At 43.8% G+C, this 120,201-nt stretch overlaps 2 protein-coding genes across 2 annotated transcripts; one reads left to right on the top strand and one right to left on the bottom strand.

Annotated features, from left to right (window-relative positions):
- The first annotated feature begins 12,600 nt into the window (after positions 1-12,600).
- On the top strand, positions 12,601-79,013 carry Lamb1 (laminin subunit beta 1). Its single transcript, XM_055624746.1, has 33 exons — positions 12,601-12,850; positions 13,951-14,126; positions 16,699-16,834; positions 19,837-19,910; positions 25,905-26,093; positions 26,186-26,249; positions 29,966-30,168; positions 33,150-33,270; positions 34,912-35,100; positions 35,375-35,554; positions 35,669-35,781; positions 37,080-37,159; positions 45,269-45,404; positions 46,416-46,574; positions 47,475-47,602; positions 47,769-47,892; positions 48,371-48,575; positions 49,256-49,399; positions 49,584-49,815; positions 53,629-53,792; positions 54,703-54,927; positions 55,899-56,113; positions 56,697-56,793; positions 65,688-66,057; positions 68,852-69,036; positions 69,985-70,226; positions 72,729-72,932; positions 73,450-73,594; positions 75,409-75,616; positions 75,795-75,936; positions 76,923-77,099; positions 78,414-78,573; positions 78,726-79,013. Exons 1-33 carry the CDS (start codon positions 12,691-12,693, stop codon positions 78,860-78,862), a joined length of 5,484 nt encoding a protein of 1,827 aa, XP_055480721.1. The 5' UTR covers positions 12,601-12,690; the 3' UTR covers positions 78,863-79,013.
- A 1,954-nt stretch (positions 79,014-80,967) lies between these two features.
- Dld (dihydrolipoamide dehydrogenase) lies at positions 80,968-101,744 on the bottom strand. Its single transcript, XM_055624747.1, has 14 exons — positions 101,626-101,744; positions 99,997-100,075; positions 95,648-95,727; positions 94,537-94,605; positions 93,998-94,067; positions 92,652-92,752; positions 92,075-92,218; positions 91,246-91,347; positions 85,265-85,455; positions 84,513-84,683; positions 83,628-83,817; positions 82,880-83,017; positions 81,774-81,863; positions 80,968-81,680 (listed from the first exon to the last, which is right to left on the bottom strand). The coding sequence occupies exons 1-14, from the start codon at positions 101,662-101,664 to the stop codon at positions 81,615-81,617; spliced, it is 1,530 nt and encodes a 509-aa protein (XP_055480722.1). The 5' UTR covers positions 101,665-101,744; the 3' UTR covers positions 80,968-81,614.
- Positions 101,745-120,201: the final 18,457 nt, after the last annotated feature.

Raw genomic sequence — 120,201 nt, 5'->3', positions numbered from 1 at the left:
GATAGATAGATAGATAGATAGATAGATAGATAGATAGATAGATAGATAGATTTTAAAATGTTCTTTATGAGCTGGGTGCTATGGCGCGTGCCTGTGATCCCAGCACTCTGGGAGGCAGAGGCAGGCAGATCTCTGTGAGTTCTAGGCCAGTCTGGTCTGCTAAGCAAATCCAGAACAGCCAAGGCTACACAGACAAATCCTGTCTCAAAACAAAATGAAAAAAAAAAGTTCTTTCTCTTGGGACTGGGGATATGAGTCAATGTAGTTGTCTAGAATGTGCAGATCCTGGGCTCAATTTCAAGTACTATACACCTGCAAAATGATGATGATGATGATGATGATGTTGTTGTTGTTGTTGTTGTTGATGATGATGATGATGATGATGATGATGATGATGATGATGATGAATGATATAATAACAAAAGGCAATATTATTTTTCTTGGAATTACTTTCTCTAGTATCCCAACCAAGCTCACTCAGCTCCTCATTCTTGCTCTCTTTTTCTTTTGCTTCCCAGACCTAGCCTCTTCCCATAGCTGGGTCCTCCTCCAGCTCTGTATGTTCAGTTAAGCACACTGCTGCTGTTTTCCAGTTCACTTGACCATAAATTAGTGTGGGTTTCTCCCTGAGGAAGGTCGTGGCCTCAGACAAGCACCAGCTGTACTTCCTGGGCTGTTTATTGAGCCAAAAGGATGGATAGCTTTTCCTTTCCATTCCAGCAGCCTCCATCCTGAAAACAGATTGCCAGACACAGCTAAGAAAGAGAAAATTAAAGTACATGTATAGAAATGTTTATAAATATAAAGGCTTATACTTACATGTACTTGTAAGGTTCTATGTAAAATGTACAGATATACAAATACAACTCTCAGGCCTGTCTGTAGACTTTAGCCAGTAAATGCATGAGTTTTGTCGAGTCCCTCTGTGTGCCTCACCCATGGGTACATTCTCCTTTTTACTTTTGTCTACTCTACCAAAAACAAAACTTGAATAAGACATATTTTTTTCTATCCTACTCACTGGACGGCTAACCAAATTTCTTTGCAGCTGTAATTCTGTCCCTTTGTGAGAGCGAAGAACGTAAGGACCCCAGCAACCAAAGGCCTGAAAGGAGTCAGGGTGACTGACGTAGCTTTGAACTGCAGGTTCACACTCATCAGGAGACCTAAAAAAGTGATCTTACCCCCCAACTTCTACAACATAAGGCAATACCCGCTTGTCCATCAGCACCTAGAATTTCTTTTCTGGAGAAAACCTGAGCCCACTTGTCTTCTGCTGCTTTACTCACTTTACGCACACGCCTGTAATCCCAGCACTCTGGTAGGCAGAGGCAGGCAGATCCCTGTGAGTTTGAGGACAGCCTAGTCTACACAGAGAAAAACTGTCTTAAAACACACACACACACACACACACACAGAGAGAGAGAGAGAGAGAGAGAGAGAGAGAGAGAGAGAGAGAGGACAGTAGCTCTCTCTCATATACAAATCGCTAGGACTTTGTAAGACCCAAACAGGAATCCCGATTATGATTCTGAAAGAACTGAACTCTTGAGTCTCAGTTTACTGAGCCAACGAAAGGTATCCCTTTCTTTTGAACTCTGGGAAGAATTAGAACTAGAAGTTAAGTAGAGCCTGTAAATCTGACAACCAAGCCAGTGTTTGGGAATTCCAGAGATGAGTGCCATGGGAAGAAACTCAAAGCTTGGGGAAGCTGTGTAAACATTCTGTATCTGGAGATAAACAGCTGGGGATCTTTTTGACATCCAGGTTCAGCTTTGTGTCTATCTTGCTGCATTGTGTATGACTCATTTAAGGAAGGCAAAGCATGAATGGAAAAGAAGGAGTAGTCAGGGTTAAGAGGACAGTTGCTTTCACTGGAAACAGGAAGTTAACACTTCTTATAAGTCAGCATTAAAACATCAATCTCTTTAGGCATCCATCATTGGCCTACGTTTGGGGGCTTTGTGTGTATGTATAATTCATCCTGTTGGGGTTTAAACGGAGGCCTCATGTATGCCAAGCAAGTGTTCAGCCACTGAGCTACCCCTAGCTGCAGGCTTGATATTGAGGTTAGTCATGCTTCCTTGGTTGTATTCTTCCACTGTTCAGATAGCCATGGTACAGGCCACAGAGCAGATGTATAGAAATGTATAGATGTTTCCAAACTTTATTTCCTTAACAAAACAGAAAATCTTTTAAACCCACCTTGGGAAGCATTACTACACAAACAATGTGAAAGATCTGAGTACTTACATTAACCCATTTCTCAGAGCAGGAAAAAAAAAGATCTGTCTTTGCTCTAAACACAACTTTGTATATTTTGACTGGGCTATAAAGGTGAAGCATTTAGTTATCAGGCTAGAGAGACGGCTCCCCTGTTAAAAGCTAGGCTCACAACCAAAAATATAAGAATATAGTTGCCAAAAATTAATCATAGTTACTTTTAAGCATTGCATTCAAACCAAAAAGACTAACACTCTATGCTCAAACTCAAATCTTTATAAAAAGTATTAGTGTTTTTAAGGAAACATCAGCAAGCTTGATTTCTTCTTTGACTTTTTTTTTCTGGCCAAAAGACAGAATTTTCGCTCAGATGTGAGCTTTCTCAATAGCTCCAAAAGTCTGCCAAAATCAGCCTCACTTCTAGATATTAATGGTCATTTCCCAGACAACACTAGAGGGAACTGCTTTAATTTTGAAATAGTACATCATTAGAAGATTTTCACTGCAGAAAAGAAATCATTAAGTCAGGAAAAATAAGCAGCTATTATTTAACATACAGAGAATTGGGGGTGGTTCTTTTTGTTGTTGTTGGCTTTTGTTTTATTTTTTATGTGTCTATCTCTGTGTATGCCACCAGTATGTGAATGCCCGTGAAGGCCAGAAGAGGGCACCAGATTCCCCCCAACCCCACCCAGAGTTACAGTTAATGCTGGGAACAGAACTTGGGTCAGAACATGAGCGCTAACTACTCTTAACCCCTGGCCCACCTCTCCAGCCCCATGGGTCGCTATTTTCAATCTGCCATGAATTAAAGGATGTTCCACAATTGGAAGCTATTTCTCCTCTGAAAGACACAGGTCCCATATTTCTAGGCAACTGTTGACTATCCTATTGGTTTTTTCACAGGAGTCACTAATTACATTTTGTTTTATTTCCAACTTTTCTGCACTGAAACAACCTTGTCGGCATAATCTGGTGCATTTTTCCCAATCAGATCTGAAGCATTTTAAATTAATATGTATCCAGGTTGCCTTCCGGAAAAGCATAGTTTAATCTTGTCGATAACTGTTTATACCATCGTCCTTGGGAACCTCATTACAGATAAAGCAACTAAAGCCTGGAGACAGAGACCTACCATTAACCTGCCACCACTTGAGTTTCTAAGATGACCAGTAGAGTTACTTCTTAGCAGCTTCTCATGGAGGCTGTATTCTATTCTTTACAATACCAAGCAGTCAATGTACACATTTGTGTTGAATTCATACCTTATATATTAGTATTTCACGTTTCTAAACCACAGCAAACTATCTGTCTTTCGTATATCCCACTACGGGATGTGAATATGTGTTTAAAAGTGGTCACGTGTGTCACCATGACGTGTTTGGGTGAAAGGCTCATCAGTCAATGACTCCTCCAAAATCTCACTGGGTGCGGTCCCAGGTACTTATTTCTTCATCCTGAACGCTCTCAGCAAAGACCTGATGAGCATCTGGGGTGGCAGCACTGGTTATTCCAAGATGCCCCCAGGGGCACTTAAAAAGTAATGCTCAGAGAAGCTGTTTTCACACAGTATTTGTCAAGTTAGCAGATGCTCAGGGCACAGCTGTAGTGTGCTGTGCTCTGTGCTAGTGCCCGGGACGTAACAGTGAGTAACAGAGGTTAAGATGTCCAGATAATAGGGTTCATCCATTCAAGACGCCCGGACTGTTTCTCTCCAAAGAGCATGTGACCAGGTCCTTACTATGCCTCGGGCAGGATTGAGAGGCTTCTACATGTGAGCCTAGCTAGCCAGCATTAGGCTGGCTGGGGACACAAGGAAAAACTGGCTTGGCAAGAAAGAAGGCATTTTAGGTGGAAGGAATGAGAAGAGTCAGAAGCAGGGTTCTGGTTTTGCAAGCCTTGAATGATGCCTGTAGACGATTGAGCCTAGAGCTGGGTGGGAGGGAAGGGCTGATAGATGGGGAATGTGGAGACCAAAGAGAGATTAAGGCTGGATTTCAATGGCCTGCACGCCGGTGAAGGAATCTGAACTTTGTATTGCTTCACAGATAAGAAAACTGAGGTATGCAGATGTGAGGGCTCCTCTCCCTGGCTGGTGCACCTTAATTCCATGGGCCTTTGGATCTTTATTTCAGAGTAAGAAGCCCAGCCTAGCACTTCACCCCACTTTCTTCAAACTGTAACAAATACTTCCCTCAAAACTGACTGCCCTGTTATCATTGACTTTACCAATTTAGACAAATACATTTTCCTTGCTTAAAAACAAAAATACACGGTAAAAGCCTCACGGCTTAATGTGTCTCTTTTATCAGCATGTTTTATATGAATGTATGTTTTTAATTCACTGGTGGTACCCCCTCGCCTAACATGCGTGAAATCCTAGGTTTGAAAAAAATTTACATTCTCATCATCTTAAACTTGCGCCATTAGCCCACATGGTGGCACACACCTTTAATCCCAGCATTCAGGGAGGCAGAGGCAGGCAGATCGCTGTGAGTTTGAGGCCAGCCTGGTGTACAGAGTCCAGGACAGCCAAGGCTACACAGAGAAACCCTGTCTCGGGGGGTGGGGGTGGGTGTCGACAAACCTTGAGCCATTGTTTATTTTGCCAATAATATGTATATTAATGTAAGTCTGGTCTTCCTTCTGTATATAGCAATGTATGGTAAATATAATTGGTGATGAATAAATGCCTACTAAGGAATGATAGCTGCACCACTGGTAGACCTAAGATACTAACCAGGTAGGCAGGGCTTCCAAAGCTCAAAGGTCAGCCAAATAGAAGTGACATCACCATTTGTGGGGAGGACATCTTTGTAGATAACTGGATTAAGGGCACCACACTCCATGATTTCTAAACAGGACCGCTTAGAAGTCAGTGAGGCTCAGACCCTCATTAGAATGGAGGCATTTTGTTGGCTATGGCGAGGACACCCAGCATGCCCTAGGTCATCCTGGGTTAGCAGAAGGCCAATATTTGAAACAGCGCTCAATCCTGGAGTGAAACATAGGAGGGACTGTTTTCTGGTGTGATAAAAATGCAGCCATTGGGCTCAGGGTAGGCTGGCCTTCTCAGTCTGATTAACCGCCCTTTCCTTCAGGTGAGCCATGCTTAGTGTATTAACTCATCCAGAGCACCAAGGGCATTTTGGTGGGAAAGGAGACAGGACTGCTGGTGCCTGAGAAAGGACGCGACTTCTACTAACATTCCCTTCACCCCAGAAACACACTCGGAGCAAAGAGCGCATGTTCCCAGGTAACAAGTACTGGACTGGGAGTTAGAATCTGTTTTTCTAGAAGCCACAAGTATTTAGCAGAGCGTTCATCTTGCTAATGAAACCCAGCTCCTGAATGACCCCAGGTAATTATTAACAACCCAGAAAACTCTATGGCAGTCTAATTGACTCGCTTGGTTATAAACCTGTCACTGTGAACCTCTGGTACAAAGACATCCCCCGAACCCAACTAGATTAAACCATAGGCAACATTTTTTTCTAAATTCTGTTTGCATTTCTTTGGGCTCCCCTGTGTACTTGGAGGTGTGGGGAAGAGGGAGGATTCAGGTGCTCATGGGAAGCTTGGCCTCAGGCCTTTCAAAGAAAGACAGAATCTGGATTAAAAAGCAGAGTAAAGGAAAAAATAAGAACTTTTAAATACAGGAATGAGGAAATTCAGCATCTTCTCCTCTGGCTTTTGGGTTTTTGCATCTTAAGGAGCTGAAATAGGCAGGCTGCATAAAGCAGAATAAAAATTTTGGAAACGGCCTTTAAAATAGAAGTGTAGGTGGATTGTTCTAAAAGATAAAGTCACTAAACACCATTTTAAGTTGCTTTTTTTCCTCTATAAAACTTAGCATCTGCCACCAAGTTAATACTCAGCTGTGTGTTCAATCTTCTGAGAATGTTTTTCAGTAAATGTGGTGAGTCACTCACAGATAAAAGCAAAGATAGAATCCAGAGACCATGAAGCCAGGCTACATTTATGTTAATCCTGCTATGAGCATACTTTTTAAATTTTCCTTCAAAGAGCTTCTTAGAGCTAGCCCCGCCTCAGACATCAGACCCTGTGACTCAAAAGAGCCAACATAGCAACCAGGTGCCCAAATCCATAATCAGAGTAAACAATGAACTGAAGAAACTTGTCCCGTTTATAGGGCTCCGATGGTGTTCTTGCTAAATTTAGGATTAGAACTTTTTTTTAAGATTTATTTATTATTTATGCAGAATTCTGCCTGTATGTGTGCCTGCATGCCAGAAGAGAGCACTAGATGTTATTATAGATGGATATGAGCCACCATGTGGGTGCTGGAAATTGAACTCAGGACCTTTGGAGGAAGAGCCAGTGCTCTTAACCTCTGAGCCATCTCTCCAGACCCTAGGATTAGAACTTTAAAGGTGGCGTGGGGAGGTGGTAGAATTCGCTGTCATGGAGAGAAGAGGTGAAAGTGGACACTGGAGAGTTGGCTCAGCTTACTGTGCAGTCCTGAGGACGGGACTTCAGATCCCCAGATCCACATATCAAGCCAACTCTAGCCCATCCCTGTAACCTCAGCTCTGTGGAGAGCCAAGGCAGGGGTAGTGCTAGGAGCTGATAATTTCCTGCCTAGGAAGAAAAATGTCAGCTCTGCATTCAGGGGGGGAAAGGGAGAGAGAAACAGAGAGAGAGAGAGAGAGAGAGAGAGAGAGACCATGCTTCGAATTAACAGGTGGAGAGTGATTCAATGCAGAGTCCACTTGAACACACAGGCTCCAACAGTACCACACGTACAAGCGCATTCACTTACACAGATGAACCAAACCACCAATCAATCAATCTTTTAAAAAATGTAAAAATAAAAGAAAGTTATTCCGGGCTGGATCTTGCCATCCTGTTGGAAAGTGAGATGCAATGGGTATGCAAACTTACCAAAGCCTCAAAACCTTAGATGGGATCTAATGCCCACTTCAGTGGCTGTTAGAAAGCAGTCCAGTACAGACTCGGGCACTCTCCATTGAAATACCTCTTTTGAATGCTCTGTAGATGGGTAACCATTTGTCAGGAAGTGTTAATAAAGTCTGGACAGCTTCAGACAGTAGAAACTGTGCTCTGTTGCAGTAAAAGAAAGCTTCCTAAATCTTAAGCTGACCAAATTTATTCACTCATGTTATACATCCAGAAATACTAACCAGCTTAGGGAAAACATCGGGCTTCAGGTACAGCTTACTCATGACATACTAAGGTGCTTTTACCTTCTGCTTTCTTCTGTGTTGACTCCAAGCTCAAGAGGCCTCTACCAGTGCAGGCTGACAGCCACAGCACTCTCTCAGTTTACAGGGACTAAGAGAGAGCCTCTTCCCAGGAATGCACACACACAAAATCTCAGAGTCACTGTAACCACAAAATGTGAGTTTCACAGCCATCTCTGAACCAATCACTGGAAGAAGGGAGGAGGTAATAGCTGAATACCATTGGAACATTTGGGTCGAAACAAAGAGGACCAGTTCCTCAAGGCAATCCGAGGGAAGCTAGCAGAGGAAGAGAGGCTTGATATAAGCAGGCACAACAGCTTCTATTATAAAGTCTAAGGCACTGCGTGCCATGACCCCTGTCTACAGTTTCCGTATGATGGGAGTGTGACAGTAATGTGCCTGTGTGATCTCTAAGCAGAGAGAAGGGGGGAAAAAGGCTATTCAATTTTATTCATTCATCCAACAAATGATATTCAATACCTATAATACACTAGAAACCCTTCCCTGATGGGAATACAAAGTTGGACAAAATACAGACATTGCCTTCAAAGAGTTCCCAGGGACAGAGCCATTTAGTGCAGAACCTAGAGTCCTGCGTGGTATGGAAGGGGCAGAGTCGGTACGTCGCTGTTGCTGTGATGAAATGCCATGACCAAGGCAACTCAGAGAAGAAAGAGTTTGCTTTGGCATAGAGTTCCAGAGGAACGAGGGTTTGTCATGGTGGAGAGGCAGGCAGCAAGGAGCATGCATGGCAGCAGGATCAGGAAGCTAAGAGAGGGAAACGGAAGTGGGGCGGGGCCCGGAGATCTCAAAGTCCATCCCTGGTGACACATTTTCTCCAGCAAGGCCACACTTCCTAAACGTTCCTAATCAGGACTATCAACTATCAACTGGGGACCAAGGGTTCAAATACCTAAGCTTAAGGAAGACATTCTCATTCAAGACACTTCTAGGGGTACGCACAAAGATGCCCTGCAACACACAGCTGTTTCCATCCAACCTGTAATATAGTCAGGAACCAAGGAAGTTGTAGGAACACCAGAAGAATTGGTTTGCAAGTGAAGTCAGGCAGTGTTGGTTATTTTTTTCTCCTTAACCAGAGAAAGTGTGATTTTTTTCATATTATTTTCTTCTAAAAGCAGACATGTAAGACTTGTGTATGTGTGAGAGAGAGATCAATTCTGAATCTCCAGAAATACACTTCAGTCTAATTTTCTTTTTCTTTCTTTCTATTTATTTTTTTATTTTTTGAGATGGTTTCTTTGTGTAGCCTTGGCCGTCCTGGACTTGCTTTGTAGACCAGGCTGACCTTGAACTCACAGAGCTCCTCCTGCCTCTGCTTCCTAGAGTGCTGGGATCACAGGCCACCTTGCCCAGCTCAGTGTAATTTCCAAAGCAGCAGGAATCCAATACTTTTCTTGAGAACATGCTTGTGTAAATAGTGAGGTTTTCCAATCTAAAGATCAAAGTCTTGAAGCAAAGTCCTTGATGCCTCACTGTTAATCAGAATGTAAAATGAGCCACACATGGCATTTAAATACTGTGAAAGGAGACTGACCTGGAAAATGGTTCTTGGTGGAAGTTTTTCAAGTGGAAATAAAAATAAATGCCCACAGAAGATAACTGTGCCACATTCTTTGAGACATAATAGCCAGTAATTTACAGTTCCACCTGCCATTCCAAATCAGAGAGCTCTCCAGGGTGAGTGTGAGTGAAAGTTTACTAGTAGGGCATCTGCTCCTCCTGAACTTGCAACATCTTCAGAAATCAGGGAAGTTCTATGAAAATAACAAGCTGCAAGAATTTGTGCATGTGTAAAATCTGAAAGTGTTCCTAAAACAAACTCACCTGGGCAGTGATATCCTCCAAGCAGAAACAAATTCATAGTCGGTAGCTATGAAGACATAGGATGTTTTTGAAACACAGAATACTCTTAACTTTGATTCAAAAAGTATTTACTGAGTACCTGTGATGGGCCTGGTGTTATGCTAGCCAGTGTCAGTACTGGGGTGGGGGGTGGGGTGGAGTGGGGGGTGGGGAGGGTGGGGAATGGGGTGGAGGGGGGGGGGGGGGGTGGGGGGGCGGGGTGGAGGGGGGGGGGGGGTGGGGGGGTGTTACACTTGTCTGTGCCTCATTGTCTGCTGGGAGAGATAAGCACATAAGCGCATAGTTACAGCATTGTGTCACATACGCTGCATCAGGCATAAAGGCTGGAAGAGGGAAAGGCTGTGCAGAAAGCTGCGTGGCAGTGCGGCTCAGCCAGTGCAGAGGGCCTGTGAATAAAGAATCATCAAGATCCTCTACACAAGACAGTAATACGGTCACAGCTGAACCTCTGAAGACTCCTGGGAGTCCTGGGGAGGGGCTGACTGCAGAGGAGAAGATCTGGAAATAAGAATGACAAGGGGGAGGGGGCATGGCAGCTAGATGCTAGGAAATCAGAACAAGACCTCATGATTGCGTCAAAGGGGAGGCTGAAGGAGACGTGGGTACCCATGACAAACTGTGCTGGCTTCCCTGGCATGTGATATCTACAGTCACACTCACGAGAGCCCCGTGCTAGCTTCACGTTCTGCTGTCACCGACATTATTAACAGTAAAGGAGTTCCACATTTGTGCCTTGCTAATCATGCCAGGGCTGTCCCCGGGTTCCTGTCTGGAGCTAAGGGGTGAACCTTAGCACCAATGATCCAAACAGCTCATTTGTTCTCTAAGGCTGGGTGAAGTTTAGGTACCTATTTGTGGGGTGCTTGAAAATTCTGACTCAGTTACAGGGTACAGATGTAGGTACAGAGAAGAGGGGAGCAAGGCCAGTTGGTGGAGCCCCTGGATATGAGCGGAAGTGTGTGGAGGGAAACAATGAGCAAGATATAGTCTTTGGTAACACTGGTGTTTAAGGGATCAGAGGTGGTCAAGAGAAATGGAAAAATGCCAAATTCTGAAACATACAGAATTGTGTCCTAGAAGCCAAGACTAAGGGAATGTTGAAGAGGAAATGTCATCATTTGAAGCATGTGGCCCTAAGAGATCAAGGAGGACCACAGGGTGTGTGTGTGTGTGTGTGTGTGTGTGTGTGTGTGTGTGTGCGCGTGCGTGCCGCCCTGCACTGCCCTGCACTGCCCTGCACTTCACTGGGTCCAGCCGGACAAGCTAGAACTATGTTGGAGATGGAATCAGGCAGGATTGTGACGGGGCAAAAGAGAGCCTAAAGGGAAGCAAAGAGCCTTAGGACAAGAGTCTGGGTTGCAGAAAGGAAGCTATGAAGGACAGGGAGTGTGTCAGGGAAAGTCGGGGGGGGGCACCTTTCACTTTTAATTATGATGAAAGAAATCCAGCAGGTTTTTATGTGAGCGCATTGTCCTCAGGAGAGAAGAGGAGGGAAGCACAAGGTGGGACCAGCGAACTCCAGACTTAATGAGACATGGTCTCAATAAATAAGAATAACTGAGGACACCTGACCTCGCCCCCAGACCTGCATGGGTACACACCCATCATACACAAACACAAGCACTCCTAGGTTTTTTTTGTTTGTTTGTTTTTGTTTTTGTTTTTGTAGTGTTACATTGACTCTCCATAAGGAGAGCAGCTAGTATCTTGAGTGCTGGAAGTGACTAATCCCTTACAAAGAGACAGGACATTGAGCAGGAGGAAGTGGCCAGGAGGACTTTCTCGGTAGTGCAGCAAAGGCCAGTTTCAAAAAGGAGCTGAATGGTACTTGGAATTTCGGGTAGATGAAAACTGATGTAAAACTTTGGCCCAGGGCCCTAAAAGCTGAGCAAGGAGAAAAGAGGTGTGCATTTCATTGTTACTTTTCTTAATGTCTATAGACACCCACTGCAATATTAGACCCTTTCAATCCCAGGGTTCTCTTAGTTCCCGGCAGGCTGTGCTACCAGCCCTTGTGGGTCCCGAGCACCGACCGGCCAGATCGTAGGGAAACTGCAGCAGGGGATTTGGTGAATAATTAACACACGTTTCTAAATTCGAAGAACAGCTTACTCTATGGTCTAATGATTATGAACTTTCCGGGGCCCGGTTTCATGTCGGCTAAGTTAAAAACTGACCGGTCCCTTCTCCTTCAGATGGCTGGAAAACAATCAGATCTGACCGGCCTAACTGACCTAAGTTCCCCTCATTCCAGGCACACTTGTCCAGGAAGGGACTGAAGAAAGCGTTAAGGCAACCGAGTTGGACTCTTAGAAAGGTTTGGGGTCTGGTCCCCAACATTTTTTTTCTAGCCTTCAGTAAAGGGCACCTTCTGTTTAAACACTCCCCACCCCCACTAAACTGTGCAGTGCTGAGAGGCTTCCTTGGAGCCCTCATCTGGATTCTGCTTGGAGCGTGGGGAAGGGTGTCTCATCAAAAATCTCCAGCTTCCTGGCCGTGGCAACCTTTCTACCGCGAGGTGAGAAAGGGAATTCAAGAAATTACTTGGGTTCACATAGGCTGTTATTTTGTGTATGTTTGAGAAGATAATTCAGAGCCACGGCTCTCGGGTAGCGGAGACTCTAGGTACGTCATGAATAAATTCATGTGTGCTGCTAATGGTACCCTTCCTATGAAATATGAAGACACCAGACATGTAGCAGGCACGCAAAGCTCTGGTGCTTTGATCCTGATATGTGGTGAAAAGGCGTTTATGGGAGCTCAAGTTTCTAAGAACCAGACAGGTTGACCCTCTTTCCAAGGGCTTAACCCAGCCTCCTCCAGCGCTTGTTGCCAGAGTTCCTAGCCTTGGGCACACTTCGTGACTCACTTCTTACAAACCTGAACGTAAGAGTCCGCGGTAGGTCCTGCCGGCCCCCTTAGCCAGCGGATCTGCACACCTACCACCAGGACCGGCCCCAACCCATCCCTCCCCAACGCGCTGCGCTCAGAAGCGCGCCCAGAAGCGGACCAGCCGGACCACTCCGGGAAGTCAAGCGCCTAAGCCCTCCAGCGACCGCAGACTCTGCCTTAAAACAAAAGAGTCGCCTGGGGAGGTGGGACCCGGACCTCCGCCCCCACCCCCAGCCAACTTGCTGTCTCCCGCCCCCTCCGCCCCCGCTCTCCGTGTGCGCATGAGCAGAGACGCCTCCCTCGGTTCCTCCCTAGGCGAAACTTTCTAATTCCCTTCTTTGGGCCGGTGGGCTGCCAGGAACGGCTGGAGCGCTCGCCCCGCCGGGCGAGGAGAACAAAGTAGCCGAGCGACTTGACCCCTTCCTGGGCCCAGCCCCCGCTTCCGTGGGAGCGGCAGGAAATGGAAGGGCCCCTCTCCTCTCTCTCAACATTTGCCTTTCTTCCCCTCTACCTCTCGAGAAAGGAAGACACGAAGAAAAGGCAGGCGGCTCGCCTGCGGCGTCCTCCTTCTCGGCTGCAGGGACCGGGCATGGGGTTGCTCCAGGTGTTTGGTGTCCTAGGTAACTCGGGCTAAGGGCTTGGGGGAGGGGGCGCTCGGGCATTAGGGAAGAAAACTCTCAAACCGGTTTGCCCTTGCTTTGAAGGGAGCGTTGGGGGATCGGGAGAGGGGGGGGGAGACTGGCTGAAAATGACGCCCCGGGGTCCGATCGCCAGCGCTGTCGCCTCGGAGGTGGCCGGGGACGGCGCACGCGGAGCTCCGCGGACCCGCATCCCCTGGGTTCTGCGCGCAGAGCTCGCGCTCCTGCGGGCTCCCAAGGCGGCCGCTCCGGGGCTTTGCACCCTCTTCCAGTTAGCGCTGTTTCCCCACCGCGGAAGGCAGGCTCCCCGGCGTGGCCGGGCAGGCTGCGGAGGGTCCTCGGAAAAAAAAAAAACCCTTTGCGCACAAAAGTGTCAGGGCCCAGCGCAGGCTTCGTCTTTAACAGATTGGAGCCATGTGGCTTTAATTAACCATCCTTGTTTGTCTCGGGGTGGCACCGTGGACATGCTTGGCCGGCATGGCGGAGCGTTGAAGCCACTACGGAGCTGCAGGCACCACCAGGCATCTCTAGCTTAGGGAATCGGCTTCCATGGCAAACGCGGTGCCAACCGTTTCGCGCTCGCCGGCGTCCCTGGCTGGTGTGCGCATACATATTTTTGTGTCCCCACACCCACAGGCTTCCCACACTAACATCGGGGATGCGCGCGCTACCATGTGCGCGCGGGTTCTCACGAGCGGGTGTGCAGCGCGCGGCGGGGTCAACCTCACTGCACCCGGGTCCAGGCACGTCGAATTGGCCCGGTCGCATCGTCCACCTTTCTAGGAGGGGCTTTGCTTGCCTGGGGCAGATCAGAATAGACAAAGGAGCGGAGTGGATTTTCTCGGTGATGAGCTCAGCTGACTGCTGGTCAAACCCAGTGACGTGTCTGGGTTTCTTTCCTCGTCCTTCTTGTTCGAGCTTTCCAGGCCCCTTCCTCACTTCTCTCCCCACCGTGTTTTTCTAAGTATTCTCTTGTCTTCTGAATCCACTCTCTCTGCCCTCCTACAGTTTTTCTTTTGCTCTGGCTTGTCCCTTGCTTTCTTCCTCCTTCCCCCTAACCTGGTCGCTTTTCTTCCCGGTAGCCCTGTGGGGCACCCAAGTGTGCGCTCAGGAGCCAGAGTTCAGCTATGGCTGCGCCGAAGGCAGCTGCTACCCTGCCACTGGCGACCTTCTCATTGGCCGAGCTCAAAAGCTCTCAGTGACCTCGACCTGCGGACTGCACAGACCAGAGCCCTACTGTATCGTCAGCCACCTGCAGGTGAGGCGGGTCTGCTGGCTGGTGAACGCACTGTGGGCTGCATCCTCCTCCTCCTCCTCCTCCTCCTGGCCGATCCGGGAGACTGCACATCCTGCTGTCAATCTAGATAGGAAGTACAACCAGCGGAGGAGCCCTGGGATTAGGCAGGAGCTCACCCTGTCGTCCCAATCTCAGTTTGCACAGTCGCATCCGCCAAACATTTCCTACTGCCTTCTACCACCAACATCAGTAGGGGAAGCCCGGGCTGCAGATCAGCTTGGCCCCTGTCCCTGTGCCCTGTAGGGTCCTGTGTGTGTTTTGTCTTTTGTTGTCGCTGCCACCGCCCATTTGCTCAGGCTCTTTTGAAATTGTGTGTTGAAGATGGTTCAGTCTTCTTTGTATCACTGGATCACCGCGGTGTTGGCTTTTCCATCTTTGACTTGAGTATAAGGATGTCCCAAGCACCAAAGCCTCTGGAGGTGATTCAGTCAGGATCAGACATACTTCCTTACTGAAGTACGTTCTGGTTGTCATGGCATCCTGATGGTGGAAGAGCAAAATGAAATTTCTGAGTAGTACATGCTTCTAAAAGTGGACTCGGGTTTTAGATTTCAGAAGTCATATAAGTGCCAATGTAAAAACAAAACAAAACAAACCCTGCTATCTCGTAATATCCTGAAGCAGAATTTTTTTGCTCAGTCTTAGCCCCCACCCCCAATGCCACTTCACTCTCCCTTCCCCAGAAAAATAAAAAGAGGCTGGAAATGAAACGGGGCCTCTGACGGTAGCAGATTGTCGGTCTCAGGCAGGGCAGCTTGCTAGGTAATTGCATGCAGAACCCTCTCCAGTCCATCCATGCTTGTATCCAAGTGGATTCCACTCCTTCGCTTCCAGGTTTACACAGAGCTGTCTAGACTGCTTCCTCCTGATTAGAAGGGAGGCTATAATTAAACTTTTTTTTTAAGTTCTGGTGATTGTTCAGTACTAGTTTCCTTGACTACAAGCTAATGAAGACAATTAATGCTACCTTTTCTAATAATAGCAAGCATTTCAATTTCACCTAAAATGTCTTGCTAACATTTACTTCAGAGGTCAGGGTGCTCTGTCCGTGAATCACCAGGTTCTGGAGTCAGCTTTGTCCACTGTGAAAACTCCACTTCAAAGCAAGTAGAGCCAGACTCCCTAGGTTGTATGGTTGGCTGTGACGCTGTAGAAAGCTGCTCTCGGATCTCAAGGTCTTCTCTTTCTCTCAAACACTGTTGGGTATAAAATGAGAGAGAGTGGTGTAGAGCCTGATCCCCCTGCATCGACTCCCTGATTGCTACAGGGACCCTGCCTCCTCCCCCATCTCCAAACCACTTCTGGCAGGAAGTTAAATAAATAAATACAAATGTAAACGTGCAGCCTGTATTGGTGTTATATCACCTCTGACCAAATTCTGTTCCTAATTTGTATATTGGTCTGTAGATATTTCATTCTTAACATATGTTTTAGATGTAAAAATAATCTGTATTCTAGAAAATGCAGGCACAGAGCCAAGTTCCATTTGGGAAAGGAAGCCCTTTAACTATTGTGTTTATGGTTGACTGGGACATACTGTGAAGAGGGGAGCTCTGATCCCCGGTGGTGGTGGCTGCCGTTTAGAGAAATAGAAAACAAGAAATGAAGTCTATGGAAACCAGAGTCTGTCCTTGTTCTAGTGTACGTGCATTTGGGGTCCTCAGAGATGCCCTTAGTGTGGAGTGACCCCAGCAGAGGACTTCCTGCCCCAGATCCTGCAATTTTCAGGTTAAGCTGCTCCCTCTCTCCCAAGGCCTCTCAGGATGCTTTTGCCTCATGGCTTCTGCTTCATGTAGGCTTTTGAAAATCAGGCCAACTGAATTGGTTTTTTTGTTTTGTTTGTTTGGCTTTTTTTTTTTTTTTAATGTTCTTTTGGTTTTTGTTTTTCTTTCATTTTCAGTTTGCATTATGTTGGCAAAAAACTAATACCTCTTCTGCATTTTACTTCTGAGTAAGCTACGTACTGAGATTGAGATTTAAGCCTAGAAACTTAAATTTGATTAAATTAGTAGCTTATGGAAACAATGCCCTATTTTACTTGGCTGACCTGGACTTGCTTCCAGGCTGGCCTCGAACTCACATCTGTCTGCCTTCCTCTGCCTCCTCTAGTGCTGGGATTACAGGCATGTGCCACTGTGCCCAGCCCCTATTTTAGTCTTTACCTTAAATTTGCAAGAAAGGAAAAAGTAATTTTCTGGAGCATTTTAGATAGTTCAATAAGTCTCAAAGTAATGTGACATTCATTGTGTAATTTTGCATTCAGCTTTTTGGAAGATGGTTGTTTAGCTTTTGTCCTGTGGACTTTATGATTTATTTATTTATTCTTTTTTTTATATACATTGGTGTATCGCTTACATGTCTGTGTAAGGGTGTCAGGTCCTCTGAATCTGGAATTACAGACTGTTATGAGCTTCCTTGTGGGTGCTGAGAATTGAATCTGGGTCTCCTAACCACTGAGCTACCTCTCCAGCCCCCTTAATGATTATTTTTTAAATGAAATTACTTCATAGACTCATGAAACTTGTCTTTTTAGGAGGACAAGAAATGCTTCATCTGTAATTCCCAAGACCCGTATCATGAGACCCTCAATCCTGACAGCCATCTCATTGAGAATGTGGTCACAACATTTGCTCCCAACCGCCTTAAGATTTGGTGGCAATCCGAAAACGGTACGTGATTGGTGTGGGGCCCAAGTTCCACGAAGCGTGACTGACCATTTACTGGGACGAAGTTCACATGGGTGTTCGTGACGGTGTTCTTCTTGGTCTTCTGATTAGAGTTACTGTCTGTTGCTTGGTCAGGTCTGACCTGCCTCCCTGAAGTTTGTGTTGTGTTTGATTCTACATCAAAGGAGTTTTCACAGGCCTCGGAGAGGGCTTCTGGGAGTTTGTGTGTGCTGAAGGGAGTCAGGAGACAGCACAGCACAGCACGGGAGGACTACATACATACCTCAGGCCTTCCACAGAACACCTTTGTGGTGTTGTTACCAGCCCTCAAGAAAGGGGCCGGGTAACAAATGCTCACAGCCCTTCCCCCACCTTCCAGCTACAGAAGACTCATGAAACAACCAACGCTCCCATGAAATTAGCACTGTGACACGACTGTGCAGATTGTCAGCATGTCTTCTTGTTAGCGCTGGGAATGCAGCCTAACCTACCACTCAGTCAGTCAGTCAATCATATGTTAATGTTGCTATAAAATCAAGGCTATGTGAAATTTAGGGATTAAAGGTAGAGTTGGGCTAATTAACCATGAAATATTAGATCTTTTTTTTCTTTCTTTCTTGTTTTTTTTTTTTTTACAACCTATTGCTTTATATGAAACACAGATTGGCTTCAAACTGGAAGTCCTTCTGCCCCAGGCTCTAAGTTACTGGGATTACAGGTGTGGGCTTCCATGCATGCTTGGCTTCATTAAATATTTTTTAAAAAACAATTATACAAGGAGTCGTAGAATGAACCTAACTTGGTCATAAACAACCTGGAAGCAGCTTCATTGGGAATTCTTAGGTGCCTGCAGGAAGCTGTCATTTATTCTTGCTATCAGGAATTCCTTTATGGCTCTCAGTAACTGGCTGTGAATTGCAGGTTTTCTAGAAGGACTTGGTTCTAGGGAAGGTTGCTTGTTTATCAGTCAGTCTTGAGAATCCTATTGGTTACAGACTTAGAGAGAGAGAAAGAGACAGAGAGAGAGAAATGAGCCTTTGAAAGCATGTAGCTAACTTTTCAGAATGGCTGCTTTTTACAAGGGAAGACACTGGTCAGTAAGTAGCTCAGTGTGAAGGAAGATTCTAGCAATCTGAGTCACAGGGCTGCAGAAACAGCGGAAGGGTTTTTATTATGAGTCCAGGGGCCCATCCTGACCCATGCTCTGCAGTGACCTCTGCAATGAAATAGGAATACAATGCTTCCTGGGCATTGGGAGAAGGGTGGTCCCCATTCTGGGTAAGAAATGGAAATAGTTTTTAATGTGGTTAAAGGTTTTTCTTAATGTTGTTAGGGGTTCATCTGTTTTGATAACTTTGAGAGGAACAAAAGATCCCAAATGCCAGAAGGATTTTTGCAAACAGTGGGGCCCTGAGCTCTGTCACAGAGAGATGAGATTAGACAGATGGGGCTTGGCATCCGGAAAGTCACCGATTGTTACTGTACCTTGTCATCTCTGTTGTCTGATAGTTCACAATAGAAGACTCCCTCTGTGATTCTAACTATCTCCTTTCTGTGTGTTCTGTAGGAGCTGGGGGCTAAAGGGTGAGGTTGAAGCTAAGTGTTCAGGTTCAGGGACTGGCCTGGAATGCGCAGTGACTTTTTAACTCACTTTCCCCAGAGATCTGACAAAGCAGATACACTGTAAAATAATCTCGTTCTGTTTCAGATTTTTCTTTTCTTTCCATATCAAGGGGGAAAAGCCCAAACCATCCTCCTTTATCAGGCTCAATGTGACTCTGAATGGAATGTGCTGTGGGGATCCACCTCCTTTTGTTACAGGTCTTGCTTTGTGCCCTACATTATTTCATTATCTCTTAATTCTAAACAAATATCACAGGTTTTCAAAAGCCTAGAAGAGGAGAAATATATATATATGTATGTATATATATATATATATATATTTGCTTAGCTAATATTTCACTCAAAGAACTGCCTACAGTAGTTTTGTAAGATGGTTCTTTACAGTGAATTAGATAAAGCTCATTGCTATGATTATGGTGTTTTTCTTTAACATTCCAACTAACTCATATCCGTTCCAGTGACCACTTTTCCCCCTTCGGTCGACTTGGCCATTTTCCAGGAGGCGAGTTTATTTCAAAAGGTCCCACTGACTTCCTGCAAATATACCAGCTGTAACATGATTCATTCTGACACATTCCTGTCCTGCATTTAAGACTTCTCTGCTTGGGAAGATGGACCCTGAAGGCATCTTCTTATAGGGACAGTGGAACAGTCCTCTTAACCCAGCAGGGGCACCTCAGAGGTCTCTAGGGGTTTGGGGGAGGTGCTGCTTATCCCTGGAATTCCAGTGGCTTTTTAGTGCCTTCAAGTGGGTCTCTGACCCTCAGGGCACAGTGCAGAGGCTTGCTTGTTTATTCAGGCTTTCCCCCTGAAAGGGAAGAGGTTTGTGTTTGTTCAGGGACAGGTTTATTTGTCTGACTGCTTCTTTGCCTCATTGGTATTGTTTTCAGGCGTAGATGTGTGGCCGAAGGTTACTTCCATCGACGACGAGTCCCCCTGGGTTCACGTGTGCTAGCATATGTGATACTCACCTGCTTTCTTTGCTGTCTCTTAGGAAATAAAGTAATATTTGTGTTTCTGCCATGACTCTGCAAACTGACCCCCTACAGTACACTGGAAGTGTGTGTATGTGTGTGTGTTGGGGGGGGCATTTGGCTTAGAGTGTTGGGCCAGTGGTTATGGCTTCTTAAGCAAACAACATTGAGAGGCCTTCTGCCATATATCTGTGGCCATGAGCAAATCCAGTAAGTGAAACTCTGGAATGATTTATGGAAAAACTAAAGAATCATTCTAACTTGTGCTTCACCAAAGTGTAAAGGACCCCATTAATAGCTTAAAGGCATGGGGAAAATTTGTATGAGGAGTTTAAAGACCATTTTAGGCTGTTCGGAGATGTTCCCCATTGGCCTCACCATTTCCTTTATTGTTTGAAAACTCTATAGGTGTGGAGAATGTGACCATCCAGCTGGATTTGGAGGCAGAGTTCCATTTCACTCACCTCATCATGACTTTCAAGGTAAGGAATCTCCACCTTTCTCACACGCAGGCTCAAGAGCGCTGTGACTTCCACATTCAGAAACTGTTTATTGTGCTTGGCTAGAATGAGAACTTAAATGTTACTGTTGTCGAATTGGGATAATTGAGGGGCTTCTGAAACAGGGGCGTGAGTAACTGCCCTTCACACATACCATCGTCATGTCAGGAAGCAAGAGTCTCCATCCCCAGGTAATTCATCTACAAACTTTTAATTAGAGATCTCTTTATTTCTTCCATCGAGAAAGGCAGTGTTTGACTCCCTCCCAGACCACAATCAAACATCTGCAGAGAGCATCTCTGATCCTTCATGTTTATATTTTAAGGCTGAATTTGGTAACTGAAAAGGAAGTACGTTTTAAATCTTAGGTTCCAAGACTTTGCAAAAGTTGTGGGAAGAGTTTTGCAGTTCCTAAAGAAACGTGCATGAATGACTTCGTAAATGCAGATTATTTTCTCTCTACTCTTTTCAAGATGTCAAATGACTGGAGGACTAGGGAATGTCTCTGACAAAGTGCCTTTGTTTCTTCAGCAGCTGCCTGGAAATGACAGATCTCACATGGCTTAAAGTACACGTTGGCACACACAAAACTCATAATTTACTTATTGCTCCCCAGATTAAAATCATTTCTGAGTGGTTTTTTTGGTTGGAGTTGGGGTCCTTATTGGCATCCTCTCAGGTTAGGAAAAGGGGCTGGGATCAGTTTACCTCATTGGCAAGGAGCCACCGAAATCTCGCTTCTGTCTGGTGCTCAAGTCTGAGAAGCCAAGTAACAAGGCAGGCGTGGGAGTCAGAATGTGACTAGGAGGGGCCTCAGGCTCCACAGTTCCTGGGCCTGTGCATGTAACCCCTTTGCTGTGCCCCAAATAAGCCACTGTGACTGCTAGGGCAGGAAGGTTATTGGTGGCACCTAATATTGAAAGTGGTTGGAGAGGGCTGTTGCTAGCTTCGCAGGGGCTCCTTGCTTCCTTTCAGTGGCCGCACTCAACCTTAGGAGTAAAATCCAAACTCAGCCCCACCTGAGGAGCTCAATCTTCATGTTATGAGGCCTTTAAAATATTCATAATCCTCTTTGTTGATGTTTGTGGGGCTATCTTACTTGGGAGAAACCATTTGCTTCCCACACTGTGGTTGAATTCAAGGGAATACAATAGGCCAGAGATAAAACTTTTATTCTACACCTAGGCGCTAAAGGTTGGGCTGAGAAGGCAGTGAGATGTGAACTGTGGGCACAAAATGTCAACTTCAGGGAACTTCAGGAATGTCAACTAAGGGAAAAGGTTCATCCTTCAGTTCAAGCAGAACCCATTGGGTAGGGCAGAGTTGGGTGTAAGTTTGTGTCCTGCCCCTTCCTGGCTTGTGTGGCTGGAACTTTGGTTTTCTCACTGTAAAACAAGAAGGAAAATGCCGGAATCAAAAGGTTGTGCGTGGCATACCCCTGTGCTTTGAGAAGAGGGGTAATCTTCCTGACCTGGCATATTTGGGAACTTGCTACTTTTTGTAAATGCTCTATGAATGAGTTGGTATTGGCTCAGGACCCCCAAGACCAAATTTTCAGCACAAAGATTAACTTGCCCCAGAGGGATAAAGAACAGGCAATAAGAGACAAAGACAGGAGATAGAGGACAAAGGAGAAGGGGAAAGGAACAAGGGAGAGGGGGCAGGGGCATTTGTCTAGGAGGGACAAAGGACTGCCTCAGGATAGCTAGGAGATAGGTGTGGCAAGTAAGCAAAAGGAAAAAGGGGAAATCCTGCCTTAGGATAAGGTACTGTTTTAATTGGGCATGTTAATTAGGTAAGGGGGGAGTTGATTGCTGGATTTCAGTACTTTGATAGCTGGACCTTGGTAGTCACCCTCAGGAGGAGGAAGCAGCCAAATAAGGAAATGGACCTTGGGGGCTAGCTTTAAGAATGTAATCTAACAGTTTCTAGCAAAGCAGAGGGAATGGGAGAAGGGCAAGGCCTACCAGAGCCATGTTTGCCGTGCTCAAGCTGGCTAGAGCCCTTTCACTACGCTTTAACGGAAGATGGTGATATCAACATAACACATTCATCCACTCAGATACGAAAATCCACAACAGACCAAAGTATGGATACTACCAAAGTCCAATTTGGTGAACCAATGAGTTTTATTGGAGTTACAGAATTAATGACCAAGTAACAGTTACTTGGTCATTCACGCACAGGAGCAGAAATGACTGAGACAGCTGCATCACCAAGACCTACTTCAACATAGGTGGGACTTTCAGCTTTTATTGAGGCCTAGAGAATCTAGTCAGTTTCAGGGACTTCCTGAAGCTGTTTCGAGTTGTTTACCTTCTGCTTAAGGAGCGTCCTGCAGGATGAACTATTTAAGTCTTAGGGGAAATTCTTATACAACAGGCTGGCTTAAGGAAAAAGCTTCAGGAGTGGAGAGCCGAAACGAGTCCTGCCCTTCATCTGGGCCAGGAGGGGATGAGAAGGATTTCAGAGGCAAAAGATAGAGGAAAACCGCTCTTGGTGGGTTAAACAGTCTGAGAGCGCTATGCGTTGTTTTGGTGTGATCATTGGGCGGGGTTTATTAAGTACTGTATCCATTTGCTTTAAGCTCAGGGTGGTAAGAAAGTAGTGAACAAGCAGGTCCAAGTCAGAGGGGGGCGCTATACTGCTTGTGAAGTTTGCATTCCTCAACAAAGAGTCAAGGAAACAAGGCACAGTGGCACAAGCCCAACACTCCAGCACTTAGATCTCAGTGGGTTCAAAGCCAGCCTGCTCTATATAGCAACTTCCAAGCTAGACCAGCATACATAGCTGGACCCTGTTTGTTTGTTTTGTTGTTGTTTATTTGTTTGTTTTGAAAAGTTTTGGATTACAGATCATTTTGGATTTCCAAATTTCAGAAGCTAACCAGCTCTTTCACTCACTTGCCTCCACACTCCACTGTTGCTTGCCCTTGCTGCTTTGAGAACCGCTGCAGGGAGGAGGAGCCCCTACTTCCTGAGAATGCCCACTTGGATGCCCTAGAGTCAGAGACTGGCCTTGAAGTGGAGAAAGATCGGAGGCAGGACAGGGGAAGGAAAGGGTTGTGTCCAGAACAGCCTAGAAGTCTAAGTCTTCAGGAAGGTGTGGATCTCCTCAGTAGCACTATAAATGAAAAAGGAGCGGAAGCAGGGACAAAGATGAAGAACTCATGTTTGTTCTCAGCCAGGCTGGCTCTGGAGATGGCTGGTTGCTAAGAGGATTGGGTTTTCTTAGGCTAGAAAAACCCATTAATGTGCGTGTGCCAGTATGTTCGTGTTAGGGACAGATGTTTCTAGTCTCTTCTGTTTGTTGTGCATTCAGCAGCCCCTGTGTAGCAATGCTGGGGCCTTAGAAGGTTGATGACTAAGCAGAGCTGTAAGGGGGGCGGGAGAGGGACCTTCCGTCCTTTAGGTGAAGTGTGCTGCTCGGGGTTTCCAGCAGCCTCCTAACGCCACGGGAAATTGGATGACTGGTCAATGGCCCTTGGGATTTAGAAGTTTCCAGAAGTGAGAGAGGAGGAAGCACAGCCAGGACAAGCTTCTGCCTGTTTCCTCTCCGCTGCCTTTTGATACAGAGCCATTCATTAGACTAGGAGGGCCTATCCCAAGCCTTCTCAAACCTCCCCAGCCTCGTGGGATTGGCATGCCTGTCATATCAGGGTCAGATGGTCAAAGGCATTTCTCACTTCCCGATTTAAAATCTTAATCTACAAGCCTCGGCAGTTTGATACATTGTTTTCAACTATGCCTGAATATGTGGAAAAGTAACTTTGTATTCATCAATCAGGGTAGGGTTCCCAACATTAGCACTCTGCAAAGGCTTCCTCCCAGTGATGACTTCATTTATTTCAGAAATTCACATCTATTTAGTTCTGTTTTCTAGGTTGGCTGAACTTTCCTTTGATTTTCCTCCATGGTGATCCGACTTCCTCTTCCTAAAATGCACACAGCGTGTTCATGGGTGTGAAGCATCTGCCCGTGGCCTATTTTTAGACCCCATCTGCTTTCTCTCTTATTTCTCCTTGACATTGTCCCTCACACTCTCCTGATGTCTTTGGCTTGTTTTGAGGGTTTTGTCATTTTCCTATTCCCCTGCCACCCTGCTTTGCACTTTTCTGCGGGGCCTCGGGCTGGTGAGGAGGAAGGCACACGCCCGAGCACACATTGGGGAAGGAGAAAGACTGCTGCCAGCTCCCGTTCTCCTGTGGCCATCGTCTCGGATGCTTTCCTAGAGTGCTGACTGTTCTTTCTCTTGCCCTTAGCTTTGTTGGAGAGATTGAATGCACCTTCCAAATCCATGTTGCAAAGCTGAAGGCCGTGCCCATGTGTGACTGGCCCTGAATGAGCATTAGGGGCTCCTCCATGTCATTTGCAACAGCCACCCATGCTTTGGGGCCTCGTGTTCTATCTACCTTTTCACTACGATCTAATAGATCAAATGTAACCCACTAACAACAGAACTATCGACTTCATGTCTCTCTGTCCATGATGTAACTGTTGGAGTTAGAGACTTTTGTCTTTCTTTGATTTCTTTTTCTTGCTGTCTTCCATGGTTAATGACGGTGCTGTCGGAGTTATTTTTTGTAAGTATAATCTGTTCATTTTGTTCAGTCACTGAAGTCTTTCAATGTTCCCATTTCTATGGCAAAGGGCAAAGCGAGCCCATTAGCATGTCAGACAATGCCTCCCTGTGGTGCCACACCAACTCACCTCAACCCACTGCCTGTAGAACATCTTTTGGGGTAAGGGTGTCCTGTCCCGTCCATGCCCTACCCCCCACCCTCCAGTCTCCCTGCATCCCAGCCAGCACTGAGCACTGAACCTAGGGCCACCCTGAGCTCAATCCTCAGCCCTTGAGATCCAATTTGATGTCATTTCTCTAAACAGTCTCTAGTTTTGTTTTTCCCCCCTTTAAAAATATTTACTTTTGTGGTAAAGTATGCATAACAAAAATTACCCATTTTTTTTTATGTGTACAACTCAGGGAGAGTAGACACGTTCAAGCTGTCACAAACCTATTACTGCTCTGAGTTTCCAGAACCTTGTCATCACGCCAAACAGGAACTCTGACCAGTCCCTGAATGGGAACCCCACACTGTCCCACTCCTCTTCCCCATGACCCCTTCCTGTCTCTACCTAAAATCGTAGGTATTTCATATAAATTAAATCTTGTGGGTTTTTTGACACAGTTTTTCTGTGTAGCCTTGGCTGCCCTGGACTCAGCTTTGTAGACCAGCCTGGCCTCAAACTCACAGATCAGCCTGCCTCTGCCTCCCAGAGTGCTAGGATTAAAGGTGTGTGCCACCGAGCTCCACCTAATATTTGAAATTTTACACGGTCTATTTCGCTTAGCACAGTGCCTTCAAGGTCCTTCTGTGTTATAGGGAGTATGAAGTCTCCTCCTTTTGTAGCAGAAGAGTATTCTATTGTGGTTATCACATTCTGTTCTTTACCAGCTGCTAGGCACGCTGGCTGTTGCCACTCTCTGGCCAGTGTGAATAAGCTGCCTCTTTTCTCACACTTCGTGTGACTGTACCGTGGTGTTTGCTATTGTACTGTGATTTTTGTGCCCACATACATATTCCTTATTAGTCTGTGCAGCATACGGGTGGTGTGAAGCCACACTCTGACACGCCTGTTGAATGGTTAAATGAAGGAGTGAGCGAGCAGGCATTCAAATTTAGTTCTGTCATGGGCATGGTGGCTAGGTGTGCCACAGTGTGTGTGCAGCAAAGGCCGGTTTATAACCGGCTTCCGAGAAGAAACAGCCTGCTGATCTACCAGGCGGTGGACCTGTTTCCCAGCAAGAGCAGCCTCCGCACAACAGCGTATAGGGTTGGAAATCCAGCCACAGTCTGAAATACCAACCCCGTGAGGTCAGCTTGATGCACACAACAAGGGACTTGGGGGAGAGGGAGCGGGAAAAGGACAGGTTAGCAATCAGATCTATCAAATGGGGCTTTTCTCCTGCTTTCAGACATTCCGTCCAGCAGCCATGCTGATAGAGCGGTCTTCGGACTTCGGGCAGACTTGGGGTGTGTACAGATACTTCGCCTATGACTGTGAGAGCTCGTTCCCCGGCATTTCAACTGGCCCCATGAAGAAGGTGGATGACATCATCTGTGACTCTCGGTATTCTGACATTGAACCCTCAACGGAAGGAGAGGTTTGTGTGCCTCTTTGTTTTAATTCTACTCGTTAGTCTGATTTTTTTTTTTTGATCATTGCAAGAATACTAACCCCATTATCTGTTTTTAGGTGATATTTCGTGCGTTAGATCCTGCTTTCAAAATAGAGGATCCGTATAGCCCAAGGATACAGAGTAAGCCTGTTTTCAAATAAATGCTTAGGTGGGAAATAGTACTTCTGGAATCAGTGTCATCCCGCCCAGGGGCCCTGCTGCCCAATGTCTTGATCCTCAATCCTAAATCCACCTACATTTTTTCCTTCTTTGTAGTCTTAGAAGCTCTTTAGATTATCAAAACATCAGTCTTCACTGATAAGGAAGACATTTTGACTATGTCCTCATACTGACCATGCTACCCTCTGTTCTTTATTGCTCAGTATATAGATTAGAGTACAGATTAAGCTGCTGCAATATAACATTCCCCAAAATCTAGTTGCTCAAATAAAATAGATGTTTCTTTTGCTTGCATGAAATCAGCAGGAGGGATTTTCAGTTTTAATTTTGTGTGTTGGGATGGGTGTTTTTGGCCTGTATGTCGTGCACCATGTTTATGCCTGGTGCTCTAGGAGGCCAAAAGAGGGCATCAGGTCCCTTAGATATGGAGTTACAGACAGTTGTGAGCCATCATGTGGCCTGGAAATCAAACCCAGCTCCTCTGGAGGAGTTGCCAGGGCCTTTAACCACTGAGTCATCTCTGCAGCTCTGGAAGGATTCTCAAAAAGAAATACAGCTCAGTTGCCACAATTAGTTTCAGTACAAAATAGAAGACAATACCCAGTTAAATTTGAGTGATAGATAAATGACACATTCTTTTTTAATATCCCTTATAACATTTGTAACTGGTACAAATGTGTTCCATCCGATATTTATGGTTAGTATAATTTTTTGTCCTTTGCTGTTTGGGACCTCCTTAAATGAACAGTGAGGGTTTATCATCAGTTTGAATTTAACTGAGCATGCTTTATTATTTGCTAAATCAGGTAACCCTAGCTGTGAAGCTCTCCCTATTCCTAGGGTCATCCACACCAGCAGAGTTGGAACACTGTCACTGTGTCCTCGTTCTGACCGGTAGAGGTCAAGAATAAAGATAAGACAGGCAGCTTGTGCATATCACCTCTGTGCATTGCTATAATTAGTCCTGTAGCTAGAGCTCCGAAGATATCGGGAAATACCTCTGCCAAGGTGGCCTGTGCTCTGCTAAACCTCTTGGCAAGGGCTCTTATCCACAGGCGATAGGATGCAAGAGTACTGAGAAAAATCAGAGACACCAGTCACAAGTGTGTGAAGGAAGGTGAGGATCGTACAGCCTGTTGGTAGATGAATGCCCTGAGTGCAGAACTGGGTGACACACGGACCGTGATGGGGCAGTGAAATGGCACGTTGATCTTGCGCCCACACGATGTAGTTCCTAGTTCAGGGACTGGAGAGATGGCTCAGCTGTTAAAGGCTGGGCTCACCACCATTCTTAGTCTGGAGCTCTTTCCACCCTTCAGCAGTTGTTAATGTTATTGAAGGATCGCCTGTTGATCTCAGGAAGCAGAGCGTTCAATAATTAAACTCACTGGCTTTCAAGTCACACCCAGGTTTAAATTCTAAACCTGTCATAATGTAGCTATATGACCTGGTAACTTATTTAAAACATTTCCATTCCCTCTTTCCCCATCTTTAACTGGAGATAGAAGTACCAGCCTGTAAATGACCAGCCTGGAGTCCTGACCAGCCCATGTCCAGGTCACTGAAGCTATGGGTGGTGGTGATGGTGACTCGGTTACCAACAGCCGCAGCTTAGCTCCTGCATGGAGCCCATCCTGATGCAAGCCCTGAGTGAAAGTCATGGTGTCAGAGCAAAAGAGGGAGAGAGACTCCCTCGTTTTGCCTTGCTTTGAGGTTGCCATCAACCCAGTAGGGCGAGCCAGAGCTGGTTCTTATCGGTCTTTGTCAGCTGTGTGCAGCCCTGTTTTTTTAACCAAGGTCTCGTGGACCTTCCAGGCTTGCAACACGGGAGAACAAGAGTGGAAGAAATCCAGAGGATGTGGATAGAAAAGTCTGCTTTCCAGCTCAAATTCATTTGAATGTGGCCCAGACTCTCTGGGGTCTGTAGTTTACCCATTCGTTCTATTGTAAAAACAAACATTTAATGGCATGTCTGTGCAGTCTCTGAGCAAGCCACAGAGGCTGTCCTTTCCAGGCCTCGAAATCTGGTTGTGAAAGATGTCCTCATGGGCCTCCACGAACAGCCCTGGAGTCCCTAACAGGACTCATCTGTTCTGCAAGTGAGGCGTGTGGGGCTTGAAGAATGTGTTCGATTCACAGCCTAAATTCCCTTGCCTTTTGTTTGGTGGCATCTGGGAGACGTGTTTCTAGGAAGTGCCCGTGTTAGCCGATTGTGCCTTTGATTTACTTAGTAATCAGGAGAACAGAACTTCTACCGTTGAGACCTCAGAGACTTACTCCAAAGCAATGAGCTTCTTAGAGAAGCCGGCACCCTGAGGCTCTGCTGTTGCTGTGTGTGGCGGGAGAGAGCGGGGAGCTATTTGCTTTTGAGGGCTCTGTGAAGTTCAAGGGTTTCCAAATACTCCAGCTGCCCTTCGCGTTTGTCTTTCGGCCTCTTGTCAATAGTACTGTGTGCAGTAGAGTTTTGCAGATGTTGCCATTCACAGCTGCCATTCAGTGCAAGATTGTGGGTTCTTTGTTTTGTATTTGATTTTTACAGAGAGCCTAAATGCATGGACTTTCCCTCTCAGCCCCAGCCATTTCTGAAGCCTTCATTGTCAATGTTACAACTATTTAAAATTTGAAACTATCGGATGCACCATTTTGTCTTGTATCCTAAGTTGTTAAATACGCACTAGCACAAATGAAAGTAAAGCTGGCAGGCAGTTTCAGAACTCAGAGAGCAATGAGAGGCAGATGGGCTGACCAGATCTTGTGGGGTCCACTTCAGCAGGAGCTGCTTGGCCATTAAGGAAAAACACCTGAGTAGCAGGTTGGCTGGCCCTAGGTCTGTCTAGTTATATATGTGATTGACTGCCCAGCTTCTGGAATAACTTAGGTCTGCAGACCTAGGGAGAAAGAGGAAAGACAGAAGACAAACTAATTCATGAGAAACTGTTGTGTAGGAAAAGCCACTTGCTTGGCAACCTAGAACTAATCCCCTTTGTCCTTGTGTCACGCTACTGAATTAGTAAAGAGGAAAATGTTTTGCAAAAAACATGTAGACTACAATGTTGCTTAAAACTTGCTTGAAAGAGGCCGTGAACTTGAGAGAGAGTTGGGGAGGGGAGACTAGGGAAAATTTGAGAGGAGGGATGGATAAAAATATAAATTTAAAAACGAAGACTACTTACCTTAAGAAAAGCTTAATTGAGACATTCTTCCACTAGAAAGGTAGGTTTCCTCTAGTGTTAAATCTGTCTTGTAACTTGGATTTAAGAAGCAGGCCATTTCAGATAGTGTTTTCTCATTCAAAAGTAAACACATACCTGTTCCTGTTACAGTTAGAATTGGCACCCAGGATAAAGCCTTTTTCACCTGCAAGTACTTTCTGACTTTGACAGCAGTGGCTGTGGGAGCCGGATGGTGTTTCTGTATTTTAGCTGAGGGCAGTGGGCCTGCTACTCCACAGTTGTGACTGATGCTCTTATTAACGAGGAGGTCGGTGGCCTTCCCTGCTTCCAGAGGCTGCCGCACTGTGTTAAACCTGACAGCCGTCACCTGGTTCACTCGAGGAGTGACTGAGTTTACTGAGGCCGCGGTCATTTGTCCAGTCCTTCTCTAGAGAGGAGTCATGCAGAGTTGCCACAGCATGCTTGCTTGTCTGACGAGACCTTTCACCTTGGTGACCTCTGTAGATCTATTAAAAATCACCAACTTGAGGATCAAGTTTGTGAAACTGCACACATTGGGAGATAACCTTTTGGACTCTCGAATGGAAATCAGAGAGAAGTACTATTACGCCGTTTATGATATGGTGGTTCGAGGGAACTGCTTCTGCTACGGCCATGCCAGCGAATGTGCCCCCGTGGACGGAATTGATGAAGAGGTAGAAGGAATGGTGAGTGTCCGGCGGGTGCTTGGACAGGTGATCTGAAATGCCTTTCAGGCCAAGAGTTGCTTAGGTTATGAGAACGTGCGTAAAAACCACTAGTTTCATAGATCCTGAATTGGTTTTCGGAATCCATTGCCACAGGCTGTTGCTGAAGTATTTTAGTTATCAAGGATTGAAAAGTTGTCTAAATAACAATCCAGATTGTATTTCCAGATTGTAATTAAGAAAGATTAAAAGCCACACGAGTCCAGTGTTCATGCTAGCAAGAGCAAGGTAGCCCGAACCCCTAGCAACTGGAAATTGTAACCCAGGCCCAAAGACATCACTTAGAGACCAAGTGGAGGTTTTTTTTTTTTTTTTTTTTTTTCTGTCCCCTCCTTAGGCTTTCCTTTCTTGGCTATTTGTATATTGTGTGTGCAAGTCAAATGTTTTGAAATCTGAGATTTCCTTTCTTTGCCATCTGGCTAAAGTGCTAGTTAGTTTTTGACATAAGCTAGATGCCGCTCGAAAGAATAACCCCTAGCTGAGGAATCGCCACCATTAGATGAACCTGTAGGCAAGTCTGTGGGGGCATATTCATGATTAGCGGTTGGTGTGGGAGGGCCACCTTTGGGCAGGTGGTCTGAAGAAAGCAAGCTGAATGAGCCATGGGGACCAAGCATCTCTCCATGGACTCTGCTTCAGTTGCTGCCTCCAGATTTCTGCTTGAGTTCCTGTCCCGATGTCCTTCAGTGATACACTGTGACCTTGGAGGTGTAAGCCAAATAAACCCTTTCTTGGTTTTGGTCATAACAGCAGGGAAGAAGACTACAGGGGTAAGAGAGGCTAGGGGATTGTACTCTAATCCACTTAAGTGGCTTCCAGAAGGATTCCTCTAACCCTTAGGAGTTTAATACCAGATTCTGGAGATCACAGGGACTCAGCCAACCTTAAGAGAGAGGAAACCAGAAAGTCAGCAATTAGTAAATGAGTAACTAGTGGTGGGCATTCAGTCCTAGCCTCTACCTCTGCCCCAGGCCCTCCCTTGATGGCAGGTATGCTTTGCTTGTTTGCTGTCTGTCCCTTTGCTCGAAGGGTGCAAGATCCAAGTACTTTGCCCTTCTAAAACCTCTGCCTTCCCATCCTCCAGCTGGAAGTCTTTGTGGGTAAACAACTTGGCTTTTTGAACAGCCTGGAGGGAGGGATATGTTTCTAATCAGTACAGCTTTGTGAGAATTCCAGACAGACTTTCCTTTCCAGCCTAGCGCACCTTTGTGAGTTGATGTCCAGTTCTGTTCAGAGGTGCGTGTCTTGTGTGGGCTGGGAAACTGCTCTTCAACCTCTGGTAATGAGAGGATTTTAATCTCCGCCCTAATTGCACGCCTGTCAAGGCAGGTGCAGGAGAGGAAGGGACCCATCTGTCCTGTTCCCGAATTCCAGTCGGTGAGGAAAAGGGCTTACTTATGTGCATACTTGTTTGGTAGAAATGATGTCTTGATCCACAGGCTTGCAAGGCTCTTAAGCATAGCTTGCAGTAAAATGGCATGCATTAGTGTATCTCGGGTCTCTTACAAAAAGTTAATTTGTGTCTTTCTCAGGGTGTTATTTCCTTACTTGAAGGAAAACAGATGGCAAATGGTTGGGAAAATGGTTTTTTATTATGTTTAAGAAAAAATAAGTGCTGTGCTTCCAGGAGGCAAGAAAGCAGAAACCTTTCAGAGAAAATGATCACCTGACACAGCGTACGAAAGCACAGTATTTAGAGCGTGTTCTTGGGGACTGTGCATATGGAGGCCTGGGTGAAGACTTTCCTAGGTTTCTACAGTAGCTTTTTAAAAAACATCCTCAAATAGCTAGGTTTGAAAATATATTCCGTTTTGAGATTCACTTATTTTGTGTATATGTGCAGCGCCACACATGTGACGTTCATACAGAGGTCATACAGAGTTCATACAGAGGTCAGAGTACAATTGAGGGAGTCAGCTTCTCCCTCCCTGTGAGTACTGGGGATCAGACTCAGGTGTTCAGGATGGTGGGGTTTTGGGTTTTTATTTTGGTTTGTTTGTTTGTTTTGTTTTTGAAACAGGGTTTCTCTGTGTAGCTTTGGCTGTCCTGTACTGATTTTATAGACCAGACTGGCCTCTAACTCACAGTGATCCACCTCCCTCTGCCTCCGTGAATGCTGGGATTATAGGAGTGCGCCACCATGCCCAGCTCAGGCTATTGGTTTTTGTTGTTGTTGTTTTAATTCTTAAATAATTGCTTACAAATTATTTCTTTCAGATTGTAATATAATTACATCATTTTCCAGTTTTCACCTTTCCCCCTTTCCACCATCTACCTCTTCCTGCTCCCTCCCCTCCCCCACAGCATGAGCTCCCCTCCCCTTCCCTCACTGCTCCCAATAAACCTGCATTTATATAATATTAAAAACTATATCATTTCCATTTTTCTTCCTTTCAGATCCTCTTGCTCTCTCTTAAATTTATGGCCTCTTTTTAAAAAAATTATTGTTACATCTATGAATGTGTATACACACACACACACACACACACACAGACACACATATATTCCTAATACCCAAGTACAAACTGCTCACCTGTATAATGTGGACTTGTGTCTTCAGGGATGCTCAATGGTATTAGATCACCAACTGGTATGCTCTTTCCTGGGGAAGACCAATTTCCCCTGCTGGCAGCACTTCTTCGTTCCCTGTAGTCCTTTCAAAACAATTCTTAACTTGTTAATTTTGCTCATCTGCTTTCTTTGTGTTAGATACTCAGTTGAACATGCTTTACGCCATAGAAAGTTTCTAGAAACAAGGATGATAGCCATCAACTTACGTAGATAGAGCTCGTTCAGTTGGGGGAAGGACAATAAAAATAAGGCCTCCCTATGAGGAGCTGGATGTGGGTGTGAAGAAAGGAGATTGTGTGTTCTGCTGACCGGAGAAGGTGTGGCTGTTCAAATGCTTCTGACTCTGCCTCTCCCGGTGTGCAACTTTCCAGGTTCATGGGCACTGCATGTGCAGGCACAACACCAAAGGCTTGAACTGTGAGCTCTGCATGGATTTCTACCACGATTTGCCGTGGAGACCTGCGGAAGGTCGGAACAGCAATGCCTGCAAAAGTGAGTGTCAGCAGAAACAGGCGCTGCTGGAGGCGCTGGGGATTCCGGGATCCATTTTCTGGGGAGTGCCATCTGTAATTACACTGTTTGCCAAGGGGAGGAAAATTTGTGCCATTCTCCTGGCTGAGCCTGTCCCAGAGCAATAATATATGTGTGCTGAGTTAAATTAACACGAATTAGTGTGTGTGGCATTGACTCAAGAAAATGGCAATGGTGTCGGCGACAAGAAGACAGCAGGCAAATACAGTGACTTTTCTGCCTGGGTCCGAGGTATCCCCAAACGATCATACGTTGAAGGCATGGTCCCGAGCTGGTGGCACGATTGAGAAGTCACTGGGTCCCAGGGGACAGTAATTTCATCAGTGAGTTAATTCGCTGATGGGTTCCTAGCTGGCTGGTTTTCTAGGTTAGGCCCTGCTGGTGGCCGTGGTGGTGCTTGGGATACGCCTTTGATGTTGTTTCTTGTTCCCAACCCTTTCCGGTTTGTTGTTCTGCTTCCTGGCTGCCGGAAGGGAGCAGCTGTGTGATTCCGTGCCTTTTTGCTATCACGTTCCTCCTTATCACGGAGCCAGCAGCAACACAGCTGGCCAGCTGTGTAGCGTAACCTCCAAAAGGATAGATGGAAGTTTTGCCTCCTTCAAGTTGTGTTCCTCAAGTGTTTTGTCGCAGTGAGGAGAGAAGTCTGGCTTACTGTTCAGCCGCCCTTGTGCCAGAAATACAGGGTGTACCACCTGCCTGCCCCCACATAATGCTACATATCCTCAAATATGCAACCCCAAAAGCCTATTCTAGGAATGCATCAACCAGCATGCCCTTTGGAGTAGAAAGTACTTCAGTCAGTTTCTACCCCGGGTGGGGCCACAGGTACCTTCAGTGGAATGGCACCCTTCTTCCTGAGTTGGTCACTTTCCAGAATGTAGCCAAGTAACTGGACATAAAGTTGGAAAGATCCATTCGTCCATGGTCGCTTGGCTTTGCTGCTTGAGATCTGGGGGAAGGCAGAGGCATCATGGAATTAAATAGCAGGGAAGATCTGGGGGGACAGAGCTTGCAGAGGTCACTCCAAGGACCTGCTTCCTCCAGCCAGACCACACCTCAGTCCCACTGTCTTCCAGCCATGCCATTAAGTTGTGAGTCCATCAGGGGATTAAGCAACCCACGGACCAAGGCCTTCATGAATCAGTCATTTCCCAACAAGCCTTGTATACATGAGCCTTATCATATCCAGAGTTTTCCGTTTAGAATAACAATAGTAATTAATTATTAATGCATTTATTTATTTATTGAGATAAGGTTTCTCTGTGTAGCCTTGCCTCTCTGCCCTGGCTGATCACTGTAGATCAGGCTGGCCTCAAACTCAGATCCACTGCCCTCTGCCTCCCCAGCTTTCAGATAACAGGCATGAGTCACCACAGTCCAGCCTAGCAGTATTTATTTTTTTATTGAGTTCATATTTTAAAAGTGGCTAGCCTGATTTGAGGTTTGAGGGCCATGTCCTTGGTCATCACCAGAGCCTTCTCGCCAGCTGTTGCTCAGACTTAGTGCTGGGTTTGCTAATGAGCCTTCTAGCCGCCGACTCCGTCCTCCATTGGTAAACAGATTTTAAATGTTTTTGTTCTCAACATTGGTCTCGTCACACAGAGTGTAACTGCAACGAGCATTCCAGCTCGTGTCACTTTGACATGGCGGTCTTCGTGGCCACCGGGAACGTCAGCGGGGGAGTGTGCGATGACTGTCAACACAACACCATGGGCCGGAACTGCGAGCAGTGCAAGCCGTTCTACTACCAGCACCCCGAGAGGGACATCCGGGACCCCAATCTCTGTGAACGTACGTTGGGACTCGTTTTCAGCACTTGTCATGGAGAATAGTCTGTCGCCAGTGCCCTCCCCTTGGAGCTCAGAGTCTGAGTGGCAAAACCAGCATTGTTAGTCAGTGGCTGCCTGGGGTGCTGGGAGAGGCAGGTACCTGCTGGTCAAGCCTTCTGTTCTCTTTGCCTGGATTTGGAAGGTAGAGGAGAACAAACATGTTATGCAAGTAAACAGGCAAACCCCAAAACATGGCTTGATTCCCGATGTCTTTAACCTGGAGTTGTTCTTCTCAGCATGTACCTGTGACCCAGCCGGTTCTGAGAACGGAGGCATCTGTGACAGTTACACAGATTTTTCTGTGGGTCTCATTGCCGGTCAGTGTCGGTGCAAATTGCATGTGGAAGGAGAGCGCTGTGACGTTTGCAAAGAAGGCTTCTATGACTTAAGTGCTGACGACCCATTTGGCTGCAAATGTAAGTCTGTTTGGGGCATTCTCCCAGAGATACTGTTCTTGCTTTTTGTGGAAATTCGAAAGCTACACTGTAGCTTTGGACTCATTTGGTGTGTGTGTGTTTCTTTTAATAAAGCGTGTGCTTGCAATCCTCTGGGAACAATTCCTGGTGGGAGTCCTTGTGATTCTGAGACCGGTTACTGCTACTGTAAGAGACTGGTGACAGGACAGCGCTGTGACCAATGTCTGGTAGGTAAATCCTAATCTCCGGGGATGAGAAGTTAGTGACTGTGCCATGTTTGTTTTGTTTTTGAGGTAGGGTCTCAATAAGTAGCCAGATTTGGCTTTGAACCCACAATCCTCCTAACCCTGCCACTCAGGTTCTTGTATGATATGTGTGTATTGCCATCCCTGGCATGTAAGGAATGTTTTCAGTTCTTTCAAATCTTGAAGTTTCCCATCATTTTTATGTGCTAATGTTAAAGTCAGAATGGGGATTCCTAGTAACAAGCCAGAGCGAATACCGCTTATGAAGACAAGTGAACAGTTTTGGTTTTTGTTTGTTTTTTGTTTGTTTAAATGGCAGTGTTAACTGCTAGTGAGAACATAATAAGTTCTCTAAGTTAACGTATACTAACTTATGTCATTGAATCGTCTGCCTTGCACACTTTGGCCTCTAACACTGAACCTCAGCCTTAGCCCTGAGGTACCTACAAAGGTGGTTAACAAAAATTATCTTTTATCTTCTATAACATTTCTATGTTGCTTTTGTTTACTTTTGCTTAGGGCGTCCACTGCCCTGTATTTACATGTATGTGTGACCATTAAGTGTGTACACATGTACAATCCTGAGAGATGCTTATTGAGGTCTAGAACTGTAGTTTAAATTACTGATTCGGGGGTTAGGGACATAGCTCAGTGGTTAATAGCACTGGCTGTTCTTTCAGAGGACCCGGGGTTCAATTCCCAGCAACCACACGGCAGCCCACAGCTGTATGTAACTCCAGTCATACCCAGGGGATCTGATGCCCTCACACAGATATATGTGCAGGCAAAACACCAGTGCACATAAAATTATAAATGAATAAGTAAAGAAATTGATGAGTCTGTGAGCAGATACAGCTGTGCTCGTTTTGGGGGATGCGGAGGTCTGTATAGAGAGAGCACCCACGGCCTGGCGGTGACCTTTGTTTTCACTGGAGAATAAACTCTCACTTTGTGCTGTTTCTTTCCTTGTGGGGCATGTGGCAGGCTGAACTGAGGGAAATGTGGAAGGATGCAGAATGCTTGCCATAATTGTTCTTACTGTCAGGGCCATTTAAGTGAAGAAAACCGATCTTTATACTGCTTGCTCAGAGTGAGACAACCCTCTCTCTCACATGACACAGAGTTGAGTTTCTTCAGTAAGACTGTTCCTACCCTCTGTCTGTTTCCTTGGTTGAAAGAAATGCTTGGAATAACCCAGGCATGCTGGAGCTCGTTCTTCACCGAGTGTCTTGTACAGTCAAAGGAACCCACTTTTACATGTTTAATCTTTGGATCTGCAGCCGCAGCACTGGGGCTTAAGCAATGATCTGGATGGATGTCGACCCTGTGACTGTGACCTGGGAGGAGCACTGAACAATAGGTAAGTGGGGGGTCTCCTTGGTACCCCGACCCAGCGCCAAGTAAACTCATGACGTCAGGAAGCCTGAGGCTTTGTTGTCTTTTAACGAAGTTTGTAAAGTATGTTCATCTTTGGTTTGAGTCCCTGCCAGTTATTTGTACTGTGATTTCCAGGGTTGTCGTCATGCCAGGAGTTAGTCCTGAAATCTTCTATGTTGGCCTAGAGATGGCTCAGTGGTTGCAGAGGACCAAGTTTGGTTCCTATGTCCCATGTCACTCATAACTGCCTATAATTCAAGCTCCAGGCTCCAGGCTCCTCTGCTGGCCTCCACAGATACCTGCGCTCGTGTGTACACACACACAAGATATAACACACATATACATAATTGAAAGCGTTTAAAAAGGATAATTTTTTTGAATCTAGGACATTTACATCTTTTTAAAAATAATACTGTCACTTTGTTTTGTACTTTCATTTTTCTATATCTTTGAAATTATGGAAGCCATGTATGGCCACAGTTAAAAAAAAATAGCTTGGACAGTTAATAGAAGTATAAACTGAAATGCAAACACATTTCTTTTTCTATTTTCTCTTCCAAATTTCTCCTAGAAGTGCCGCTATTGACAGCTTCTTCTTGCTCCCCAAAACTTAATAGTAGAGGACAGTATGCCTGTTGAAAATGAATGTTATTTTCTTCTCATCTGTTTTAAAATGATGTTAGGTGTTACCTGTTGGTGGTGGTTTTTCTTTTTTCTTTATGTGTGTGTTATGTGCATATGTGTATAGCAGCCCAAGGTTTGACATTGGGAGACTTCCTTGGGTGCTCACCCAGCTCATTTCTTTTGAGGCAGGGTCTCTCACTCAAATCCAGAACTCTCCTGTATGGCTAGTCTCCTTAGCCAGCTTGCTGTGGGATCCCCTGTCTTCAACTTACGAGGCTAGGATTCCAGGAGGGTCACTGAGCACTTAACGTGGATTCTGGGGATCCAGATTCTGGTCTTCCTGAGCAGTACTGAGCCCTCTCCACAGGCCACTACTTACTTATGTTATTATGTTAAAGTGTAAGTCATTTCCCACTTGCCTTTATTTTTATTTATTTGTGTCCATGAGTGTGCACTCATCACAGCACACTGGAGGACAGCTTGGGGGAATTGAGCCTCTTATTCCAGTGTGTAGGTCAGGTCATAGGCTTGGTGGCAAGCACCTTAACCTGCTGAATGACATAGGCAGCCCTAAACGTGTTACCCTTGCACACTTTGCACTCACGGACCCTTTCTTTCCCTTACGCTCATCCATGATGTTATTTTCAGTAGCTTGTGTATCTGTCAGGTGAACGCTATGGTAAATGGTTTGGTAATTTTCACCTTGCCTTTTAAAGTGTGTTGCAGTGAAGCACTCTGAAGCTATCTTGATGAATGCTTGCATCTCTGTAGACCAGGTTACCAGTGATGAAACTGCCAAGCCAAAGAATGTACACGTTTTCATTTTCACAGAATTGTCATACTGTTCCAGGCAGATTAAGCCAGCTCATTTCCCTTCTGCCTGCCACAGAAGCACTGGCTGCCCTGGCCCCAACCTCAGCTGGCAGCAGCAATTATCTTTCACTGATTTAATAGGTGGAAAGTAGATTCTCATTTGGCTGTGAGAATTTTTTCATTTTCCTCTTTGTAACTTTTAATCTGTTCATGAGGTTTATATATCAGTTACTGAAATATACGAGTGCTCTTTGGATTGACAGGATGTGTAAATCTCTGTGGAAGTACATGAGATGTGTTTATCAAGTTGCTCTCTTTGTGGGAGTTGTGTTAACCACGGTTGTCGAAAAGAATTTTGGTCTTTCTCACTGGATCAAACTCAGAATGTCTGGCCGGGAAAGTGTAAGCAAGTTCAGGGACAGAACTTGTCTCCCCCATCGTCCCCGAGAGAACATGCTGATTCATTGAGCAAGCTTCGTGTGCTCGAAACTTGACAACTCTGACAAGTCTATTTCCCAACTGCATCGTCTGCTAGGAAAGCCTGCGAGGCGAAGTCTCAGGAGTGTGTTCTCTTTGGCCTCTTTATTTGGGTTTGTTCTGTTCCTGAGTACACTGGGGACTCAATACAGCCTGCGGCCTCTACCTCCAGAGAACTCTGTCCTTGGAAACTCTTGAGGGGAGGCAGCTGGGATGCGTTCAGGACGCACGGAGTAAAGGCTCTGTCTGCCACCGTGTGCAACCCTGATTCCTCCATTCACAGGTGTCAGCCCAAGTCTTTCCTGGACAGATAAGAGTGGCCACCATAATTCAGGAGTGCCTGCTGTCCCTTTACCCCTCATGGTCTCTGCTCACTTAGTTTTCTCTCTTGCACACTTCTGGTCTTGAGCTCCACCCTGGCTTGTCTTTTAATGCCCCCCTGCAAAAATTTCATACAACAGAGTATGTTTATGGATTTTAAAGCAGGTCGTCCCCTGATCTAACATAACTGATGAGACACACTGTTCTGGAAGGGGAAGGAAGCCTTTATAGATACCTTGCAGTCCCGTAGCCTCACAGAGTCCTGTGTTGGTCATTTTCAGTGCTTCCTCCACGAGGAGTTTCCGAAGTTGTTGCTTACGCTTGTTCCTCAACACAGCAATTTAACTAGGAAACTGGCACGTACAAGGTGCTTGGAACACTTGCTGGGTAATTTATCTTTTGCACAGGAGTGTGATGACTTTTCTTCTTTTTAAAAAAGTATTTCTACACTCTGCGTGCATGCTTGTGTGGGTGCGTGTGTGTAGGTCAGAAGACATACCTCAGTACGTTGGTTCTCTCCCTGTGGGAGGGAGATCCTCAGAAATGGATCTTGGGTCATCAGGCATGGCAGCAGGTGCTCCCACTCACTCACTCACTGATCCATCTCACCAGCCCCTTCCCCTTTTCTGTGGACACATATAACGCTGAACAAAGGTAAATCGATTATGAGAAACAAAAGGGTCTTAAGATGTAAAACCTTTTTGGTGAAGCAGTCTCTAAATGTTACCTCAAACACCCTTTGGTTACCTTAGACAGAATCAAGTATAAAAGTATTTAAAGTACAAAACAAAACACAAAACTTTAAAAACATTTTTGTGTAGCTTCCCAAATGGAATTTGAGGTGACAGTAAAGGCATGGTCACCCACGACTCTGCTGACAACTAATCTGAATTTTTAAATATTTAAAGAACTAAGATCTAATTGTTGTAAGTAATATATCAAAAGCCAGGTTAATGAAATTTTGTCCAGATCGCTTGCTTTAATGAATGAATAAGAATCCACAGCAGTGGTTGCTGGATAAACGGTACCTTAAGATGTCTTTGCAGCATCTTTCCAAATGTTCTCAGTTGAGTGCTGGCCCTTGGCTCAGGCCTGGACATCTGGCCTGTGGCCCACTCTGCCTTGGCAAGAGCTCTGAGCTATAGGTCCAGTCTCCATTGTGTCTTAGAAGAAGATGCATACTACAAGTTCCCAAAACTCTCCTGGTGTTTTAGCATTTTTCTGTACTGTTTTGCATCACCCAGGCACCAGCACCGAGAGGCCTATGGATGCTTCGTCAGGGAGGGACTGAGACTTACCAACTGTGAAGCTAGAGCAGAGGTTACTACACACTTGCCTTCTCCACTCTCTGAGGGATTGTGGTTTCTCTAGCTTTTTGTTAGTTGCTATGAGGGATGGACATGAAGGGGTTCTAGAATGTCTTTTCTTCCTGTTAGGAAGTACAGTTGTGGTGGTGCTTGTCTGAAAGGTGAACCATCTCTCATTTGGAATCAGTTACAGAGGAGGTGGCAGTGTTGAGGCCAGCGGTCTGCTCTTATGAATGGTGCTTTTTATACTTTGAAAAAAAAAAAAAGTTTTCACTGTTAATAGAGAAAAGCTGAACTTGCACTTTCCCTGCTCATTCATTTGTAACTGAAAGCAATTATGTTTCCATTAGAACTTTTAAATGCCTGCGTTTGAGAGAAATCTGTGCTAAATAATCTTAGCCTCGACCTATTGGGAAACCTAGAGACTGTATTAGTTTTTGATTGCTGCCAGAACAAATTAACACAACACAAAGCTTACTATCTTGCAGCTGGGTGGGGCAGCTGTCTCTGTGGATTATAGACAGATGTTATTGCTCAGAACACTGCTTCCCATGGACAGCAGGACAATAGAAGAGGCTTGTTTCCTGCTTGTTCAAGTTTCAGGTGGTTTCCTTGAAGCTGTAGGGGTCATCCTGTTTTCTGCAGGCTGGTAACCTAAAGGCTGCTATCACCCTCTAGAGGCATCAACATTCCTTGATTCACAACCCCCTTCCTCTCTCTTCAGAGCCATGGGTGGGTAAATCCTTTGGACACTGTAGCTCTCTAACCAACTTCTCTGCTTGTCCCTCCCACTTTCACGAACCCCCGTGACTGGGCTGTGTCCACCTAGATAATCCACGATCATCTCACCCATGTCAGGGGACCGGCCCTTCACTACATCTACAAATGCTTTTTGCCATGTGAGGTCATGGGCCAGCAGGTCCTTGTGTCTTCCAAGGCCAATCCTGCCGCTCAGGGCCTCTGTCTTCTCTTAGGTCATCTTTCTGTTACTGAGTCAACAAATAGACTCTGTATTTAGGTGACAGGAAAACTTTGTGGGAGTGTGGAAAATTGTATAGTTTTTCTGAAATGTGGTGTGTGTTTGTTTCCACGTGGATCAGTAGAGAATAGTTACATGCCATTTTTCTGTTGGGGAAGAGGTTGGGTTTGGGAATGAGTAAGGTTCAGGGCCTTCTAACTATGAGGAGAAAGGGTAAAGGTTAAATGGTGGTGATGGGTGGGTCAGGTTCTTCTCTCTGAACTTCACAACCATCTCCTCAAGCTTCCAGGCCGCATCTTCAGGAAGCCTTCCCTAATCTCCTCCATCAGATGAATTACACCTTCCTGAGTCTACACAGAGTGCTTCGCCTCGGCTACATTTTCTCTTAGTTTAATTGCTTTGGTGCTTCTCTTTCCCAGTTAAATTCTAAGTTGTCGAGGAGAGAGAGACATTTCTCTCCCCTCCACCCTCTATTATTTATCCATAAATAATGTTCTTATCAAGGAAGCGTAAGAGTTGATTCAGAAGCGAGTTAGAATGGAATAAAATACCAGGGCACTGATGCCAGCATGCACGGTTTCCAGGGACAATATTTGTTCAGTAAATATTTGCTGAAGAGTACAGGGAGTGAGGCTCGCCTGAAAGCACAGGGCTGTGCCAGGAAGACAAGCAGCTGTTTCCAGAGTCCAGACTGTGGAGCTGCAGCAGGCTCCAGGCCCCATCGCCTGCTGTGATGAGGGGTAGAGAAACACATGTGGAAAGGTGGGCGGGGCAGCGATGGTTGACACCAGCGTCTCAGTTTAGGAAGACTTAGAAGGTGGTGGCATCGTGGCCTGAGAGGGTGACAGTAACAGATGATGGAGGCTGCTAAGTGGAGAAACATCTTGAAATAAGACTTACCTGTTTGTATTGAGGAAGAATGAAGTTTTATCTCACACCATGAGAAAGGAGTTGAAGTCTAAGTGTTTTGAGAAGGTGGTTTGAATGACAAGGAATTAGAGTGTAGCCCTATCTGGGGCTGGAATTGGGTATCATTTGGGGTGCTGAAAGCTGTAAGGCTGAAGGCCATCTGTGTGGGGACTGATGCAGGTGCAGGGAGGAAACAGTAGGGTGGAGCTGAAGCTCTGCTTACCACTGGCAGTGATTCGAATTTGTCCTGAAATTTGTGGTCATGGGGCTGTTGGAACCAAGGTCTTTCTAGATCCTCCCATGTGATCAGGTGTGCTACCTAGGAATGGCAGCCTCAAGAGTCTGCCAGAATCCCCTCCTCGTCTGTTTTCATCCGTTGTCTCTAATGATCGTGGGAGCTAGTTGCCTGTTTCAGTGGTTCATTTAGTTCCTCGGTAAACATCTGCTGTAGCGGAAGTGGGTCCGTATGTCTGACAGCTGAATTTCAGAAAATGACAGTTGTTGGTGGCCTGGGCCAAAAGTGCTGGGTCCTAATTGGAACAGGCCTTCCTCCCCTGGGAACTGGTTCTGTAGCTTTAAGAACGATTCCTGGGAATAGTGGGATAATGACTTGCTCTGCAAGCAAAGTTGTCCACTGGCCCGTGACAGCCAGGTGAGGTGTTTCAAGCAAGCTGTTGCCTGTTCCATCTGCTGAGTTGCAGCTTGCCTGGAGCTTAAGTTCCCCTAAATTTCGGGAGTGGGCTTAAAGAGGGTTGTAAATCACATCTTGACTTTTACCAGGGTTGCAAGCGGACGCCTGAAGCCAAATGTGGCGATTCAGGCTGAAATCCCAGCAGTCAGGCTGAGGTAGAAGGATGGTGGCTTATAGGCCTCCTTGAGCTGTTTACAGAGACTCCTGTCTTAAGCCAAATAAAACCAGCAAAAGGATGCATGTATTTGGTTTTTACCTGACTTATAAAATGATAGCATGGGAAGAGACAAATATAGCAGAGGAAAAATAAACACATTGTAGTTTATGCAGATGCATTCATTATCTAAAGTAATACTATATTGTAAGAATTTATTTACCTGCAGGCATACATGCAGTCAAATACTATATAAATAGAAAATAATACCAAAAAAAAAAAAGAATTTATATACATTGAATGGTTTTTTTCCTAACCTTTGCTCACTCATTTGTCCATCCACAGGGTACGGCGTGGACTCCCTGTGCAGAGCACTAGGCTTGGGTGGCTGTGGGCGGTAGAGGCGTGAAGGCTCAGCCTTAGCCCTCAGGTTTCCAGTCAGGCTGCTGGCCAGAGATCTGCTAATGATTATGATTAGGGAGAAAGCAAACAGGTTTTATACGCAAGTAAGGAAGACTCATATTCTCAAAATGCATGCATCTTCAGTGGTCAAAGGAACAGACTAAATAAGCCGTGTTGAAGTTGGTGTCGGCTCTGAGGAGGAGGATGGGGAGGCTCAGTGCTCTGCTACGGAAGTGGCAAGCTGTGTTATAGACAGTACGCACATGGAAGTGAGGCAGTGGCATGGAGAAGGTCTGAGTTATGGAGTGGGGGCTGGTGGTCAGGAAATGCCACAGCAGGGAGGGAGACTCTCAGACACCCTGCTGGTAGATACCCTGCTAGGACAGAGAGAGCATCCCAGGCTGGGAGCCAAGGGAGGAGTCCCAGTCACTAGTGCATCTGAGCAGTTACAAGAAGTGCTGTGTGATGGGTGGGGTCTGGGGGTGGGGGACATCAGGCTGATGAGGGCCAGGCTGGAAGGTATGTTAGGAAGTCAACAGTTGGTGCCTTCTAGAAAGGCCATTCGGGGCAGGTGTGTGGAGGAATTGTGTTGCGGTTCCATTTTGACAAGGGTACGAATTAGAAAAGTTGCTTTTGCTGACTGTGAGGGAAGAGTGAAGCATAGCACGGCCACTGGGAGGGGAAGAATACAGAGGTTGGTTCTTGGTGACTCCCTGTGGGCTGGGGTACCATCAGCCCACTGGAGAACACAGCGGGGAATGCCTCTTTGCATCCATTGTTCTGAGGAAACTCTGGGATAACTGAGTTGAAGATGTCGGGGAGTTGGGTATTTGGATCCGAGGTCGAAAAAGGAATGGCAATTAAAAGTGAAGCAGAAGTGTGCCTGGAGAGATGGCTCTGTGATTAAGAGCACTGGCTGCTCTTGCAGAAGAACTGGGTTCAAGTCCTAGCACCCACATGGAAGCTCACAGCTGTCTGTAAACTGCAGTCCCAGAGAATCCAAGGCTCTCTGAAGGCCTTCTCTGGTACCAGGAATGCATGTGGTACAGACAGACATGCAGGCAAAACACCTGTCCATACACTTAAAATAACATGAAGGGGAGAAAAAGCAAACAATATGAATAAGATTCCAAAGCAAAGAACTCTGTGATACCTGCAGAAAGTTTTGATGTGGTGTAGAGAGAGCACAGGGGAAGAGAGAAGAAACTGGAAAGTCCAGGCCAGAGAACATTCAGGGGCCGTGTGTTTAGACAAATTTCGGGTTCATTTATGGTATCATTTTCCCCCCCACATATCTTTTTTTGAATGAAATAAGAAAACATGACTGTTTAAAGCTTAGCAGCAAGCACAGAAGGACTTGCAGCGGGTTGCCCTGTGCCCACCACAAGCCCTGACGAGCTGTGCTTCGTCCTCAGCTGCTCCGAGGACTCCGGACAGTGCTCCTGCCTGCCTCACATGATCGGACGGCAGTGCAATGAGGTGGAATCCGGTTACTACTTCACCACCCTGGACCACTACATATACGAAGCGGAGGAGGCCGGCCTGGGGCCTGTAAGTAGGGGAGCTTCCGGCAGCTTGGTAGAGCGGCGCTTCATGGGGGCTCCTTTGGGATGCACGTGCTTCATAAAGATGTCACTTAAGTGTTTTTTAGCTCTTGTCAACACAAAGTAAGGGTGGGGCCTGCTGTCATAATTAAAGGTAAGTCGATGTGGAATTCACAAGTAGACTTTGGAGAGTTCTCTAATAAGGCTTTTGGTTGGCGTGTCTACACAAACACCTATTTTCTACTCTTCTCTCTCTTTGTGTTCCAAAGGCACCATAGATCTGACGACACGTAGGCTCAGACATATTTCACTGACCACCCCAAACTTAACTGGTGGAAAACGAATGTCTGGCACCCAGGCTTACCCGGCTGCACTTGCCGCCACATGACTTGCTGTCTTGAGCTTCTTCCTGTCATCCCAATACTCTGTTAGTCACAAGTCCCTAGGCCAGCGTGGTTCACTGGGAGTATAACGTTGGCTCTGCCTCTTGGTGACCGAAACTCCTCACAGATATGAAGGTGGTGGTGGCCATCTTTGGAAATGACCAGCCAGAGGTTCTGTGGAATAATGGTGAGCAGTCTACCAGAATGGACTCATTGTAGGGAGGACTCAGCATCAGAGAGGACTCAATGGCCTATCAGAGGGCAGCAGAAGAGAAGAGAGTAGATACTGCGCTAGGTCCTGGACACCTCACCACTTCCAGACAGGCTCAGCAGCCATCATGTTCTTTCCCCTGTTTGCCCACCAGTTAGGTCCTGTGAGGTATGTTCCACACCTTTGACCTTCATCTCCAGTGTCCCAAGATGACTCCAGTGACAAAAGTAAAAGCAAAGCAATTACCTGTTTATGTGAGAGGAAAAAATTGCAACAGACCTAACATGACTTAACCACCCTCAGGGAATCTGTAAGCTAGGAGACAGACAATGGGCATAGTCATGAATCGCTGGACGTCTTTGGCTGTGGGGTATAGGTGAGTTCCAGTTGGTGCAAAGAATAACTGGTGTCCTCTTGTCCCCAGGGAGTCACCGTGGTGGAACGGCAGTACATTCAGGACCGGATTCCTTCCTGGACAGGACCTGGCTTCGTCCGAGTGCCTGAGGGGGCTTATTTGGAGTTTTTCATTGACAACATACCATATTCCATGGAGTATGACATCCTAATTCGCTATGAGCCACAGGTGAAGAAAGTCATCAAAGTATATTGGGGGTTGGGTTGTTAGTAAAAGAACGTTACTCCTAATAGCTACTAGAACATTCTGTGAAGGCAAGCTTCCATTGAAATAGATACCAGCCACTGGTTTTTAACCTCCTTCGGACATTTCTTGAATCCAGCTTCACATTCATCAGTCTCCTGTTAGGCCCTTAACCTGGCTAGGTTAAGGAAGTGATGATGGTCTATTAAAAGCTATCCTCCTCCTGAGGCCTGGCTGCCTGATTATGTGTTTCCCCGAAGTATAGCAAAAGGCCAGAGATGACATTATAACCGAGAAGGTGGCTCTGGAAGATGGGAGAGTCATGTACAAGGGCACTGAGCCAGGGCTTCTAGAGTGTTTCCCAAAGAAGCAGATTTAGGTCATGAATGGGAATTCCCAGATCTAGGCATTTGTGGGAATTTTTATTAACTGATTTCCCCGCCCCACCCCGTCTTTAGAGATGGGTTCTTGTTTTGTATCTAAGGCTAACTTTGAATTCAAATCCTGCCTCAGCCTCTTTAGTGCTGGGATTACAGATATGTGCCAGCATACACAACACCTAAGTAAAGTTTTGATAAACTGATCCAAAAGGCAGGAAAGAGATGGTGTGAAGATGGGATAATGGAGGCTCACTCTTAATGCTGGATGAAGGATATGGTTGGAGCCATGCTTGGGGAAAGTGCCAGGATCAGAAAAGCTTCCGGCTGTATATTGAACAGGAAGTCGTTGTTATGTGAGCTTCATTGGGAAGAAGCAGGAGTTAGGGACTGGAAAGCAACTGTGTGGTTTCTAATGAAACTTAGCCACTGTGAAGAGGTCTTCCTAACTGGCCTAGCTGCAGTGGGCTAACACAGGTACTCGTTGGTTCTTTGTTTCCTGCTCTAGCTGCCAGACCACTGGGAGAAAGCTGTCATCACCGTACAGCGACCTGGGAAGATTCCAACCAGCAGCCGGTGCGGTAACACTGTTCCTGATGACGACAACCAGGTGGTGTCCTTGTCACCGGGCTCAAGGTCAGTGTGGTCTTACAGACTGAGTCACCATGTCACAGAGAGGCACTGGCTATGGAAAGGCTTCTGTTGGATGATCCAACATGAGCTTTTGGTTTTTCTTCCTGTTGTTGTTACTGGAAGCTTTAGAGTCGCCTTTTTGTCCTGTTTCTTTCTTGTCTTCGGGCAGATACGTCGTCCTGCCTCGCCCAGTGTGCTTTGAGAAGGGAATGAACTACACGGTGAGGTTGGAGCTGCCCCAGTACACAGCATCCGGCAGTGATGTGGAGAGCCCCTACACACTCATTGACTCGGTGAGTGCCCGGCTGCCTGCCACCCGAGTATTGTGGGGAGGGTCAGAGCTGTACAGTGAGGCAGAGCGGGCCCTCTTTCCCTCTATGTTTATAGCTGTAGGGTAAAAGGTCTGAGCCTACTTCCTGTAACACTTCCATCGGAGAAACCATTCCTTCAGAGCCATGAAGAGCTTCCCCAGTGGAAGCTTTCCCCCTCAGAGCTGTAACACTTACAGTAGGCTCCACCTTCCTGGGAAGGATGTGTTCTTTAAAGCGCTTCTCCACACATCTGTGAACGGCTTCAGCAACAGTTGTTTTAAAGCCCACCAAGCAGTACAGCCCGTCTCAACATTTTCTGGCCAGAATATTTACGACTGGGGAGGGTTCTGCTTTATGTCATGAGTGTCAGAGCAGAAGGCCTTTGGGCTTGGGCATGATTACCTGCCATGACTGATTATGTGGGCCCCTCCGTGGGGTCACTGTTCTTCTTCACCCATAGCTTGTTCTTATGCCCTACTGTAAATCCCTGGACATCTTCTCTGTTGGAGGCTCAGGAGACGGGGAGGTCACCAACAGTGCCTGGGAAACCTTCCAGAGGTACCGGTGTCTGGAGAACAGCCGGAGCGTAGTAAAAACACCAATGACGGATGTCTGCAGGAACATCATCTTCAGCATTTCTGCCTTGATTCACCAGACAGGCCTTGGTAGGCGTTGCTTGAGCAGCTGCAGAGGCTACAGTTAGAGTGTAGAGTTACAGAGAGACTGTATCTGTACAAGGGGGTACACACCTGTGCTTCCCTGTGAGACGGGGTGAAGGAAGCAGTGTCTTAACCAGAGTCTGACTCCAGTTCCCAGGGACCCAACTCCTCTGCGTCCATGGGCACCTGGGCTTGTGGTGCTCTTACCCAGACAAACATACACAGAATTAAAAATAATAAAAAAGAATCTTCAGTATACACACGAGAGACCACTAGATACAGCGTGTGCGGACGTGGCCTGTCCGTAGACTGTGGACACGGAGGACTGAGAGTTAACTCCAGCTAACTGGAAGTTAACCTTTTTTTCCTCTTGAAAAGGTCACACCAGCTTCTAACGTTCTCGGGGCTTTAACGTCGTCAGATATTTGAGCTTGGGAGCTAAGGGGAGAAAACCTTCATGACCTCCTGCCTACAAAAACGGCTTTGATCTGCCAGGACAGCCGCTTAGTTCCCTCCCAGTCAGCAGAGGGGTGATACGGTTTTAAACTGGAATCTTGAGAGCGAGAGTGGGAAACGGGTCAGGGAGTGTTCAGGGGGAGACAGAACCAGTTGCGAGGAGGTGGGTGCCATGTACTGCTCCTGCCACTGGCCTGACTGCTCTCTCCTCCCTCCCCTCCCCCCTGCAGCTTGTGAATGCGACCCTCAGGGTTCCCTGAGTTCTGTGTGTGATCCCAATGGAGGCCAGTGTCAGTGCCGGCCTAATGTGGTTGGGAGAACCTGCGACAGGTGTGCGCCAGGCACCTTTGGCTTCGGCCCCAACGGATGCAAACGTAGGTGTTAGCAGAGGCTTTGTACTGAATTCCGGGGTCGGTCCTGGGGGATTCCCTGACTTTCAAAGGCAGAGCTTTGCTCTGAGCCTGGTGGTGTGAGCCCTCGGGCCCTAGGAATCCAGGCTGTGTGCTCGTGAAGGCGTGTCTGTCTAGCTAATGAGTTCTTTGTTTGCCTTGTCTGCAGCTTGTGACTGCCACCTACAAGGGTCTGTCAATGCTTTCTGTGACGCGGTCACTGGCCAGTGTCACTGTTTCCCTGGCATCTATGCTCGGCAGTGTGACCGCTGTCTCCCTGGATATTGGGGCTTTCCCAGCTGCCAGCCCTGCCAGTGTAACGGTCACGCCGAAGACTGTGACTCGGTGACAGGGGAGTGTCTGAGCTGCCAGGACTATACCACAGGCCACAACTGTGAAAGGTATGTGGGCACCACCTCATGAATGAAGAGATAATCTATTAGGCATGGTGGCTGATGCTCCTGTAATCCCATCACTTGTAGGCAGAGGCAAGAGGATCAGGAGTTTGGCTGAAGCCACCCTGGGCTGCATAGTGAGGTCTTGTCTCAAAAAGAAAAAGGAGGAAAGAGAATGGCATCATCTTTGGCAAAAATAAGCATTATCTTTGACAAACCCCAGAAGTAATCTCTTCAGGCTCCAAATGGCCCTTTCATATTTGACCACGCCAGCGTTTGCTGCAAGTGTGGCTTATACCTGGTTTGTGCCAAGCACAGTGTGGCAGAACACAGCCACCTAAGGTCTGCCCTTTGGGGGGTTGCCCTGCAATTCAGCCTTGGATTGAGGAAAACCCCCACATTGGCATTTCCTGGCTTGGATGAGAGTTGAGAAATATTCTTTCTTTTCTTGTCTAGTTTGGGTCAGAGCAGAAACCTCATCCAAGTTGAATTAGTCACTTCAAACTGTTGTTGTTCAGAACGTCGTATGCACTCAGTTTCTGGGAGACATAAAATGCGCAGAGTGAGGCTCTTCTCCAGTCAGCAGATGTTAACTTCGTGACTGCCGTGGGTACAGAGTGCTACACTGGGCAGATCTCAAGAGTAGGACGTGGAGCGTGCCTCCAGTGACCCGAGCAGGCTGTCTCAGTCCGTTTGTAAATGTACCCGTGTGCGCTGCCTTCCACAGTCCATTACAGACTGAGAAATGGACACATATGTAAGAGCCATTACCTGCCTACATGGCTACGTTTTCTCTTCTAACCCCCACACAGGAGCCTGTTGCAAAAAGCCACTTTCTGTCTTTCTTTTTTAACTGAAATTTTTTTTATTAGCCCAGTTTACCTGTTCGTCATAGGCCCCTCCCTCTTCCCCTCCCAGCGTCACCCTCTGTCTCTCATGCCCTCTCCCCTATTCCTCAGAATAGCCCCCTACCCAGACACACCAGTTCCTCTGTTCACATGAGGACTGGCTCGTTTTGTTTTCTTTAAGATAGGGTTTCTTTGTGTAGCCTTGGCTGTCCTGGAACTCACTCTATAAACCAGGCTGCCTTCGAACTCACAGAGATCTGCCTCCTGAGTACTGAGATCAAAGGGTGAGCCACCACCACCTGACCCAAACAGCCATGGCTGAAGCTGCTCGGCACATGAGAAGAACTGTGAAGGAGAATTGACCGTGTGGTCGCTGGAAGGCATTGCTGTGGCTGCCTTTCTGTGGTCGCTGGAAGGCATTGCTGTGGCTGCCTTTCTGTCGCTGTGACAGACGCCACGGCCAAGAGCAACTTGGGGTGTGAAGGCTTATTTGGCTTTACTTCTAATTCACAGTCCTTTATTTAGGGAAACCAGGGTGGGAACTCAAGACAGGAACCTTAAGCAGAAACCTTGGAGGGAGGCTGCTTCCTGGCTTGCTTCTAGACTCATGGTCCACTACATATCTTACATAGTCTCGGCCCACCTGCGTAGGGTTGGGACCACTCAATTAAAACTGTCTTCATGCATATATCGCCCATCCAGAAAATACCCTACAGACAGGTCATGTGCACAAGCCAGCTTCAATTGAGGGTCCCCATTGCAGGAATCAAGGTGTCGGTGAAACAAACACAGGGCTCCTAGCTCAGCGCTAGCGTGGTAGTAAGGAATTTGAAGGTGACAGAGGCTATATCTGTGACCTGGTTCTAGCCACAAAACTGTGCTGTAGAAGAAGAGTCACACCGGTGAAAGAAGGAAATTAACGTATCCGTGTCTTCTCTGCCCTAAATTTTTGTTCATCTTTGAGAGGGGATAGAAGGTTCGTGTGCTGAGTAGAGAACAGGTAGAGAAGGTGGTCCTCCGCGTGCACATTCAAAAGAGGCAGGAGAGAACGTCCCGGGAAGAGTCTGGGCGGCCGTTCACTGGCCTCAGAGCTTACGTGAAGGGGCTTCGGTTGTTGTGGGGAAAGGGGAAAGGATATGGGAGAAGGGAAAGGATATGGGAGAAGGGAAAGACTGAAGGTTAGGGTTGCAGAGCGCTTCATCCAGTTATTTGAGGGTCTGCTATCCAGGGTGAGCAAATTCCCCATCATCCTATTCCTTATCCCCAGATGATGGGATTTTTAGTCCTCCAGATCTAAAAGGAAACCCTCTGGTCAGATTGTTCTGCAAGGGTGAAGGATAGGGAGGGGCAGGAAAGAACACTCCATTTCTGTCTCCACAACTTTGGTTTGGTTTCACCTACAGCGTGTTAGAAACTTGCTCAGCTGATCTTGTAGGACGTTGCTTGTCACTGGAGACTTCCCCAGTACGTGACTAGGGAACACATTCCTGTACTGTTTCTGTATGAAAGTCAATATATAGCTAACAGTCTATAGTGAGCTTTCTTCTGTCTCTTCGTTTTTCTCCTCATTTAAAAACTATAGCCACATCTCAAAACAAAATACGAGTACACTGAAGTGGAAATCCTTGAAAGTGAGTTGCAGACGAACTCTGCTTCTAACTGCCATATAACTGGATGAGTGAACAAGAATATTCAACTTCCTGTGTGTCTAATAACTAGGGTGGACTCAAAGCTCCATCGAGCTTTTGTGTTACATGGGAAGTAAAAAGCACCCTAGATAGTAGTTATTTTGAGGTCAGCAGCATTACACAGTAAGAGAACTTCTTTCTCAAAGTTGGGCAGCTGAATCAGAATGGAGACTAAGCATATGCAAAGCATTCAAACTCTGCAGATCCCTCTCTTAAAAGACTAGATGTGAAAAAGCTGGAGAGATGGCTCAGCAGTTAAGGGCACTGGCTGCTAGAGGTCCTGAATCCAATTCCCAGCGCCTACATGGTGGCTCACAACCACCTGTAATGGGATCTGAGTCCCTCTTCTGTCATGCAGGCATACATGCAAATAAGAGTATGCATATACATAAAATATATAAATAAATCTTGCCAGGCGTTGGTAACTTACACCTTTAATGCCAACATGCAGGAGGCAGAGGCAGGCAGATCTCTGAGTTCCAGGATATCCTGGTCTGCAAAGCAATTCCAGGACAATAACAAGAAACTCTGTCTTGGAAAATAAAACAAAAATATCTAAAAGCAAATCTGGATGTGATGGATTTGAAAGCTACTTTTCCTGCCCAGGTTTGGAACTTAGGAGTCACAGCTATAAGCTTTGTTGGGTAAAAGTTGGATTGCAGGATGGCCATGAGCTTCTTAACGTAGTATATTTCCTCTAGCTACCCATCCCCCATTGTACCCCCACTCCCCCATACTCACACACAGGCTAAAAAGAGTAATCCATGCAGAACAGAAACTGGTTCCTTAAGGCAAAGAGAAAGTAAAGCCAAATGTCCAGGGCAGGTCGGCAGGCCATGGAACAGTGAGGTTTCAGATGGGAACCTGTTTCTCTGCGGAACAGTTAGTGAAGGAGAGCATCACGCTAGTTCAGGGGTGTCACCCTGAATACATGGTCTTGCAAGTGTTTCCCACATAGGCCAGCATCAGCACCACCGGCAACCTTGCTGATCACGATATGCGGCAGAGGAGCCTGGTGACCTATTTAAACACGTCCTCCAAGGGACTCTACGTAAAATTTAAGAATGGTTGTAGTTGCTCTGTGTAGGGGAACAGGAGGACTGCATTATCATGTCCTCACACAGAATAGTTTCTAAGCCTTTTCCCTTTTTTGGTTTTTTGAGGCAGGGTTTCTCTGTAGCCTTGGCTGTCCTGGACTGGGCTGGCCTCAAACTCACAGAGATCCTCCTGCCTCTGCCCCTGTGAGTTCTGGAATGGCTCACAGTCTTACACACCCACTGCAGGTGCCTGGCTGGTTACTATGGTGACCCCGTCATAGGGTCAGGAGATCACTGTCGCCCTTGCCCTTGCCCGGACGGTCCTGACAGTGGACGCCAGTTTGCCAGGAGCTGTTACCAAGACCCCATTACTCTCCAGCTTGCCTGTGTTTGTGATCCTGGGTATATTGGTAAGTCACGCACACACCCCAAGAAGCAGAGAGGCAGGAGATGATGTGTCTTTGAATTCATTGTTAGTGAGAAAAAGGTGAAGAGCAAACCAGCTGAGTTCACCTTTACAGTCCTTTGTTAAAACTTAAGGGACTTGGATGATTCTGCCCTTGATCTGTGCAGGAAGATCATGGAGTTAAAGCAACAGGGTAGCCAGCGTTTGAATACATGACAGTCCTTAGGAATCATTTTCTTTCTTTTTTTTTTTCCTTCTTATGACCTAACCTCTAGCAGGTGTTTAGAAGCCATGAGGTGGTCCTCGAGTAGACTAAAGAAAGGCTCATCTGGAAAATTGCCAGAGAGCAGGATGGTCATAGCTGAATATGGTCTTCACTGTTTATACTCCCATTTTCTGCTAACATTCAGTGAAGTTTGTGTGTGTGTGTGTGTGTGTGTGTGTGTGTGTGTGTGTGTGTGTGTTGATGGGGGTGGGGTCCTTTATTCCAGCCATGAAACGGCTGATCATCTGCTAAACAGGCTCATGCACAGCCCAAGAAATGCATGTGATTATAGGGTTTCTTAGGAAACTGGGTCGGCACTGACAAGCTCATTTTCCTGGCTGTCCACAGAGGATCGCCTGTTCTTCCATTTATAGCTAATGCTTGGGTTCGGGTTTTAACCCCCAGCTACACTTAACATGACCCCAACTCTGTTTAGCTCCTGGCCTACTTCACACTAGAAGCTGAGGCTCTCCTACCCATGGTGCTGTGGCCTCTAGGGTAGCAGTATTGGGGAGCACAGATTACTTCCGTAGTGGTACTGATGAATCATTGTGTGGACATCCCCCAGGATGGGAATGCCAGTGGGCCGGTGAGCAGGCTTTTTAGACAGGGTCAACCGAACACTGTGCCTGGCTTTGTTTTCCAAAAGGTTCCAGATGTGACGGCTGTGCCTCGGGGTTCTTCGGCAACCCCTCAGACTTCGGGGGCTCATGCCAGCCGTGTCAGTGTCACCACAACATTGACACTACTGATCCAGACGCCTGTGACAAGGAGACTGGGAGGTGCCTCAAGTGCCTGTACCACACAGAAGGGGATCACTGCCAGTTCTGCCAGCATGGATACTACGGGGATGCGCTTCAGCAAGACTGTAGAAGTAAGGTGCACACTGGTCTAGCATGCGCACTACAATGACTCCCCCGACCGCACCCCCTTTTATCAGAACTCCGTTGTTGTCGGAGCGCTCATTTCACCCTTGTTCTGTGAGGCAAAATCTCACGTTCAACAAATGAAAGATGAGACTGATTTCTTTTTTTTTTTTTTTTTTAAACTCTTTTATCTCTAAATCCTCATTCTTTGGCAAGACAAGTCTCAAGATGTGGCTCTGTGCCAGGGGAAATTGTGGCTGTCATCATGATAAATGCCGAGCATGGTGGTGTGTTCTTTCCCTGAGCGTGCTGACTGGGGGTGGTCCCAGAGACCTGCACCCCTGCTGCGGGTGCCTACACCTTTCTGATGTTGGTGGAGTCAGGCCTCTGTCCTCAGGCAGACAGAAGTGACAGCAGTCAAAACTTTCCTTCAGACCTTGTTATCTCTGTGTTATCAGGAGATCAGCCAGGCTTTCTGGCTGTAAAGCCCGAAGGCCTGGTTTTTTATTTATAAATGTGTGGAATGTTGGGGACCTGCAGGACTGGATTCCTTAAAATCTTTTTAGCTTACAGGCTGTCTACCTGCAGCTTCTGACACATGCTATGGCTGCTTCCTGCTAGGAGTGAATCACTGAATGTCTCAGGGCCCACTGGTTTATTCTTATAATTTCCAGTTAATTTTTTAAATTTGGAAATGACTCCCTTTTGAATCTGTGTATCATGAAAATACCCCTGTGCAGGCCAAATCTGCCATAGTGTGTGTGAATGTGACTCCTGCCCGGGAAGTATCAAATGCGTAAGGTATCCTGGAAACTTGTACAGGATGGTAATTTTAGGGCTTTTTACTTTTCCTTTTTCCTTGCATGTCACCATGGAGATTTGGAGAAGGGCCTGCCTGCTTTTTAGATGGAGCTAACCTGTGCATGGCGTTTCCGCAAACATGACCGGGTGTAAATTTGATCGTGCTGTTCTGTTTCAGAGTGTGTCTGCAATTACTTGGGCACTGTGAAGGAGCACTGCAATGGCTCTGACTGCCACTGTGACAAAGCCACCGGCCAGTGCTCATGTCTTCCGAATGTCGTCGGGCAGAACTGCGATCGGTGTGCACCCAACACCTGGCAGCTGGCCAGCGGGACCGGCTGTGAGCCGTGTGGTTGCAATGCTGTGCACTCCTTTGGGCCATCCTGCAATGAGGTGAGGGGCTGTGGCTAGGGGGAGGCCTCCAAGAGGCCCAGCGACAGATGCCCACCAGCTGACTTTGTCCCTCATGGAGGAAGGCCAGCAGAGGGCCAGAAGAGAGCCCGCTTGGCCAGCAGAGTGTGGGCTGGCTGTCGGTCCCTGCTTGTCCTTTTTGGCTGAGGCAGTGTTACTGTGCGTGGAGTCCTTTAACCCATCTGTGGCATTTCAGTAGAGTCATTTCTTTCCCTTGTTGGGCCCCCAAATCAAACCATGTTCATAGCTGCTCAGCTTGAAAGCCATCCTCAACATTACGAAAGCACTGTCACTTGCTGACACAGGCTAAAAGTGACGCTCCCCCAGAGTTAAGAAGAGCCGGAGGTGGCCTAGGATTGGTGTCAGGCAAGACGCACACATCCTACCGTGCTAGGGACCATTCCAAGCCCCTTGAAGGAGAGTAGATAAGAGGGGCTGCTGTGACGCCTTCTCCCCTCTGCATCACACGTGTCCAGGTTCCACTTCTGCCATGTGAGTGGGCTGAGGCCTGTTACAACTGGCTTCCCCGCTGAAACCACCTAACAGGTCTGTGTTTGGACTGCAGTTCACCGGGCAGTGCCAGTGCATGCCAGGCTTCGGAGGCCGTACCTGCAGCGAGTGCCAGGAACTCTTCTGGGGAGACCCCGATGTGGAATGCCGAGGTGAGGCCGGGCGCATGCTGATGATGTCGTGGGACGGATGAGAACAGGGGACTTGGGTCTGGAAGGGCCTTTGGTAAACGCTAAAGTCTAGTCAAATGACATAACAAGTTTGTGTTCATTTTTTGGAAGAACTTTTAAACTGGCCTTTTGGATAAATGTGGCCACTAAGCAGGGCGTGCTCATTTCTTCAGCCCCACGCCAATGGGGGCTGGAAGGCATTTGTCCTGGCACACAGATGGGCAAGGAAGCACATGTATACATCCTGCAGTAGCCACCGTCCCTTTTTAAAAGTGACTTTCAGCAAAGTGGAGCTATATAAGCCATGTTTGCCAGGAAATTGATTTGTTTCCTTCTCTGAACAATATTCTGTGGGCAGCTTACATGCATAGATATAGTTACGCTAGGGAGATCAGCCAGTCCCAAGACTCAAACAGTCTCTGGCAACAGGGTGATCGCCCAGTGTCCATACCAGTGAGACTAGAAGGGAGTGAGGCAGAACCTTGAGTTAAGTGCATATGGTTGGAGTGCCAAGTCTTTTTCTTTTCAGTGTGAGTCAAGCCCAGATCCCATTTAGGCTCAGAGAAGAAGGACGACTTCTTAATAGAAATTTACTCCTGGATGTGATAGCTCGGCATGTCCCTGCTAACACTTAGGAGTCTGAGGCAGGAAAAGCAGAAGTTCTAGGCCAGGCTGGTCAATGTAATAAGAACCTATCTCAAAAAGCAAAAACAAAAAGCCTAACTCACTAAAAACCCCATGAGTGATAAGGATTGCTTATTTTTTTTTTTTTTACTGTTACCATGGTTTTAACCAGATTTTTAGTTAACCAGATTTTTAATTTTTCAGACATTTATGAAAGAATTTTCTAAGCTGTTTGAACTGTCTCCATCCATTTCCTACTTTTCCTTTCCTGTGTTTTAAGCATATCTTTAGGTAAATATTTTCTATAGTTTCTTAAATGCTTCTTGGTATATTTTTCTTATAGGTCCTTGTTTAACTCAATAGTAAGAATGACCTTTTCCTCTCTTGGGTAATAACAAGAAATATGGGGTCCTCAATGAATAGGTATCTCATTCATTATCTCCTACAGGAGCTAGAGACCTGGAACCTTTGTGCCTTGGCTGCAGTAGAGCCAAATGGTGGCCAAGACCTGAACAAATTACATCTGATTTGATTTTTCAGTGAGGTTTGCCAGAGGATTTTTGTTTTTGTTTTTTGAGACAGGGTTTCTCTGTGTAGCCCTGGCTGTCCTGGAATCACTTTGTAGACCAGGCTGGCCTCAAACTCACAGAGGCCTGCCTTCCTCTGGCCAGAGGATTTATGTGGACATCTTAGGTCAAGGTTTGTTATGTCCATAAATATACACACATTTCCATTCATAGTTCCCTAATCCAGATGTGTCTCACAGTAAGGTCTGACTGTCTGCTTCCATTAGAAGGTCCTGAAAGTCACAGAAGAAGCTACTCTGACATCACCAAACATACCTGTCCTGTCTGCTATTTCTTTTGTATCTCCTTTTTCTCCTTAAGATAAGCAGACTCATTATAAACAAACTATAAAGATCATTATGCTGGCTGGGTCCCAGTGGCTCCAGGGCAGCAGGAAGTCAGGCAAATGGAGTGATCCAAGGCAAGGAGCAGGTTTATGGGAACAGCTGCCTGATTTCAATTGTTCATCTCTACAGGTCTCTACTTTTGCACCGATACATACATCATTTACATATGCTCTGCATTTGTCACCCTTAGATTTCTATCCCTTCAGCCCAACCACTAATTTTTTTTTTCAAGCCCCTTCGGAAATACTGTTTCTTTTAGGGGGTGGGCTCAGGGAAGAACACCCTGAGAGAGATTGGTAGGACCTGGGTATAGAAATTCTGTTTCTCCCTTCTTCCTCCTAAACCACACCACATTCCAACTTATTCTGGATGGAGGCCAGGAAGTTCTATTTCCTGGAGTACTAAAAGTCTAGGGTGAAGGGACTTGGCCCGCTTGTTCACACTGGCAGTCTGGTTATAAAAATGTCACTTTTTTTTTTTTTTTAACATTAAGGTCTGCGCTATACCCCCTCAGTCTGTGAGACTAGACAGGGAGAGATAGGTCTTAGAAATTTGTAGAAGGGAGAACTGTACTTAACCACTATGACGGGTCAGTTGCTCTAGGTACTTGGTGTCCAGAAGCCAGCCAAAAAATAATGTTGTAAAGGGCGTTAGGCCCCATTTCAGGCAGGCCCTTAAACGAGAATCTGTCGGGCCTCCAGTGCTGTTGAGACTCTGTGGAAAATGCTCAGAATTTACAAAGCCCCCCAAGAGAAGACTGGCACTTGCAGGGTTGGGAATGGGAGTTCACTGCCAGCCGTGGGGCTATGTGTGGCCTGGGTGGCAGCAAGGCTGAGGGCAGGGATGGCTACAGCATAGGAGACAGTTCAGCGTTCTCCTGGAATGTGTTGACAGGGGAGGGACCCCACAGAACAGCTAGAAGTGCCATCCGAAGTTAAGACCACACTCTTCTGGAACTGTGTAATGAATTGCCAAATATATCTTCAGTTGAAATGGTTTGTTGAAGCGCACAGATTTGGAATTTCTGCTGCCAAGAAACAGTATGCTTATAGAAGGACCTTGGTCATAGCTAAGTAGTCTCCTTATGGGGAAAAAATGTAGTTCTGTGAAAGACAAATGGTTGGAGCCTCCAGCATACAAATGGTTGAATGTTCCTATTGTCCAAGTGGCATGGGGCTCTTGGCCTATGGTGCCAAGCTGGAACAAGCCTACCACTGTACTGGGATGGAAAGTCTCATGTACCCAGTGCTGAGCAAACTGGTTCAATCTATAGCCTGAGGCTTTGTTCTGTGCCCTGCAGGGGTCGGGGTCACAGGAGGCATCTTTCTGTCCATTCATAGATGGCAGAGGGAAGAGTGTGGTGCCCACGTAGGGCCATAGGCTCCTCGAAAGGCCAGTGGCTTTCTACTCCGCGGAACTGCAACATTGCCTCTGCACTTGCCTCCCATGTGGGAGGACCCAAGTTCCATTCGTCAGTACCACAAAAAAGAAAAAAAAAAAAAAAAAAGCTGTGCCTACCTTGCATACATATTCATCTTTAAATGCTTACATTCTTTTCCTGGGTTGAAATATCTTCCACAGTCACTCCCCTTCTTGCTTCCTCTGCCCTTCTGAGATAGGGATGTGGTCCAGGATGGCCTTGAACCCTGTATCCTCATGTTCTGACTTCCCAAGAGCTAGAGTTACAGGGATGCACTGTCAAGCTCGGCCCACCCACCTTGTATTGTAACTTCCACTGTGACTCGGGAAATAAGACCGCGTCTGAGCGTGGAGAACCGCAGTTGCTGTTAGCAAGTCTTGTCTTGTGTAATCCTGATAACAGAACACGTGGCCCCCAGACTGTGGGTTTGCATTCCCTTCCTGATAGGCTGTCTGTGGCTCCTTTGTGCTCCACTGCCAGACGTGATAGCTGGGCCAGGCAGAACGGCCAGCACAGCCTAACATGTTTCCTCTGTCGTTCGCATATAAGAGGATGACAGTATTAGGATGTCCTTGCTATGAAAAACAATATTTTAATATTTGGGGGCCGCCATAGCACACATAAGTGAATGGAAAAGAAAGAAAAAGGAAAGGGCATGACTGCTCCTAGGTATGGTGGAGGAGAAAGTTTATTTTAGGTAAAAAAGAGAGAGTGTAGCCAGAGGCAGGGAGAGTCCAGGGTGGAAATGACCCTGAGCCATGTGGGAAAAGGAGGGGAGGGAAAGGAGAGGAGGGGGGGGAGCCAGGTGCAGCAACCAGGAGGCCAAAGGTACAGAAGGGCATATAACCAAAATGTCTATGTTATAGAGGGAAGAGCCTCTGGGGAAGGGCAGCCCAGCCCGTGGGCTAGAGATTTCAGGGTAGAGGGTAGAGCATGCCAGCCGTACCCTGTAAGAGGCAGGGGCTGAGGAATGCTGGGAGAACCTGGAGGCCAGGTCCACTTTGAAATGTTCAATGGGCACTTCAGCCATTTGTTTCAGATTTGAAACTTAAAAATAAGGAGGTCAGTTAGCAACTTGAAGGAGTCCATTCTTTCCTTCTGTCACACGACTTCAGGATATTAAACTCATGGCCATCCTTGTATTCCCTTGCTTTTGGCGAGATAGAAATATTCATGCAAACCATCAGCAAACTTTTCGCCTTGTAGCAAGGACTGGGATTTGGATGGTAGGAAGTTGGGGTAGCAGATAACTCACGATTTGATTTTCATGTTGCCTCATTTCTGTGTTCAAAATCAGATTTCAGTTTCCAGCACGAAGGTGAACAGTCATATTCAGCGTGCAGTAGAAAGTGAGTAGGCTAGAGCTGGTGGTATACACCTGTAATCCTAGCTCTTGGGAGTTAAAGACATGAGGCTAAGGAATTCAAGGCCATTCTTCCCTATGTAAGAAGTTTAAAATCAGCCCGGGCTCCAGAAGACCTTATCTCAAAAGGCACACCTGCCTAAACCAGACGCATTTAATGGGTTATTTGGGAAAAATGGGGTACATACATTTTCAAAGAATCTTGTTAGTACCGAGTACTTTTTAGATATATTACATACATGTTCTTAATTTTATGGGTGCAACAAACAGCCTATGCAGATGAATATAGCCTCCTTGTCATTGTTGTCAGAGCTCAGGCTCAGGGCTCAGTAGCTTGCCCGGAGCCATTATTCTAATGGGGGAGTAACCAGGATCAGAGGCCAGGCCTGTGGAGTCAGGGTCCTTGTCTTGCTCTGCTGCTGTTGGCAGCTGGTGTTGAAAGAGAGGAAATGACTGTTGTAGCCAGAGGACAACATGTCACAATATGCCTACGGAGAGGACCCTCGGGGAACAGTTTTAGCTTGAGTCATGAGGAGGTTTGATTTTATCAGATAGAGAGAAGCCTTACTGCCAAGTCGGGAAAGGTGGACTCTGTTCAGTGGGCAGAGGAGGTCTAGGAAAGTAAAGGCTGTGAGGAAGTAGGAACCTCACATGTCTAAGAAATGGGTACACAGATGAATTCCCATTGGGAGAGCACTTGGCTAGTGTTCTCATCTGGGTTTCAGCGGCTTTTAAATTGGTGCAGTATTGTTTGTGGACCTATCTCTTGGAAATCATGATTTAATTAAAAAAAAAAAAAAAACACCCTTACTGACAGAACAGAATATATTTACAAATAACAACAGTTGAGTTTTTGTTGTTGATATTTTCTTTACTAGTTTTTAATGTGTTGTTTTTTTGTGTTTTTGATTTTTTTTTAATAATGGCCAGTTTGGTTACACACACACACACACACAATTCTCAAATGTAAGAAAGATTACATCTGCTGGGCACGTTTTATTCCCAGAACATTGAATCCTTAGCCGTGACAGCAGCTACTACCTCCTATAGTCACATCCGCCATGTGTTCACTTTTAGCACATTCCCAGCATGTTAGTCTTCCTCCCCGCGGTAGCAGCTGTCAGGGAATGCTGTGAAAGTAGTTGCCAGCTTGTAAATGCGCTCAGCAGAGAGCACGAAAGAACGAGCCATCTGAAATCTTCTGCAGAATCTGTGGAAAGCAAAAAGCGCTGGATGCCATTCCTTCTCTTGGTCCTTTGTGGGCTGTGTGAGCCTCACTTTCTACTTCCCCAGTCATGACAGGTATGCACCGGATGTGTTTCCTTTGGAGTAGCAGACAGTGCTCTTAACCACTGAGCCATTTCTCCAGCCCCTGGATTCCTTATTAAAGGCCCTTGAAGGTATCCAGAGGAGTGAAACCAGTCAGATAATCTGGAAATGTGTTTTATAGGTGAGCAGTCAGCGTGCCTCATGTGGTCTTCCAGTACCCTGAAGGTGTAGTCTCATATTCTGAAAAATGGAAGAAGTAGCACATACTCTTTCCTACGTAGAGGAATGGAGGTCGCCTGCATGCATCTCTAGCTGTGTCGGGAAAGGCCAGCCAACTTCTCTCTAAAGGCGGGTAGCTGCACTTCATTTTCTAGACCAGTCATCTGTTCAGAAACAAAAATTCTTAATGAGACCAGGGGCTGAACTTTCAACTGTTCAGTACAGCCATCATTTGGCAGGTATTTGTTTGGTCGTGTTTGTGGCAGTTCCTCTCAAATTAGCTCTTTGTTTCTTGGTTTTGAGCATCTGAGAAGTAGCTTTAACATTCTTGTGCTGATAGTCCCTGGACCGGGGGGCTGAGACTTGGTGTTAACAATCAGCAAAAGGACTTTCCCAGACTGGATATGTCGCTTTGATGGCAAAGCTGGACTGCTTGTGGACCAGTTGGTGATGGGTCTCTTCCTTTCTACTGAAGACTCTTCTGATAACTGCAGTTTAAAGATTTTCTTCTGTAACTGCTTAAAATTAAAGCCTAAGTATTTTTTTTTCCCAAGTAGGAAATTTCTGTTGTAACAGCTGCACTGTCACCAGCCCATCCAAAAAATACAATTCATATGGCCCTTTTAAAACACTAGGTTATTTTGGCTCTTGTGTTGTGTTTTATAGCCCTGCTAGGTGATTTTGAGCTTGGGAGACAACTGCACATTACCAAATGAAATGAAACTTGTTCTTAGACCCTCGCAGCACAAGCTCTTCAGCCACAGTGTTATCTGAGCTGTTCCTGTTCACTTGAGAAACTGAGACTTGGCCAGGCCATTCCCCGATTTCTCTCGGTTCTTGTTACACATTCCACTACAGTACCCCACAGTCAAAATGCTTTAAAGCAAGGTTTGGCCTCTTGCACTCCTCTGTGATCTTACTATGCTGTCTGCCCCGCCCTACCCCCACTATGTAGCCCTGACTGGCCTGGAACTCAGATGTCTGCCCGCTGGCATTGAAGAATGTACCACCTTGGGCATGAGACTTTTTTTTTAACCACATAGAGAACAAATGGTGTGGAGTTTACACGTAAAGTGATTTACAACTTAAGTGGCCTCTGGTTTGATAAATCTTTGCCTTCCAGAAAAGAGGAAAACCACAATGGCTGGTGCTTGGAAAGTTGTGACCGGGGATTGTTTCTTGTTAAGAAAAAAGTTTAATTTTGAAATTTTAAAGTTTCATTCTAAAACTCGAAGGAAAGTATATTTTTATAGCCCTGAAATTTGAAGGCTGGAATACAGTAAACTTTAAATTTTTGAATAGGCTATTAGTGGAAAACGCACAAAAACAAACCTAAGACACACACACTCTCTCTCTCTCTCTTTCTCTCTCTCTCTCCCTCCCTCACCCTTTATCCTTTATGCAGTGGATGTGTGATCAGGTCCTGTGGAGCGGAGACTACTAAATGCATAAGGACACAGAAAGTGGCTGTGGAAACTAGTAGCATAGCTTGCTGTGTACAGGTGCTCTCAAAAATGCTTTAGCATCCTTCTTCCAGACGTGAAAGCCCTGGCTCCTTTCAAGGATTGGGTTATTCTCCCGTGTCCTGCTTCCTTTCCCTGCCCTGGGGCCCAGCAGCGTTTTTCGGAAGACGGGATTTCTAGCCTGCCCATAACAGAGTCCTAACTGTGGTGCTGGATTCCTTAGCCTTGCTGTTAAAGGTGATAGACAGGTGAGCAGTACAGCACCATTGGGCAAGTGTCAGTCGAACCCTCCAGGTACAAACACCTTTGCAGGTTGAGAAGTTGGAGATGTAAACAGCTCTCAGGACAGCCGGCCCAACTGATTGTGGGTGATGCTCCATGAGTAGTTAGACGGCAAATTACAGCTATTGATGTTGAAAGTCAATGTTGAATAATTCGGGTGCTGTGCTTTGCCACAGAGACACTGTTGCTTCAGACTGGTTATTTCTCGTGCTGATATGTGAAATACCTCTTGAATGCTTATACATGAAGTTAGTACCTCGTTTGGCAGAGACTGCTGAACTCCTGAGTATGAGTTAATTTTTTATTTGTTTGTTTGGTTTTGTTTTTTGCTTGGTGCCATGTGGAAAGATGGCTTAGGATAGACATGCCCCTGCCCTGGGGCCCTGTGTTCTGCTTAGGGAAATAAGAGGGCATACTTATTTTATTTTCACACCTTTACCCAGAATCGGCATAAGGCCAGAGGTTTATGTACAGACTATTTGTTGCTCAAACTGTATAAATACTGTGAAATGCCAAGTGTTGATAGAAACAAGGCTTGGTGACTCGAGGTTCTGGATTCTAAGCAAGGGTTCAAAGGTATGTGTGTTCTAATATGTGATGTCAATCAGCTATTGACTACCAATGCTGGTTTTTCCCTGTGCCAGGCAGGATTTCACTGTGAGTGTTTAATCACAGTGGTAGATACAAGGCAGATTGCTGTAGTGGAATCCTTTAGCAGAGATATTTAGAAGTCTCCATATTTCCCTTAGGTTTGGTCTTCTGTTGCTCATTTTTGCATCTTACCCGGCACATTGTGCTTTGTTTTATGAGCAGGTAGGTTGACTAGTTAGGTGCTGCTCCTTTGGGATGTGTGCTCTAGCAAAGAGCTCACATCAGGACAGTCTGAGTCATCTAGACTGTCATGTGGGAGCTCAGATTAGGAGGCAGAGGTGAAATGGAGGCCAAGATGGGCTCTGGCGACTCAGAATACTAAATCTCCTCCCTGCTGTGGGACTTGGAGCAGCTTGTGGAATTCTCCTACCTCGGTTTCCACTTCAGAGAAATAGTGATAACTATTTTGCTTAAACATAGGGATGGCGTTAAATGGTGTGATACATATAAAACACGTCTACAATACTAGCCACAAAGTGGCCAGCAAGGCGTATCTGTTGATTTTTTTTTTTTTTAATCACCATTACTTTTAAGAAAGTGTCGATGGGTTAAGTCCTGTGTGCTAGCACAAGCCACTGTAGGCTGTAACCATGATTGAGGGTTTTAAATGCCAAATTTCGTCACTGAAGCTTGTAATGAAGTCAGTCAATTATATCTCTGTTTCCCTTCCAGCCTGTGACTGCGACCCCAGGGGCATTGAGACACCGCAGTGTGACCAGGCCACGGGCCAGTGTGTCTGTGTGGAGGGTGTCGAGGGCCCACGCTGTGACAAATGCACTAGAGGGTACTCGGGGGTCTTCCCTGACTGTGCGCCCTGCCACCAGTGCTTTGCCCTCTGGGATGCGATCATCAGTGAGCTGACTAACAGGACCCACAAATTCCTGGAGAAAGCCAAGGCTCTGAAAATCAGTGGTGTGATTGGCCCCTACCGGGAGACTGTGGACTCTGTGGAGAAGAAAGTCAGTGAGATAAAAGACATCCTGGCCCAGAACCCCGCAGCAGAACCACTGAAAAACATCGGCATTCTCTTTGAGGAAGCAGAGTAAGTAGTTAATGAGCCGAAAATCACTCATGACCGCTTTTCAACTTTTGAGTAGCCAAGATTTCCTGGGGTGGTATTCCTGCCAGGCTTTCCAGTCCTATTCCGCAGGCTCTGGGCCCCTTGTTTATCAGAGTGGTGAGCAGGATAGAAGGACCGTGAGGCTCAGTGCTCCCCTTTGCTCTGTTGCAGCAGAACTGGATTTGAGGCAAAAGATCCATAGAATCTCAGCTTTGACAGGTGTGAGACTCATGAACATGAGTGGGCACGTTGATTCCTGGCTGTCTCTTACCATCGCCTTAAAGTGTAACACAAGGATTGATCTGTATAATGAGAAAACTGTCAATTCAAGTATTACTACTACTAGGAAACTCCCCTCACCACAAATAAGACCCTTATTTCCAAATTATTTTTCTGTTCAGCTGCTGTCTCATGAAAAGCATCATTGATAAAATTACGAAATGCCTACATTGAAACAGCTTTCTCATTGGTCCTTCTCTGGATATTCATTGATTCAGTACACTTTATTTTAACCAGTTAAAGCAATGTGAAGTGAGTGGAGATGCGGTCAGTACGCCTGTTTCTACCCTTTATCCTACCCTTGTTTTCCTTGTCCTCAGTATTTCAACTACTTGTCAGAAAGGAGCCCCCAAACAGCATACATTAAGACTTAGGAACTGAAGGAAAATAGAGGTAGGTGTGGCGGCACAGGCCTGTAAATCCAGCACTAGGGAAGCCGAGGCAGGAAGGTCTCAAATTAGAAGCCAGCCTGGGCTGTATGGTGAGAACAAAGAGCAAAGAATATATTAATACACTCTTTGGACTGGAGTGTTAGCTCAGTCCTAAAAGCACATCAAGTCCTAGATTTGCTTCCCAATCCAGTAAAAATTTAAAAAATGTATTTGAAGTTGTTTATTTGCACATGTGTAGGCATGTGCTTGTGGTAGTGTTTTTATGGAGGTTAGAGGACAATTTGTGAAAATAAGCCTTTTCTGTCTACCATGTGGGTTCTGGGGATCAAACCCACTCATCAGGCTCAGCAGCAAGTACCTTTTTACCTGGTGAGCCATCTCACCAGCCCTAGATATTATTATTATTATTGGTTTTTTGTTTTTCAAAACAGATTTCTCTGTGTAGCCCTAGCTGTCCTGGAACTCACTCTGTAAAAGGCTGGTCTAGAACTCAGATCCCCTGCCTCTGCATGTGCCACCACTGCCCAGCTAGGTACTATTTTTAATTGCAGTATTTTTGAGACCTGAAAAGAAATAAAAGCCTTTTTTGGATCAGTCAGTCATTAAAGGGGATTACTAGGGGAAAAGCTATCACTAGGAAAGTCATTGAATATACTCAGTTCTATTCTTTTTAGCACCTGCTGTTTGTGTTGGGACATTCGTGGTATCCTGTCAACTTAAGGAACATTGTTTTTAAAAAAAGAATACTTATTTTTGTGGGAGGTCAGGGTATACCCATGCCTCAGAGCACATATAGAGGTCAAAACTTATTGGAGCCGATTCTCTTTCTACCACTTGGGTTCTAGAGTGGAGCTGTCATTATCAGGTTTAGCAGCAAGCACTTTAACTGACTCAGCCATCTCACCAGCCCCTTAAGTAGCATTAAAAGAAAAAAAAAAAATACAACTCCTACCCCTAAGGTTTTCACTTTCTAACCTCAATTCTTATTATTATGTGCATGGAAGTGTGGGCATGCTTGTGCCATGTAACATGTGGGGGGTCAGAGACAACCAGTGGTCAGCTCTGTCCTTCCAGCACGGGGCTCCTGGGGATCAGACTCAGGTTGTCAGGCTGTGAACAGTTTTACATCTTGTCAATTTTGGGATTTTTGTTGTTTGTTTTTAAGAGACAGGGTCTGTCTAGTCACTGTTGCCTGATGAACCTCTTCATCTGAGGTGAATATCTTCCCTCAGCTTCCAGAGTAGATGAGACAAGAGCCGACAGGATTGCTGAATTGTTTTCTAGGACTTTGTAGTGACTATCACCCCAGAGAAGACAATTAGATTCCATCAGGTGAGCCGGTAATCCCCAGAGATTAGGTCTTCTCCAGCATTCCTGCGTGTTATGTGTACACACAGACATCACATATTATATATACACAAGTAGATTCCTGAAGTATACCTTCAGAAAAATGACCCAGAAGAGAAAGAAAGTACTGTAAATGCCACATGTTTCATTCTCCAGGGATTGACTTTTCAGCTTTGTTGTTAAGTAAAAGGTAGTTGTTTTGTGGAAGGAAGAGGCTTCTTTGATGCAACTTTGCTTGGAGCACAGAATTGGAAAAGATGCTTTAGGTAGCTCCCACTGTCTTCATGGTGGGTGCAGGGCTTCCTGTCACCATGTTCCATCTTGAGAGTCCTGAGAAAAGGGTTTTGGCAGGTGTCTGGGATACATTCCTCTGCACTGGAGTCTTGAGTCTGTGGGCTTACTGACCTTCTAGCTGCTCACATTGAAAGCTGTTAGCCTACACGGACCCTTGTTTATTTTACCTAAGAGGCTTGGGATCACCAAGAGGTGGGATCACCACCCCTCTCTCTCTTTCTCTCTCTCTCTCTCTCTCACACACAAACACACACATGTGAGGGTTCACTGGTGTTTTCCTTCAAAATATTTGAAGAAAAGGTCTTAGCTTCAGTTGCCTCTTGTAGGAATAAAACTTGAACATAGAGGATTATAACTGAATTTGTCTGAAGACAGAGGGTGTGGGATTGTGCTAGGGGAAAAACGTTCAGGTGAGACTTGACAGTTTGGGTGAATTTTAGGTAAACTTGCGTTTGTTTTTACAGGAAATTAACCAAAGATGTCACAGAAAAGATGGCCCAAGTAGAAGTGAAACTGTCTGACACAGCTTCACAGAGTAACAGCACCGCTGGAGAGCTAGATGCACTGCAGGCAGAAGCAGAGAGCCTGGACAAGACTGTGAAAGAACTGGCTGAACAGCTTGAATTTATCAAAAACTCTGATATTCAGGGTGAGGTCTTTTTGTGCAGAAATCTCAATCCAGAATAATAACCCTTTGTCTACATTCTTAATACTCCCCCCCACTCCCCGCAAATGTTTTTCTAACAGTTTTAAATCTTTATTGAGTCTTTGGCACAGATGGAGCTTAAAGTTCTAGGTTTCAAATATGGGATCTGGGGACAAGGCATAGCAGAGACCCCATTGCGTTAAAATGTGTTCATTTCCCAATTTAACTCCCTTGCCTTCCCTTAGACTTTTGTGAATACTAAAACTATTAAGTTGTTAGTTTTAAAATCCTTTCACATTTGAGATTACTGTTTACTTTGAAAATATTTTAATTGTTAATATCACAGGCTGTATAATCCCCTCCCCCAAAAGCAAAGGTGAAATACATTAATGACACAATCCTGCAGTATGCATTGTTTTATTAGGTCCCTAAAGCCAAAATGTACTGTGTTCCTTATATATGGAACAATCGTTTGAATGGACCCAAGGAGATAAACAATCATCCAGATATCCCAAGGATTCCTGACACCAGGATTTAGATGTAGGCCTATATATAAAAATAATATGTAGCTAGGCACGATAGCACTCTGGGAGGCAGAGGCAATTAGACTGGTGTGAGTTTGAGGCTAGCCTGGCTGGTCTACAAAGAAAGTCTAGACAGCCAAGGCTACATAGAGAATTCCTTAGAAAAAAATGTGTGTGATGGCTTAATTTCTCACTTTCACCCCAGTGTTTAACATCCTTCATATTTTGATCAGATGCTAATGGAACAGAAGAGATTCACTGATATTAGAAGGAAATTTTACTTACACAGATTTTTTTTTTTTTTCTTGAATCCTAAAGCTTTATAGTACAATTCAGGACCACAAGATACCAAATACAGGCCCTGGTTGGTGAGAAACCAGGGACAAGGAAGGAGATTAACTGTAGGCAATTTCATTTCCTGCCCTAGGTGCCTTGGATAGCATCACCAAGTATTTCCAGGTCTCTCTTGAGGCAGAGAAGAGGGTGAATGCTTCCACGACAGACCCCAACAGCACCGTGGAGCAGTCGGCCCTCACCCGAGAAAGGGTAGAAGATCTGATGTTGGAACGAGAGTCCCAGTTCAAAGAAAAGCAAGAGGAACAGGCACGCCTTCTGGATGAACTGGCTGGCAAACTGCAAAGTCTAGACCTGTCAGCTGCTGCTGAGATGGTAAGGCTTGTTTCTATGGTTTTTTTAGGAGACAAAGAGAACAAACAAAAACCTCTACCTTGTCTTCAGTATTGCTGTTTGCAAACCTGTAGGGGTGATTGGGTGCTCACAGTGCTGGGCTACATATTGGGTAGCCATGCTCAAGTCAGTGGGAACAGAGTATCTTCCCAGCCCACTCCTGCTTCAGTGTTCCTCTGTGCAGCCACTCCTCTGTCTCCTTTATCGGGACTTCTTATGGAGACTGGCCCTTTCAACTGACCTTAAATAAACAAAACAAACAAAAAACTTGCTTGTTCTGCAACATCCAAGTGGAAGAATTCAAAATTGTTCAGTGATGGACTTTTGTAAAGTTTTCCATCAGTGCTTGCTAAAATGTTCCTTTGTTCCAGTAATATTACCTGGTAAAGATTAAAGTCTGAGCTGGCCTAGAAAGCAGATTAATTTCTTAGAAGCTTTTAAAAGGTAACTCTGGAGCCAGATGAAATTGAGTATTGAGTTTAATGAAAATCTGGCAGAAGGCCAAAAAGAAAGCCAAGCCAGTTTTTTCCTGTAGCTTCCTTGTTGTTTTTCATGGACGGTATATACACACCAACATTATTTTCTAGTTTTCCTCAGCCTAGAAGGGGGAATCCTTGAGAATCAGATGGCAAACCTGCCCTGGACCCCAGCTTACCCACCACCCACTCCCAAATTATCTTCATTGCAAAGCAAAAATGTAGCAAGCTGAACTGCTTCTTCCTTGTATACTGGAGAGAAAAAAAAGTCTTTTAGCCATTCTGTAGTTGCCATGGTCCCTTTTGCCCCACCCCATCCAGTCTCCAATAGGAAAAAGTATACCCTCCTGTATTGTGACCAGTTTTTGGATGCCTGCAAGATTTAGTAGTCATTATACATGACACTTTACTACACAAATTTCTTGTGACCATTTGTTGATGGAAGAAAAATGAAGACCTTACTTCACCATAACTTACACCTGAGAATGGACAGCTCTCCACAGTTCCACATGAAACGCTAGTTGTGTGTTTCAGGATTCCTCCTTTACAAATTCTAACAAATTCAGTCATTTAAAAATGTCTACAAATTGCAGTGAGGTGAAATTCTGCCTTTCAACACAGGGCAGCTTAAGGGTGGGCATGGAGGAGTGGCCTTGGCCTTAAAAATGGGCACCCTTTCTGTGCAGGCTTTTGCATAAGATGTGGCTCCTTGTTTTCTTACTGTTTTTGTCTTAATTTTATCCAGTGATTGTTTCTCTGGGCTCTCTACTGCCATTTTTTCTGTGAAGAGAATTTCCTTTTTGTGTTCCTCAGATACTTTCCGTTCTTCACTGAGAAAAGCTCAGTCATGCTGGTTTTCTATCCCTGTTCATGTTTGTTGAAACAAAAGAGATCTAGTGTGCTCCTAGACTGCTTTTAGAATGCATTCCTAAGGCTCTAAGTTCGAGTCTTGAGTAGAACTCATTTTCCGCCCTAACACATACAATTATTCTAAAGTGTTCTATGGGCTATAAAGCAGATCATTATTTTAGTTATTAAAATATATGGGATAACAGCTACTTTACAGTTCACAGTATCTCTACTAAAAACACTGTCTTTAAAACAGTACTTTCATGTATGGGATTATTCTGGTAACTGCTTTTCCATTGCAGTATATCCTGTCCCTCCTCAGTACAATTCCATAAAGTGCTAAATATTCTTCCTGCCCAGTTCTTTCCTATTATACAGCATGCTTGTAATTTTCCTGTTTACATCTATCTGTTGTTGTTTACAGGGTTTCTCTGTGTAGTGTTGGCTGTCCTGGACTCCTTTGTAGACCAGGCTTATCGGGAACTCAAAGAGATCTGCCTGCTTCTGCCTCCCTGAGTGCTGAAATTACAGGTGTGCGCCACTGCCCTTGGCTCCATGTGGTGATCTTTTAACAAGTTTCTGGTACAGGAAAAAGGACTAAGTGCAAGCCGGGTAGGATGGCTGAGGGAACTTGGAAAAGTTACATTCACCTTTGTTTATACAACTGTCTTCCGTTTTCATCTGAAATGTTCTAGCACTTACTCAATTCCTATCCTGCTTCCCCGTCTCCACTAAATGCTCTGCACTGTCCTTTGCTAACTTTTCTCACTTCAGCTCATCTGTTCTTGATGCAAACTACATCAAAGCTACATGTCAGCAGACCATATTCACCAGAGCACTTGGTCTAAGCAAGTTCCACAGTACCTCCCCATCCCAGTCTAACAGAAAAGGAAGTGGTCTTTGACTCTCACATTGGCAGAACTTCATAAAGCAGATAATGCTTGTCACCTAGTTGGGATCATGTTATCCTTCTGCATTTAGGTAGGAGCTATGGAGATTAAAGGTCAGTGGAAGCAAGCTGGATGGCTCCTGAATCTCTGAACACTTTTATAAGTATCCTTTCTGAGGACCACCTGTATTCTCTGACCCCCACCCCCAACCCAGCTGTTCTGTTGTCAACTTACCCTGAACCCTGTTCTTGACCCTTGGTTTATTGCAGACCTGTGGCACGCCTCCAGGGGCTGACTGTTCTGAAAGTGAATGTGGTGGCCCAAACTGTAGAACTGATGCTGGAGAGAAGAAGTGTGGGGGCCCTGGCTGTGGCGGTCTTGTCACTGTGGCCCACAGTGCCTGGCAGAAAGCCATGGATTTTGACCATGATGTCCTGAGTGCCCTGGCTGAAGTAGAACAGCTCTCTAAGATGGTAAGTCAGTGGGTGGGCTCAGGTTTATCGCCTTGCAGTAAGGAGGATCTGAAAAGGAGTTAGTTCCATGTGCTGCCTAAATTTACTGTCCAATGTGAAAGCCGTTTCTACGATCATAAAGGTAACCATGAGGTTCTTATCCACATTAAGAGCTGCTTCCACTTCATGGGAACAACAACAGGTATGTTAGGAGAAAGCAGCATAAACCTTAAGTTAACAATGAGACCGTGTAATTACCACACAAAATTGGGCACTGTTCTGAAATGAGACAGTCTTCTTAGACCACTAGGTGTTTTAGAGCCAAAAACAGCTTTGAAAACATTTCAGATGCTATCCCTAAAAATACTGAACAGGAATGTTTTTATTGAGTGCTTTTAGTATACATAAAAGCACAATACTGTATTTAAACAGCGGAATTTGTTCCCGAGTTTGACATTACTTTTTAGACTATTTGACATTCAGACCTGCTTTAGAGAGAGTAGGATGGTTTCATAGACCACCTGTTCTTCATGTTTAGGTTTCTGAAGCAAAAGTGAGAGCAGATGAAGCTAAGCAGAATGCTCAGGATGTCCTGTTGAAAACAAATGCTACCAAAGAAAAAGTGGACAAGAGCAATGAGGACCTAAGGAACCTCATCAAGCAGATCAGAAACTTTCTGACTGGTAAGGAGTAGTTTTGTTTTACTTCTATTTACAGACATTTGTTCATGCAAAATGCTGTTTGAGGGGCAAGAATGCCTGAGTTTTAGATAAAGTAGATTTCTGGCAGGAAATAACTGAAAATATCTCCGTTAAGAAATGTCTTTATTTCAGGCTGGACATGTAGGTGCATGTCTATAATCCCAGTACTTGAAAGGCAGAAGCAGGAAAAGCAGGCATCAGTGAAAGACTACAGAGATCCAACCTGCCTTAAAACAAAACAGAGCCATTTGTGTGTATGTACTTATGTGTACAAAGGTGCCCACAGAGGCCAGAAGAGGATGTCAGAGCCTTTGGAGGTGGAATTGCAGGCATTTGTAAGCCGCTTGAGTGAATGCTGAGCTCCAATTCTGGTCCTCTGATAGGGCAAGCACTCTTGACTCCAAGCCCTCTCTGTAGCCCTCCTTTTCTTGAAGCATGTGTTTTAAGTCATCTTCCCAAATGTTCTGCAGGTACTGCCATACTCCGGGGATTCCTAAGTGGCCGCCTATCAAGAAGTCAAAACATTTACTATGAAAACTGATTTAGAACGTCTCTCATTAGGACCCCGAAGAAGTTGTTACTTTAGCAGTGCCCCCAAGGCTTTGCCTTCTATGTCTAGAACCTAGCAGTCAATGTTTTCTGCGGAAAAAGAAATCTCTAGAATCTGGTCCACATTTTAAGTTTTCGTTATAGGCCAATACTATCAACATGAAATTTACTGGGTTGTAAGATAGAGGAAACTCCCAACCGGATCAGAATTAGTCAAGGAAGGCATTTACGATATCCTGTACAAGTCCAAAAATAGTATAACATTGTGGGTCTGAGACACTTACTTTGCCTATTCTCTAAGGCTGTCAGCCTCATTCCTGAGATGACCCAAGTATTGGTCTGACATGAAGACAGTGACTAATAGAAAAAGAGGACCCTCCCTGCTCCTTCATTAAGAAAGCAAGCTTTAGGTATTCCCAGTGGCCTACACATAGATGCCACCAGAAGAGGAAAGTACCTATAAAAGCCAGCAGACTAATGAGGATTTAGTGCTCACTTGATCTTGCCCAGTTTCCAGATATATTCTGTAAACAGAAAGGAGAAATGACTAGTAAAAAACTTTTCCAACAACAGCTGTTGTTGTTTCCCAACAACAGCTGGGAACAAGATGTGTAAGCCTTGACTCAGGATATATTTTTCTTTCCATATTTAAGTGCTTTGGGGTCCATATTTATGTTCTTAGTAAAAAAAAAAAAAAAAAAAAAAAAAAAAAAAAAAATGAAAGTTTAAAAGAGATCTGACCTGTTTAAAGCTTAACACATAGGACACTTCAACCTCTAGAGTGTTGCTGAAGTGTTGGTTCTTGTTGCACTCAATCTCTTCTAGAATTCCTAAATTTAGGTAACTGGTAAGGAATATCACTGCATAGTCCTAGTTATCCCTACTATGTAGACCAGGCTACCCTTAAACTCAGGTCTGCCTCCTGAGGTCTGGAACATGTACACCAAGAGCATGTAAGAGTAAAGGTTTTTGCTGCCCTGTAGCTCACCTTTAAATGCTGGATTCTGATCCCTCATAACCCAAAGCCACAGTTACCACAATATGCTGTCTTCCCTTTCTCCCCTGCCTGACGTACCCTTCAAAACCTGATTGGTTCTTCCTCTTCCATGTCCTCTGCAGCCTAAAGCAACCTCCACTGGCGCTTCTCCATATGAGGGGAATGGCTCTTGCAACCTTGAGATAGCGGGTGCATGATGTGATATGGCTGAGTGAAACAGCTCTATGATTTCTGTTTTTGCATTTCACAGAGGATAGTGCTGATCTGGACAGTATTGAAGCAGTTGCTAACGAGGTACTGAAAATGGAAATGCCTAGCACCCCCCAGCAGTTACAGAACCTCACAGAAGACATCCGGGAACGAGTGGAATCCCTTTCTCAAGTAGAGGTTATTTTGCAGCAGAGTGCTGCTGACATTGCCAGAGCTGAGCTGTTGCTGGAAGAAGCCAAGAGAGCAAGGTATCTGAAGACACACTGGCAATCTGGGCGGATGGGTGAAGAGTTACCAGCTGTAACTAGCATGCTGTAAGAGAGGACTTTAACGAGGGGGCTTTCGGGATATGCTCTCAAAGAAAATGATATTTTTCCAAGGGAAAAATGTTTTCATGTCAAAAGCACTGTCTGTTCTTCTACTCAGCAAAAGTGCAACAGATGTTAAAGTCACTGCAGACATGGTGAAGGAAGCATTAGAAGAAGCAGAAAAGGCCCAGGTTGCAGCAGAGAAGGCAATTAAACAAGCTGATGAGGATATTCAAGGAACTCAAAACCTGCTAACGTCGGTAAGGTACTAGAGCTGGGCTGTTTGGGGGGAAAACAATGATAGGGACAAGAATCTCTAACACTGAAGATTATTCCTTTAAATAAAATGGAACATTTTCTTAGCATAGGTGTTTTCCCTCCTAAAGTGGAAGTCTGTCAGAAACTAAGCACTGTTGCTTAAGAATTTTAATTATTCACAATTTTTTTAAAACAGTTAATGGTATACTTACGAGGATAAGGATCATGGGTTTGACTTAGAAATTTTGGCCTGTGTCTCTACCCATGCTGGCTTTGTTAAACAGTTTGTTCTTTAGTTAGCTCTATGAAAATACCTATCCTTGAAGCTCACTTTTAAGGGAAGCCAAAAGTAAGGCCAGACTGCTTACTCTGGGTAGCTTTTTAAAAGACGATGTTTGTCCTTCCAGTGAGACCAACTTAGAAACCCTTAGCAGTTGCCCAGGTATTTTTTTTCCTCTGGAGTAACTTAGTATTTCTAATATCACAAGTCGCCACATCTTCATGCTACCTCCCCTTCACTACCAGAGTTTAACACCGAGGTAACAAGACTATGTAAACAGATGACTGAAGCTCTCAGTTTCCACATAATTTGGAATTTTCATTGGAAATCCTTCTCACAGTTGCTCACTTGCAAATGTTCTTTAGCTAAACACAGCTTAGATCAGCAGAATGTTACAAAAAGGATGATATGTGATGCAGCAGTAACTGAAGCTGGGCACTTAAGCCAGTTCTCAACCTTCCTGATGCTGTGATCCTCATGCTATGGTGTCCCCACACCATAAAATTACTTCATTGCTACTTCATAACTGTAAATTTGCTACTGTTATGAAACCACCAAAGGAGTCTTAACCCATAAGTTGAAAACCACTGATCTAAGCTGTCCTAATATTTATTGCCAATGTTTCTGCTCTAGTGCAAACCTGGTATAGATAGGATCCTGGCCTCCCCTAAATTTGTACTAATGGAGTCTGGATGACTGTCCCTTTAGATTGAATCTGAAACGGCAGCTTCTGAAGAAACCCTGACCAATGCTTCCCAACGCATCAGCAAGCTTGAGAGGAACGTAGAAGAGCTTAAGCGTAAAGCTGCCCAGAACTCTGGAGAGGCAGAATATATTGAAAAAGTAGTATATACTGTAAAACAGAGTGCAGACGATGTTAAGAAGGTAAGTAAATCTTTTAACTTCATAGCTAAGTTGATAAATGGGCAACTAGTTTTCTCTTTACCTTCTTTGTCATTAGTAAGATACAAATAGCCCAGTGACCTATTTTAAGTCTTTAAGATACATGAAAAAGTGGATTATGGGTTAGAACTGTAAACTTAGACCCTCAGATCTCGAGTATGAATTTAGAAGAATGGAATTTGAACCAGAGTGGTAGTCTAAAAGCATACACACCTAGGTATTTCTGCCCCGTAATCCATGGAGAAAGGTCTTTATGACATAGCAGTTAGCCAGCCATTTGAGAATAAAGACAGAATGGAGAAAGCTTAATCCCTTACACAGAGTAGCTAGTAGGAAATCAGAAGTCTGAAAGACTTGTTTTGAATCTCTACCTTTTGCTTCTCATTGGAAGATACTGTATTTAGCAGATTTACATTTTACACACATTTCATTTATAAATTTACCTCCCAAGACAGCTTTTTAAATGTGTTGTTCAATCTGTTATATAACCTGATTCTGATTTCTTCCTGTTGAAAAAATGGTTTTTGTAGCTTCTTGTTTTTCGAGACATGGTTTCTCTGTGTAGAATTAGGTGTTCTGGACTCCCTTTGTAGACCAGGCTGGCCTTGAACATTGTAGCTTTTCAATACATAAATAATTTCGCTGCATCCGAGTTGGGAAGAGAAGCAAACCCGAAGAAATACTACTCGACAGCGTCAGACCACTCCTGTTCCTACTTCCCTGCAGCTCTGAAGGCACAAATCTCCTAAATAGTCTCGTGGCATTGAAAAAAAAAATGACAGTAATGAAGAATTTAAAAGCTTTAGGAATGAATTTTCACACTCACCCTGTAGCTATTGCTCCAAACCATGTATTATCTATTTGGTGGGGTGGGTGATATATGTTCAGGCGAGGCTAGTCTCAAACCCAGATCTACCAACCCCCCCACCCCCCTGGATTAAAGATATGCACCACCACAGCCAGCCACTCACCTTTTCTTTTGTGTGTACACTAGAGACAACCTTTACTTTCATTCTGGCTTGCTGATGTCCAGTCTACTTCTGTATAGCCTGTTGTGCTTATTTGTCTATAGTAAGTGCTCATCCAAGGTAAATAGGGTTAAACCCTACAATAATAGATTTACAGTTCCAAATTTTCTTGGCAATCTTTTTAAAGTTTACAATGAAGCCTGAGTGCTTTGATATTTAATCCAGGATGCTTGCCTGTTCCCAAAATAATGTCTTTCATCTAAAGTTCTTGACTATAATTACTGACATTACCAGTTTCACCTCTTTCTGTCTTAATATGGTACTGCAGACTCTAGATGGTGAACTCGATGAAAAGTATAAGAAGGTAGAAAGTTTAATTGCCCAAAAAACAGAAGAGTCAGCAGATGCCAGGAGGAAAGCTGAGATGCTACAAAATGAAGCAAAAACACTCCTGGCTCAAGCCAACAGCAAGCTCCAGCTGCTGGAAGGTAGGTCTTTTCTTCCCGTTTCTGTTTTTTATTTAATAAAGGTGAAAAATCTACTCCCTTTGGCTTAGGTTTTTAGTTGTCTTACATAAACTTTAAGATCATATATGCTATAAACAGTTGACACTTAACCTTATTTTTATTTATCTCCACAGAATTAGAAAGGAAATATGAGGACAATCAAAAATACTTAGAAGATAAAGCTCAAGAATTAGTACGACTGGAAGGAGAAGTCCGTTCACTCCTTAAGGACATAAGCGAGAAAGTTGCTGTTTATAGCACCTGCTTATAACAGAAAAGGGCTGTAAAGTGGCCGCAGCGACCAAAGCAAACCATATGTATAAACTGATGCAGTGACCTGCAAAATAACTCATTATCTATTTAAAGTTTTTAACCACCCACTTTTTTAAGAAGTTAAATAAAATACATTGGTTTTGTATAAACATACAATGTTTCTTTTACTAAATGCTGCCTTCTCTGTAAAGATGGGAACTGTAAAGCACTTTAAGATGTCACTAGTTTCTATTGTTAGGTCAACATCTACCTTTCAAAACTATATTCCTTATAAATTCCCCCAGTGGGGATCCTGGGTGGAAGTTAACTATGAAGGATATAAGATGGCTTAGACCATTTTATTTGTTGCTCCAACTACTTCTAAGCATAAGAAAATGGCTTCCTCCTACATTTTACCACCTAGAATAAGGCCAGGGTTACTAATAGGCAGGATTTTGGTGATTTATCACCAATGTATAAAAATTGTTCATGATAAATGGAGCAGAGCTACGAAGACACACAACTCACACTCTTAGCTTTTACATTACACTTCAGTAACCTCACAATACAATATTCTGAACAAATACTTAGTCCAGAACATAAAGATCACTAGCATGTAATTGTTACTTGCCCAGCCTTCTGGACTTTACATGTTCTTCTTAGACCCCCACCCCACAGCCAACACAGGGGCAAAAGAATCTGGGCCTGGATAAAAGTGATGTAAACAGCTATAACTTAAACAAGGCAACTTCTGATCTAAAGCAATTGTCTGTGCCATTTATCTAAGGAAGGCTCTATTTTCTAAGAGCCTTCCACACTTTACCATGTCTGGCTCATCCATTAAAAAAATTTAAACACACTATTCACATCATTTCCACCAAAACCCTCAGTGAAGAGGGCTGTTCTATAAGCTACTTGCATCAGAGCAGAAAGACAGTTTAGAGATTGCTGCAAGAAGAGGTTTAAAATTTGTTTTACTCTTAGGCCTTTACGCTTCACTCACATTTGATTGTGTTTGTATTCTCTTACAACTCAGACTATTTTTGTGTATCTGCATAGCTAGGAGATCATATTAAATTATGTTTTACTATTTACAAATTAGAAACTTCCCACCAGAGAGAAGGGGCATGTCTGAGATTTAAATCAACCATCACACAACCTAAAACATTTTAGATTTAAAAATATATAGATTTCACTTCCACTAATAACACATTAGCACATACGGCACCAACCCTTCTGCTAACTGCAAACTCTGAACAACAAAAAAACCGTAAAGGCACTGCAAAGCACACACAAGTTCAAACTCCCCAACTCAGTAGACTTTTGGCACAAGACAAACTAAAACAATTTCAGCTGCAAACTGCTATCAAACAGTTTGGAACTGAGCCAATTTTAACTGCCTGATGTAAAAAAAATTGTTAAAGCGGTAATTAAAGCCTGGAAACAAGTGACATCTTTGGACTATGATCAATTCCACTGTGCAACAATATTAAAGCACCTGGTCACCGTGTTTTACAGCTAATTATTAAATGTTTGTCATGAACGTTACACAATGTTGTTAGAATCAGTATTATCCCCACTTTGCTTAAAAAACAATGTTGTTATAATCAGTATTATCCCCACTTAGCTTAAAACTATCTTTTAAATATTTTTAGTTTTTCATTTTCCTTTTATTATCAAATTTAGGAGGTGCTTTAATAAATCTGAAATGAAAAACGTAGATGAAATATATAAAGTGCTAGTTAGTGTTTTGTTCATGGCCTTTCTTCAGATACTTAATCATTTTAACATTTAGCCATTCAATAACATCAATAGATTTGTGGCACTTAAAAATGACCATTTACTATAATTTAAAAGATAAATAATTAAAAAGACCATTTACTAAGCCAAGGAAATAATAGGAAAATACAGCACATTGCGGATTCCCTTATGTTGTTTCTCCTAAAGGCTAAACAATTAGTCATTATCTATAAAACAAAAAAGTAATGGCTACAAATGCCTTAATATTGTTGCACAATGTGAAAACATTCAGTACCAGAAAAGTAACTATTAAAAATAAAAGACAATCAGCGGTAGCTAACGGAATTAGAACTATCTTAATATGCACTCAGAATAACCAGTAAATAAATATTTAAGACATGTTTATTTTGTCTTTATTCCCTGGTATAATTTTCCATTTAACAGTTCTGTGGAATCTTCATTTGGGCAACTGAATACCCTTTAAACTTACAGACCTTACTATAACCATAATGTTTAAATATGTAATTCTATCTCTAAACCAGGAATTTGGGAGTTAAATAAAATGAGAATCACTTTTATTTACATAAGTTGTTTGTACATATGTGAATCTTGTTCTAGTCAGTGACTCGTTTCCAATATGAAAACCAAATTTAAAGTAACTTTGCCAGTTTTCTTCAAACTGTTCATGTGCATTATCCAGCTCCTTCCTTGTCAACACATTCACCTCCACCAAATTAGAGGTAAAATCTATTAGTGCGAATTCAATGAAGTCACGACTTGTAGACAGCATGAACACACAGGTCAGAAACTTTCCAGGATGCTACTATACATAGCTTTCTGTCTACATTAATGCACTGGAACAAAATATTTGAAATATAGGTACAAGGTTATTCCATTCTGTTCAGTCCTACTAAATACCTTCCAGAAGTTTCATAATTTCATCCTATAAATTCTTGGAACTGAGAGATTATCCTGTTCAAAAGTGTAATGTTGACAAAAGCTTCCAGATTTTAGGAAAAACGATCTTCTAATTAAAAGTTGATTGGTTTGCCAAAAGATGCAGCCAGGTTTGCTTCTCTAAACGCCTCTGACAAGGTCTGTAAGGGAAGCAAGAACAATTAAACACAAATAGTTGTGGGTCAAAAGAAACTTGGGCGGCCATTAAGCCTCCATGTGTTGGTAATAATTACCGGATGTGCGTGGCAGACTCGAGCTATGTCTTCACAGGAAGCTCCATACTCCAATGCCAGAGCAGCTTCATTCACCATTTCTCCAGCACCCTTTAAAAGGAAAAATTAAATTATGTTTCCAAAGCAAAAAAGCTACATGTTCTGATTTAAAAATCAAGGTTTTTAGGCTTTCACACCTTAAATTTGTCTTAAACCTGAGCCTATTATCACAGCAGTTGAAGAAAAGTCAGAAGTTTCCCAGTCAAGAAAAGCTTAGGAGAAAATATAACAGAGGACTTTGGGCTCTGAAGCCAAATGGGTTGGGTCCTGCCATTATGCTATTTTTATGTGTTCTTTGCAATTTCTTTGCTTGAAAAATAGTACCCCTCCCATAACACTGGAGAAGTATTATACAAACAGTGAGTTAAGTTACGACAAGTGGCACAGGAAGCACGCAGATCATGACTTTCCTATTCTACACATCCCAGTAGAGACACACTTCAGACTCACTGAAACCTCAGCCTTCCTGCAGGAGGCAACATCTGGGCTGAGACCAGGTAAAAGTCCGGAAGCGGAGTGTTCCACACTGGGAGCACAATATGCACACGTACAAGCCCAAGCAAGAAAGGGCGGGGCTGAAGATACGGCACTAGCTGCTCTTGCAGGGGACCCAGATTTGATTCTCAGCACCCACATGATAGCTAACTCTAGTTCCAGTGGATCCGATGCCTTCTCCTAGCCTCTGCGGGCACCAAATGCATGCAGTGCACAGATATGCATGCAGAAAAATATCCATATACATAAAAAAATTAAAAAAAGAAAAAAAACCTTAATGAGCAACGGGAAAGGCAGAATAAAGTGGGACCAGAGTCAGCAAGGTTTCATTCTAACAGACTGACGTTCTCAAGCATCACTACTGGGTTTCAGGCAGTGTAGTAGATACTATGGCAGGCAAGACTGTGCAAGTGCTGTTATGGCACCTTGCTAGGAGAAATGCACAAAATTCTTAGTCAAACTTTTATCAGCAATACCAGAATAGAAAGAGCAAACGTACTTACTAAGTTCAATCTATTAAATGATGATTCCCAGAAACCTTACTGGGCTTTCTTTAACTTTGCAATACTTACTGGTCCTAGAATATGTGCTCCCAGCACCCTATCTGTTGATTTCTGTCCAAGAATCTTCACCATGCCATCTGTGTCAGCATTTGTTTTAGCTCTGCTGTTTGCAGCAAATGGGAATTTACCAACTTTGTATTCAATACCCTGTAGAGAACAAAAAATGAGAAGATATATTAATCACTGTAAAAGTTTGTTCCCACTGGTGAAATCATCTTCCAAATGTTAAGAAAATAAGTCCTGCCAGGCATGGTGGCACATGCCTGTAATCCCAGCACTTGGGGAGGCAGAGGCAGGCAGATCTCTGTGAGTTCAAGGCCAGCCTGGTCTACAAGTCTAAGACAGCCAAGGCTACAGAGAAACCCTGTCCTGAAAAACAAACAAAACAAAAAAGAAAAGAAGCCCCAAGAAGGTAATTAATTGTTCAGGGCACACAGAAGAAATGACCAAAGGCAGGTTAATAAAATTTAATGTGGGAAGAAATGTAAGCAAAGTATAAATGCCATTTGGCTGTATTCCAAAGGCAAATATTAAAAAGTTCTACAGTTAGAGGTGTTTAAGTACAGGTCGCTTATGATCTTCTCTACTATTGCTGACATAGCTAAAAAGTGAATCTATCCTCATGATCCTAACAAAGGAACAAACACTTAAGGTATATGTTCTACAGAGTTCCTAAAGGCAACGATGTGTTTTCTAGTCACTGGTGCCATTAGCTCAAATCCCATGACGGAATAAAACTGCCCACACTCAGGATTACCTCTTCTTTCAATTGTTCTTCTGATTTGCCAACCCAAGCAACCTCAGGGTGCGTATAAATCACTGACGGCACACAATTATAGTCAATGTGCACAGCACCGCCAGCCATTCCTTCAACACAGATGATGCCTTCATCTTCCGCTTTGTGAGCCAACATTGGACCAGCAACCACATCCCCAATAGCATAGATACTACCAGAAAAAAAAAAAAAAAAAAGAAATACAGTAAACTTCTAACATCAAAAGTTTATACCACTGAAAAACTTTTTAGCTAATAAGTCACCAAAAAGTAGTCAATCAAATGCAGCTCTTTAGAACACAGAGCTAAAGATCTAATTAAAATTCAATTAGTTATACTTGATTTAAAGTCTTATTTTCAAAACATTATCTGAAATAAACTTAAATTATTGAAAATGCCCAACACTTTAGAGCCTGAGATAGATCACTTCAGTCTAGTTCAAGACTAGCCAAGACCATAGAACAAAATTTTATCTCTAAGCAAGACAGTTAAAATGTAAATAAAACATTTTCAATTAAAAATATTAGTACTTGCTAGGCACAGTAGAGGCTTTTAAGAACTCGGGAGGCAGAAGCAGAAGGATCTGGTCTACAGGAGAGTTCCAAGACAGTCAAAGCTACACTGAGAAACCCTATCTCCAAAACATCAAATACACATACATACACACATGCACACACAGTAGTAATTATGAAGGATTTAAACAGCCTTCATTACTATCATCTTTATAAGCTTGGTCAAATTATTAGGGCAGAAATGCAAGCTATTCCTTTACTGCCTCACCATATGTCATATTTTATCTTTTATAGGGAGCCAAAAATATCATGCATGTAACATTTTTAAAAAGAAAACAGGCAATTATACAACTTACTTTGGAATTTTAGTTTGAAATCTGGTATTGACTGGAATTCTACCTCTGGGATCTAGTTCAATTCCAAGCTCTTCTAGTCCCAAGTTCTGAGTAAAAGGACGTCGACCAATGCAAACCAAGAGTACATCACAAGTAATAACTTCAGCTTTACCACCAGAAGCAGCTTCAATACTAGGTAACAAAGAACGGTAACCATTATACATATACCTACACTGATAGCTGAAAACAGCCATGACATTTCTAGTATCTTTATTTCATTATAAACATGAGTTATGCAATTGAATATAAAAATTCTTAAGTTTACTCTTAAAATCTCGTAAAAGCAGGGAGCGTAACACAGTGTTAAGAACACAGTCTCAGGACTGAGGATGAGCACTGACTTAACATGCATGATGTCTTTGGGGTTTGGTCCCCAAGACATCACAAAATCAAAGACCTCAGAAAGATCCATATTCCAGCCTCTCACCAACCATGTGATTGTAAAAAAGTCACTTAGTTAAATTAGGTTAAGTATTTAATGGGTGTCAGATGAAAACTACACCAAAATGAGACTATCTGATTAGGTTTGTTTTGTTTTAGTATCAACTAATTCATAAATTTTACCTGGCTAATCTGATAGGCAATATTATGTAATACAAAGCATTCAGATGGGCCTAAGTTATAAAATCTTGACTACATTTATTAAATGTGAAAACAAGTACTTTCTGAGATAATCAAGGATGATTTGTCAAAAACAAATGTAGCACACTTACGACACATCAATTTTTCCATCTGACTTCTTGGTGGCACCAGTAACTTTTGTATTCAGTTTAAACTTAAACCCTTGCTTTTGAAGTATGCGTTGAAAATTTTTAGATATCTCCATGTCAATTCCAATTCCACCCACGTGCCCCAAAAATTCAACTGCTGTCACTTCTGCACCAAGTCTTTGCCAAACTGAACCCTAAAATTAAATTTTAAGAAAAAAAATCATGTAAAATAAGTTCACAGCAACATTTACTACTAATTATCTCAAATAATGTACTGTATTGCTGTCTTTTTACAAATGTTTAGGGGAAGCTCTAGGGTCAAAGAGGAAAACATAATTTTATCTATCAGTTACCTATTCCACATTTACTGGATACCTACTTACTACAGGCCAGATGCCATTATAACTGCTGGGCATATGTTACTAAACAACAAAACTTGGTGCCCTGGAGACTTTACAATATGGTAGAGGAAGTCAACATTACATAAACTTCATGCTAGAGGATAATAAAGTGCTATGAGAAAAAAGAGAAAACAGAGCTGGGGCCATTTTAGACAGCATGACTACAGAAGTCTTCAGTCTAAGTAACATGTACACAAAAGCATGAAGGAAACAAACTCCAGCAGTGACTAAGAGAAGACTGAGAGACGCACGGGGGTCCTGAGATTAAAGAAGTATGATTTTGATCTTGCACTGACTCCAGTGCAAGTTGCTTCAGTCGTAAACCCAGGACTAATGACTCTCTCAGCTTTCATCACAGTGTGCAGGAGATTACTGCAGAAACACACAAATGGTTACTGTGCAGAATAACGAGGGCTATGGAATGCCCAGCTCTAAATCTACACACATCCCCTTCCTGAGGCTCAGGAATCATTGCAGAAATTGGGACAGAAAGATTTTAAGAACCATTAAGTAGTAGACAAACATCTATAGCAAAACAGTATTTGCTGGGCGTGACAGCCATTGCACACAGGAACTCATAGTGGCTGTGACTGTATGTGTAAGACCTATACAAGATTAAGACAGCCAACATCTCAGCATGGACATCGAAGGGGCTGACAGAGTCCCACCCCTTGATGAGACACTACTGGCAATTGTTAGTGATGGGGAGGTAAGTCGTCTTCAGGGATGGAGTGGCAAAAAATGCTACCCATGCTCCAGCAGATAGTCCTACAGCCTTTTGTGACCTCCAGGTTAGAAAACAAAGGACAACAGCAAAGGACAACAGCACCTAACAACCTCCACTCTCAACACCAGAGCAGTCTTCCCAGCACCGAAGAGATAGAGGAGGGGACTCATGGCACTAAAATCATGTCTCAAGCATGACTGAGTAATACCGACAGCACAAATGGACTCAATGAGTTTAAAATAAGAGAACACACAAAGTTGACAGGGAGAAGTGGTGGAGAAATAGGCGAAAATGTGGAGAGATGAGTTTGGAGGGTGGATGTTATTAAAATATATTACATGTGTGTAAAAAATTCTCAAACAATTAAAAACAAGTATGTTCTTACTACTAATAATCACTAAGGTTGGCAAAATATTAAGCTGGCTGTAAAAAATATTTTAGTTTTTTAATGAAGGAAAAATGCTTACTTTATTCAAATTTGGACTTAAAACGAAGACTGCATTTTAACAAATAGTATGACTGATTTCGCAATGATTAAATATGAAACAATATAAAATCTGAAGCTAGGACTGGAAGTACAGTTCAGTAGCAGAGTACTTGCTTAGAGTGTAATGTGCAAGATACAAGTTCTAACCCACGAACTGGAAAAAAGCAAACTAGCAGCCTTTTAAAAATACATTAAACATTTCACATTAAAATCATCTATTAATTTTAAGTGGCAAGACTATCTTTGTAATTAAGTTAGATTTACAGTCACAAATTTCATGGATTTCTACGCTGAGAGTGAAGAAGAGAGGAAGTAACATGGGGCGATGAAAACCCACAAATATATTACCCACAAGTAAACTCAAAATGAAGCATGAATATAATACACAAGACTCTAAAGCTTCTAGAAGAAGGCACAGGAGATGCCTTTAGTGACCCCCAGGTTAGAGCAGTCTTCCCAGCACCCAAGAGGTAGAGGCAGGGGACTCATGGTAGTAAGATCATGTCTCAAAATCAATTAACAGGAAACTACTACGCATGCTGGCTTCTGAAAGGGATTTACCATATGTCTACAAAGAAATAAAAAAAAAAAAAAAAAAAGCAAAACATGAGTACTTACTACAGATCAGCAGTTGTGCTGGATAGTAAGGACACACAATGAACAAAACAGCAGTGACTCTGTCCTCAAGTTCATGACTTAATGAAATCAAGAGGATAACATCACGAAACATCAGGTAACATCATGAAAGTAAGATAAATGTAGTTAGAAACAGAACCTCCAGGTGCAATCGAACAAAGGACAACAGCACCTAACAACCTCCACTCTCATGAAGCAGGGCTCAGGACTGAGAAGTGATACAAGCAGGCGCACTGAAGGGGCAAGAGACCTACAGTTCTCTAAGTTCAAGGCCAGCACTGAATCACAGTGAGATACTGTCTCAAAAACCAATCCAAACTGAACAAAAGAAAAGAAACAAAAAAGAACTATCCCAGAGGGAATGTTTTCTAGTGGGTGTAATGCTTGCTCAGAACAACCAAAACACAACTTGAGAGGGAGAAGAGCTGGCCATAACACTGGAGAAGGAAGCCAGCATCACAAAGTGCTTATTCTCGAACAACACTGACATTAGATTTTCCTAACAGACTCAGCCAAGGAAGAGAAAGGACATGATCAAACATCTGTCTCACAGCCATTGTGAAGCAGCAGATTAGAAGTTCAAGTTGGCAAGTCCTAGGGTAAGACATGATGCTGGCCTAAACTAGGATCCAAACAAGTGACTGTCACTGGAATCCAGGGAATGAGTATGGGTGAAGAGATCAGGTGAGAAATCAGGAGTAACTCTAGAGTTCTTACAGATGCCTCTACAGGGATAGAGGCAGACGCACTGAAGAGGGAAAAGCTAGATGAGAAGAGGGTATGGCTTTTTTTGGAGGAAAAATGAACTTAGAAAAGTGCTATTATAACTGAACTCAACACCTATGAAACACATTAAGTGGAGATGCTGTATATTCAGAAATAAATATCCAGAAGCAGAGCAAGTATTAGGCTACGGATACTGTGGGTCTTTGGGTAAGTGGGATGATAGTGGATTTTGTGGATAGACCAAAAGAGTCAAGGAAAAAAACCTAGCAGCAGAATCTGGAGTAATACAATTAAAGGAAAACTGAAAAGAAATTTGAATAAATAATTTTTTTGAAAAAAAACCCAGAAGGTAGATGTAAACCCAGCACACAGTGAAGTTTGAAAAGCTAGAAAACTTTCCAAGGCAAAAAACCACAAAGCCAACTGCTGCCAAACCCAGCAGCAAAGACAACAATCCATGGATCTAACAATAAATAATTTGTGTCCTTTTCAGGAGCAACTTCTTGGTACAAGAGGCTATACATTGCCTGAGGATTAAGTGGGAGGTGATGGAACAAAACATGAATACTCTGAGAAATTTGACAGAAAAAAAGAAAAGGGGAAATTAGTAACTAAAAGACAAAGGCTCACAAGGAGGCTAATTAGCATCCACATAAGCATCCGTCTGTAAGGAAATGCCATCTGAGCATGTGTGTGACACATAACCAGGAATAAATACAGAGGCAAAAAGGAAAATAAACAGGTGTGGTAGTACATGTACACAACCTCAAACTCAGGTGGCAGAGGCAGGAGGCTTACTGCAAGTTCAAGACCAGTCTAATCTACTTAGCAAGTTCTAGATCCTCTCTCAAAAAAAAAAGAGGGTGGGGAATAATAGGTAGAAAGTAGAGTGAGTTTAAAGAAAGAAAACCACAAAACCAAGTCACTGTGAAGGCAGAAAAACTTGTTATGAAGTATGAAGGAAAGGTGAAGAGAACAACAAAAGGGGAAGTATGAGACAAAAGCAGCTTCAAATCGGGAGCATGAGGCAAGATTGTTTGTGCATCCCATGCCTTCTTCTGTGTGTTAGTCAGAAAGTTCATGAGGGCAAGAGAGAAAATGTGCCAGTAGAGGTAAAAGAGTGAGGAATTCAATGGCCATGGCAGAGACTAGAACTCAGCTAGGGAAATAATGCATCATCAGACAGGCTGAGGTTCATGATGAGACCCGTAACTTCAACAAGACTTATATGAGCACTAATGCAAAGGGTCTACTTTCCTCCAGATGCAGATACTACCCTCGGCATAGCCCAGGAAGACTGTCAGCTAAACTCCAACAATACTCAAGTTTTTCCAGGCAAGCATGTCCAAGAAGTGAAGTCAACCAGGTAAGCCTGACGGTACAGTGGTCTGTTAATCCTCATTACCCAAGGGGCAGACACAGGTATATCTATCACATGTTCAATACATACTTGGGCTAACAAGTGAATTAAAAGGCCGGCCTTAGCAACTTTTTGAAAAGCCCTGACTCAAAATGAAAAGTAAAGAGAGGGCTGGGGATATAGGATATTGGTAGAGTGCTTACCTGGCATGCTTGAGGCCTGTATTAACAAGACAACTAACACTAGTCCCTATGTTCAACCCCCAGGATAAAAAGAGGTTAAGTGACTCACTTAAGAGAACTTATAAGACAGCAGTTAAAAGTAATATACTGTGGAATCTAAACTGATCAGGAAAGCAGTTAACACTAGAAAACATAGATAATAAAAAAACTACTGAATTTCTGAACTAGAAAAATCAAGCACTTAATTACGGTGGGATAACAAAAGAAGAACATGGCCAGGGAAAGTCTGAACTGAGGACAGAGAGGTAAAGCAGTTCATGGCAGTAAGATGTGTTGACCTTACAAGAGGACACCTGAAATAAAGGGAAAAGTTCATTAGTAAGATGTAGAAACTTGACAAATAGACAAAAAAGGAAGACAAAGCAGGTATGAAATACTATGGCACTTCTAAAACATGGTAGGAAGAAGGGAAGAGTCACTGTAGATGCTATCTCAAAGAGTATGGGCTTTACTGAAATGCAATTTGCTTAGAATAAGAACTATTTTTCAGTATGTTAAGGGTTATCATAGTTAAAAAAGAACAGTTTCAATGATAAGAAATGGTGAGAAGCCGGGCACGGTGGCACATGCCTGTAATACCAGCACTCAGGGAGGCAGGCACATCGCTGTGAGTTTGATTTACAAGGTGGTCTACAAAGTGAGACCAGAACAGCCAAGGCTACACAGAGAAACCCTGTCTTGAAAAACTAAAAACCAAAACCAAATTAAAAAAAGAAAAATGGTGAGAAAAAAAAAAAAAAAAAAAAAGACTACAAAACAAAGGACATACTAATGATTTACCTAGATAAGTTACATTGGAAATAAAGATGTATTTGTTATTACTGTAAGTTTTAAGCAAAACTCAATGCTGACTGACCTTAAATGTTATACAAAGATTCAGACAGAAGTTATTTTTTTTGTTTTGTTCTTTGTAAGACATTTTCATTTCATCTGAATGTATGTCTGGGCACCATGCACACGCCTAAAGTGCTCGGAAGGCAGAAGAGGGGCACAGATCCCCTAGAACTTTCAATTACAGATAAGTGAAAGTCACCACATGGGTGCTGCGAACTGAACCCAGTTCCTCTGCAAGAGCAGCCAGCACTCTTAACCCCCGAGCCATCTCTCCCTTTTGTCTATTACCTTAAAAATGCCCAATTTTGTTCTTTTTGAGAGAGACTGACTGATTTTATTTTTAATTATGTGTGCATGTGTATGTGAGTGTATAGACACGAGTAGAGGTTGTGAACTCCTGGAGATGGAGTTTAGGTGATTGATAGCCACTTGATATGGGTGCTGGGAACTGAACTCGGGTCCCCTGGTAAAACAGTATGTTCTGATAACCACGGAGCTATCTCTCCAGCTTCCATGAAGAGGTTTAAGTCCCTTTCGATATGACAGGCAATAAAAGAAAGATACTACTTACCAATTCTACACCAATTACTCCTGCACCAATAACAACCAACTTCTCTGGGACTTTTTTTAAGGATAAAGCTCCTGTAGATGTCACTATAGTATCTTCATCAATCTATTAAAAAAAAAAAAAAAGAAAGAAAAAGAAAAAGAAAAAAACAAGCAGAATAACTTTTGAAACATACTATGTTATTATCCGTGATCTCATCCCATAAAATTTCATCTCATTCATTGGCTTTGATGTATCTACAGCTTCTATACATCACAATTTCATCAACTCTCATTCAATATGCTAATCTGAAATTTTATTATTTGACACTCCAGAATAAAATGGTTAACTTTAACTTTTTATTCTGTCTTTTGTTGTTGTTGTGGACTCTTGTGTTTATGTTATGTGGAGGCCAAAAGTCAACCTCAGCCATCATTCAGAAGCTCTGCTAAGATTACAAGCCCATGTCACTATGACCAGCTGTTTACATAGATGTACAACAAACACTTAATCAACTGGGCTATCTCACCAGCTCTTTTTCCGAGGCAGTTTCCTTGTGTAGTTCTGGCTGCTAGACCAGTTTAGCACTGACCCTGCAGCAATCTTCCTGCCTCTGCCTCCCAAATGCTGGGATTACAGACACTCATGACCATGCCTGGCTTAACTTCATACTGAATTTAAATATATTATAAAATGTTCCACATCTTATCATAATCACTGAAAAACAATGAGAAGTAATTTAAAAGGCTAAATAGTTACCAAATTACATTTCAGTCAGTAATCACTAAACATTTATAAAAACATAAACTTATAAAAACCTATTTCTAAGAGAGGAATTAGAAAGCAAAAATACCGTGATTCCAGGAAAAGGAGTAACTTCTGAACCTGTAGCTATAAGGATGTTTTTTGTACCAATAACTTGAGTGCTGCCATCGGCTTTTGTAGCTGTGACCTCATTTTTGCCAGTTATCTTTCCAAATCCATTGACGTGAACAACCTTTATAAAGTAATATTTATAAATTCACAATGCTTAAAATGTTTTTCTGATAAAGCAACAGGAACAACAATATGCAATGCATGTAGCAGTAAAAACATTACTTGGGGACATGTTTCAGGGCAGGGCTATTTTAGACTTTCTTTCTTTCTTTCTTTCTTTCTTTCTTTTTTTTTTTGAGACACAGTTTCTCTGGGTAACCTTGGCTGTCCTGTACTTGCTTTGTAGACCAGGATGGTCTCAAACTCAGAGATCTACCTGCCTCTGCTCCCGAGTGCTGGGATTACTGGCATGTACCACCACGCCCAGCTTTAGTTTGGATTTATTTTTGGTTTTTATTCTTTGTAAGGTCTGGAAGATAATAAATGTATTAGCACAAAGCAATTATTTCATGTATATGTGAAATAAAACAGAAATCTGACCACTGAACACCAACCTTATTTTGTTTGAATAAGTGGGCAATGCCCCCTGTTAACGCTTTTACTGCAGAACTCTTCTGCTCCATCATCTTCTCTAAATTCAATCGAACTTCTGACACTGTAATTTGTTAAATAAATCTTTTCATTATTTAAACTCTGAAAGCAGTATGTGATAGTTTTTGACTAATAAAGGTCTGAAAATATTCATCTCATTGTTCATAAACTATAAAAGTCAGCATTAACTTTTAAAATTTGATAACTGTTGTAACTACAGCCAGCAACCACGTCATCACATCACAATAACAGAACTATCAAGCACCATTAAATGTGCACCTGTGCCGAAAACGCAGTCCAGTTCTATTCCACTGTGACACATTCTACAGATACTTTATGATGCTATTCATCTGGAAGGTAGTTAAGTAAAAAAAAAATGGCAAAGTAAAGCATCACCCGAAATTATAAAGAGAAATGTTAAAATTCATGAAGCAGAAATAAGTATATATTTGAACATTTCAAAATACAAAAGCTTAATATGAGTTTAATCAACTAGATTTTAAAATTCGTTAAACAAAGAACACTAAAGAAACAATGTAAGATAAAAAGTTCAACTCAACAGAACTTCAGAGGTGAAGACACAGCAATGAACTCATGAAGCCAGCACAGAGACTGTTGGACATTTTTTACTAACAAGGGCACCGAGCAAAAAGGTAAAGCCTATGATGCCTCTAATGCATGTCTCCTGACAATTCCATGTCTCCTAAAATCACGGTACTTTCAGAGTGTGTTAGATTTGCTGTAGTATACACACATCATCTATATGCTCAATGACTGCCTATACAGCCTCTTTCAAAAACCTACTACTGTGAAAATAATTCCACGAAGTACATCAGTCTATCTTTTGGAAGTATACAACAACTAGAGAAAAAAGGATAAAAACAGCCCCCAAACCATGATGAAGACAATACAGACTAAGTACAAATGTATAAATGGTCTTTTCCCACTAGGCCTTTCCCTGGTCCCTCTTCCTCTCCCCTTCTGTTCTTTCCACTAATACCAACGCAGGTCTGCTCTCCTTTTCAGTCTTACCAGTCTAGCACAGCACTCAGAAATCTAGCCTCTCCCACGTTCATAAGGTATGAGAGAAATAAAAATTTCACTGACAACCAAAAAACAGAATTTAGGCAAAAGCTTGAAGGGGAAGAGAAGCTGTCATGGTAGAAATCCGAACCTAAATATTCTTGTGTAAATCTCTGCAAATTTCAAGATTTTTATCCCATTCATCCTTCAATAAACATCTTTCACACACACCAGTATTTAGCTAGAGGAGTCAAGTATACCTGGTACTATTAAAATGCATACTTACTTTCAATTCCTCTAGATGCAAAATCTTTTCCATGGGCCAAATGGTAATAATGAGAATTATTCAATAAAGCCTAAAAGAAGTAAGGCAAATTTACCAAATACTCATGAATAGGCTCTACAACAAGAAAACACTTACAAAATGACATTTCTATTTAGAATAGTATATCCTTCCATATAAATTCATATAAATTTCCTTCTCACACAATTAACAAGATAAACAAACACTGACATAAAATACACACAAAAGCAAAAAAAAAATTTCAAGGTAGAAAGTTAAAAGGGACTTCCTGTTTCACACGCAAGAACATAAAAAATTTCCTAATTATCTTTTCAGTGGCAATGGAAAGTTAAGAGAAAAAAACAAAAACAAACCTTGAACATCGGAGTCTGGAAAATGAGGAAGTTTTTACAAAGGAAAAAGTCTTATAAACATACTCAGATTCCCTTTAAGGAACTATATGAGACAACCAATTTAGTCTCAATACATCTTTGAAGTCAGCAGCTAATGAACAATCTGAAGCAGTTGAAAGCCATGCTCACCTTTGAAGGAATACAACCAACATTCAAGCACGTTCCACCTAGTGTATCATTCTTCTCAATGCAGACTGTCTACAATCCAAGAGAACATTATTTAATAATATGTAACATGCATATTTCATTTCACAAAAATTCCAAATATATGTCTTAATTGCTGTGCAAAGCATGCTACTAAAGCCGTTTTCCTCAGACTAAAAGAACCCTTTGAGAACCAGTGCTACAGATTCAAAGCTGCAGGATCTCCACGAACAGAGCAACAACAGGATATCTGAGAGGAGTCCCAGTGAAGATTCAGTATTGATAATGTAGCTGAAGCCAGCGACCTCAGTCCAGACCAATGACTCATTACAATGAACATTTACAGGTAGACAAGAGTAGCCCATATGACACACTACAGCTCCACAAGATTTTTAAGTTTTTATTCTTTTATTTTCTTTGGCAGTGGAGGTTGCAAGGATGGAGGGCAGATCCAAGAGGCAGGGAGATGAGTAGGATTGGGGTACTTGATGTGAAATTCACAAAGAATAAAAAGTTTTTTTTAAAAAGAACCCCTTGAAATCTACCATCTGAATAATAAAATTAGGCTAACTCCAGAATGAATTATTCTAAATAGATTTTTGTCCAACATTACCATGTAAGTGTTTTACTGTTATCACTGTATCCCAAATGCATTTAGAAACCAAAATGAAATATTTAAGAAAAATAGCTGGCTTTTCTATACTATGAGACTACTATAATCAAATAGGTTTACAAATAATCTATTGTTAAAAAAAATAATAATTTCCTGAGCTAGAGACGTAGCTCGGTGGTCAAGAGAACTAGCTGCTCTTCCAGAGGACCTAGGTTCAATTCCCAGCCCAAACATGGCAGTTCACAAGTCTCTGTAAAAACAGTCCCAGAGGGTCTGATGCCATCTTCTGGCCCCATGTGGGCACCACATGCATACAGTGCACAAACACATGCAACATGTAAATGAAGCACCCAAATCCATAAAAGTTTTTTAAAGCATATATATTTGCAATGAATTCCATGTTTTCACCTGCAAAGCATGTTAAGACTAAAACTAGACCGGCCCATAACAAAACTAAGCAGCATCTGCTTTGGGTCTACCTACCTTAAAGCCTAACTGTGCAGCTTTGATGGCAGCAACGTATCCTCCAGGGCCAGAACCTATCACTGTCACATCAGCATCAACTAGAACAAAAACAAATTGATATAAAATGGTAAGTTACTAACATTTACCAGAATAACCCAAATAATCTGTATGCCCTACACAGCCTTACTTTGTTCCTAAGAATGGTACAAAGTCAGGCACAGCAGCGTACACCTGTAATCCCAGCACTCAGGGAGTCAGGGAGGCAGAGGCAGGCGAATCTCTGAGTTTGAGGCCAGCCTGATTTACAGAGTGAGTCCTGGACAGCCAAGGCTAAAAGAGAAACCCTCTCTCAAAACCAACCAAACAGAATGGTATAAATTTTGAAATTCCACTTTTATCTTCTATTCATTATAACATATGTAAATACAACTAAGTCCTAGAATATGAACCCTATATCCAGCTGCCACTTAACTGGTTAGCATATGCCAAATGACATAACTCTCCTGTAACATGAGAGGACCAGGATGAAATAAACATAACATTTCCAAGAAGAAATAAGAGGTTCAGAAAAAAACTGACTAGCCCAAACTATCTAGCATTACATGGCAGAGACAACTAAGCTTTCTGACTCAACATCTGGCATTCTTCCTTTCATTTACTATAATCGCCACCTCTAGTTTCAGCCTCTAAATATTAAAATCCCAACAGCAGAACTTTAAACCTTGTTAGTACAAAGTGCCCTTGGGTAATTTGACCTCCTTCACTTTACCCCTTCATCTGCAAAATAACCACACACAGAAACCTTACTTAATACAGTCATAATACAGAATGTTGAGGGCTGAAAGTGGTTCTAAACTGTCAATGGCCTTAATCTCTAAACTATTTTGCAAGCTTCTCCCATGTTATACTCATTTTTATCCCATCATTTAAATCTTAAATTTTTCACTTTCTGATCATAATCTTAAAATTTTTGGTCTTTAAGAATAAAATAACTTAAATCTGGGATTAAATAATAACTATACAACCTTAAATTCTTAACAAAAAATTTCAATTCTTTGAGCATCAATACAACATATGGGTAATAATAATGATGTCTACAGTTCAAGGTTGTTAATGACCAAAGAAAATACATGTCAAGAACCTAAGAAGGTGCTGGGTACATACTGAACACTCAGTAAATGTTGCTTTCTTTGATCTGCCTACCATGTTCTGGCTGGCCAGATGTTAGAAAATGAGCAACCAGCCTCGGTACTATTTAACAGCCTAAACTGCTATCCTTTGTACCAGATCTGAAAAACCCAGCTCAGACGGTATTTCCTCACTCTTCATTAATTTCCCTGTCTATTACTCAAACAACTCCACCTTACTAAGCATAGCACCTACACCTTTTCAGTATCTATTTCTCCAATCCCATCTCCCACCTCCTTTCTGCGTACCCATCAAAACCAAGCAGTCTAAGCTTCAGTGTTCACTTACATGCAGAGAATTATACTAGACTACATGTATATATTGTGTCATTACACAGAACTATGTTGACAGCACGCATATATTTCACATTTCAAACACTAAGCTTTTGAAATATATGCACATGATAATTACCCTGAATATAATCTAATGAGAGAAATAAAAAATTACCATAAAGTCCAACCTATAACTAGAATGATCTTTAAAATAAACTTGATCCTATGATGGCTCTCCTTAAAACACCTTACCGACTCCCAACTTCCTGAGAAGTCGACTCTCAGTCTTTAAGTCCATCATGACAGGAAGTTAAGATACCAAGAGCTTGAAGAAGCTGGGAGTATCACACCCACAGAAAGGAGAGCTCAGCTCACTCTCTCCATTTTATACAGTGTAGGATCCCCTGCCCAGGTAGTCACCCCCTCCACAATTAAGATGGATTTTCTCTATCAATTAATGCAGTCAAGATAATTCTTCAATGGCTAACATAACCTCATAAGTATGTCCCCAGGCCTGTCTCCTAGGGGATTCCAGATGTTGACAAGTTGACAATTAACAACAATCATTACATAAACAAACATAAAATCCCTAAGAAAGAATTATGCAATCATTCCTTATCCACATACAGATTTCATAAATCCTTATCCTTAGCCACTGGATTGTTTATCATAATTACAAGTATTTATCAGATGTTTGTGTTTGCCAGGAAGACTGTGAAATCTAAAGAGGCTGAATTTTGTCCATTTAGAGCACTGCTATATCCAAGCACTTAACCAAATAACTTAGCACAAAATTGTAATTGAATACTTATTGAAATAATGAACATAAGAAAACAGTGAGTCAATGAAAATGATGTAAGTGCAACAAATCTGTGCCTGTTACGAACTGCAAGGTCATATCAACAGTAATAGGGCTTCACCTAGCTTGATGAATTTGTGTTATAAGAGTATTCAAACATCGCCAAGGTTTTGGAACAGACATCATATCACAAGCTTTGATTTCCTCAAGCTGGTCAATCAATACTCCTCTACAAACGCAGAATAGAAAGAGTGAGTGTAGGGTTAAGAGTCAAAAGAATTCTTTACCTCTCTAAGAGCTAAGCTAGAGGAAAGCTAACAGAGAGGTACAGCCGAAGTAGGATAGACATGAGAATTTAAGACCGTACCTGGGACAGAAATAAGCCTGTATATGCTAGATAATAGTACTGGCATTTTAGCTGGCACTATTTTGTATGGTGACCATTTGGATATTTTGTGATATAGTAACTAAAACAGATAGGGCCTCAGTGTTCTTTTACCCAGTAAGCATGCAGCAGGGATCAACTGTGCCTTCTTAGGCACTCAAAGAAAATCAGTTTTTTGATCTGATGAAACTGCTGTTTTTGAGGGGAAAACTGTTCTTAAATAAATACCTCAGCTATATAGATGTGTGTATATAAAGTTACTGCTCTTTCATTTACCCCCAAATTATACTCATTTTATATTTACAGTTTGCCAATTCCAAGAGACCACCAAAACCCTTGATTAAAGAGGTTTGTCTCTATTTTAGTTTTTCTGTTGCTCTGATCATGACTAAAAGCAACTTTGAGAGGAAAGTGTTTCATCTTCAAGGGAAGCTGAGGCAGGAGCCTGGAGGCAGAACTAAAGCAGAGGCCCTGGAAGAATGCTGCCTACTGGCTTGCTCAGCTTACTTTCTTACACAGCCCAGGACTACCTGCTACTGTGGATTGCACCTTCCACATCAATCACCCATTAAGAAAAGCAACAGACATGTCCACAGCCCAACCTGATAGAATGTCTCAAATTAAGATCCTTCTTCTCAAGTGACTCTAGTTTGTGTCAAGTAGACAAGAACTAACCAGCACAGTCTCCCTCCCACTAAAATCTAAGTACCTGCACAAAGAGTGAAAAGAAACTAGGAGACTCTGAATAGATCTTAACATTGTGTTCTATGACCCCCAAGGCGTGATCTCCACACCTGCACTATGGCATGCATATAGGACCTCACACACTCACATACACCATAGCTAGACACAAAATTAATGAGTAAAATATTTTTAAGTTTACATTTTAATAGGCGAGTCCAGTAAACAGATCACTTCAATTTTTTTTTTGTACTAGGAAATTAATTACCTCACTAAAAGGCCATTTATCTATCCCATTCCAAGTACTTATAAAAAACTTTTATAGAAAATTCAGAACTTCAAGCATTAAGAAAGTTATAAACCCCACAGCTCCCTTTTATTTAAATAATGATAGTGACCCAGTAGACAAATTAATTCTTAAAAGCTAAACTCATATGAAATTGCTCAAAACCCACCTGTGATTTGCCAACCCCCCGGGGAGTAAAATCCACAGCACCTGGTCAAGCTTAGAAAGCATTCCATGATGCAATCCCTCCCTACCTCTCTGATTTTATCTCCTGGGACTTGCACAGCTACCCCCAGTCTTCTTGCTTTCCCTGGAGGCACCCAAATTAAGTCCCAGCTCAGACCTTTCTTATTGAAGCAACCTTTCATACCCTCAACTCCCTTCTCAGACACAATCTCCTCAGAAAGCTCTCTTTGACAGCCTCTCAGAGTGACTTCACTCAGCCCCCACACCCAGACGGGGTTTCTCTGTGCAGCCTTGGCTGTCCTGGACTAAGAGACCAGGCTGGCCTCAAACTCTGTGACTTGCTTTTATCCTCAATTACTTCTCCAAACACTTATGTTTTAGTTTCCCTTTTAATACCAACCTCTAATTTTCTGCCTTGTTTACCTCTTGTACATGTGTTCAATCAACAGTAAACAAATATATAAATTCTAACACACACTAACAGTTACTTTAACATTCACTTTCTTTTACATAAAAATGGTAAAGAACTGTCAGCTAATCTGACTGAAAACTCCTGCATCAAGTACTTACTTGGTTGATCTGCATAAGTTCTTAAAGGCACTGAAGAAACTCCTTGTAGGCCATGAGATATCCGATTGAAATGGCCTCTCTAGGAAAAGAAAAAAAAAAGAAAGAAAAATTTCTTGTTAAGTAAAATATAATTTTAAAAACAGGCTGATGAGATAGCTCTCAGCTATCTGACTTCCCAAGTTGAATCCCTGGAAACATATGGCGGAAAAAGAGAACGGACTCCCTAAAGCTGCCCTTTAACCTCCACACATGCACTCTATCTAGCATGTTCATGCTTACACACATTCACATAATAAACAAATGCAATATAAAAGGTTGATGACAACCTATCAGGCACTGACACTTAATGGACTTTCTGTGCCACAAATTTTCTTTCTTCATCACTAATAGGAAACTTTCACAAGGTTAACATGCCAGACCTGCCTTATTATTATGACTATTCAAAGAACCATCCCATATTAAGCCTAATAAAAATATACTCAGTGGCTTACAGTTTTATTAAATGTTCAGAAAGCATTGCTCATTTTAGTACCAAGGATTATTTCAGCATTCTAACTAAAAGCCCGAAACTTTGCATTCAGGTATTTGAATACTTCAGTAACATTCATTTCACTCGTCACTATACTTCCTAACAATCTACCTAACAGTCTGTAGTCACAACATCTATGAAGATGTCCCTGAGCCGTCAACTACGAACGGAAAACTAGACTAGGAAAATGTACCAACACTGTAGTGTACCCACATTCTGGAAATTCCACAAACTGCATAATCTCACACTCTCTAAACATTTATGCCTACCATTTCCTAAGACCAGCGACACGAAGAAAGACCGGCTCCTATCATAGCGGGCAAATCAATAGATGGCAGTGATGATAGTCTGAAGTAACAATTTTCTTTACTTGGAGGCAACTTCTTCACCTTACTGAGATCAAGACATGCCAACCAAAGACGAGCAGAAAACTGTCTATACTGGCTTTTAATCCCAGCTTGGCTTCTCCCTTAAATGACATTTTGCATGTTACATTAACTTTTGAGGACACAGACCACTCAGGTGTGAATTATCTCTTCAAGTTTTCCTGCTACCCTGCCGCTAGGCCGCACACATTCAATCTGGGTCTATTTAACTGGCAGATGAAATGGGAAAGCTGTTTAGACGATAGACCGCCGCACTTAAAAATAAAAGCCCCAGGTCTGATTGATGCGCTATTCTAGAGACGAGAATGCAGACAGACCCTTGGGGGAACTCGCAGGGCTGTGTGTGTTGGAGCTGGCCATGTCTGGGCCACCCGGGCCTCAAGGTTACCTACCCATCGCAGGAAAGCTGGCCACCCCGGGGTCAGGGCTGGGATGAGGCAAAAGGTATGAAGGGGCAGAAGCGCATGACAAGGGTCATTTACTCGTCCCGGTACCCGGCTGAAGGCCCCTGAGCCCCCGTCCGGAAGTGTCGCGGGGGGGGGGGCGAAGCGAGCAGTCATTCCGCAGCGGGGGCCCTCCCCGGCTCCCCGCTGCCTCAGGAGGCCGGACTGAACCGGTACAGAGGCGGGGCCCCGGCGGTTCCCGCGGGCCCACACGCCGGCGTCTCTGTGCCTCTGTGGGGGATCCAGGACTACCCTCGCAAGCGGCCCTTACCTTGGCCAAGGAGCAGTACACACGAGTCCAGCTCTGCATCTTCCCTCGGTCCTGTCCCTACCACCAACGCTTTCACCTCCGCTGAGCGCCTGGTAGGCTCATCCAAGGTCTCCCCTCCCTGCGCGTGCGCAAGAGCGTTGCGTCATCGCCGAGGAGCAGCGCGATTGGCCCGAGAGGCCGAAGCTTTCCGGTTGCTGCGTCGTCCGCTGTCGTGAAAGGCGCCGCGCTTTGTGACAGCTGGGGCTTTGGGAACTATTGCCAGAGTTGTCTGGAGTAGAGGTGCGAACTACGATCGAAAGACGGACTAAATAGGAATGTTGTTTGCCCAGTGAAGCCTACAGAGAGAGAGGGAGGAAGGAGGAAAAGGAGGAAGTTTGACAACTTGACAAGTTCCTGGTTGTACTAAGCATTCGTGGACACTCCCCGTAGGCTTTATCTAGCTTTACAAAAGCAGTATGAAGCATTTCCGTTTTCTGGATGGAGCCCCGAAGAGCTTAAACAAAACCAACGGAGAAATAACTGCAGCCCTGCCGTCGAAGACAGCGGTTTTAACTACCGCTTTGTAATCTCTGCCCTCAAAGGCCACAGAATGGAGCCTTTATTCTCCAACATCCTGCTCTGAAAACTACTGTGACAAGGAAAAAAATAGGAAACAAACTACCTTCTGTTTCTGTATTTTGGAAGCACGCCTCCCTCGGAGACCAAACTAGAAAGGGTTGGGATGGTGGGTGAGATGTTAGGTTTTCATAGAATATCATGCATCTACAAGACACTATAGTAACTCTTGTCTATAAGATTGAGCACGGAGGCCTAAGGGCTGATTCCCATTTTGTAATAACTTTTTCTAGTTTAAGTAAACCTTAATTCTACATTTCTCAAAAGTTTACAGTACTGAACTCCATAGAGTTAAGCTTTAGGTGGATATTACTCCTCACCTATGTATGCCCATTTTGAGGAAAGAAGACACGAATAAATGATTTTTAATGTTATGAAGAAAGCTAGCTGTTACCTGTTGTATTACTTTTTAAAAACTTTTATTTATACTTCTTATGCCTCTTCCTCTCTTCTCCACCCCTAATCTCTTCCCACCCCCAACACCAGGTGGAAGGAAAGAAGATTAGGAAGGAGAGGGCATAGCTCTTTTTAGCTATTTACTGCTGGTTAGGGTCATTGGGTTCCTTGGAGCAAGTCCAGTCTTCATTTCTCCAACGTCTTGTCAAACTGCGTTAATAGCAACCAAGAGCAGCAGCAGAGAGCACCAGCAGCCTTCTTTCTCAGAGCCCCCTTTCTTTCTCTGGGCTCGGCCATTTATTCCCTCTCTAGAGTCCTCAGAATTAAACTGTCTGCAGCTGGCAAAAAGCTTCTCTCAGAGCCCAAATGAGGCAAATAGTTTGCTGCTGTGGACAATCTGAACAAGCTCTATATCCTACACCTGGATTAAAACAAAAACGTTTACATATCTGCATTTTTAAAGACACCAAAACTTTACACTACAGTTACCAAATATTACATACACAGCTTTTTTTTTCCTTGAGAGAGTGTCTCTTGTGTCCCAGGCTTGCTTTAAACTCAATATACAGCTGAGAATGACCTTATGGTCCTCCTGCCTTCATGTCCTGAGTGCTGGCATTACAGGTACCTACCACTATGCCAAGTTTATATGTTGCTGAGTGCTGTGGATGGAACCCAGGGTTTCTAGTATACCAGGTAAGCGCTCTACCAGCTAAGCTACATCTTCAGCCCTTATTCTTCCCTTTCATGTTCAGATGGACATATAGGTATTCAGAACAGCAACTGCCTTTTCCAGGTTCCATACGCTGTAAGTAGGTGTATGACCAAATATTGACCAATATTGCCCTTCTCTGTTTATTGTGTGTTATTCCTTATAATCTTTGATGGATAACACTCATTGTAGTTTATTTAAACCAAGTCCAAAGCCTGACACTTTTCCAACTAAAAAGTAGACTTGCTTTCACCCTCTTTTGAATATGGACCAACCTTGGGCAAATGTTTCTTCTAATGAAGAAAATGTATCAGAAGTGATACTGATGCCTACCAGGCTAGGGACAGAAACCTTCTCCTTCTCCTCCTCCCTTTCCTCCTCCTCTTCTTTCTCCTTTTCTTCCTCTTCCTATTCCCCTTTCTCCTCCTTATCTCTCCTCATTTTTCTCTCATCTCTCTCCTCTCTTTCCTCGTCTTTCTCTCGTCCCTTCTGTCTACTCTCTTCTCTCTCTTTCTCTGTCCTCCCTCTCCCCTCTTTTCCTCCTTTTCCCTCTCCTCTTTCATTCTTCCTCCTTTTCTCTTTATCTTCCTTTCTCCCTAACCCTTCTCTCTGTAGGAAGTTTCTAGCCCAAGTTCTTTCAATTGCTATATTTCTGAACAAAATCAGTATTGTCATTGTTTTAGCCACTAAGCTTTTGGGGACAGTTTGTTGTATAGCAATGGATAGATTAAGCCCTTAAGTACCCCTCAACAGTCAAGGTAATTGTTAGGAAACGTGCAGCTGTGAAGGTTACACGGCGGGTTCCCAAATCACACCATGAGACCAGTTCCACGTGGGAGGTTTATTAGGGGAAGGGAAAGAGTCGCAGAGAGACGAGGCGGAAGAGAGAGAGAGAGAGAGAGAGAGAGAGAGAGAGAGAGAGGAGGGGCTCCAGGAGTTCTCTTATAAGGTGACCCAGGCAAGCGCAGGTGGTTCCAGGTGATCAGCGGGTGGTCTTCTTGGTGGCTTCACAAATGCCTGATAACCGGTTTGTCAGGTCCCTTGGAGCTGGCCATAAAGATGCCTGCTTACTGATCCCAACAGTAATTACAGCTGATTTTTCTTCCCATTATGGACTTCCTTATTCTCATCCTCTCCTTTGTTGTTAAAATATCTCTTTATGGTGCTATTGCCATTGCCAGTATGGCAGGATAAAACTGCTGACTTTCACTAACTCCACCTTTTCTCCAGTAAGAGGTGACTTTTGTATCTCAAAAAATTATTGTAAGGTGAGCTGTTTTATATGACTGGTTGAGAGTGAAACCCTATACAAATATCAGTGGGATGGGAAAGCGCAGAGTGAAAGCATGGCAATGAGTTGAGTTTATTGAATTTAGAATGCCAACTAGACAGGCCAGTGGAGAAGTTACTGGAAGCACAAGTCTGGAGCCTAGATGCACTAGACTTTGAATGGAGAGTTGGCTTAGTGGGTAAATGCCGTGCAAGTATGGGAACCTGAATTTAGAGCCAGAGCTCACATAAAAAGCCAGACATGGGGACTGAAAACAGGGATCAGTGGTTAAAAGAAAGTACTACTCCTGGAGAGAAACTAAGTTCAATCTCATATCAGGTACAACACAATTACCTCTAACTCCAGGTCCAGGAGATCCAATGACTTCTTCTGGACCCTGTGAGCACCACACACACACACATACACACACACACATACACACACACACACACACACACACACACACACACACACTGGATGGAATAGGGCAGAGAGTAATATAGTACAGGAAACTCAGCACCCTCCTCTGACCTACGTGTGGGCACCCATACGCACACACATGTCCTTGTACCACATTTACACACACAGGAAGAAAGAAACTAAGGACTTTTAAAAGCACTAAGATGGAAAGTTTGCTGATATTTGGGTCATGTGATACTTATAGGAATAGATAAAGATAGCATCTAACATGGAGGCTTATGAGGGAGAGAGAAAGGGAGCCAGGAGATAGAGTACTTTGCAGAGTGCTGGGCTCAGATAAAGTCCTACTTACTTTCTGTTCAATTATTTTTAACTGTCTCTTGCTGAGCAGATAAGAGTTCACTGGGCAGGAGTTACATATCATCAGACAGTGTTAAAAAACGTTAAGTCGCTGTTAATGTTAAGTCTTTAATATATGCTCCCACATCCCTTGTTTGGTTTTCAGTTTTTTGAAACAAGGTTTTGTTATGTAGTCTTGGCTTGCCTCAAACTCACATGCAGTTCCAGAATGCCTCTAGTTTGTGACCTTTCTTCCTCAGCCTCCCAGTCCTAAGGTTACAGATATGTGCCACACCAGCTGATAATGACCCTCTTTAATGTTTAATTTTCCTTTAAGTAAGCGAAGATGTTGGAGATTGAGATGATGTAATTTTGCCTATTAGATTCCCCTTATGTTGGTATTAGCTGTTCTGAACACTCCACAGATGCTTTGGGGAATCCAGCCACAGAACAGTCGCTGTTGCTGCCTCCCCAAACACAACCCTGTTTCCTGAAGGCACTGTTGCACACACAGATGTTTCAAATAGCAAGTGGTGAGAAGGTTTTGCTCTCACCAGTTTCCACCCATGGCAGAGGGGAAGACATCCCTTGGCAGCCAAGCAAGCCTCTTTTAGAACAAACCCAGCCCTTCGTGTACATGGACTTCTGTGGTTGGTGCAGAAACACTTGCCTCACACCCTTGTGGCTAGATAAGGGAATGATCACTACCTTTTTGGTGCTGTAATGTTAGGCCTAATAAAGGACTTCTCTGGAGTGTTCTATTCTTGCCTACTTTTGGTCTTCATCCTTAGTAAAGCAGGGTGAGGGAGTAGCTGTAGAGACTGGCAGGCGTTACAGTGCCAGGAAGATGAAAGGCAGCTAAAGAGTTGCAGAGAGTGGCCAGGATAGAAGCATTAATAACAGGAGCATGAGCAGCAAAGAATGACAGGAGTAAAAGGTAAGAGAGGACAGAGTATTAAGGCTAAGTGAAAGATAAAGGACTGTGTATGAGAAGAGAAAGTGCAGGCCATGGTGGCCAGAAGAGTTCCAGAGAGCTGCCAGGCCTTAGAGGCCCAGTCTCAGACATGTTGCTATTACTGGCTGATGATGACCAAACCCTAAATCCATCTCCTGTAACCCTTGCTGTTGTAGGGCTGAGGGTCCCAGCACCCCGGAACTGTATGGAAACAGTGACAGCTACCTGCTATAGTGTACTGCTGTCTTCTGCCACCACACACAACTGCCTGAAGCTAGGGACTACAAGGGCTGATAGTGGGGAGCACCAGTGGGTGGCTACAGTACAGAACAATAAGCCTCCGATCTGAGATCAGAGGGCCATAAGCCTTTGACATTTTAAGCCTGAAGAAATAACGGCCCCTGGCTCTTGGGAACTATAAACCTCTGGGTCTGGCCACCAAGCCTCTAGGCCTTGGGTACTCAAGAGCCTGTCATTCCCAAGCATTGGAAAAGCTTCTTGCCCACCCACGATTCTTATCCATATAGAACAGAAACATGCAAGGTCTTTAAAGCTGTTACACAAGCTTCCCTGGGCAAAGACAAGACAGGCAATGCCCACATTGTGGGATGTGAGCGATCCCCTAAATGACCCTTGGCCCAAAATATTTCTACTCCACCCAGTCACGTTCTTAATTCCTATCTTGAAAGCACCCCATTTAGAGATTCCTTCTTACTGTTCCTTTTCCAAATGGTCTCTCTCAAGTCCAGGGGCTGCCTCCAACTTTCATTTTAGGGAAAAGAGGCAGATAGAATGAACATCTGTTGAGCAGATGTGCTAAGCTCTGTGACAAAGGATTTTTATCCATTCTCTATGTATTCTGTTTCTTGTGTAGTGGCTTATTGGTGGATTTTCTTCTGCATATTTTCTTCTGCCAGATTTTCTTCTGGCCAAGGAAATAAGATCCAGCTGAGTGAAGGGATTGTTCTGGACTTAAAAGGGGAAGAATGGAGCAGAGTGAGTGCCAAGTGTGCATCAGGTAAAGGGCATAGACATACAGAAGATAATGACCCAAACAGGAAGTCAAAGAAAGCCAGTGCCCTGCCCGGTGCTGCCCAACAATTGTCTTGAGTTCCAATAGCGAGAGGAATGCTAGCCTGAACCTGAATGTTCCCTATTGTTTACAAGCTTATTTATCCAGTCATGCCCCCACTCATCAGGAACACAGGAAAGAACCATCCCGTGACCTTGTGGCCTTTAGAGCCCAGTAGGAACGTACTTCCATTATGGTTTGTTTCCATGACAAGTTATAGGGAGAAGCATGTTGATCTACAAGGATTTGGCTTCACTGATCAAGTTGGTGGTAGCCGGATCTCCTGAGAAAATTATACCTAGTATCCGAACAAAAAATAGTGGTCTGGACAATGAGGGAGAAGTCAGTGTTCTAGGCAGAAACACTGCCATCATTTCCATTCTCCAGATGGGATCCAGATGAGAAAGAATGTTGTGAGGGCGCTGGACTGAGGGAGACCTGAGATCTGGGTCTTGCTTCTCCTTCATTTTCTGTGTGTGATCTACAATTAGCGATCTTTATGCTTTAGAGACTCAAAGACAGTTCCCAGCAGCACTGGAGTTGCAGGTATGTGCCACCACACCTGGCTTTTACATGTGTGCTAGGGTTCTGAAATCATGTCCTCAGCTCCATAGTTGGGTGTTTTCTATTGGAACCACCTTCACTACTGGTGGAATTCTTTACAGACTACACTATGAAGACCCGCTGGCCACCACTGGTTCTCTGTGCCCCCAGCAGCTAGAAGAAAGGACAAACTCGGAGCTCTTCCAGTCAGATGCACTTAGCAGTACCCACATGAAGAGTGGTGCAAAGAGAAGCTGGGGAGATGGCTCCGTGATGAGAGCACCTGCTGCACAGTTGTGAAGACCTGAGCTTAAATCCCCCAAAACCCACATAAAAAGCCAGGCCTTGTCCCTCGTGCATCAGTAACCCTAGCACAGACAATACCATCACTGGGGCATGCTGGCCTGAGCCTAGCTCCAGAGTCAGTGAGAGCCTGTCACAAGGGGAAATAGTAGAGAGCAATGGAGTAGAATGCTTGGCCCTTTCTCTAGTCTTCATGGCTGCATCCCAGTGTGTGTGTGTGTGTGTGTGTGCGCACAAGCACATATACACACACACACTCATGCACAGGAAATCAGAAAAGGAAAAATTAAGAGTGGTATGATGTCAGAATTGGGCCAACTTAGAAGTCATGCTAGCAGCGGCAGAGTTCTAGGGTAGGAGGATTGATGTAGCAAGAACGGTGGCTTATCCAAACTTCCTTCGGAAAAATCTCACAGGACATTCAGTTTCTGCCAGGTTGCCAACCCTTTTTCTCAAAGCTTCAGACTGATTCTGTGGCTATGAGATAGCCCGCCAGTAAACTATTTATTTCTTTTGTTCACAAGTGAATGAGAAATGGTCTCTCTGAAGTCATTTGCATTCTGCTGGGCATGCTAGCACTTATTGGAAAGATACTATCTAGCAAACAATAAATGGAATACTGCTCTTAAAATCATAACTGCAAGGCAGGTGTGATTAACCTTGTTTTGTAGGCGAGGAAAAAGAAGACCGAAGAGTTTCTAAAGCACACCTAAGGCTGTGTCGTCAGTCAATGTCAGACTCCAGAACATCTGCCCAGCTCTTTCAACAAGCCTACCCCTGGTCCCTCACGCCAGACACATTTCTAGCTGCTAGGCAGCACAGTTTGCCTGGATCTTGTTTTGGGGCATGTGCACATGCGTGTGGAGGCCAAAGGTTGGCATCTGGTATCTTTCTCAATCATTCTCTGCTTTATGTTTTCATAACAGGGCCTCTCCCTGAGCCCGACAGGCTCTGTCGAGTCTGTGATCTACCCTTACTGTAGCACAGGTTTGCCGGCGCTTAAATCCCCCTCGCCTATTCTGAGCAAAAACAAACAGCAGGAGAACAGGTCCGGCGGTTTTCAGACTAATTGCCGCGTGGCCCGTTGCTCTTTGCATCTGCTGGTTTTATTGTACTTCGTGTCTTAAGCACTTCATTTTACCTACGATACTTTCTTAGATTGTTGCTGGGTTTTGTTTTGTTTTGTTTTTTAATTTGTGTCAAGATGATCATCTAGGCAGTGGTGATTGATTGAGGAAATAATGAAGAGCTGTAAAGGTAACAGTCTAAGCCTGGAAGGAGCAATTCAGCCAAAAGCTACTAGCACTACCTTCCCAGAAGGCGGCAGTGTTCCTCCACTGAGGGCAAAGCAGGAAGCTTCAAAGAGGAAACCCTGTGTTTTGGATTGCTCTTGGGCTTCGAAGTAGTTCTAGAAACAAAAAACATTAGGTTACTGATATGCCACAGTCAATACACCAAGCAACAACACCAAGCACTTGCCAAATTATCATGTGTCACACAGAAGATGATACAAAAAACTTACCAGGTGCCCCTGATTTCAGAGGGGCCCCAGTCTTGTTGAGGAAACAGCCACCTATGCAAGCAGTATGGAAGTATCAGACAGTGGGCCAGCCTGGGCAGGGATTTACATCCTCACATACCACACCTTCCTCCTCCTCCGCCCAGAATTACCCAAATGACTGGCGCTTTCACCCCTTCTGATCTTTTCATTTAAATTTGATGTGTATATGAGGTTTTTGCCTACATGATGGATGACTGCGCACTGGGTGCATGAAATGCCCACAGAGGCCAGAAGAGGATGCTGTATTCTTTGGGACTGTGAGCTGCGGGGTTGGGGCTGGAAATCCAATGGCTCGCCTCTGGAAGAGCAGCCGGCGGTCTTGCGGTCTTAAGTACCGAGACACCTCTACAGCCCCTTCCCCCTGCTGCCACCTTCAGCTCTCTCAAAGCCTCACCCCAACTCCTCGTTCTGAGGGAGGCCTGTCTGGCCCACTCTGATGGCATTTTCAGCACACCCATCTTCACCCTGTACTTCCATTCCACCTGACCTGGTGCGCCTTTCCCCATCACGATGATCACCTTCTAATGTCCTGCGTCGTTCATTTTTTTTAATCTTCATTTTTTTTTTTTTTTTTTTTTTTTATTGTATGCCGCCACCATCATCTAAACTCGGTGAAGGCTCTGGTTCCTGTCCCATGGGCTCACTCATATACCCCAAGTAGCCAGGCCAGTGCTTTCCACATGAAACACTTTTTAAAACTTTAAAGTTATTGGTGGTGGTGGTGTGTAGTTCATGTGGAGGTCAGAGGACAAGCTGGTGAGAGTCATCTCTCACCGGCCACCCCTGGGTTCAGGGGCTAGGACTCAGGTTGTCAGGCTGGGCAGCGAGAGCCTTTACTCAATGACAGTCCTGGCCAGTCACCCTCCCCTCCACCTCCGCTGTCACTGCTGCCCAAACAGGTTTTAATCAATTGACTTATGAACAGAAAGTGCCGCGATGGGCTGAAGCCCCTTGAAGGCTGGTGAGGATTTCATCAAACGAAGAAACACCAAGATGAATGTGAGCTCTGAGGCATGGAAACATGGGAAAAACAGAAATAAGAGACATGGGTATAATAATTCCAGTATGGTCAGTCCTGCAGTTGGAAATAATTCCTTCTGCAATTCCTTTGCTTGTGCCTGGAATTTGTCTGTCTGTCTCTATCTCTCTAAATTATTTCCTTCTCATCTATAATAACAACAATAATATAGTTAATAATGATGAGGCTTCTTTTGAAGAGTGTTAGAAGAATTAGAGAAACTTTACAAATCATGTATCTAGTTCAGAAAAAAAGGTGCTTAAAAACAGAAATTATTGCTCCAGGGCTATCCTACATGGGGCACTTGTCAAGCAGCTTAGATGAAGTGTTGACCAGATGAATCCTCTTAAGTCACTTGACTTGAGTGTCTCTCTGCAAGCATTCTGTAGTGAGTCTTCTGTTAGGGTTTAAGGATGTGGTGGTAAGTGTGAGGCCTTCAGGGGTTTTAAAGATGAGTGTGTTTATACTGTGGCATTGTACTGCTGATAGAATTCTGCAGACACTAGCCCTGGTCTACACAGTGATGTCAATGTCATCAGCCCATTATTTCTGGTAATAAAGTAGGAGACTTCTGCCTTTCTAAGATTAAGCTGCTGTTTGAAGCTCTAAGGTCTGGTAAGTGATTAACGTAGTCTTCATAGCCAGGGTTTCAGATTCCAGGCACAGCCATTTTGGGGGGAGATTTGAACGAACACAATTATACTGCTGATTGACTCAATCAATTGAAAAGGAGCCAATCTACCTACCCCCTCAGCAAAGCTGAGATAAGGGGAACTGGAGAACTGAAGTGTGTCTCTCAAACCATTTTCTGCCAGTTTATGAAGGATTGCCTCTTCACAATCTTTGCCCTTGCAGAATTAAACCTCTTCAAGCGGAAACGGCACTTGAGGGTAAGTACCTTGAAAATGCTTGTTATTTTCTCCCATTCAGCACGATTCATCTGATATCCCAGTGAAGGAACTCTTCCTAGCACCAGGACACTGAAAGAAAAATGAAGTTAAATAATCAAAATGTGTGGGACACACAAATAAATAAATACATGTTGAGACTGGGAGATTATTGTCATGCACAGGATTAATGGAACTAATGCAGAAAAAAAATGGAAGTCTCAGAAAAACTGTTAGGGGCTGGAGAGACGGCTCAGTGGTTAACAGCACTTGCTGCTCCTGCAAAGTTCCATGTCCAGCACCAGCCTGGCAGATTGCAACTGTCTGTAACTCTAGATCCAAAGGATTTGACATTTTCTTCTGATCTCTGTGGACATAACATGTACCTGGTGCTCATACATACATGCAGGCAAAATGCTCATACTCATCATCATCATCATCATCATCATCATCATCATCATCATCATCAATAACAACACTATTTTTTAAAAGAGAAAAGTTATTATGTTCTTGGCATGATGGAGTTTAAAGAGGAAGGGAAAGAATGTGTAAGAAGATTGGATGGAGACAATGTGAGCGTTGTAACTACTGTAGAACTAACTATTCTTAGGACCATTTTGTTTTGTTTTTGAGACAGGGTTTCTCTGCGTAGCCTTGGCTGTCCTGCACTCGCTGCCTGCCTCTTCCTCCCTGAATGCTGGAATTACAGGCATGCCCCACCATGCCTGGCTATTCTTAGGACTATTAAGTGAGGTTTCTAACGCAGAGCTTCTTAAACTATGGGTCATAACTGAGTGTGGGGGTTAGGATTGCAGGCGAATGCCACGATGCCCAGATTTTTATGTGGGCGTTAGGATCCAAATTCAGTTCCTCATCTTGCTCAGTAAGTATTATATGGAGTGCTTCATTTCAGACAATCCCTCTGATGTCTGTGTCTCTTAAAGAACTTCAGAATTTCCGTGAAAAGTTTAACTAAATATATTCCCATCTAATTGTTTTCTGTAAGTGCGTATAGCCAATTATTTATTTTTTACATTTTAAAGATATATTCGTTTTACTTTATGTTATGGAGGTTTTGCCTGCATATAGTATGTGCACTATGCCTGATAGACTCCCCGGAGCTGGAGTTCTGAGTGGTTGTCATCTTTTTGCTTGTTTTGTTGGTTTTAGTTTTTTGAGACAGAGACTCACCATGTAGCCATAGCTGGCCTGCAGCTCACTGTGTAGAGCTGGCTGGCCTCAGACCTGCTGAAATCTGCCTGCCTTTCAAATGCTGGGATCACAGGTATGAGCCAGCATGCCCAACCCTGACTTCATCTTTTAAGAAGACCACTATAACCTACCCTGAAATGCCGACGTTCTAACCCACTGCAGTAACCAGCCAACACGCTAGCATGCAGCACTCACACTATCTACAGTTCTATATATACAGTGCTGTGAAGAATACAAAATACTGTTGTTTTTTAAATTCCTCTGGGGGTAACTTTAAACATATTTCAAATAGACAAAATAGCATAATGGCCTTCATGCATCTCTCATCCAGGTTCAACAACGACCAAATTGTGGCCAATATTTCTCCATCTTGTCGCTGTCTATTTCTGTTCCCCTGTTTTGCTTTGGACAAATCCAAATACCATTTCATGCACAAGTAGTTCAGGGCACACCTTCAAAGGAGAAGGATTTTGAGCCAGACTTTAAAAAAGAGAGCCATAAATTTTAACTTTTCTATGTCAGCAAATAATGAGCCAATGTTCAAATTTTAAGATTTGTTTTTATAATAACATTTCAGTGTTCTTCAAATATACCAAATATACAAACCATGAGGGCGACATTATCATCTGATACTTTATGGCTTTAGAAAGTAAGGCTGGGGGTGTGAAAGGATCTGCTGCATTTGCCTTATTTAGGAAAAGTAGAAAATGTGCAGAAACAGAAACAGGAACACTTGCAGTGGATAGTTGACTGACATGAACGATGAATTTGAAGGACAGTGAGTCTGATGTAACACACGGGAAAACATCCTAATAGGCTTCGATAAGATGATCCATAATAATCCTGTGAAGACTTCCTGTGCCTTGTGATGCATCAAAATTCCAAAAGAAAGTCACTTCAAGAGTGTGTGAAGGAAGGCCGTCAGAAACACCAAGGGCTCAGAAAAGCCCAGCTTCATTTTTGTTCACAGGGTTGTGATATATGTTATGACCAACAGAGGGCAGCAAGTGACAGCAACAGTCCCGTCTGTGCAGTCCTGGCTCCACTCCATGACAGCCCATCCTTCATTCCTGACAGCTCAAACATGTCATTAGGCCTTTCTCTGACCACTCCAAGGCTGAGTTTGGAAGCACAGAGGAAATCAAGGTGTCTCTTGATTACTGTTTCTCAAGGAATGTCTCCTCTCACCCTCCAGCATATTGTGGTTTGGAAGCTCAGTTAAAATGACGGGGCTCGGGGTCTCAGTATGAGTAAAGACTGTACAATGTCTCAAATGTTGATGAAAGGTTAAAATAATCTTGTTATTTAATTGGTTAAATACAGTCTTTCTCTGCTTCTCTCTCACACACACATACACATACACATACACATACACATACACACACACACACACACACACACACATACACATACACAGCATCTTGCTGTGTGACCTACATTGGCCTTGAGTTCATAACCCCCTGCCTCTGCCTCCTGAATGTCGTGATTACAGGTGTGAAACCACACTCAAGTCCCCTGTTCCATGGCCATTAGAATAATTTAAATTTATATATGTGGCTTTCATCTGTCAACACATTTGTGCTATCACTTCATCTTCATTGAACATCTCTGCCCTGCAGACTACAGTTAGGGCTTGTTACTCAGGCTTGGCCACCGTTTATTCATAGACTCACAACACAGGAGGAAGAAGACACACTTTTGTTCCCTTCCAGGGCTCAAGCGGACATAGAGACAATGTCATTGCACTGTCTTGCTCCAAGCACATCACTAGTGTAGATCAAACAAAGAGGGATTTAGAGCAAATCAGAAGAAAGAACCGGCAATGCTGATTCAGAGTCCTAAGTGAAGCCAGGCTTGGACTTGGTTCTCACCCTGCACTGTTCAGTTGTAACAAACTAACATACTGTTTTGCATAATAAACATTTGGGATGGGATCTCTGTCAGCTGCAACAAACAGATCCCTAACTAGTACACCTTGACATTTGTGAAAGGCAAACAGTTAAAAGCAAAGGCGGCGAGGCTGCCTTTGGCGAGCTTAGCTGGTAAAAAGGCTTGCCAAGCAGGCGTGAGGACCCCAGTTTAGATCCATAGCATCTGCGTGAACAAACCTCACTGCAGTAGCAGTGTAAGGAGGCAGAGGCGGCTCCCTGCCTGGCTGACTGAGCAAGACCAGTGAGCTCTAGGTTCCATGAGAGATCCCATGCCCTAACCCCAAATGACGTGGAGTATGACTGAAGAAGACATCTGTGCCAACCTCTGGCTTCCACATCTACCTGCACATGCACGAGCACATATACAGACATGTCTGCCCACAAAACCAGTAAGGATGTCCTTGTTGGAAGGGACTGAGCAGTGAGGATACGTTAACATGATATTTGGTGATAAAAAGAGCGGTAAGTCAGGGTCCGCTCAAAGAAGGAAGTGGGCATCCTGTGGTTGCTTGGTTGGGAGACCTGGAATAATTTCTCTGCCCATTTCTTTGGCTTGGAATCAGCAAGAGGGAGTATTTCCTTATCACTCACTCAAGAGGATTAATTTTCAGAGTTTCTCCTATCTTAAAAGGAGGAGTTCTTGAAGTAACTAAAGCAGCAAAGTGCTGAGTGCTTAGACTGTTAATGAAGGCAGAGAAGAGACTGAGACAGTGAGACTACTCAAAGAACACGCTGGTGCCTGACTGGAGGTAGGGAATGATGAAGAGAAAAACCAGCTCTCAGCTTCCTAACTTGGGATCCTTAGACTATGAGAAAGGACAAAAGAGTTGACACGCAGTGGGAGCAGGCATCTAGTCTGTGACCCACAAGTTCATCTTTGGTGGATGTGGGTACTCCCAATGCCTTCCCTGTCACTGTTTTCTACCCACAATATGACTTCACGAAGCCCAGGGCGCTCACCAGTCAAGAACTGGACACCAGTCTCCACCTCATCTGCTGGGGATGTGCTCCAAGATCTTCCAGAATGCCCAGCCATCACTCCACTCACAGCGTCATGCATGGCAGAGCGTGTTTGGATGCCCAGTAAGTATCCAGGGTCCAAGGAGCCAATCTCCTCTGTGGCACAACACCTAAAACACACTGCTTGGTGCGTGTCTGTGTGCAGGAGCGTGAACTCACCACAGGGCAGAACTCTCTCTCCTCAACTGCGTGGAGGCCATTGCAGTCATCTTCCTCCCTCCATTTTCTATGGATCATCAGCTCTTCTCAAGTCTCTTCAAGCCTGGCAATGAGAATGGTTACCCTTATACCAATGGTTACCTTAAACCACTGCAGTTCTCTTTTCCCACGACAGTTCTCCAGGCCAGCCAGTCCCTTGTGTCTTGTCTCCTTTTTCCTCAGATAAGCACATCTTCCAGACATTAAGATCTGGCTCCCTGAGCTACCTACTGCCTTTTGTTTCCTAATTTCACCATCCAAGTGCCCGTCCAATTCAGTGCACTTGCCTAATCCCGGTTATGCTGGTTGGTTTTTTGTCAACTTGACATGAGGGGGATATGGAAAGAAGGAACTTCAACTGACGAAATGTGTCCATCAGATTGGCCTGTAGGCAAGTCTGCGGGTATTTTCTTGCTAAATGATTGATGTGGGAAGATCCAGGCTGCTGTAGGCAGTGCTGTTCCTGGGCAGGCGGGATAAGAAAGAAGGCTCAGCAAGCCATAGGGAGCGAGCCAGTATGTGGCGTTCCTCCATGGTCTGTGCCGCTTGAGTTCTCGTCTCCAGACTCCTGCCTTGAGTCCCTGCCCTGACTTCCCTGTGGTGGACTATGACCTGGGAGTTGTAAGACAGAATAAGTTCTTTTCTCCCCCAAGTTGCTTTTTGTCGTGCTGTTTATCACAGCAGTGGAAAGCAAACTAGGACACTGGCCCTCTTTGCCTCAGTCAATGAGCTTATGTACGAAGAGAGATTCTAGCCCACTAACGGTCACAAAAGTGGATGAGATATTGTTCATGAACCATATAAGATTATCAAAGATCCAAAAGATAAGGCACAAAACCTTGGAAGACATAGCATCACTCCATTGTCACACACCGTTGGTAATAATCAAATTGGCCTGACCCTTTTAAAGACTAGTTGGACATCGGAGTCATTACCATCATGTAAACTGCCCAGCAGCTAGATGTTTTCTCACTTATACCAGCAAGATATTTTCTCTGCTGTGAAAAAACTATAAAGATATGTTGTCATACTGAAACTGGAGAAACAGACTAAGTGTCTAAAAATTATGACAAAATATATAGTGTTATGCAAGCATTAGAAGGAGGAATACGTATGAACTTATGTATATGGAAAGATATCTATCATGTTGCTAGGTGAAAAAACAAGGCAAAGAACATGATGCATGAAATTATATTAACATCTGCATACACAAACATTTATGCATAGAGAAAGATATGAAAGGTTATGTACAAAAATGTTCTTTTAAAATGTGATTTGGAAAAAAATTTAGACACAATGGTGTTAAAAGTATTAGGAGACATACAGAAGCAGACATGCAAAAGCATTTTTTAGGTATGTGAGACTAAGTCATTGAAATCACATAGAACCAGATGACTAAACCTTTGAGATTGCAATGTAAAAAAAATGCTGTAAGCATCATTGAAAGGCAAATGAAAGCCGGAAAAAAAAATTACTAATATATGTGAGAGAGGCTTACTATTCAAAGGGCAATTGGAAAGAGTTGAAGAAAAATTATCCAAACTTGATGGATAGACAATAAAAAAGACAATTCACAAAGGTCAGACTATATAAATTATATCTAGATATAACATATTAAACATATCAATATAAGAAACAAATTAATATATTAAATATAGTATATAAAATTATATAATATGTATATCATCAAAAATACACAAACCACTAAGACCCACGAAACATAACCACAAAATCAAGTGAATACATTGAGACTTGTTTAATCTCCAGAACAAGCCTGCTGCCTTTTTTGATATTTGTTTTGTTTATATAAGCATTATTTCTCCATCTTACAGACAAGAGAGCCAGTCAGCTAACTTGCTGTCATGTAGCCAGTAAAGACAGGGCAGGAGGAGACGCGGGCACTCCAGTTTCAGAGCACCTGTCAATCGGCGTGTCTGTATCCCGGTCAGCAGCAGTATGTCCCGGCGGTGCCCGAGCTACAGGCTCATCCCATCCCACTAATCCTGAAGGATGCCAACGCCTTTCCTGCCTTGTGAGGCAACGCTCTCTTCCCAGCTCTACCCGCTGTCTTTCCATTCATTCCTACACACAGACATACATGTACACATACACAGAAACATTATGTTGGCAAACAAATGAGAAGGCCCTGCTTTGTTCTTACTCTTTGAGTCCGAGGCAAAATGTCATCTCTATGGAAGCCTTCTGTGATGACTCTGAGGGGTGTCCCTATTTTATCTGTGTGTTTCCTTGTTTTGCTTTACTTTTTGAGACAGGGTCTCTCTATGTATCCTGGCTGGCGTGGGGCTCTTTACGTAGACCATGCTGGCTTCAAACTCAGAGGTCCACCTGCTTCTGCCTCCTGAGCCTGTGACTATAGGCATGTGACAAACTATCCAGCCCTTCTTCTGTTCTATGAAGCCTGGATTTTTTTTTTCCTGTTTACTCTCAGAAAGTCAGAGTTTTATCTGCTGTACCCCTGGAGCACAGGAGAGTACATGCTATGGAATACTTGATAAATATTTACTGAATATGTAATGATAGGGCTGACTCTGTGGCTCAGATTCAAAGGCTCCTGTGGCGATAATTTGTGCCCTGTGTTCAGTCTCTGGAAGCCACAGAAAGGTGTTAGGAGAAAACGGACTCTGCAAAATTGTTCTGTGATCTCACACACATCATGCACATATGCACACAATAAAAATAAATAATTAAATAAAAATGGTGAAATTAAATATCATTAATCTTTAGTTTTACAGATTTTTCTTTCCTTTCTTTTCTTTTTTCTTTTTCTTCCTTTCTTTTTTTCCCTTCTTCTTTTTGTACATTGTAGGTTAAAGATTCATCCTAATCTTCAATTTCCTTTTTACTTGCCCTTCCCCATTCCTTCTTCTTTGGTTTTCAAAAGAACAAACTGAATCAGATTAATTTGAAACTGTTCCTGCTGGAAAGCAGGAAGAGATGCAGGTAACTTCAGGATGATTTATCTCTTTCCATTTGCTTTTTATTTAACTGGAAAAAGAGAACACATGAGTCAGGAAAAGGTCAGAGATTACAAATTACATAAGACATTACATACAATGTGGTTCAGTATTTACTGAAGGGTTCATACGATCTTAAAATAGGATCAATAAACACTCATTCCCAAAGGATGCTTGTTACTCTCCCATTACACACCTAAACATAGAAACACTTATTAGAAAACACTACAGAGTTTAAAAGAAGTGTGATTCTTGGATTTTTTCTTCTTCTTCTGAATCAATCTTGACTAAAGAGTATTCAAAACAAATTAGAAATTTATGAGTTTTGTCCAAAGAAGAGCCAAACATGGGTTTGGCTCAGGATATAGAGAACCGACTGACAGCCCTTGGGCCAGCTTCAGTCTGTATGGTTGTTTTGCCAAAATCATCTCAAAAAAAATTTTTTTAGCTACATTTTCAACAGCAGCAACCACCTGGAGCTAAGTAAATCCTGCTCCCATTGAGACCTGTTGTCCTTGAGAAACTGCCCATGGCCAGATCTCACAAAGCTGTTTCCTTACAGTCAGCCCCTTACCTCGCCTTCCTCACTTGCTTTGTCCTTGAAAAGCTGCAAATTTGATACAGCTGCAGTAAACTAGAAATCCAAAACTGCTTCTTTAATACCTCATTACAGTCTGCAGGTTCTTCTGTTCCATAGTCCCATGCACAGTGAGTATGTACAATTGAAATTTAAATTAAAATTCTTGAGATTATGAGTATTCAAATAAATACAAAACTTTATGGTAGAAGAAAGGTAAGGAAATTAAAAGTATAGGCAAAGAATTTAAAAAATTTTTAGATTTAACCTAAAAAAGATAAACAAAAATATTTTTAAAGAAGAATTATATGTTTATAGAATCCATTAAGTAAATCCTGCTCACACTTAATAGGGTAAAGAAAAATTAATGCAATTTAGGGCATAAATAATAAGTCAGTCAAGTAAGTCTTAAGATTAAATCTCACAATCACCAAAATGCATGCAGTGGTACCTAGTAGACTTCCTGGACATGGCAGGGTGCTGTAGTTTGGATCCGCACCACTTCCCAAAGGCTGTGGTAAAGGCTGAGTCTCCAGATTGGAACTATGTGTGTATATGGGACCAAGACACTG

Source organism: Psammomys obesus, unplaced genomic scaffold, assembly GCF_907164565.1.
Source record: "Psammomys obesus unplaced genomic scaffold, mPsaObe1.curated_primary_1811, whole genome shotgun sequence".
Classification (NCBI taxonomy): domain Eukaryota; kingdom Metazoa; phylum Chordata; class Mammalia; order Rodentia; family Muridae; genus Psammomys; species Psammomys obesus.
This window is presented reverse-complemented; position numbering and strand designations above follow the sequence as displayed.

Bases quoted from the DNA above. Each gene is read 5' to 3' on its own strand.
- Lamb1 (XM_055624746.1), top strand. From the start codon at position 12,691: ATGGAAGGGCCCCTCTCCTCTCTCTCAACATTTGCCTTTCTTCCCCTC. The intron at 45,405-46,415 runs GTAAGTAGGGGA...TCTTGTCCCCAG, and splicing joins AGGAGGCCGGCCTGGGGCCT to GGAGTCACCGTGGTGGAACG. The intron at 48,576-49,255 runs GTAGGCGTTGCT...TCCCCCCTGCAG, and splicing joins GATTCACCAGACAGGCCTTG to CTTGTGAATGCGACCCTCAG.
- Dld (XM_055624747.1), bottom strand. From the start codon at position 101,664: ATGCAGAGCTGGACTCGTGTGTACTGCTCCTTGGCCAAG. The intron at 92,753-93,997 runs GTAAGTATGCAT...AACAAATTACAG, and splicing joins TGCATCTAGAGGAATTGAAA to TGTCAGAAGTTCGATTGAAT. The intron at 85,456-91,245 runs GTAAGTAGTATC...ATTTAATTTTAG, and splicing joins GAGTAATTGGTGTAGAATTG to GGTTCAGTTTGGCAAAGACT.